General features: G+C 42.9%; 1 protein-coding gene across 1 annotated transcript; it reads left to right on the top strand.

Moving 5' to 3' along the window:
• Nucleotides 1-6,427: 6,427 nt before the first annotated feature.
• LOC120053570 (atrial natriuretic peptide receptor 3-like) lies at nucleotides 6,428-89,737 on the top strand. The gene is made up of 8 exons (XM_039000703.1): nucleotides 6,428-7,320; nucleotides 30,690-30,812; nucleotides 44,864-45,039; nucleotides 65,720-65,855; nucleotides 71,522-71,616; nucleotides 84,717-84,837; nucleotides 87,305-87,389; nucleotides 89,536-89,737. Exons 1-8 carry the CDS (start codon nucleotides 6,651-6,653, stop codon nucleotides 89,645-89,647), a joined length of 1,518 nt encoding a protein of 505 aa, XP_038856631.1. The 5' UTR covers nucleotides 6,428-6,650; the 3' UTR covers nucleotides 89,648-89,737.
• The last annotated feature ends 37,586 nt before the right edge of the window (nucleotides 89,738-127,323 follow it).

Raw genomic sequence — 127,323 nt, 5'->3', positions numbered from 1 at the left:
CTGGATGACGGTAGGTCTATCTATCTGTCTGGTCTGGATGACGGTAGGTCTATCTATCTGTCTGGTCTGGATAACGGTAGGTCTATCTATCTGTCTGGTCTGGATGATGGTAGGTCTATCTATCCGTCTGGTCTGGATGACGGTAGGTCTATCTATCTGTCTGGTCTGGATGACGGTAGGTCTATCTATCTGTCTGGTCTGGATGACGGTAGGTCTATCTATCTGTCTGGTCTGGATAACAGTAGGTCTATCTATCTATCTATCTGGTCTGGATGACGGTAGGTCTATCTATCTGTCTGGTCTGGATGACAGTAGGTCTATCTCTCCGTCTGGTCTGGATGACAGTAAGTCTATCTATACATCTGGTCTGGATGACAGTAGGTCTATCTATCCATCTGGTCTGGATGACAGTAGGTCTATCTATACATCTGGTCTGGATGACGGTAGGTCTATCTATCTATCCATCTGGTCTGGATGACAGTAAGTCTATCTATCTATCTATCTATCCGTCTGGTCTGGATGGCAGTAGGTCTATCTATACATCTGGTCTGGATGACGGTAGGTCTATATATCTATCCGTCTGGTCTGGATGGCAGTAGGTCTATCTGACGACCTTCCTACCTACAGTAAGAATATTTTAAGATAAATACACAATGAGGAGAACTAAAGGTCAAGAGACTAAAGGTCAAGAGACTAAAGGTCAAGAGGGAATTAACGATCAATGGGTCAGAGACACAGGAGGAATTCGTCTATACATTGAGTCTGAAATAGGATACTTGTTATTTGGTCTTTGGTCCAGTTTTATTGCACTTAATTCTAATTGGTCAACCACAGGCTAGGGTTGGGTTATAAAACTGCATCCTGTCCCTTTGTTCTGGGGAGAGAATGGTCCCGTGTGGCTCAGTTGGTAGAGCATGGCGCTTGCAACGCCAGGGTTGTGGGTTCAATTCCCACGGGGGGACCAGGATGAATATGTATGAACTTTCCAATTTGTAAGTCGCTCTGGATAAGAGCGTCTGCTAAATGACTTAAATGTAAATGTAGAATCACTGAGGACAGGGGAGAATGAACATCTACCTCTCAGTATAACATCCTATGATTTATCCTCTTTGAATGAACCTATTTTTCTCCCCCTGATTTTCTTTGGGGTCTGTGTTATTGAAGAGTAACATCAACTGCTACCACTACCTACCTATCGACCTTCCTATCCAGGAAGAGAAGCTGCTTCTTTGGCACATTCATAGACATGCGCACACACACACACACACACACACACACACACACACACACACACACACACACACACACACACACACACACACACACACACACACACACACACACACACACACACACACACACACACACACACACACACACACGCCCCTCTTTCCTCAACTTTTTAATGACCTTTTGAATTAAATGGATTAAATAGTTTTTTGCCTCATAAATCTACACACAATACCCCATAATGACCAAGCAAAAATAGGTTTTTAGACATTTTTGATTTTTTTTTCTCAAAAAATACAAATGGAAAAATCACATTTACAGAAGTATTCAAACCCTTTACTCAGTACTTTGTTGAAGCACCTTTGACAGCGATTACAGCCTTGAGTCTTCTGGGGTATGACGTTACAAACTTGGTACACCTGTATTTGGGCAGTTTCTCCCATTCTTCTCTGCAGATCCTCTCAAGCTCTGTCATGTTGGATGGGAAGCGTCGCTGCACAGCTATTTTCAGGTCTCTCCAGAGATGTTCGATCGTATTCAAGTCCAGGCTCTGGCTGGGCCACTCTAGGACATTCAGAGACTTGTCCCGAAGCCACTTCTGCGCGGTCTCGGCTGTGTGCTTAGGGTCGTTGTCCTGTTGGAAGGTGAACCTTCGCCCCAGTCTGAGGTCCTGAGCGCTCTGGAGCAGGTTTTCATCAAGGATCTCTCTGTACTTTGCTCCGTTCATCATGAACTGAAGTAAACTTCAACAAGTGCTGTGTGTTTTCGACATTCAACATGAACTAAACTTCAACAAGTGCTGTGTGTTTTCGACATTCAACATGAACTAAACTTCAACAAGTGCTGTGTGTTTTCGACATTCAACATGAACTAAACTTCAACAAGTGCTGTGTGTTTTCGACATTCATCCTGAACTGAATCAACAATTGCTGTGTGTTTTCAACATTCAACATTCAACATGACCTGAACTTCAACGTTTTTTTGAATGACTCTTTTTCCCAGGCTGTTTGTTCTAATATGTCAAATTGTGTGATTTGTCAATTCGGCACATCACTAACAGGTTCAACTGTTCAACCTCCCAAAGAAGACGTCACCATCCACCTCTGTTTTCCATCCCCCTGGGCCTCTGCAACCCCAGCAGAAGCTATTTCATTAACATAGAAACAGGAAGTTGCACATTGAGCAACTACAGCACGTCCTTCTGTTGTACAAGGAGTTTTTTTTTGTTACGGTTAGTGTGCATCGTACAGGGCTAAACTTCAGGTGTCACCCAGTGGTATTAACTCAATTGAAATCTACCATTCTGAGGGAACCTGTTTTTAGAAAACCGTTCTAGATTCTAATGCAACCGTTCTAGATTCTAATGCAACCGTTCTAGATTCTAATGCAACCGTTCTATATTCTAATGCAACCGTTCTAGATTCTAATGCAACCGTTCTAGATTCTAATGCAACCGTTCTAGATTCTAATGCAACCGTTCTAGATTCTAATGCAACCGTTCTAGAAAATAGAAAATACACGGCAACACGCAACATTAAGGTTACCTTAAAAAATATGGTGTTAACAAAGACACAATCTAGAACTAAATATGGTGTTAACAAAGACACAATCTAGAACTAAATATGGTGTTAACAAAGACACAATCTAGAACTAAATATGGTGTTAACAAAGACACAATCTAGAACTAAATATGGTGTTAACAAAGACACAATCTAGAACTAAATATGGTGTTAACAAAGACACAATCTAGAACTAAATATGGTGTTAACAAAGACACAATCTAGAACTAAATATGGTGTTAACAAAGACACAATCTAGAACTAAATATGGTGTTAACAAAGACACAATCTAGAACTAAATATGGTGTTAACAAAGACACAATCTAGAACTAAATATGGTACACTGAGTGTACAAAACATTAGGAACATCTTCCTAGTATTAGTATTGCACACCCTTTTACCTCTCTGAACAGCCTCAATTCATCGGGGCATGGGACTCTACAAGGTGTCGAAAGCGTTCCACAGGGATGCTGGCCCCATGTTGACTCCAACGCTTCCCACAGTTGTGTCAAGTTGGCTGGATGTTCTTTTGGGTAGTGGACCATTCTTGATTCACACGGGAAACCGTTGCAGTTGCCTGCACCTACTACCATACCCCATTCAAAGGCACTTCAATATTTTGTCTTGCCCATTCATCCTCTGAATGACACACATACACAATCCATGTCTCAATTGTCTCAATGCTTATAAATCCTTCTTTAACCCGTCTCCTCTCCTTCATCTACACTGATTGAAGTGGATTTAACAAGTGACATCAATAAGGGATCATAGCTTTCACCTGGATTCACCTGGTCAGTCTGTCATGGAAAGGGCAGGTGTTCTTAATGTTTTGTCCAATCAGTGTATAGCTTCACTTACAACAGTGCTGTCTATAGATTGAGGTCTTGGGGGATATCGTCTCTCTTCTTTGTAGCTAGTGACGAGGGACACGTTAGGGAAACGTTAGGGGAACGTTGGGGACACGTTAGGGGAACGTTAGGGGGACGTTAGGGGAACGTTAGGGACACGTTAGGGGAACGTTAGGGACACGTTAGGGACACTCTCTCTCTCTGTCTCTCTCTCTCTCTCTCTGTCTCTCTGTCTCTCTCTCTCTCTCTCTCTCTGACTCTCTCTCTCTCTCTCTCTGACACACCATACACACACACACACACAACCGGGGACATTAAACAAGTATACAGCATTAATATAAAACACACCCTGTCGTGGCTCTGACAGATGGCCTTGATTACACGAACCCTTTAATAGATTTAAAAGCGATGTGGTCATAAACCAGAACCCTTATTAGATCAACTAACAACCTGCCCTGCAGTACGGTCTGTCTGGACAATTATACGACACACACACACGCAAACGACCTGCACTGGGCATCAACCAGACCTAGCCAGCCAGGCAGGCTGTATCATAGACCTTTTATTTGTATTTTTATTTAACCTTTTATTTAACTAGGCAAGTCAGTTAAGAACAAATTCTTATTTACAATGACGGCCTACCAAAAGGCCTACTGCGGGGACGAGGGCCTGGGATTAAATATAAAGTAAATAAAATAAAAATATAGGACAAAACACACATCACGACAAGAGAGACAACACAACACTACATAAAGAGAGACACCACAACACTACATAAAGAGAGACACCACAACACTACATAAAGAGAGACACCACAACACTACATAAAGAGAGACCTAAGACATAGTACGGCAACAACACATGAAAACACAGCATGGTAGCAACACTTGGAATGAAGTGACCTCTATCTCCAAGTATACGTGAAAGTTAGTTCCCTAAGAATGTTGTACCAGTCCCTGTAGAGACCTACACACCAGATGCCGTGTCTTTATTTGATGATCCTGTTGTTGCAGGAAATGCAAACATGTAGTGTATTAAAGGTTTATAAAGGATTCTAAAGTTTGTAATTTCCAAAAATGTAAGACTTGATTTGCCCTACCGAAAAAATGATCAAACCCATATAATAATTCATATATCTTGTTGTTGCCGAATAATTTTTCTGCTGTGAGAAACTGGGTCAAAGTAATATGCAGCATCTGTAGCTACAGGACGTTGTACAATTAAACAACAAGGTGTCCTGTCAGTTAAGCAGAATGACTCCAAATAGCAGCTTCAAATTGCACCCATTGGTGTAATCAGGATAAGGGGAGTGTCTAAAGAAATCACAGACGAGAGACCCAACATTACCTCAAAACTCCTGTCATTATTATAATGAGACTTGTGGAGAACGTGTCCCCCTTACATGTCAATGAATTACGCCAGCCACAAAACCAAGTGGCCCATTTAAATGTGTCATGAATGAGAGGTTGTTACTCATACGTCTAGGGAGCTGGTTAGGTGACTCATTTGCAGGCCGACATTTAATGGGGCATGAGAAATATACCCAGGCTGGGATGAACTCTTCTCCTTATTTTAACATCCAACATTTGGTACTCAACTGTTGATCTCTATCCAACACAGGAGTTTTTTATTTAACTAGGGCAAGTCAGTTAAGAACAAATTCTTATTTTGCAATGACTGCTTACTCCGGCCAAACCCGGACAATGCCGGGCCAATTGTACACCGCCCTATGGGACTCCCAATCACAGCCGGTTGTGATACAGCCTGGAATCAAACCAGGGTCTGTAGTGACGCCTCTAGCACTGCGATGCAGTGCCTTAGGCCACCGCGCCACTCGGGAGAAAGACACCATTGTTTCCCAATAGACCAACACAAATCAGTGAGCTAGGTTTACTAGGTACAGTCTATTGTTATTAAACAGATATTGTTCTGCTTAAAATCGTCTGAACAATATAGGCATATCTATAGTGAACCCTCCTCAATAGGCCTACTTCTTTACTGTAGAACAGTCTATGTTGGCTGTGGCCACTAGGTGGCAGTCTACAGCAGGGTTTTTCCCCTCTCCCATGCAGAGTATCCTCATGCTGCACTAGAGGTTGATCGTTCATCCTGGCTGCTGTAGTTCACTTTGGGAACAATCAGCACGCTTCTAATACTGGGTATGTTTAGCGGTGTTTTCTGAAAGCAAAATGAATCGAAATGTGGATCTGTATAATGTTCGGTAGGTCTATTCAGGTGCAGTATGCTTGAAAGGTAACTTGATCAGGTAAGTTAAAGGTGTGTAGTCTATTAATACAAGCTATATATGCGCTACACTGTACTACACGGTATATTATATTGTATTGTGTAGCTCAAAACGGCTTAGACTCGTGTTTGTTTTTAAAATAGCAAAAGTAAAAAAAATCTTGAAACTTATCCCTACAGTTTCGTTTATCTTTCTGTTTGAATTTAAAAAAAATAATAATTGCACACCGTTTATTGTATATGAGGCAATGCATCCCAGTGCATTCAGTCTCTGCAAATGTGGCAAAACGAACAATTATTTTCTCTAATTTAAAAAAAAGGAGAAAAAATAAGGACCTGTAGCTTTAAGAAAGAGGTGTGTTGTACAGGGATGACGCAGGAATAATAATGAAAAGATGCTTCAAAATTCCTCCCCCTCCAGCCAGCGTGTGTGGTAGCTGTCTGGGCAGTTACCGTATTTAAACAAGAGGAATGACCAGAGAAACAGGAGAATTAGTTAGCAAAACAGAGGGGATTCTTCCATCAGTTGAGGAGGTTGCAGGAGACTCTCTGTGCAGGATCATACACTTCATACATTTAGAATTTTTATTTCATTCATTCAAAGAAAAAGGTTATTTAATTTAGATTATTTATTTTGGAAGACTCCACATTGGAATTTGCAATTTACCTGTGTACTCGGAAGTCTGCGGCTCCGGGGACGCAGTTGACTTGGAGAGAGATATACATTTATTAATGATTATAGACAAAGCATAACTTTTAAAGTTGCATCATGCCATGTTACATTTCAGTGTGTTTGTACATTTGGCTGGGGTTGTTACCTGGTCGGACAAGTGCAACAGTGATTGAGGACATCGAAGTATTGGTGATGTTGCCAAAAAACAACTCTTATATTTTCTCAATAGCAAGAGTGGCCCCGGCAATAGAGTATGCAAAACAGAGGTTGAAAATCGGAGGCGGTGTGTATTCCGGACTTAATTTCAATTTACGCTATGCGGATTCTAACTGTGGCAATGATGCGCTCTTCTCCCTGGTGGACCGCTCCTGCGAGAAGAAGCCGGACTTGGTTCTCGGTCCGGTGTGTGAATACGCTGCGGCGCCGGTTGTAAGGATGGCTTCTCACTGGAACATCCCGGTAATATCGACAGGTGCTCTTGCCAGCGGTTTTAGTGACAAGGAGAAAGAATATTCTCACCTGACCCGAATCTCCCCGTCTTACCTAAAAATGGCAGAAACATTCTCGGCGATGTTCCATCACTTCAACTGGAAAGACGCGCTGCTGATCTTCGATGACGACAAAGAGGAGAGAAATTGTTACTTCACTTTGGAAGGGGTGCACCTCAAACTCATGGAGCAATATCATACAGTCCACATAGCGATCAACACTAAAGAAGAGGGCCTGAACGCAGATGACATCATCAACTACATCTACGAGAGTGAAGGTAGGCTACTTGTACTGAGAAAAGTCTCTACACTGTCCCATTGTATAGCGTAAATGTCAGAAATGTTTAACTGTAGCCCCATCTACTAATACTGCCACTCAATATACTTATTGCACTTAAAATGTTCGCGTTCGTGTGCTTTATTGAAGAAAGTATTCACACCCCTTGACTTCTTCCACATGTTGTTGTGTCACCGCCTGAATATAACGTTTATGAAAATTAGATGTTGTGTCACTGGCCTACACACAATACCCCATTAGGTCAAGTTTTACAAATTAATAAAAAATGAAAAGCTGAAATGTCTTGAGTCAGTAAGTATTCAACCTCTTTGTTATGGTAAGGAGCATAAATAAATTCAGGAGTAAAAATGTGCTTAACAAGTCACATAATAAGTTGCATGGACTCACTCCGTGTTCAATAATAGTGTTTAACATGTTTTTTTAATGACTACCTGATCTTTGTACCCCACACACATACAATAATCTGTAAGACCCCTCAGTCAAGCGGTGAATTCCAAACACAGATTTAACCACAAAGATCAGGGAGGTTTTCCAATGACTTCACAAAGAAGGGCAACTATTGGTAGAGGAGCAAAAAAAATAAACAAAAGCAGACATTGAATATCCCTTTGAGCATGGTGAAGTTATTAATTACACTTTGGATGGTGTATCAATACACTCAGTCACTACAAAGATACAGGCGTTCTTCCTAACTCAGTTGCCGGGATTTCACCATGAGGCCAATGGTGACTTTAAAACAGTTACAGAGTTTAATGGCTGTGATTGTAGAAAACTGAGGATGGATCAACAACATTGTAGTTACTCCACAATACTAACCTAAATGACAGAGTGGAAAGAAGGAAGCCTGTACAGAATACAAATATTCCAAAACATGCATCCTGTTTGCAATAAGGCACAAAAGTATAACTGGGAAAAGATTTGGCAAAGAAATTTACTTTATGTCCTGAATACAAAGCATTATGTTTGGTGCAAATCCAACACAACACATCACTGAGTACCACTCTTCATATTTTCAAGCGTGGTGGTGGCTGCATCATGTTATGGGTATGCTTGTCATCGGAAATAACAAGGGAGTATTTTGGGATAAAAATAAACTGAATAGAGCTAAGATAGTGGGAGACAAATCCACCTTTCAGCTGGATAATAACCTACAACACAAGGACAAATATACAATGGAGTTGCTTACCGAGACAACATTGAACGTTCCTGTGTGGCCTAGTTACAGTTTTGACTTAAATTGACGTGAAAATCTATGGCAAGACTTGAAAATGGCTGTAGAGCAATGATCAACATCCAACTTGACAAAGCTTGAAGATTTTTTTTGAAAATAATAATGTCCAAATATTGTACAATCCAGGTGTGTAAAACTCTTAGAGACTTACCCAGAAAGACTCACAGCTGTAATCACTGCCAAAGGTGCTTCTACAAAATATTGACTAAGGGGTGTGAATCATTTTGTAAAGGAAATATTTCTGTATGTCATTTTCAATAGATTTACAAAAAAAATCTAAAAACATGTTTTCACTTTGTCATTATGGGGTATTGTGTGAGAGAAAACGATGGGTCAATTAAGGATGTAACACGACAAAATGTGGAATAATTCAACGGGTATGAAGACTTTCTGAAGGTTCTGAATGGCTTTTCTGCTACCCAATGTCCAATATGTGAGGAAGTTATTCAGAATATGGGAGGAAATATGCCAAATATTTACAGCTATGTGAAGAATACATTATCTCCAAGATGTTAAATCTAACATAAATGAAAGTGTTTGTGGAATTTACTTCTTGCTTACTTCAAAAGCACATCATGCTGTAGACTGCTGGGCCGACTGCACTGGGCTGACTGTTCTATTTACAATAGGCTACAGTACTGGGCCTACTCAAACCCATGATGGTTCCATTCTTGCTATTATTGAATTACTTCATGATTTAGTTTCCTTCCCAGTACTGTGTGGAGAGTGGCCTTTGTCTTAGGACATTGGTGCTGTGATATGAGGAGAGTGTAATCTCCCTCCCTCCCTACCCCTCACAGAGGGGTGAGATGGGTCTTCCCTCTTTTCAGATGGCTGTTCCCCCTTCTCTCCCTCCCTCCCTCCTGCTCTGTGTGTTGTCACAGAGGGGTGAGATGGGTCTTCCCTCTTTTCAGATGGCTGTTCCCCCCTCTCTCCCTCCCTCCCTCCTGCTCTGTGTGTTGTCACAGAGGGGTGAGATGGGTCTTCCCTCTTTTCAGATGGCTCTCCCTCCCTTTAAAGCTGGAACACTTCATGCGCCTAACTTAACGCCCCCCCCCCCCCCCCCCCACACCCACACACACATACATACATACAGTTGAAGTCGGAAGTTACATACACTTAGGTTGGAGTCATTAAAACTCATTTTTCAACCACTTCACAAATTTCTTGTTAACAAACTATAGTTTTGGCAAGTCGGTTAGGACATCTACTTTGTGCATGACACAAGTCATTTTTCCAACAATTGTTTACAGACAGATTATTTCACTTATAATTCACTGTATCACAATTCCAGTGGGTCAGAAGTTTACATACACTAAGTTGACTGTGCCTTTTAAACAGCTTGGAAAATTCCAGAAAATGATATCATGGCTTTAGAAGCATCTGATAGGCTAATTGTCATAATTTGAGTCAATTGGAGGTGTACCTGTGGATGTATTTCAAGGCCTACCTTCAAACTCAGTGCCTCTTTGCTTGACATCATGGGAAAATCAAAAGAAATCAACCAAGACCTCAGAAAGAAATTGTAGACCTCCACAAGTCTGGTTCATCCTTGGGAGCAATTTCCAAACACCTGAAAGTACCACGTTCATCTGTACAAACAATACTACGCAAGTATAAACACCATGGGACCACGCAGCCGTCATACCACTCAGGAAGGAGACACGTTCTGTCTCCTAGTGATGAATGTACTTTGGTGCGAAAAGTGCAAATCAATCCCAGAACAACAGCAAAGGACCTTGTGAAGATGCTGGAGGAAACAGGTACAAAAGTATCTATATCCACAGTAAAACGAGTCCTATATCGACATAACCTGAAAGGCCGCTCAGCAACGAAGAAGCCACTGCTCCAAAACTGCCAATAAAAAGCCAGACTACGGTTTGCAACTGCACATGGTGACAAAGATTGTACTTTTTGGAGAAATGTTCTCTGGTCTGATGAAACAAAAATAGAAATGTTTGGCCATAATATTTGGCGGAAAAATTTGGGATGCTTGCAAGCTGAAGAACACCATCCCAACCATGAAGCACGGGAGTGGCAGCATCATGTTGTGGGGATGCTTTTCGGCAGGAGGGACTGGTGCACTTCACAAAACAGATGGCATCACGAGGATGGAAAATTATGTGGATATATTGAAGCAACATCTCAAGACATCAGTCAGGAAGTTGAAGCTTGGTTGCAAATGGGTCTTCCGAATGGACAATGACCCCAAGCACACTTCCAAAGTTGTGGCAAAATGGCTTAAGGACAACAAAGTCAAGGTATTGGAGTGGCCACCACAAAGCTCTGACCTCAATCCTATAGAACATCTGTGGGCAGAACTGAAAATGCGTGTGCGAGCAAGGAGGCCTTTAAACTTGACTCAGTTACACCAGCTCTGTCAGGAGGAATGGGCCAAAATTCACAGTTCAAAAGTGCTAAACAAATAGTTATATTGACTACGTCCGTCCTAGCTCTCTAATGTCTTAATCGAAATTACGGATTGCCTCTTATCCGCTTGTCGTCCCGTTATGCCATAGTTTGTACATCTCAATTGTCATTAGAAACCACATTTGTTTAAGCAAGTCAGCCATATCAGCCATGTTTTTTTTTAAAGGCAGCAAATGAGGCTGAATGAACAGTTTCCCTGCCAGACAAGGCTCTGCTGATAGCCATGAGTAGCAGTGGTAAGATGTTGGGACAGCTTTATGTAGTCCCTAACAGTTTGTGGGCACCGATTGTCACCGTTATAGTGCAATTAATGTGTTGTGTTGTGGCTTTGTTGGCATTATTTTCTTTTGCCCCACCAATATTTACATACTAGAATTTCCACTGAAGCTAACAGTCTGCACTTTAACCTCATAGTCATTGTATAATTTTAAATCCAAAGTGCTTGTGTATGAGCCAAAACAACAAAACGTGTTCCAATACTGTTGGAGCTGTACACACAAACATTCTATTTCTCTGCTGCCAATCCCATTATGCTGTGGTGAAACTCTCCCCCGTCACTCTTCGCCAAAGACAACACCTGCCCTCCTGTGCCCCTTGCCCGCCTGCCTGCTCCGCTCTCTCCCAATGGCAGCTCCCCTCAGGTCCGTCGGTGGCTGTGCCCACTGTTTCCTTTGGAACAGCCCAGGTGTCAAAATATCTGCCTGCTGTCAAAACGATCCATTGTCTCTCCGCTACAGAGCTCTGGGAGATGGCCAGCCATTCCACCATCCTCTGTTCTGAAAAATAATCCCTATTCAGTCAGACCTCATTTCTTTGGCTCTGGGCAGAGGGATGGGTAGAAGGGTGGAGAGCTGGGTAGATAGGTGGATAGCTGGATGGTTGGACGGGCGGACGGTTCTATGTTGTCTTATCAGGGCTGTCCCGACAAAAAATAATAATCTTGGTCGAACCAAGAGTCGTCTTTAACATTTTTAAATGTGTATTTTTCCATATATAGACACATCCTATGTGTTTTAATCAAATATACCGTTCAAAAGTTTAGGGTTACTTAGAAATGTCCTTGTTTTTGAAAGAAAAGCAAATTTTTTGTCCATTTAAAATAACATCAAATTGATCAGAAATACAGTGTAGATATTGTTAATGTTTTAAATGACTATTGTAGCTAGAAACGGATGATACATTTTTTGGGGGGGAATATCTGCATAGGCGTACAGAGGCCCATTATCAGCAACCATCACTCCTGTGTTCCGATGGCACGTTGTGTTAGCTAATATAAGTTTATCATTTTAAAAGGCTAACTGATCATTTAGAAAACCCTTTTGCAATTATGTTAGCACAGTTAAAAACTGTTGTTCTGATTTAAAGAAGCAATAAAACTGTCCTTCTTTAGACTAGTTGAGTATCTGGAGCATCAGCATTTGTGGGTTCGATTACAGGCTCAAAATGACCAGAAACAAAGCCCTTTCTTCTGAAACTCGTCAGTCTATTCTTGTTCTGAGAAATGAAGGCTATTCCATGCGAGAAATTGCCAAGAAACTGAAGATCTCGTACAACGCTGTGTACTACTCCCTTGACAGAACAGCTCAAACTGGCTCTAACCAGAATAGAAAGAGGTGTGGGAGGCCCCGGTGGATAACTAAGCAAGAGGACAAGTACATCAGAGTGTCTTTGCCTTGATGACAGCTTTGCACATTCTTGACATTCTCACAACCAGCTTCATGAGGTAGTCACCTGGAATGCATTTCAATTAACAGGTGTGCCTTGTTAAAAGTTAATTTGTGGAATTTCTTTCCTTCTTGATGCGTTTGAGCCAATCAGTTGTGTTGTTACAAGGTAGGGGTGGTATACAGAATATAGCCCTATTTGGTAAAAGACCAAGTCCGTATTATGGCAAGAACAGCTCAAATAAGCAAAGAGAAACGACAGTCCATCATTACTTTAAGACATGAAAGTCAGTCAATAGGGAACATTTCAAGAACTCTGAAAGTTTCTTCAAGTGCAGTCGCAAAAACCATCAGGCGCTAGGATGAAACTGGCTCTCATGAGGACCGCCACAGGAAAGGAAGACCCAGAGTTACCTCTGCTGCAGAGGATACGTTCATTAGAGTTACCAGCCTCAGAAAGTGCAGCCCAAATAAAAGATTCACAGAGTTCAAGTAACAGACACATTTCAACATCAACTGTTCAGTGGAGACTGCGTGAATCAGGCCTTCATGGTCGGATTCATGGTCGGATTTCTGCAAAGAAACCACTACTAAAGGACACCAATAAGAAGAGACTTGCTTGGGCCAAGAAACATGAGCAATGGACATTAGACTGGTGGAAGTCTGCCCTTTGATCTGATGAGTCCAAATGTGAGATTTTTGGTTCCAACCGCCGTGTCTTTGTGAGACGCGGTGTGGGTGAACGGATGATCTCCGCATTTGTATTTCCCACCGTAAAGCATGGAGGACGAGGTGTTATGGTGTGGGAGTGCTTTCTGGTGACACTGTCTGTGATGTATTTCGATTTCAAGGCACACTTAACCAGCATGGCTACCACAGCATTCTGCAGCGATGCGCCATCCCATCTGGTTGGCGCTTCGTGGGACTATCATTCATTTTTCAACAGGACAATGACCCAAAACACACCTCCAGGCTGTGTAAGGGACATTCGACCAAGAAAGAGAGTGATGGAGTGCTGCATCAGATGACCTGGCCTCCACAATCACTTGATCTCAATCCAAGTTATATGGTTTGGGATGAGTTGGACCGCAGAGTGAAGGAAAAGCAGCCAAGAAGTGCTCAGCATATGTGGGAACTCCTTCAAGACAATTGGAAAAGCATTCCAGGTGAAGCTCGTTGAGAGAATGCCAAGAGTGTGCAAAGCTGTCATCAAGGCAAAGGGTGGCTATTTGAAGAGTCTCAAATGTAAAATATTTGGATTTGTTTAACACTTTTTTTGGTTACTATATGATTCCATATGTGTTATTTCATAGTTTTAATGTCTTCAATATTATTCAACAATGTAGAAAATAGTTAAAATAAGAAAACCCTTGAATGAGTAGGGGTTCTAAAACTCTTGACTGGTAGTGTACAGCTGGCACTATCAAGTCTGTAGTCTGACGAGGATATACAGCTGGTACTATCAAGTCTGTAGTCTGTAGTCTGACTAGGATATACAGCTGGTACTATCAAGTCTGTAGTCTGACTAGGATATACAGCTGGTACTATCAAGTCTGTAGTCTGACTAGGATATACAGCTGGTACTATCAAGTCTGTAGTCTGACTAGGATATACAGCTGGTACTATCAAGTCTGTAGTCTGACTAGGATATACAGCTGGCATTATCAAGCCTGTAGTCTGACTAGGATATACAGCTGGAATTATCAAGCCTGTAGTCTGACTAGGATATACAGCTGGCATTATCAAGCCTGTAGTCTGACTAGGATATACAGCTGTGACTAGGATATACAGCTGGTACTATCAAGTCTGTAGTCTGACTAGGATATACAGCTGGCATTATCAAGTCTGTAGTCTGTAGTCTGACTAGGATATACAGCTGGCATTATCAAGTCTGTAGTCTGACTAGGATATACAGCTGGTACTATCAAGTCTGTAGCCTGACTAGGATATACAGCTGGCACTATCAAGTCTATAGTCTGACTAGGATATACAGCTGGCATTATCAAGCCTGTAGTCTGACTAGGATATACAGCTGGCACTATCAAGTCTGTAGTCTGTAGTCTGACTAGGATATACAGCTGGCACTATCAAGTCTGTAGTCTGACTAGGATATACAGCTGGCATTATCAAGCCTGTAGTCTGTAGCCTGACTAGGATATACAGCTGGAATTATCAAGCCTGTAGTCTGACTAGGATATACAGCTGGCATTATCAAGTCTGTAGTCTGTAGCCTGACTAGGATATACAGCTGGCACTATCAAGTCTGTAGTATGACTAGGATATACAGCTGGCATTATCAAGTCTGTAGTCTGTAGCCTGACTAGGATATACAGCTGGAATTATCAAGCCTGTAGTCTGACTAGGATATACAGCTGGCATTATCAAGTCTGTAGTCTGTAGCCTGACTAGGATATACAGCTGGTACTATCAAGTCTGTAGTCTGACTAGGATATACAGCTGGCACTATCAAGTCTATAGTCTGACTAGGATATACAGCTGGCACTATCAAGCCTGTAGTCTGACTAGGATATACAGCTGGCACTATCAAGCCTGTAGTCTGTAGTCTGACTATGATATACAGCTGGCACTATCAAGCCTGTAGTCTGTAGTCTGACTAGGATATACAGCTGGTACTATCAAGCCTGTAGTCTGTAGTCTGACTAGGATATACAGCTGGCATTATCAAGTCTGTAGTCTGACTAGGATATACAGCTGGCATTATCAAGCCTGTAGTCTGACTAGGATATACAGCTGGCATTATCAAGTCTGTAGTCTGACTAGGATATACAGCTGGCATTATCAAGTCTGTAGTCTGACTAGGATATACAGCTGGCACTATCAAGTCTGTAGTCTGACTAGGATATACAGCTGGCACTATCAAGCCTGTAGTCTGACTAGGATATACAGCTGGCACTATCAAGTCTGTAGTCTGACTAGGATATACAGCTGGCACTATCAAGCCTGTAGTCTGACTAGGATATACAGCTGGTACTATCAAGTCTGTAGTCTGACTAGGATATACAGCTGGTACTATCAAGTCTGTAGTCTGACTAGGATATACAGCTGGCACTATCAAGTCTGTAGTCTGACTAGGATATACAGCTGGCACTATCAAGCCTGTAGTCTGACTAGGATATACAGCTGGTACTATCAAGCCTGTAGTCTGACAAGGATATACAGCTGGCACTATCAAGCCTGTAGTCTGTAGTCTGACTAGGATATACAGCTGGCACTATCAAGTCTGTAGTCTGTAGTCTGACTAGGATATACAGCTGGCATTATCAAGTCTGTAGTCTGACTAGGATATACAGCTGGTACTATCAAGCCTGTAGTCTGACAAGGATATACAGCTGGCACTATCAAGCCTGTAGTCTGTAGTCTGACTAGGATATACAGCTGGCACTATCAAGTCTGTAGTCTGTAGTCTGACTAGGATATACAGCTGGCATTATCAAGCCTGTAGTCTGACTAGGATATACAGCTGGCATTATCAAGCCTGTAGTCTGACTAGGATATACAGCTGGCACTATCAAGCCTGTAGTCTGTAGCCTGACTAGGATATACAGCTGGCATTATCAAGCCTGTAGCCTGACTAGGATATACAGCTGGCATTATCAAGTCTGTAGTCTGTAGTCTGACTAGGATATACAGCTGGCATTATCAAGTCTGTAGTCTGTAGTCTGACTAGGATATACAGCTGGCACTATCAAGTCTGTAGTCTGACTAGGATATACAGCTGGCATTATCAAGTCTGTAGTCTGTAGTCTGACTAGGATATACAGCTGGCATTATCAAGTCTGTAGTCTGTAGTCTGACTAGGATATACAGCTGGCACTATCAAGTCTGTAGTCTGACTAGGATATACAGCTGGCACTATCAAGTCTGTAGTCTGACTAGGATATACAGCTGGTACTATCAAGTCTGTAGTCTGTAGCCTGACTAGGATATACAGCTGGCATTATCAAGCCTGTAGCCTGACTAGGATATACAGCTGGCATTATCAAGTCTGTAGTCTGACTAGGATATACAGCTGGCATTATCAAGTCTGTAGTCTGTAGTCTGACTAGGATATACAGCTGGCACTATCAAGCCTGTAGTCTGAAGACTAAGATGTACCCAACTAGTAGCCTCATTGAGTTTCCTAAATGGGAAGCCTGGGGAAGTTCATGGCAGAACAAATTGTTAAATAGCTGTAAAATAAATAATAATAATAATTATAAGGTACCCGTTGTAAATCCTTCACTCCTCGCAACACGTCAAACCAATCAAAAGCCTTTCTTTGGCGGAGCTCCAAAGTCGCTCACCAGATTAGTTTAGTATGTCTAACAGTGCGTGAGGATGGCCAGGAAGTTGGCCAAGAAGTTGGCCAGGAAGTCTCAGACCGAAAGCTCATCAGAATAGGTTGGTGTTGTAAGGTTCTGCTTTTCTTTTCTTAGTCAACCTTGTGCTCTTTTTCTTTGTGCTCTGGAACGTAGCCCTGTTTCTTTGTGTTCTTGAACGTAGCCCTGTTTCTTTGTGTTCTGGAACGTAGCCCTGTTTCTTTGTGTTCTGGAACGTAGCCCTGTTTCTTTGTGTTCTGGAACGTAGCCCTGTTTCTTTGTGTTCTGGAACGTAGCCCTGTTTCTTTGTGTTCTGGAATGTAGCCCTGTTTCTTTGTGTTCTGGAACGTAGCCCTGTTTCTTTGTGTTCTGGAACGTAGCCCTGTTTCTTTGTGTTCTGGAACGTAGCCCTGTTTCTTTGTGTTCTTGAACGTAGCCCTGTTTCTTTGTGTTCTGGAACGTAGCCCTGTTTCTTTGTGTTCTGGAACGTAGCCCTGTTTCTTTGTGTTCTTGAACGTAGCCTGAGGATTCAGTGCAGGTGTCCTCCCTGAGGATTCAGTGCAGGTGTCCTCCCTGAGGATTCAGTGCAGGTGTCCTCCCTGAGGATTCAGTGCAGGTGTCCTCCCTGAGGATTCAGTGCAGGTGTCCTCCCTGAGGATTCAGTACAGGTGTCCTCCGAGAGGATTCAGTACAGGTGTCCTCCGAGAGGATTCAGTACAGGTGTCCTCCGAGAGGATTCAGTACAGGTGTCCTCCGAGAGGATTCAGTGCAGGTGTCCTCCGAGAGGATTCAGTGCAGGTGTCCTCCGAGAGGATTCAGTGCAGGTGTCCTCCGAGAGGATTCAGTACAGGTGTCCTCCGAGAGGATTCAGTGCGGGTGTCCTCCCCGAGGATTCAGTGCGGGTGTCCTCCCCGAGGATTCAGTGCGGGTGTCCTCCCTGACGATTCAGTGCAGGTGTCCTCCCTGAGGATTCAGTGCAGGTGTCCTCCCTGACGATTCAGTGCAGGTGTCCTCCGAGAGGATTCAGTGCAGGTGTCCTCCGAGAGGATTCAGTGCAGGTGTCCTCCGAGAGGATTCAGTGCAGGTGTCCTCCGAGAGGATTCAGTGCAGGTGTATGCTGATGTTGTCTATAGAGCACCCTCCGTTTTTCCTCTGGGGTTTCTTCCATTTTCTGCAATGTAGCAAACTAGCATACGGAACTACCTGGCATGTGGGGTAGAGTTCTTTGAATGTAACATCCAATGAACATTTTGCCCCCAGCGGACACTTTCATTAGTCTGAGGATTAGATACAGGAGATAGATAGCTAGGCTGTAACACTGTCATTAGTCTGAGGGGCGGCAGCGTAGCCTAGTGGTTAGAGCATTGGACTGGTTGCAAGTTCGAATCTTTCCTCCTCTCATCCACTACTCCACTCTCTCCTCCGCTACTCCACTCTCTCCTCCTCCACTCCTTCTCTCCTCCTCCACTACTCCACTCTCTCCACTCCTCCTCTCCTCCACTCCTCCTCTCCTCCACTCCTTCTCTCCTCCTCCACTCCTTCTCTCCTCCTCCACTTCTCCACTCCTTCTCTCCCCCACTCCTTCTCTCCTCCTCCACTACTCCACTCTCTCCACTCCTCCTCTCCTCCACTCCTTCTCTCCTCCTCCACTCCTCTCCTCCTCCACTCCTTCTCTCCTCCTCCACTACTCCACTCTCTCCACTCCTTCTCTCCTCCTCCACTCCTTCTCTCCTCCTCCACTACTCCACTCCTCCACTCCTCCTCTCCTCCACTACTCCTTCTCTCCTCCTCCACTACTCCACTCCTCCACTCCTCCTCTCCTCCACTACTCCTCCACTCCTTCTCTCCTCCTCCACTACTCCACTCTCTCCTCCTCTCCTCCACTACTCCTCCACTCCTTCTCTCCTCCTCCACTCCTTCTCTCCTCCTCCACTACTCCACTCTCTCCACTCCTTCTCTCCTCCTCCACTCCTTCTCTCCTCCACTCCTTCTCTCCTCCTCCACTACTCCACTCCTCCACTCCTCCTCTCCTCCACTACTCCTCCACTCCTTCTCTCCTCCTCCACCACTCCACTCTCTCCTCCTCTCCTCCACTACTCCTCCACTCCTTCTCTCCTCCTCCACTACTCCACTCTCTCCACTCCTTCTCTCCTTCTCTCCTCCTCCACTCCTTCTCTCCTCCTCCACTCCTTCTCTCCTCCACTGCAGGCAGGCAGGCAGGCAGGCAGGCAGGCAGGCAGGCAGGCAGGCAGGGTTACAAGTTTGCACAACGTCGTTCCCCTATTTGCATAATGCACTCACACAACACCATGTTTATAATGAGCCAAGGAGACACATAAAAACGTCCTGTGAGCCACGATAAGTAGGGCCCGTGTGTAGCGCCCCTTCTCTGCATTCCTGAGCTCAGTGCTCCCTACCTAGAGAGGGGAGAACAGACAGACGGACACAGGCGGACACGCGCATGCAGACAGATGCACATGCAGACAGACGGACACGCGCATGCAGACAGACGGACACGCAGACAGACGGACACGCGCACGCAGACAGACGGACACGCAGACAGACGGACACGCGCACGCAGACAGACGGACACGCAGACAGACGGACACGCGCATGCAGACAGACGAACACGCGCATGCAGACAGACGGACACGCGCAGACAGACAGACGGACACGCGCACGCAGACAGACGGACACGCAGACAGACGGACACGCGCATGCAGACGGACACGCGCACGCAGACAGATGGACACGCGCACGCAGACAGACGGACACGCAGACAGACGGACACGCGCATGCAGACGGACACGCGCACGCAGACAGATGGACACGCGCATGCAGACAGACGGACACAGGCGGACAAAGACGGACACGCGCATACAGACAGACACAGTGCTGGAATTGTTGTCTCTGTCCCAGTAATGAAATGGTGCAGTAATACTGTCAGCAGGACTGAGGTGAAGTGTGTCCCCTCTCTGGACGCTAGCCCTCTGACCGGCCGGGCGCTACAGTGACAGAAGAGGGGGAATATTTCAGCAGACTCTGGGTGTGTTCCAAATGGCCCCCCGATTCCCTATTTAGTGCACTACTTTGACCCTTATCCTTTTATATGGGCCCTGTGGGCCCTGGTCAAAATAGTGCACTATGTAGGGGATAGGATGCTATTTGGGGCTCAACCCTATTAACCACGGCTGGTCAACACTGGGACACTCTCGAGTTATTTCCAAACTTTTTCCAAATGCCCACTTGGCCTCTCCTCGTTGTTTGTTTGTTTGCCTGTTTTGTTGGGTTTTATTTTTAACCTCGCTCCATAGTAACCAGACAGGTTTTCTGTTGATATTTGGGTAAGGACTAGGGCCGCCGAGCCCTTCTCTGACTGTCCCCTACTGTATCTTACTTATGTACTGTGACTATTGCACAGGTTTTCTGTTGATATTTGGGGAAGGACTAGGGCCGCCGAGCCCTTCTCTGACTGTCCCCTACTGTATCTTACTTATGTACTGTGACTATTGCACAGGTTTTCTGTTGATATTTGGGGAAGGACTAGGGCCGCCGAGCCCTTCTCTGACTGTCCCCTACTGTATCTTACTGATGTACTGTGACTATTGCACAGGTTTTCTGTTGATATTTGGGGAAGGACTAGGGCCGCCGAGCCCTTCTCTGACTGTCCCCTACTGTATCTTACTGATGTACTGTGACTATTGCACAGGTTTTCTGTTGATATTTGTTGGAGCTGGGACTACCTTCTCTACTGTACACTGCTATGAGCTGTTGTCCAAACGTGGCGTGTATTTCAACAAGATACAGTATCACAAATTCACTTCGGAATCAGCTGTTTCAAATTCACTTCGGAATCAGCTGTTTCAATTCACTTTAGAATCAGCTGTTTCAAATCACTTTAGAATCAGCTGTTTCAAATTCACTTTAGAATCAGCTGTTTCAAATTCACTTCGGAATCAGCTGTTTCAATTCACTTTAGAATCAGCTGTTTCAAATTCACTTTAGAATCAGCTGTTTCAATTCACTTTAGAATCAGCTGTTTCAAATTCACTTTAGAATCAGCTGTTTCAAATTCACTTTAGAATCAGCTGTTTCAATTCACTTTAGAATCAGCTGTTTCAAATCACTTTAGAATCAGCTGTTTCAAATTCACTTTAGAATCAGCTGTTTCAAATTCACTTTAGAATCAGCTGTTTCAAATTCACTTTAGAATCAGCTGTTTCAAATTCACTTTAGAATCAGCTGTTTCAAATTCACTTTAGAATCAGCTGTTTCAAATTCACTTTAGAATCAGCTGTTTCAAATTCACTTTAGAATCAGCTGTTTCAATTCACTTTAGAATCAGCTGTTTCAAATCACTTTAGAATCAGCTGTTTCAAATTCACTTTAGAATCAGCTGTTTCAAATTCACTTCGGAATCAGCTGTTTCAATTCACTTTAGAATCAGCTGTTTCAAATTCACTTTAGAATCAGCTGTTTCAATTCACTTTAGAATCAGCTGTTTCAAATTCACTTTAGAATCAGCTGTTTCAAATTCACTTTAGAATCAGCTGTTTCAATTCACTTTAGAATCAGCTGTTTCAATTCACTTTAGAATCAGCTGTTTCAAATCACTTTAGAATCAGCTGTTTCAAATTCACTTTAGAATCAGCTGTTTCAAATTCACTTCGGAATCAGCTGTTTCAATTCACTTTAGAATCAGCTGTTTCAAATTCACTTTAGAATCAGCTGTTTCAATTCACTTTAGAATCAGCTGTTTCAAATTCACTTTAGAATCAGCTGTTTCAAATTCACTTTAGAATCAGCTGTTTCAATTCACTTTAGAATCAGCTGTTTTTACAGTGGAGATAAATGTCTTTGGGTGACGTGGTTAACTTGACACATTGTTACCTCAACTCTGTGAAACCGACTGGAAATACTGATGTGTGAAACTGCAGCAGGGAGATAAAGACAATTGATGGCTACAACCATCACAGCTAGTAACAGTACTTAAAAGGAAATTATAACAAAACCAATCTATCATTATCGCATCAGTTCAGGCAATTTATCTCCATGTGGATTTCTGACCATTTTTGCCCAGCTCTACGCCAAACACAAACAGATCTGGGACCAGCCTAAGGACAGGTATCCCCTGGCTGTGATGTGTAGTGTTGCTATTAACAGATCTGGGACCAGCCTAAGGACAGGTATCCCCTGGCTGTGATGTGTAGTGTTGCTATTAACAGATCTGGGACCAGCCTAAGCACAGGTATCCCCTGGCTGTGATGTGTAGTGTTGCCATTAACAGATCTGGGACCAGCCTAAGGACAGGTATCCCCTGGCTGTGATGTGTAGTGTTGCCATTAACAGATCTGGGACCAGCCTAAGGACAGGTATCCCCTGGCTGTGATGTGTAGTGTTGCTATTAACAGATCTGGGACCAGCCTAAGGACAGGTATCCCCTGGCCGTGATGTGTAGTGTTGCTATTAACAGATCTGGGACCAGCCTAAGGACAGGTATCCCCTGGCTGTGATGTGTAGTGTTGCCATTAACAGATCTGGGACCAGCCTAAGGACAGGTATCCCCTGGCTGTGATGTGTAGTGTTGCCATTAACAGATCTGGGACCAGCCTAAGGACAGGTATCCCCTGGCTGTGATGTGTAGTGTTGATATTAACAGATCTGGGACCAGCCTAAGGACAGGTATCCCCTGGCTGTGATGTGTAGTGTTGATATTAACAGATCTGGGACCAGCCTAAGGACAGGTATCCCCTGGCTGTGATGTGTAGTGTTTCCATTAACAGATCTGGGACCAGCCTAAGGACAGGTATCCCCTGGCTGTGATGTGTAGTGTTTCCATTAATGGAATCTTAGTACTTGTAGGGACAATTGTCTGAAGCTACTGTGGGGCTACTTAGCCTGCGGTACGTCTCCAGGGAAGACTTGAATGAAGAGGATTTTTCCCCTCGTGATCGCCACCTAGAAGTAGGTAGGTCAACTATGTGGTTCCATCTACATGATCAGCACCTAATACTATTGCAACTGTGCAGGAGGCTCATGCCTCTAGCTGTGACATCGGTTTCTCTTCATCACCTCATTTTCCCGCTTGCTCAGCTTCTGATTGATTTTATTCGCTGTTGTCTGTGTCCAATAATGTTGGTACCCTGTTTTGTGTTGCTGCCATGTTGTTGTCATGTTGTGTTGCTACCATGCTGTGTTGCTATCATGTTGTTGTCATGTTGTGTTGCTACCATGCTGTGTTGTTGACATGTTGTGTTGCTACCATGTTTTGTGTTGCTGCCATGTTGTCATGTTGTGTTGCTGCCATGTTGTCATGTTGTGTTGCTACCATGCTGTGTTGTTATCATGTTGTTGTCATGTTGTGTTGCTATCATGCTGTGTTGTTATCATGTTGTTGTCATGTTGTGTTGCTATCATGCTGTGTTGTTATCATGTTGTTGTCATGTTGTGTTGCTACCATGCTGTGTTGTTATCATGCTGTTGTCATGTTGTGTTGCTACCATGCTGTGTTGTTATCATGTTGTTGTCATGTTGTGTTGCTACCATGCTGTGTTGTTGACATGTTGTGTTGCTACCATGTTTTGTGTTGCTGCCATGTTGTCATGTTGTGTTGCTACCATGCTGTGTTGTTATCATGTTGTTGTCATGTTGTGTTGCTACCATGCTGTGTTGCTATCATGCTGTGTTGCTATCATGTTGTTGTCATGTTGTGTTGCTACCATGTTGTGTTGCTACCATGCTGTGTTGCTATCATGTTGTTGTCATGTTGTGTTGCTACCATGCTGTGTTGCTATCATGTTGTTGTCATGTTGTGTTGCTACCATGCTGTGTTGTTGACATGTTGTGTTGCTACCATGTTTTGTGTTGCTGCCATGTTGTCATGTTGTGTTGCTACCATGTTTTGTGTTGCTACCATGCTGTGTTGTTGACATGTTGTGTTGCTACCATGTTTTGTGTTGCTGCCATGTTGTCATGTTGTGTTGCTGCCATGTTGTCATGTTGTGTTGCTATCATGTTGTTGTCATGTTGTGTTGCTACCATGCTGTGTTGTTGTCATGTTGTGTTGCTACCATGCTGTGTTGTTGTCATGTTGTGTTGCTACCATGTTGTGTTACTACCATGCTGTGTTGCTACCATGTTGTGTTGTTACCATGCTGTGTTGTTGTCATGTTGTGTTGCTACCATGTTGTGTTGCTACCATGCTGTGTTGCTACCATGTTGTGTTGCTACCATGCTGTGTTGCTATCATGTTGTTGTCATGTTGTGTTGCTACCATGTTGTGTTGCTACCATGTTGTGTTACTACCATGCTGTGTTGCTACCATGCTGTTGTCATGTTGTGTTGCTACCATGTTGTGTTGCTACCATGTTGTGTTGCTACCATGCTGTTGTCATGTTGTGTTACTACCATGTTGTGTTGCTACCATGTTGTGTTACTACCATGCTGTGTTGCTACCATGCTGTGTTGCTACCATGTTGTGTTGCTACCATGTTGTGTTGCTACCATGTTGTGTTACTACCATGCTGTGTTGTTGTCATGTTGTGTTGCTACCATGCTGTGTTGTTGTCATGTTGTGTTGCTACCATGCTGTGTTGTTGTCATGTTGTGTTGCTACCATGCTGTGTTGCTATCATGTTGTTGTCATGTTGTGTTGCTACCATGTTGTGTTGCTATCATGTTGTGTTACTACCATGCTGTGTTGCTATCATGTTGTTGTCATGTTGTGTTGCTACCATGTTGTGTTGTCATGTTGTGTTGCTACCATGCTGTGTTGCTACCATGTTGTGTTGCTATCATGTTGTGTTGCTACCATGCTGTGTTGCTATCATGTTGTTGTCATGTTGTGTTGCTACCATGCTGTGTTGTTGTCATGTTGTGTTGCTACCATGCTGTGTTACTACCATGCTGTGTTACTACCATGCTGTGTTGCTACCATGTTGTGTTGCTACCATGTTGTGTTACTACCATGCTGTGTTGCTATCATGTTGTTGTCATGTTGTGTTGCTACCATGCTGTGTTGTCATGTTGTGTTGCTACAATGCTGTGTTGCTACCATGTTGTGTTGCTATCATGTTGTGTTTCTACCATGCTGTGTTGCTATCATGTTGTTGTCATGTTGTGTTGCTATCATGTTGTGTTACTACCATGCTGTGTTGCTATCATGTTGTTGTCATGTTGTGTTGCTACCATGTTGTGTTGCTATCATGTTGTTGTCATGTTGTGTTGCTACCATGCTGTGTTGTTGTCATGTTGTGTTGCTATCATGTTGTTGTCATGTTGTGTTGCTACCATGCTGTGTTACCATGTTGTGTTGTTACCATGCTGTGTTGCTACCATGCTGTGTTGCTACCATGTTGTGTTGCTACCATGCTGTGTTGCTATCATGTTGTTGTCATGTTGTGTTGCTACCATGCTGTGTTGCTATCATGTTGTTGTCATGTTGTGTTGCTACCATGCTGTGTTACTACCATGCTGTGTTGCTACCATGCTGTGTTGCTACCATGTTGTGTTGCTACCATGCTGTGTTGCTATCATGTTGTTGTCATGTTGTGTTGCTACCATGCTGTGTTACCATGCTGTGTTGCTATCATGTTGTTGTCATGTTGTGTTGCTACCATGCTGTGTTACCATGCTGTGTTGTTACCATGCTGTGTTGCTACCATGCTGTGTTGCTACCATGTTGTGTTGCTACCATGCTGTGTTGCTATCATGTTGTTGTCATGTTGTGTTGCTACCATGTTGTGTTGCTACCATGCTGTGTTGCTATCATGTTGTTGTCATGTTGTGTTGCTACCATGCTGTGTTACTACCATGCTGTGTTGCTACCATGCTGTGTTGCTACCATGTTGTGTTGCTACCATGCTGTGTTGCTATCATGTTGTTGTCATGTTGTGTTGCTACCATGTTGTGTTGCTACCATGCTGTGTTGCTATCATGTTGTTGTCATGTTGTGTTGCTACCATGCTGTGTTACCATGCTGTGTTGTTATCATGTTGTTGTCATGTTGTGTTGCTACCATGCTGTGTTGTTATGTGTCGCTGCCTTGCTGTGTTGTCGTCTTAAGGTCTCTCTTTATGTAGTGTTGTCTCTCTTGTCGTGATGTGTGTGTTGTCCTAAATTCTTTATTTAATTTATTATTATTTTTAATTCCAGTTTTATTTTTAATCTTGCCTTTTGGTAGGCCGTCATTCTTAATTAGAATCTGTTCTTAACTGACTTGCCTAGTTAAATAAATGTTAAATAAATGTTAAATAAATGTTAAGTAAAACATGTACACACAGAGCAGGCGGCTGGTGGCACCTTAATTGAAGAGGACGGGCTCAAAGTAATGGCTGGAATGGAATAAATGGAACGGTATCAAACACATCGTTTCCATATGTTTGATACCATTCCAGTCACTCCATTCCACCTATTAGCCTCCCGGGTGGCGCAGTGGTCTAGGGCACTGCATCGCAGTGCTAGCTGCGCCACCAGAGTCTCTGGGTTCGCGCCCAGGCTGGGCTGGGTTCGCGCCCAGGCTCTGTCGCAGCCGGCCGCAACCGGGAGGTCCGTGGGGCGACGCACAATTGGCATAGCGTCGTCCGGGTTAGGGAGGGTTTGGCCGGTAGTGATATCCTTGTCTCAGTATGTAAAAAAAAAAAAAAAATGTAATAAAATGTATGCACTCTACTGTAAGTCGCTCTGGATAAGAGCGTCTGCTAAATGACTAAAATGTAAAATGTAAAATGTAATTATAATGAGCCGTCCTCCCCTCACCAGCCTCCCGTGACACATAGTACATACATGGAAATAAATTAGTTCCACCTGTTGAAGTAAGGATGCATAATCAGAAAATAACCCCATACCTACTGCAAAATATGGTGGTGTATCTTTCTATGTAATGGGGTCAAAGGCATCATGAACTCTACCTAGTACCAGGACATTTTAGCCAGAAACCTGGTTGCCTCTGTTAGAGGCTGAAACTTGGCCGCACTACAGATCTTCCAGCAAGACGATAACCCCAAGCACACATCAAAATCGACATTTTGCAACGGTCATCTCAAGTCTCCGGGACTTAAACCCCATTTGAAACACTGTGGTTTGAATTGAAGAGGCTCAGTCCATAAGAATAGATGAAGGATATCAACGATCTGGAAAGATTCTGTATAGAGGAACGGGTCTAAGATCCCTCCCAATGTGTTCTAGAATCAGATTCTGTATAGAGGAACGGGTCTAAGATCCCTCCCAATGTGTTCTAGAATCAGATTCTGTATAGAGGAACGGGTCTAAGATCCCTCCCAATGTGTTCTGGAATCAGATTCTGTTATAGAGGAACGGGTCTAAGATCCCTCCCAATGTGTTCTGGAATCAGATTCTGTTATAGAGGAACGGGTCTAAGATCCCTCCCAATGTGTTCTGGAATCAGATTCTGTTATAGAGGAACGGGTCTAAGATCCCTCCCAATGTGTTCTGGAATCAGATTCTGTATAGAGGAACGGGTCTAAGATCCCTCCCAATGTGTTCTGGAATCAGATTCTGTTATAGAGGAACGGGTCTAAGATCCCTCCCAATGTGTTCTGGAATCAGATTCTGTTATAGAGGAACGGGTCTAAGATCCCTCCCAATGTGTTCTGGAATCAGATTCTGTTATAGAGGAACGGGTCTAAGATCCCTCCCAATGTGTTCTGGAATCAGATTCTGTTATAGAGGAACGGGTCTAAGATCCCTCCCAATGTGTTCTAGAATCAGATTCTGTTATAGAGGAACGGGTCTAAGATCCCTCCCAATGTGTTCTAGAATCAGATTCTGTTATAGAGGAACGGGTCTAAGATCCCTCCCAATGTGTTCTGGAATCAGATTCTGTATAGAGGAACGGGTCTAAGATCCCTCCCAATGTGTTCTGGAATCAGATTATGTTATAGAGGAACGGGTCTAAGATCCCTCCCAATGTGTTCTAGAATCAGATTCTGTATAGAGGAACGGGTCTAAGATCCCTCCCAATGTGTTCTGGAATCAGATTCTGTTATAGAGGAACGGGTCTAAGATCCCTCCCAATGTGTTCTAGAATCAGATTCTGTTATAGAGGAACGGGTCTAAGATCCCTCCCAATGTGTTCTGGAATCAGATTCTGTTATAGAGGACGGGTCTAAGATCCCTCCCAATGTGTTCTAGAATCAGATTCTGTTATAGAGGAACGGGTCTAAGATCCCTCCCAATGTGTTCTGGAATCAGATTCTGTATAGAGGAACGGGTCTAAGATCCCTCCCAATGTGTTCTAGAATCTCATATAACATTCTAGAAAAAGACTCAGGACTCTTTAAAAAAAAAAATCTGGATGGCTGAAGCGTTACAGATTGCGTATATGGAAACGTTAAGGTCATTTCCCATTGAGCCGACATATGCAGTATTTTGCCGTGAATGCAGTATTTTTGCTGACACCGGAATCATTGCCTTTTTGATCCTGCGAGGCTGTACTGCTGCGATACGGATTGAATAGAGCCCTCAGTGCCTTTATCCTCACAAGGTTAGCTATTGAAAGGGTATTGAAAACAGGGGTGCCAATACATTTTTTAACCACTTCCTTTTTAAGAAGAAAATGATCACTTCTTAAACAAAATCTCTTTCTCTGGGTAATTGTATTATTATAAAATAATATAAATGTTCACCTTGGAGCATTCAATATAGTTATTATTTATTTAATACAGTCTTTTTTTTGCTCATCTTTATCACGGGTGCCAATAATTATATACTGTCTGGTTGAGTCCAGGGTTAGGAGGGTCCTCATAGGCCTGTACTGTCTGGTTGAGTTCAGAGTTAGGAGGGTCCTCAGGCCTGTACTGTCTGGTTGAGTGCAGGGTTAGGATGGTCCTCAGGCCTGTACTGTCTGGTTGAGTGCAGGGTTAGGATGGTCCTCAGGCCTGTACTGTCTGGTTGAGTTCAGAGTTAGGATGGTCCTCAGGCCTGTACTGTCTGGTTGAGTGCAGGGTTAGGAGGGTCCTCAGGCCTGTACTGTCTGGTTGAGTGCAGGGTTAGGATGGTCCTCAGGCCTGTACTGTCTGGTTGAGTGCAGGGTTAGGATGGTCCTCAGGCCTGTACTGTCTGGTTGAGTGCAGGGTTAGGATGGTCCTCATAGGCCTGTACTGTCTGGTTGAGTGCAGGGTTAGGATGGTCCTCAGGCCTGTACTGTCTGGTTGAGTGCAGGGTTAGGATGGTCCTCAGGCCTGTACTGTCTGGTTGAGTGCAGGGTTAGGAGGGTCCTCAGGCCTGTACTGTCTGGTTGAGTGCAGGGTTAGGATGGTCCTCAGGCCTGTACTGTCTGGTTGAGTGCAGGGTTAGGATGGTCCTCAGGCCTGTACTGTCTGGTTGAGTGCAGGGTTAGGAGGGTCCTCAGGCCTGTACTGTCTGGTTGAGTGCAGGGTTAGGATGGTGCTCTATGTAATTGTGCACTTCTGAAACCACAAGAAGCAAGTGGGCACAACGTGCCATGTTCACGTGTGTGTACACTTTAATTTTGGGTGTAACCAAGGTGGTACAAGATAAATCATCAGCATTGATGCTTATTACTCTGATATCAACAGTTGTGTTTTTATTTCCTTCTACTTCTATAGAACCGACGACTACAAACACACGGTACTTCTATAGAACCGACGATTACAAACACCCGGTACTTCTATAGAACCGACGACTACAAACACCCGGTACTTCTATAGAACCGACGACTACAAACACCCGGTACTTCTATAAAACCGACGACTACAAACACCCGGTACTTCTATAGAACCGACGACTACAAACACCCGGTACTTCTATAGAACCGACGACTACAAACACCCGGTACTTCTATAAAACCGACGACTACAAACACCCGGTACTTCTATAGAACCGACGACTACAAACACCCGGTACTTCTATAGAACCGACGACTACAAACACCCGGTACTTCTATAGAACCGACGACTACAAACACCCGGTACTTCTATAGAACCGACGACTACAAACACCCGGTACTTCTATAGAACCGACGACTACAAACACCCGGTACTTCTATAGAACCGACGACTACAAACACCCGGTACTTCTATAGAACCGACGACTACAAACACCCGGTACTTCTATAGAACCGACGACTACAAACACCCGGTACTTCTATAGAACCGACGACTACAAACACCCGGTACTTCTATAGAACCGACGACTACAAACACCCGGTACTTCTATAGAACCGACGACTACAAACACCCGGTACTTCTATAGAACCGACGACTACAAACACCCGGTACTTCTATAGAACCGACGACTACAAACACCCGGTACTTCTATAGAACCAACAACTACAATGGCACCCTATTCCCTATATAGTGCACCACTTTAGATCAGAGCCTCATGGGAATAGAGTGCCATTTGGGACGTAACCTCAGACTGCATCAGACCAGACATGTTGGGCAGGATGGTTTGAATCTATTTAATCGCACAAGGATCATTATTTTTTATTTGTGCTTCGATTTAAGTTTTAAGAAACGACAAATAAGGATTGGGTGTTGTATTAAACCTGTAGCGAGAATACAGGCATCCTTTCCATTACAGCTTTAAGAAAAGGATTTTATCAATTGTTCTGTGAACATTGTTTTCTGAAACGATCTCCTACACTATATACTGTATGTATTTCTAGTCTTGTTGAAACTGGGTTGAGTCGTAACACTGTTTCCTCCGTGTCGTTTCCTTGCAGTTGTTATCATGTGTGCGGGAGCAGACGTTGTCCGAGACATCATGCTAGCAGTTCACAGAAGGAGGCTCACCAACGGCAGCTACATCTTCTTCAACATCGAACTCTTCAACTCCTCGTCCTACGGTAAAAATACACATCAGCACAACGTCGCCAGCCCTACATATATACTCTGTTGTTCCCTACATATATACTCTGTTGTTCCCTACATATATACTCTGTTGTTCCCAGCCCTACATATATACTCTGTTGTTCCCAGCCCTACATATATACTCTGTTGTTCTCTACATATATACTCTGTTGTTCCCTACATATACACTCTGTTGTTCCCTACATATATACTCTGTTGTTCCCTACATACATATATACTCTGTTGTTCCCTACATATATACTCTGTTGTTCTCTACATATATACTCTGTTGTTCCCAGCCCTACATATATACTCTGTTGTTCCCTACATATATACTCTGTTGTTCCCAGCTCTACATATATACTCTGTTGTTCTCAGCCCTACATATATACTCTGTTGTTCCCTACATATATACTCTGTTGTTCCCTACATACATATATACTCTGTTGTTCCCTACATATATACTCTGTTGTTCCCAGCCCTACATATATACTCTGTTGTTCCCTACATATATACTCTGTTGTTCTCAGCCCTACATATATACTCTGTTGTTCCCAGCCCTACATATATACTCTGTTGTTCCCAGCCCTACATATATACTCTGTTGTTCCCTACATATATACTCTGTTGTTCCCTACATATATACTCTGTTGTTCCCTACATATATACTCTGTTGTTCCCTACATACATACTATGTTGTTCCCAGCCCTACATATATACTCTGTTGTTCCCTACATATATACTCTGTTGTTCTCAGCCCTACATATATACTCTGTTGTTCCCAGCCCTACATATATACTCTGTTGTTCCCAGCCCTACATATATACTCTGTTGTTCCCAGCCCTACATATATACTCTGTTGTTCCCTACATATATACTCTGTTGTTCCCTACATATATACTCTGTTGTTCCCTACATATATACTCTGTTGTTCCCTACATATATACTCTGTTGTTCCCAGCTCTACATATATACTCTGTTGTTCTCAGCCCTACATATATACTCTGTTGTTCCCAGCCCTACATATATACTCTGTTGTTCCCAGCCCTACATATATACTCTGTTGTTCCCTACATATATACTCTGTTGTTCCCTACATATATACTCTGTTGTTCCCTACATATATACTCTGTTGTTCCCAGCTCTACATATATACTCTGTTGTTCCCTACATATATACTCTGGTGTTCCCTACATATATACTCTGTTGTTCCCTACATATATACTTTTGTTCCCAGCCCTACATATATACTCTGGTGTTCCCTACATATATACTCTTGTGTTCCCTACATATATACTCTGTTGTTCCCTACATATATACTCTGGTGTTCCCTACATATATACTCTGTTGTTCCCTATATATATACTCTGTTGTTCCCTACATATATACTCTGTTGTTCCCTACATATATACTCTGTTGTTCTCTACATATATACTCTGTTGTTCCCTACATATATACTCTGTTGTTCCCTACATATATACTCTGTTGTTCCCTACATATATACTCTGTTGTTCCCTACATATATACTCTGTTGTTCCCTACATATATACTCTGTTGTTCCCTACATATATACTCTGTTGTTCCCTACATATATACTCTGTTGTTCCCAGCCCTACATATATACTCTGTTGTTCCCTACATATATACTCTGTTGTTCCCTACATATATACTCTGTTGTTCCCTACATATATACTATGTTGTTCCCTACATATATACTCTGTTGTTCCCAGCTCTACATATATACTCTGTTGTTCCCAGCTCTACATATATACTCTGTTGTTCCCTACATATATACTCTGTTGTTCCCTACATATATACTCTGTTGTTCCCTACATATATACGCTGTTGTTCCCTACATATATACTCTGTTGTTCTCAGCCCTACATATATACTCTGTTGTTCCCAGCCCTACATATATACTCTGTTGTTCCCTACATATATACTCTGTTGTTCCCTACATATATACTCTGTTGTTCCCTACATATATACTCTGTTGTTCTCAGCCCTACATATATACTCTGTTGTTCTCAGCCCTACATATATACTCTGTTGTTCCCTACATATATACTCTGTTGTTCTCAGCCCTACATATATACTCTGTTGTTCTCAGCCCTACATATATACTCTGTTGTTCCCAGCCTACATATATACTCTGTTGTTCCCAGCTCTACATATATACTCTGTTGTTCCCAGCCCTACAAATATACTCTGTTGTTCCCTACATATATACTCTGTTGTTCCCTACATATATACTCTGTTGTTCTCTACATATATACTCTGTTGTTCCCTACATATATACTCTGTTGTTCTCAGCTCTACATATATACTCTGTTGTTCCCTACATATATACTCTGTTGTTCCCTACATATATACTCTGTTGTTCCCAGCTCTACATATATACTCTGTTGTTCCCTACATATATACTCTGTTGTTCCCTACATATATACTCTGTTGTTCCCTACATATATACTCTGTTGTTCTCTACATATATACTCTGTTGTTCCCAGCTCTACATATATACTCTGTTGTTCCCAGCCCTACATATATACTCTGTTGTTCTCAGCCCTACATATATACTCTGTTGTTCTCAGCTCTACATATATACTCTGTTGTTCCCTACATATATACTCTGTTGTTCCCTACATATATACTCTGTTGTTCCCTACATATATACTCTGTTGTTCCCTACATATATACTCTGTTGTTCTCTACATATATACTCTGTTGTTCCCAGCTCTACATATATACTCTGTTGTTCCCAGCCCTACATATATACTCTGTTGTTCTCAGCCCTACATATATACTCTGTTGTTCCCTACATATATACTCTGTTGTTCCCAGCGCTACATATATACTCTGTTGTTCTCAGCCCTACATATATACTCTGTTGTTCCCTACATATATACTCTGTTGTTCCCTACATATATACTCTGTTGTTCCCAGCTCTACATATATACTCTGTTGTTCCCTACATATATACTCTGTTGTTCCCAGCTCTACATATATACTCTGTTGTTCCCTACATATATACTCTGTTGTTCCCTACATATATACTCTGTTGTTCCCAGCCCTACATATATACTCTGTTGTTCTCAGCCCTACATATATACTCTGGTGTTCCCTACATATATACTCTGTTGTTCCCTACATATATACTCTGTTGTTCTCAGCCCTACATATATACTCTGTTGTTCCCTACATATATACTCTGTTGTTCCCTACATATATACTCTGTTGTTCCCAGCCCTACATATATACTCTGTTGTTCCCTACATATATACTCTGTTGTTCCCAGCCCTACATATATACTCTGTTGTTCCCTACATATATACTCTGTTGTTCCCAGCCCTACATATATACTCTGTTGTTCCCTACATATATACTCTGTTGTTCCCAGCTCTACATATATACTCTGTTGTTCCCAGCCCTACATATATACTCTGTTGTTCCCTACATATATACTCTGTTGTTCCCAGCTCTACATATATACTCTGTTGTTCCCTACATATATACTCTGTTGTTCCCAGCTCTACATATATACTCTGTTGTTCCCTACATATATACTCTGTTGTTCCCAGCTCTACATATATACTCTGTTGTTCCCAGCCCTACATATATACTCTGTTGTTCCCAGCTCTACATATATACTCTGTTGTTCCCAGCCCTACATATATACTCTGTTGTTCCCTACATATATACTCTGTTGTTCCCAGCCCTACATATATACTCTGTTGTTCCCTACATATATACTCTGTTGTTCCCAGCCCTACATATATACTCTGTTGTTCCCAGCTCTACATATATACTCTGTTGTTCCCTACATATATACTCTGTTGTTCCCTACATATATACTCTGTTGTTCCCAGCCCTACATATATACTCTGTTGTTCCCAGCCCTACATATATACTCTGGTGTTCCCTACATATATACTCTGTTGTTCCCTACATATATACTCTGTTGTTCCCTACATATATACTCTGTTGTTCTCAGCCCTACATATATACTCTGTTGTTCCCTACATATATACTCTGTTGTTCCCTACATATATACTCTGTTGTTCCCAGCCCTACATATATACTCTGTTGTTCCCTACATATATACTCTGTTGTTCCCAGCTCTACATATATACTCTGTTGTTCCCAGCTCTACATATATACTCTGTTGTTCCCTACATATATACTCTGTTGTTCCCTACATACATACTCTGTTGTTCCCAGCCCTACATATATACTCTGTTGTTCCCTACATATATACTCTGTTGTTCCCAGCCCTACATATATACTCTGTTGTTCCCAGCCCTACATATATACTCTGTTGTTCCCAGCCCTACATATATACTCTGTTGTTCCCAGCCCTACATATATACTCTGTTGTTCCCTACATATATACTCTGTTGTTCCCTACATATATACTCTGTTGTTCCCTACATATATACTCTGTTGTTCCCAGCCCTACATATATACTCTGTTGTTCCCTACATATATACTCTGTTGTTCCCAGCCCTACATATATACTCTGTTGTTCCCTACATATATACTCTGTTGTTCCCAGCCCTACATATATACTCTGTTGTTCCCTACATATATACTCTGTTGTTCCCAGCTCTACATATATACTCTGTTGTTCCCAGCCCTACATATATACTCTGTTGTTCCCTACATATATACTCTGTTGTTCCCAGCTCTACATATATACTCTGTTGTTCCCTACATATATACTCTGTTGTTCCCAGCTCTACATATATACTCTGTTGTTCCCTACATATATACTCTGTTGTTCCCAGCTCTACATATATACTCTGTTGTTCCCAGCCCTACATATATACTCTGTTGTTCCCAGCTCTACATATATACTCTGTTGTTCCCAGCCCTACATATATACTCTGTTGTTCCCTACATATATACTCTGTTGTTCCCAGCCCTACATATATACTCTGTTGTTCCCTACATATATACTCTGTTGTTCCCAGCCCTACATATATACTCTGTTGTTCCCAGCTCTACATATATACTCTGTTGTTCCCTACATATATACTCTGTTGTTCCCTACATATATACTCTGTTGTTCCCAGCCCTACATATATACTCTGTTGTTCCCTACATATATACTCTGTTGTTCTCAGCCCTACATATATACTCTGTTGTTCCCTACATATATACTCTGTTGTTCCCTACATATATACTCTGTTGTTCCCAGCCCTACATATATACTCTGTTGTTCTCAGCCCTACATATATACTCTGTTGTTCCCTACATATATACTCTGTTGTTCCCTACATATATACTCTGTTGTTCCCTACATATATACTCTGTTGTTCCCAGCCCTACATATATACTCTGTTGTTCCCAGCCCTACATATATACTCTGTTGTTCCCTACATATATACTCTGTTGTTCCCAGCCCTACATATATACTCTGTTGTTCCCAGCCCTACATATATACTCTGTTGTTCCCTACATATATACTCTGTTGTTCCCAGCTCTACATATATACTCTGTTGTTCCCAGCTCTACATATATACTCTGTTGTTCCCAGCCCTACATATATACTCTGTTGTTCCCTACATATATACTCTGTTGTTCCCAGCTCTACATATATACTCTGTTGTTCCCAGCTCTACATATATACTCTGTTGTTCCCTACATATATACTCTGTTGTTCCCTACATACATACTCTGTTGTTCCCAGCCCTACATATATACTCTGTTGTTCCCTACATATATACTCTGTTGTTCCCAGCCCTACATATATACTCTGTTGTTCCCAGCCCTACATATATACTCTGTTGTTCCCAGCCCTACATATATACTCTGTTGTTCCCAGCCCTACATATATACTCTGTTGTTCCCAGCCCTACATATATACTCTGTTGTTCCCTACATATATACTCTGTTGTTCCCTACATATATACTCTGTTGTTCCCTACATATATACTCTGTTGTTCCCTACATATATACTCTGTTGTTCCCAGCCCTACATATATACTCTGTTGTTCCCTACATATATACTCTGTTGTTCCCTACATATATACTCTGTTGTTCCCAGCCCTACATATATACTCTGTTGTTCCCTACATATATACTCTGTTGTTCCCAGCCCTACATATATACTCTGTTGTTCCCTACATATATACTCTATTGTTCCCTACATATATACTCTGTTGTTCCCTACATATATACTCTGTTGTTCCCTACATATATACTCTGTTGTTCCCAGCCCTACATATATACTCTGTTGTTCCCAGCCCTACATATATACTCTGTTGTTCCCTACATATATACTCTGTTGTTCCCAGCCCTACATATATACTCTGTTGTTCTCAGCCCTACATATATACTCTGTTGTTCCCTACATATATACTCTGTTGTTCCCTACATATATACTCTGTTGTTCCCAGCCCTACATATATACTCTGTTGTTCCCTACATATATACTCTGTTGTTCCCTACATATATACTCTGTTGTTCCCAGCTCTACATATATACTCTGTTGTTCCCTACATATATACTCTGTTGTTCCCTACATATATACTCTGTTGTTCTCAGCCCTACATATATACTCTGTTGTTCCCTACATATATACTCTGTTGTTCCCTACATATATACTCTGTTGTTCCCAGCTCTACATATATACTCTGTTGTTCCCTACATATATACTCTGTTGTTCCCAGCTCTACATATATACTCTGTTGTTCCCTACATATATACTCTGTTGTTCCCTACATATATACTCTGTTGTTCCCAGCCCTACATATATACTCTGTTGTTCTCAGCCCTACATATATACTCTGTTGTTCTCAGCCCTACATATATACTCTGTTGTTCCCAGCTCTACATATATACTCTGTTGTTCCCTACATATATACTCTGTTGTTCCCTACATATATACTCTGTTGTTCCCAGCCCTACATATATACTCTGTTGTTCCCAGCCCTACATATATACTCTGGTGTTCCCTACATATATACTCTGTTGTTCCCTACATATATACTCTGTTGTTCCCTACATATATACTCTGTTGTTCTCAGCCCTACATATATACTCTGTTGTTCCCTACATATATACTCTGTTGTTCCCTACATATATACTCTGTTGTTCCCAGCTCTACATATATACTCTGTTGTTCCCAGCTCTACATATATACTCTGTTGTTCCCAGCTCTACATATATACTCTGTTGTTCCCAGCTCTACATATATACTCTGTTGTTCCCTACATATATACTCTGTTGTTCCCAGCTCTACATATATACTCTGTTGTTCCCAGCTCTACATATATACTCTGTTGTTCCCTACATATATACTCTGTTGTTCCCTACATATATACTCTGTTGTTCCCTACATATATACTCTGTTGTTCCCTACATATATACTCTGTTGTTCCCTACATATATACTCTGTTGTTCCCTACATATATACTCTGTTGTTCCCAGCCCTACATATATACTCTGTTGTTCCCTACATATATACTCTGTTGTTCCCAGCCCTACATATATACTCTGTTGTTCCCAGCCCTACATATATACTCTGTTGTTCCCTACATATATACTCTGTTGTTCCCTACATATATACTCTGTTGTTCCCTACATATATACTCTGTTGTTCCCTACATACATATATACTCTGTTGTTCCCAGCCCTACATATATACTCTGTTGTTCCCTACATACATATATACTCTGTTGTTCCCTACATATATACTCTGTTGTTCCCAGCCCTACATATATACTCTGTTGTTCCCTACATACATATATACTCTGTTGTTCCCTACATATATACTCTGTTGTTCCCTACATATATACTCTGTTGTTCCCTACATATATACTCTGTTGTTCCCTACATATATACTCTGTTGTTCCCTACATATATACTCTGTTGTTCCCTACATACATATATACTCTGTTGTTCCCTACATATATACTCTGTTGTTCCCTACATATATACTCTGTTGTTCCCTACATATATACTCTGTTGTTCCCAGCCCTACATATATACTCTGTTGTTCCCTACATATATACTCTGTTGTTCCCAGCCCTACATATATACTCTGTTGTTCCCTACATACATATATACTCTGTTGTTCCCTACATATATACTCTGTTGTTCCCAGCCCTACATATATACTCTGTTGTTCCCTACATACATATATACTCTGTTGTTCCCTACATATATACTCTGTTGTTCCCTACATATATACTCTGTTGTTCCCTACATATATACTCTGTTGTTCCCTACATATATACTCTGTTGTTCCCTACATATATACTCTGTTGTTCCCTACATATATACTCTGTTGTTCCCTACATACATATATACTCTGTTGTTCCCTACATATATACTCTGTTGTTCCCAGCCCTACATATATACTCTGTTGTTCCCTACATATATACTCTGTTGTGCCCTACATACATATATACTCTGTTGTTCCCTACATACATATATACTCTGTTGTTCCCTACATATATACTCTGTTGTTCCCTACATATATACTCTGTTGTTCCCTACATACATATATACTCTGTTGTTCCCTACATATATACTCTGTTGTTCCCTACATATATACTCTGTTGTTCCCTACATATATACTCTGTTGTTCCCTACATATATACTCTGTTGTTCCCTACATATATACTCTGTTGTGCCCTACATATATACTCTGTTGTTCCCTACATACATATATACTCTGTTGTTCCCTACATACATATATACTCTGTTGTTCCCTACATACATATATACTCTGTTGTTCCCAGCCCTACATACAGTGCCTTCGGAAAGCATTCAGACCCCTTGAATTTAGTTTCGTTACAGCCTTCTATTAAAATGGATTAAATAAATGTCCTCAGCCATCTACACCCCATATTAAAAATGCGAATACAGGTTTGCAGAAATGTTTACAAATGTATATGTAAGTATTCAGCCCCTTTGCTATGAGACTCGAAATCTTTGAGAGTTCTACAACTTGATTGGAGTTCACCTGTGGTACATTTTAAATTGATTGGACATGATTTGGAAAGGCAAACACCTGTCTATATAAGGTCCCACAGTTAGTTGACAGTGCATGTCAGAACAAAAACCAAGCCATGAGGTCGAAAGAATTGTCCGTAGAGCTCCGAGACAGGATTGTGTCGAGGCACCGATCTGGGGAAGGGTACCAAAACATTTCTGCAACATTGAAGGTCCCCAAGAATACAGTGGCCTCCATCGTTCTTAAATGGAAGAAGTTTGGAACCACCAAGACTCTTCCTAGAGCTGGCCGCCTGGCCAAACTGAGCAATTGGGGGAGAATGGCCTTGGTCAGGGAGGTGACCAAGAACCTAATGGTCACACTGACAGAGCTCCAGAGTTCCTCTGTGGAGATGGTTGTCCTTCTGGAAGGTTCTCCCATCTCTGCAACACTCCACCAATCAGGCCTTTTTGGTAGAGTGGCCAGACGGAAGCCACTCCTCAGTAAAAGACACATGACAACACGCTTGGAGTTTGCCAAAAGGAACTTAAAGACTCTCAGACCATGAGAAACAAGATTCTCTGGTCTGATGAAACCAAGATTGAACTCTTTGGCCTGAATGCCAAGCGTCACATAGCTCCTACACCAGTGTGAATGCTATGTACACTACATACTATATTACAGTAGGCCTAGCCCCTATACCAGTGTGGATGCTATGTACACTACATACTGTATTTACAGTAGACCTAGCCCCTATACCAGTGTGGATGCTATGTACACTACATACTGTATTTACAGTAGGCCTAGCCCCTATACCAGTGTGGATGCTATGTACACTACATACTGTATTTACAGTAGGCCTAGCCCCTATACCAGTGTGGATGCTATGTACACTACATACTGTATTACAGTAGGCCTAGCCCCTATACCAGTGTGGATGCTATGTACACTACATACTGTATTTACAGTAGGCCTAGCCCCTATACCAGTGTGGATGCTATGTACACTACATACTGTATTTACAGTAGGCCTAGCCCCTATACCAGTGTGGATGCTATGTACACTACATACTGTATTTACAGTAGGCCTAGCCCCTATACCAGTGTGGATGCTATGTACACTACATACTGTATTTACAGTAGGAGCCCCTATACCAGTGTGGAAGCTATTGAAGACATATAATTACTTAGAACAATGTGGACTGCAAATGGGTTCAAGTTAACCTATTTAGCAAAGATGGGATACATTTTGTTATTTTGTTTCTGTAAGCCATTTAACAAACTAACATTGGAATTGGAGTTGATTCCAAGGCAATAAATAACAGACTGTAAATACACAACTTGAAACAACCACGTATTTTCGCACCTTCTGATTGGCCAGTAATGGGCCAAGCCTCAACACAACTTGTTTATTCATCAAAACCCAGCCCTTTCGCACCAACGCCAGCAAGTGCGCCGATAATTGTGATCGTGAAAATAGCAACAATATTTCTGACACACTACTGAACCCATAGCGCTACTGCCTGCGATTAAATTCACTCGTTAGGTTTGTTAAAATAGAACCCCATGTTTTAATGCTTAGATTTACTCTCCGTTAGGTTTGTTATAATAGAACCCCATGTTTTAATGCTTAGATTTACTCTCCGTTAGGTTTGTTATAATAGAACCCCATGTTTTAATGTTTAGATTTACTCTCCGTTAGGTTTGTTATAATAGAACCCCATGTTTTAATGCTTAGATTTACTCTCCGTTAGGTTTGTTATAATAGAACCCCATGTTTTAATGTTTAGATTTACTTTCCGTTAGGTTTGTTATAATAGAACCCCATGTTTTAATGTTTAGATTTACTTTCCGTTAGGTTTGTTAAAATAGAACCCCATGTTTTAATGCTTAGATTTACTCTCCGTTAGGTTTGTTAAAATAGAACCCCATGTTTTAATGCTTAGATTTACTCTCCGTTAGGTTTGTTAAAATAGAACCCCATGTTTTAATGCTTAGATTTACTCTCCGTTAGGTTTGTTAAAATAGAACCCCATGTTTTAATGCTTAGATTTACTCTCCGTTAGGTTTGTTAAAATAGAACCCCATGTTTTAATGCTTAGATTTACTCTCCGTTAGGTTTGTTAAAATAGAACCCCATGTTTTAATGCTTAGATTTACTCTCCGTTAGGTTTGTTAAAATAGAACCCCATGTTTTAATGCTTAGATTTACTCTCCGTTAGGTTTGTTAAAATAGAACCCCATGTTTTAATGCTTAGATTTACTCTCCGTTAGGTTTGTTAAAATAGAACCCCATGTTTTAATGCTTAGATTTACTCTCCGTTAGGTTTGTTAAAATAGAACCCCATGTTTTAATGCTTAGATTTACTCTCCGTTAGGTTTGTTAAAATAGAACCCCATGTTTTAATGCTTAGATTTACTCTCCGTTAGGTTTGTTAAAATAGAACCCCATGTTTTAATGCTTAGATTTACTCTCCGTTAGGTTTGTTAAAATAGAACCCCATGTTTTAATGCTTAGATTTACTCTCCGTTAGGTTTGTTAAAATAGAACCCCATGTTTTAATGCTTAGATTTACTCTCCGTTAGGTTTGTTATAATAGAACCCCATGTTTTAATGTTTAGATTTACTCTCCGTTAGGTTTGTTATAATAGAACCCCATGTTTTAATGCTTAGATTTACTCTCCGTTAGGTTTGTTATAATAGAACCCCATGTTTTAATGTTTAGATTTACTTTCCGTTAGGTTTGTTATAATAGAACCCCATGTTTTAATGTTTAGATTTACTTTCCGTTAGGTTTGTTATAATAGAACCCCATGTTTTAATGCTTAGATTTACTCTCCGTTAGGTTTGTTAAAATAGAACCCCATGTTTTAATGCTTAGATTTACTCTCCGTTAGGTTTGTTAAAATAGAACCCCATGTTTTAATGCTTAGATTTACTCTCCGTTAGGTTTGTTAAAATAGAACCCCATGTTTTAATGCTTAGATTTACTCTCCGTTAGGTTTGTTAAAATAGAACCCCATGTTTTAATGCTTAGATTTACTCTCCGTTAGGTTTGTTAAAATAGAACCCCATGTTTTAATGCTTAGATTTACTCTCCGTTAGGTTTGTTAAAATAGAACCCCATGTTTTAATGCTTAGATTTACTCTCCGTTAGGTTTGTTAAAATAGAACCCCATGTTTTAATGCTTAGATTTACTCTCCGTTAGGTTTGTTAAAATAGAACCCCATGTTTTAATGCTTAGATTTACTCTCCGTTAGGTTTGTTAAAATAGAACCCCATGTTTTAATGCTTAGATTTACTCTCCGTTAGGTTTGTTAAAATAGAACCCCATGTTTTAATGCTTAGATTTACTCTCCGTTAGGTTTGTTAAAATAGAACCCCATGTTTTAATGCTTAGATTTACTCTCCGTTAGGTTTGTTAAAATAGAACCCCATGTTTTAATGCTTAGATTTACTCTCCGTTAGGTTTGTTAAAATAGAACCCCATGTTTTAATGCTTAGATTTACTCTCCGTTAGGTTTGTTAAAATAGAACCCCATGTTTTAATGCTTAGATTTACTCTCCGTTAGGTTTGTTAAAATAGAACCCCATGTTTTAATGCTTAGATTTACTCTCCGTTAGGTTTGTTAAAATAGAACCCCATGTTTTAATGCTTAGATTTACTCTCCGTTAGGTTTGTTAAAATAGAACCCCATGTTTTAATGCTTAGATTTACTCTCCGTTAGGTTTGTTAAAATAGAACCCCATGTTTTAATGCTTAGATTTACTCTCCGTTAGGTTTGTTAAAATAGAACCCCATGTTTTAATGCTTAGATTTACTCTCCGTTAGGTTTGTTAAAATAGAACCCCATGTTTTAATGCTTAGATTTACTCTCCGTTAGGTTTGTTAAAATAGAACCCCATGTTTTAATGCTTAGATTTACTCTCCGTTAGGTTTGTTAAAATAGAACCCCATGTTTTAATGCTTAGATTTACTCTCCGTTAGGTTTGTTAAAATAGAACCCCATGTTTTAATGCTTAGATTTACTCTCCGTTAGGTTTGTTAAATAGAACCCCATGTTTTAATGCTTAGATTTACTCTCCGTTAGGTTTGTTAAAATAGAACCCCATGTTTTAATGCTTAGATTTACTCTCCGTTAGGTTTGTTAAAATAGAACCCCATGTTTTAATGCTTAGATTTACTCTCCGTTAGGTTTGTTAAAATAGAACCCCATGTTTTAATGCTTAGATTTACTCTCCGTTAGGTTTGTTAAAATAGAACCCCATGTTTTAATGCTTAGATTTACTCTCCGTTAGGTTTGTTAAAATAGAACTCCATGTTTTAATGCTTAGATTTACTCTCCGTTAGGTTTGTTATAATAGAACCCCATGTTTTAATGCTTTGATTTACTCTCCGTTAGGTTTGTTAAAATAGAACCCCATATTTTAATGCTTAGATTTACTCTCCGTTAGGTTTGTTAAAATAGAACCCCATGTTTTAATGCTTAGATTTACTCTCCGTTAGGTTTGTTAAAATAGAACCCCATGTTTTAATGCTTAGATTTACTCTCCGTTAGGTTTGTTAAAATAGAACCCCATGTTTTAATGCTTAGATTTACTCTCCGTTAGGTTTGTTAAAATAGAACCCCATGTATTAATGCTTGGCTGGAGTAAAGGCCTGCACCCCATGTATTAATGCTTGGCCTGGCCATGTTTTAATGCTTGGGCATGTTTTAATGCTTGGCCATGTTTTAATGCATGGCCATGTTTTAATGCATGGCCATGTTTTAATGCATGGCCATGTTTTAATGCATGGCCATGTTTTAATGCTTGGCCATGTTTTAATGCTTGGCCATGTTTTAATGCATGGCCATGTTTTAATGCTTGGCCATGTTTTAATGCTTGGCCATGTTTTAATGCATGGCCATGTTTTAATGCATGGCCATGTTTTAATGCTTGGCCATGTTTTAATGCTTGGCTATGTTTTAATGCTTGTCCGGAGTAAAGGCCTTCCCACTATGCACATCTCCACACCCAGGGCTGCACTACATGGTTATAGACAAACTTTTCAACATGTCAAAAAATGTCACCTCTTTTTCATCTCTCCCTGTTTGGTATCCTAGGCAACGGCTCGTGGAAGCGAGGGGATAGGTACGACAGTGAAGCGCGACAGGCGTACTCTGCCCTCAACACGGTCACGCTGCTCCGGACGGTCAAACCAGAGTTTGACAACTTCTCCCTGGAGGTCAAGAGATCAATTCAGAAGGCTGGACTACCGGACTGTGACGACTGTGACAATGTTAGTATGTCAGGCATCCTAAACTCTTACTGTATGTGCAGTAGGTTTGGCACCCTACACCCTAAACTCTTAGTGTATGTGCAGTAGGTTTGGCACCCTACACCCTAAACTCTTAGTGTACGTACAGTAGGTCTGGCACCATAGACCGTAGTCCCTTAGACCCTACATCCTAGAGACCCTTAACTGTGACGATGTATGTACATCTGGCACCCTAAACCAATTGTTAACTGTGAATACTGTGATCATGTATATACAGTACCAGTCAAAAGTTTGGACACACCTACTCATTCAAGGGTTTTTCTTTATTTTTACTATTTTCTACATTGTAGAATAATAGTGAAAACATCGAAACTATGAAATAACACATATGGAATCATGTAGTAACAAAAAAAGTGTTAAACAAATCAAAATATATTTTAGATTTTAGATTTTTCAAAGTAGCCACCCTTTGCTTTGATGACAGCTTTGCACACTCTTGGCATTCTCAACCAGCTTCACCTGGAATGCTTTTCCAACAGTCTTGAAGGAGTTCCCACATATGCTGAGCACTTGTTGGCTGCTTTTCCTTCACTCTGCAGTCTGACTCATCCCAAGCCATCTCAATTTGGTTGAGATCGGGGGGTTGTGGAGGCCAGCTCATCTGATGCAGCATTTCATCATTCTCCTTCTTGGTAAAATAGCCCTTATACAGCCTGCAGGTGTGTTGGGTCATTGTCCTGTGGAAAAACAAATGATAGTCCCACTAAGCCTAAACCAGATGGGATGGAGTATCGCTGCGGAATGCTGTGGTAGCCATGCTGGTTAAGTGTGCCTTGAATTCTAAATAAATCATAGATTGTGTCACCAGCAAAGCACCCCCACACTATAACACTTCTTCCTCCATGCTTTATGATGGGAAATACAAATTCGGAGATCATCCGTTCACCCACACAGCGTCTCACAAAGACACGGCGGTTGGAACCAAAAATCTCACAATTTGACTCCAGGCCAAAGGACAGATTTCCACCGGTCTAATGTCCATTGCTCTTGTTTCTTGGCCCAAGCAAGTCTCTTCTTATTGGTGTCCTTTAGTAGTGATTTCTTTGCTGCAATCTGATCATGAAGGCCTGATTCACTCAGTCTCCTCTGAACAGTTGATGTTGAGATGTGTCTGTTACTTGAACTCAGAGAAGCACTTATTTGGGTTGCAATTTCTGAGGCTGGTAACTCTGATGAACTTATCTTCTGCAGCAGAGGTAACTCTGGGTCTTCCTTTCCTGTGGCGGTCCTCATGAGAGCCAGTTTCATCATAGCGCTTGATGGTTTTTTGCGACTGCACTTGAAGAAACTTTAAAAGTTCTTGAAATTTTCTGTATTGGCTGACCTTCATGTCTTAAAGTAATGATGGACTGTCATTTCTCTTTGCTTATTTGAGCTGTTCTTGCCATAATATGGACTCTGTATTTTATCATAGGGCTATATTCTGTATACCAACCCTACCTTGTCACAACACAACTATTTGTGTTTACTACATGTCTGTGCTATGCTAGCCCCAGCGGCTGGGGGGTGGTGTGTGTGTGTGTGTGTGTGTGTGTGTGTGTGTGTGTGTGTGTGTGTGTGTGTGTGTGTGTGTGTGTGTGTGTGTGTGTGTGTGTGTGTGTGTGTGTACTACATGTCTGTGCTATGCTAGACCCAGCGGCTGGGGTGTGTGTGTGTACTACATGTCTGTGCTATGCGGCTGGGGAGCCTCTCCAGTTAGTCTTTAAACACAGTGCTGAGTTGAGTAAAGGTAACGATTACATAACGGACTGGGCCATACGCTCTTAGAAAAAGGATTCCAAAAGGGTTCTTCGGCTGTCCCCAGAGATGATGAGGGGAGCATTAGGGGGGGGGTGGAGGGGAGCATTAGGGGGGGGGGGTGTAGGGGAGGATTAGGGGGGGGTGGAGGGGAGCATTAGGGGGGGGGTGGGGGTGGAGGGGAGCATTAGGGGGGGGGGGGGTGGAGGGGAGCATTAGGGGGGGGGTGGGGGGGGAGCATTAGGGGGGGGGGGGGTGGAGGGGAGCATTAGGGGGGGGGGGTGGAGGGGAGGATTAGGGGGGGTGGAGGGGAGCCGTAGGGGAATAGAGGGGAGAGGATAGGGGGTAGAGGGGAGACAATACGGGGGAGAGGATAGGGTCATATTTTACCAGTACCACCCCCTACTCCTACTTTAGGATTCCCTGAAATATAAACATAACACACCAAACTCTCTGGCCTGGTTGGACCAGTTGTTAGCTAGTTAGCTGGTGCCCCAAGCTGAGGTAATGTGAAGTTCTTTCACTATGGCAGAGAGGATCAGGGGGGATGTCTGGGAGGGAGAAAGGAGGCGTTATTCATGGGGGAATTCAGCACCGCTAATTCCTAGGCTGCTCGTCAGATATATGTAAATTATACACGCCAGCCACAACCAACCTCATCCAGCCTCAACCATCACAAGAGACTTCATTGTCAACAAACCGTTCAGCTAGGGCTCTGCAGGAGGAGGGAGAGAGGGAGAGAAAGATTTCTTTTCACATGGCCGTGGGTTGAGACAGGGATGCAGCTTAAGCCCCACCTTCTTTAACATACAGTTGAAGTCAGAAGTTTAGATACACTTAGGTTGCAGTCAGTAAAACTCATTTTTCAACCACTCCACAAATTTCTTGTTAACAAACTATAGTTTTGGCAAGTCGGTTAGGACATCTACTTTGTGCATGACACAAGTCATTTTTCCAACAATTGTTTACAGACAGGTTATTTTACTTATAATTCACTGTATCACAATTCCAGTGGGTCAGAAGTTTGCATAAGTTTGCATTGAATGTGCCTTTTAAACAGCTTGTAAAATTCCAGAAAATGATGTCATGGCTTTAGAAGCTTCTGATCAGCTAATTGGCATCATTTGAGTACCTGTGGATGTATTTCAAGGCCTACCTTCAAACTCAGTGCCTCTTCGCTTGACATCATTGGAAAATGAAAAGAAATCAGCCAAGACCTCAGAAAAGAATTGGAGACCTCCACAAGTCTGGTTCATCTTTGGGAGCAATTTCCAAACGCCTGAAGGTACCACGTTCATCTCTACAAACATTAGTACGCAAGTATAAACACCATGGGACCACGCAGCCGTCATACCGCTCAGGAAGGAGACGCATTCTGTCTCCTAGAGATGAACGAACTTTGGTGCGAAAAGTGCAAATCAATCCCAGAACAACAGCAAAGAACCTTGTGAATTTGCTGGAGGAAACCGGTACAAAAGTGTCTATATCCACAGTAAAACAAGTCCTATATCGACATAACCTGAAAGGCCGCTCGGCAAGGAAGAAGCCATTGCTTCACAACCGCCATAAAAAGCCAGATTACGGTTTGCAACTGCACATGGGGACAAAGATCGTACTTTTTGGAGAAATGTCCTCTGGTCTGATGAAACAAAAATAGAACTGTTTGGCCATAATGACCATCGTTATGTTTGGAGGAAAAAAGGGGAAGCTTGCAAGCCGAAGAACACCATCCCAACTGTGAAGCACAAGGGTGGCAGCATCATGTTGTGCAATAAAATGCAAATTAATAACTTAATCATACAATGTGATTTTCTTGATTTTTGTTTTAGATTCCGTCTCTCACAGTTGAAGTGTACCTATGATAAAAATTACAGACCTCTACATGCTTTGTAAGTAGGAAAACCTGCAAAATCGGCAGTGTGTCAAATACTTGTTTTCCCCACTGTATGTCCCTCAGATTACACAGACACACAAAGAATTTGATAAACTCACATATATATTGGCTGAAATATCACAGTGTGCAATCACAGCAGCAAGATGTGTGACCTGTTACCACAAAAATAGGGCAACTAGTGAAGAACAAACACCATTGTGAATACAAACTATGTTTATTTATTTTCTCTTTTGTACTTTAACTATTTGCACATCGTTACAACATTGTATATAGACAAATATACTTGCTTTGGCAATGTAAACATATGTTTCCAATGGCAAAAAATCCCCTTGCAGAGAGAGAGAGCGCAGGGAGAGAGAGCGCAGAGAGAATTTAAGTGGATGGCCATATCTCCAATATTTCTATCCAATCACAACCAGTAGGTGGGTGTGTTGCGTTAGAGCTCTGTTATTACATTCACTAACATGACATACAGTACGTAGTTAAAAGGACCAAGCCTGAATCATTTGATTTGTGTCAGGAATCAAGACAAGAACAGGCTCTGAACGTCAAGAACAGACTGATGCTTTTCAACAGCTCCAAACACATTCAGTCCTGACCAACGTCTCCAAACACATTCAGTCCTGACCAACGTCTCAACACATTCAGTCCTGACCAACGTCTCCAAACACATTCAGCCCTGACCAACGTCTCCAAACACATTCAGCCCTGACCAACGTCTCCAAACACATTCAGCCCTGACCAACGTCTCCAAACACATTCAGCCCTGACCAACGTCTCCAAACACATTCAGTCCTGACCAACGTCTCCAAACACATTCAACCCTGACCAACGGCTCCAAACACATTCAACCCTGACCAACGGCTCCAAACACATTCAACCCTGACCAACGTCTCCAAACACATTCAGCCCTGACCAACGTCTCCAAACACATTCAGTCCTGACCAACGTCTCCAAACACATTCAGTCCTGACCAACGTCTCAACACATTCAGTCCTGACCAACGTCTCCAAACACATTCAGCCCTGACCAACGTCTCCAAACACATTCAGCCCTGACCAACGTCTCCAAACACATTCAGCCCTGACCAACGTCTCCAAACACATTCAGCCCTGACCAACGTCTCCAAACACATTCAGTCCTGACCAACGTCTCCAAACACATTCAACCCTGACCAACGGCTCCAAACACATTCAACCCTGACCAACGGCTCCAAACACATTCAACCCTGACCAACGTCTCCAAACACATTCAGCCCTGACCAACGTCTCCAAACACATTCAGTCCTGACCAACGTCTCCAAACACATTCAGTCCTGACCAACGTCTCAACACATTCAGTCCTGACCAACGTCTCCAAACACATTCAGCCCTGACCAACGTCTCCAAACACATTCAGCCCTGACCAACGTCTCCAAACACATTCAGCCCTGACCAACGTCTCCAAACACATTCAGCCCTGACCAACGTCTCCAAACACATTCAGTCCTGACCAACGTCTCCAAACACATTCAACCCTGACCAACGGCTCCAAACACATTCAACCCTGACCAACGGCTCCAAACACATTCAACCCTGACCAACGTCTCCAAACACATTCAGCCCTGACCAACGTCTCCAAACACATTCAGTCCTGACCAACGTCTCCAAACACATTCAGTCCTGACCAACGTCTCCAAACACATTCAACCCTGACCAACGGCTCCAAACACATTCAACCCTGACCAACGGCTCCAAACACATTCAGTCCTGACCAACGTCTCCAAACACATTCAGTCCTGACCAACGGCTCCAAACACATTCAACCCTGACCAACGGCTCCAAAAACATTCAACCCTGACCAACGGCTCCAAACACATTCAGCCCTGACCAACGTCTCCAAACACATTCAGCCCTGACCAACGTCTCCAAACACATTCAACCCTGACCAACGGCTCCAAACACATTCAGCCCTGACCAACGTCTCCAAACACATTCAGCCAACGGCTCCGTGTTGTGTTGAGTTGTTCTGAGAGCTCAAATAAAAATGTTTACAATATCTTCTTATTTTAATTTGGAAACCCTCAAGTTGATGGTTTATATTTAGGATGTTTTACAGCTTTATCATTATTTTAGATTTTTTTTTAAATCCTTTTATTTATACTGAACAAAAATATAAATGCAACATTCAACGATTTTACTGAGTTTACAGTTCATATAAGGAAATCAGTAAATACATTCATTAGGCCCTAATCCATTGATTTCACATGACTGGGAATACAGATATGCAGGCTGTTGATTGTGGCCTATGGAATGTTGTCCCTCTCCTCTTCAATGGCTGTGCGAAGTTGCTGGATATTGGTGGGAATTGGAACACGCTGTTGTATATGTCGATCCAGAGCATCCCAAACATGCTCAATGGGTGACATGTCTGGTGAGTATGCAGGCCATGGAAGAACTGGGACATTTTCAGTTTCCAGGAATTGTGTACAGATGCTTGTGACATGGGGCCGTACATTATCATGCTGAAACATGAGGTGATGGCGCAGATGAATGGCACAACAATGGGCCTCAGGATCTCGTCACGGTATCTCTGTGCATTCAAATTGCAATTGATAAAAGGCTCCTTGTTCCCAGCAGATATCACCATCCACACTGTCCTGTTGGGAGAGATAACGGTTGGTAGAGGTTGCCACCAACAGACCAGACCTGCATTGCCTCAATGGCATATAAAACACCTTATTGTCCAGTTGTCCCATTATTCTGACCAGTTGCCATTCAACTCTAGCCTTGTCCCAAATGTGTTTGTGCTGTGAACTTCTATGGTCATTCACAGCACAAACACATTTTCAACTAATTCAACAGTCTCTTCTGGTTTAACGGCTGCAGGATCAGAATATCCTCAAGACAAGCCAAGGTTATTTTTTAGGCTGCATGATGTTGTAGGACTTTTCACCAGTGTGCAGAAGTTAAAGGGGAAGTTCACCCAAAAACACTATTGGGCCCTTTATAACACTTGCCTGGACGTTTGGCAATACACCCAGACAGTTTTTAGGTCCATTGCTTGAGTATTTAGATTTCTGTATTTTATATCAAAATGCAACATTTTATGAAATTACTTAAAACGCATTCAAAACGATGTGTAGTTATTGTTAAATAAACAAAAATCGGTGTCTCTGCATTGAATTGCCAAGTATAAAAAACAAAAAACAAAGACGTACTTCGTGCTAACGCAAAGGTGTTCCACATCGTCTGTAATCCAGTCACTTCTTCATGGTTCTAAAACTGATGATTACAGGAGGCAGGACGAAGGTAATTACTTCACGGTTCTAAAACGGATGATTACAGAAGGCAGGACGAAGGTCACTTCTTCACGGTTCTAAAACTGATGATTACAGGAGGCAGGACGACGGTCACTTCTTCACGGTTCTAAAACGGATGATTACAGGTGGCAGGACGAAGGTCACTTCTTCACGGTTCTAAAACGGATGATTACAGGAGGCAGGACGAAAGTCACTTCTTCACGGTTCTAAAACTGATGATTACAGGAGGCAGGACGAAGGTCACTTCTTCACGGTTCTAAAACGGATGATTACAGGAGGCAGGACGAAGGTCACCTCTTCACGGTTCTAAAACTGATGATTACAGGAGGCAGGACGAAGGTAATTTCTTCACGGTTCTAAAACTGATGATTACAGGAGGCAGGACGAAGGTCACTTCTTCACGGTTCTAAAACTGATGATTACAGGAGGCAGGACGAAGGTCACTTATTCACGGTTCTAAAACTGATGATTACAGGAGGCAGGACGAAGGTCACTTCTTCACGGTTCTAAAACTGATGATTACAGGAGGCAGGACGAAGGTCACTTCTTCACGGTTCTGAAACTGATGATTACAGGAGGCAGGACGAAGGTCACTTTTTCACGGTTCTAAAACGGATGATTACAGGAGGCAGGACGAAGGTCCCTTCACGGTTCTAAAACTGATGATTACAGGAGGCAGGACGAAGGTCACTTCTTCATGGTTCTAAAACTGATGATTACAGGAGGCAGGACGAAGGTCACTTCTTCACGGTTCTAAAACCGATGATTACAGGAGGCAGGACGAAGGTCACTTCTTCACGGTTCTAAAACTGATAATTAGCAGCTCCCCATACTTGTAAATATAATAACAAATGGACACATATTTACCCCCTTTTTTTCCCCACAAAACTACCTCCAACTACCATAAATGTTTTAATCTGGTACCGGGTTACCTTCAGACGAGAGTGCTGTGACACACGGAGAACACAGAGCTTGATGCTCCTTTCCAATAAATATCCAAGGGTCTTATTCTGGTGACACGATGATCGATGCTTGGCTGCGGTTTGAAACATTTCAATAATAACATGATTTTTTTTTCTCCATAATAATCTCATCACGTAGGCAAGGGTTTCCCAAACACGGTCCTGACGCCCGAGTGCACATTTAGTTTTTTTTTGCACTAGCACTACACAGCTGATTCAAGTAATCAATCAAAATGATATATATATATATATATATATATATATATGGTTGTAGGATCTGTTACATAGTACATAGTACTGCTGTAGGAACTGTTACATAGTACATAGTACTGCTGTATGATCTATGTAACAGTTCTTACAGCAGTACTATGTACTATGTAACAGTTCCTACTATGTACTATGTAACAGTTCCTACAGCAGTACTATGTACTATGTAACAGTTCCTACAGCAGTACTATGTACTATGTAACAGTTCCTACAGCAGTACTATGTAACAGATCCTACAGCAGTACTATGTACTATGTAACAGATCCTACAGCAGTACTATGTACTATGTAACAGTTCCTACAGCAGTACTATGTACTATGTAACAGTTCCTACAGCAGTACTATGTAACAGATCCTACAACCATACCATGTACTATGTAACAGATCCTAAAACCATACTATGTACTATGTAACAGATCCTACAACCATACCATGTACTATGTAACAGATCCTAAAACCATACTATGTACTATGTAACAGATCATACAGCAGTACTATGTACTATGTAACAGTTCCTACAGCAGTACTATGTAACAGATCCTACAGCAGTACTATATAACAGTGTGTATTTTGCTTACAATCCGCTCTATCTTCTTATATAACTTCTGTAACATACATGGGTTTTAAGGGTGCTCATTGTTAAGTGGAAGCAGGATGTCATGTACTGTAGACTGAACCCTTGGCTCTTTATATATTTCTTCAGAATGAATCAGGTCAGCATTTTTGTTCTGCAAAAATATTCTTCTGTATGTGGGTATGTTTGGAACTGTGCAATTCCCTTACCTTTTATTGAAACAATTGAAAATGATTTGGAAGGAGGAAAGCACGTCTACTGCTTGTGTTGTCAGCGTTGAGAAAGCAAACGGACTCTGAGATATGAAACTACAGCCCTCGGTGCATAGTATCAGCCTCGTGGGTCAGCTTATGTCAATTTGACGTGAAAAGTATATATTTTGGGTATTTTTAGCTAATCCTTTTCCTACCCTTAACCTAATTCTCCTAACCCGCTACATTCGTTGTCCTAACCTACTGCTTAAGTTCTCCTAACCTGCTACAAAAAGTAAATTTTGACAAAAGCTGTATCCCTTCTAGACCAAAACCGCCTTGGTGCCCCTCAAAAAACATGTATTGTTTTCTTGACTTCTTCCCCTGCCAGGAATGGGCCGGAGCTTGAGTTCCCAAAAAATTAATTATATATTGTAAATAAAAGTATTATTAGTTATATCAGCCTGTTCCCCGCCGCTGCAGTGCGACTGATAGGCTGCTGAAGGCGATTGTAAATACACAGACATCACCCCAGCTAGTACCGAGTACCCCACTGAGCAGCAGTCCTCCACAGCGCACAGATTACTTCCTGTTTAGATTGGGCACTGGATAGTCAGAGAAGACATGGAGCAACACACTATGTAGCAGCTATTAGTGTCAGTCTAACAGTATCTACAGCTCTTAGGGGGTATCAACTATTAGTGTCAGTCTAACAGTATCTACAGCTCTTAGGGGGTATCAACTATTAGTGTCAGTCTAACAGTATCTACAGCTCTTAGGGGTATCACTATTAGTGTCAGTCTAACAGTATCTACAGCTCTTAGGGGGTATCAACTATTAGTGTCAGTCTAACAGTATCTACAGCTCTTAGGGGGTATCAACTATAGTGTCAGTCTAACAGTATCTACAGCTCTTAGGGGGTATCAACTATTAGTGTCAGTCTAACAGTATCTACAGCTCTTAGGGTATCAACTATTAGTGTCAGTCTAATAGTATCCACAGCTCTTAGGGTATCAACTATTAGTGTCAGTCTAACAGTATCTACAGCTCTTAGGGGGTATCAACTATAGTGTCAGTCTAATAGTATCCACAGCTCTTAGGGTATCAACTATAAGTGTCAGTCTAACAGTATCTACAGCTCTTAGGGGGTATCAACTATTAGTGTCAGTCTAACAGTATCTACAGCTCTTAGGGGGTATCAGCTATTAGTGTCAGTCTAACAGTATCTACAGCTCTTAGGGTATCAACTATTAGTGTCAGTCTAACAGTATCCACAGCTCTTAGGGTATCAACTATTAGTGTCAGTCTAACAGTATCCACAGCTCTTAGGGTATCAACTATTAGTGTCAGTCTAACAGTATCCACAGCTCTTAGGGTATCAACTATTAGTGTCAGTCTAACAGTATCTACAGCTCTTAGGGTATCAACTATTAGTGTCAGTCTAACAGTATCCACAGCTCTTAGGGTATCAACTATTAGTGTCAGTCTAACAGTATCCACAGCTCTTAGGGTATCAATTAGTGTCAGTCTAACAGTATCCACAGCTCTTAGGGGGTATCAACTATTAGTGTCAGTCTAACAGTATCCACAGCTCTTAGGGGGTATCAACTATTAGTGTCAGTCTAACAGTATCCACAGCTCTTAGGGGGTATCAACTATTAGTGTCAGTCTAACAGTATCCACAGCTCTTAGGGGGTATCAACTATTAGTGTCAGTCTAACAGTATCCACAGCTCTTAAGGGGTATCAACTATTAGTGTCAGTCTAACAGTATCCACAGCTCTTAAGGGGTATCAGCTATTAGTGTCAGTCTAACAGTATCCACAGCTCTTAGGGTATCAGCTATTAGTGTCAGTCTAACAGTATCTACAGCTCTTAGGGGGTATCAACTATTAGTGTCAGTCTAACAGTATCCACAGCTCTTAGGGTATCAACTATTAGTGTCAGTCTAACAGTATCCACAGCTCTTAGGGGGTAGCAGCTATTAGTGTCAGTCTAACAGTATCTACAGCTCTTAGGGTATCAACTATTAGTGTCAGTCTAACAGTATCCACAGCTCTTAGGGTATCAACTATTAGTGTCAGTCTAACAGTATCCACAGCTCTTAGGGGGTATCAACTATTAGTGTCAGTCTAAAGTATCCACAGCTCTTAGGGGTATCAGCTATTAGTGTCAGTCTAACAGTATCCACAGCTCTTAGGGTATCAACTATTAGTGTCAGTCTAACAGTATCCACAGCTCTTAGGGTATCAACTATTAGTGTCAGTCTAACAGTATTACCAGCTCTTAGGGTATCAACTATTAGTGTCAGTCTAACAGTATCCACAGCTCTTAGGGGGTATCAACTATAGTGTCAGTCTAACAGTATCCACAGCTCTTAGGGGGTATCAGCTATTAGTGTCAGTCTAACAGTATCTACAGCTCTTAGGGGGTATCAGCTATTAGTGTCAGTCTAACAGTATCTACAGCTCTTAGGGGGTATCAACTATTAGTGTCAGTCTAACAGTATCTACAGCTCTTAGGGGGTAGCAGCTATTAGTGTCAGTCTAACAGTATCCACAGCTCTTAGGGGGTATCAACTATAAGTGTCAGTCTAACAGTATCCACAGCTCTTAGGGTATCAACTATTAGTGTCAGTCTAACAGTATCCACAGCTCTTAGGGTATCAACTATTAGTGTCAGTCTAACAGTATCCACAGCTCTTAGGGTATCAACTATTAGTGTCAGTCTAACAGTATCCACAGCTCTTAGGGGGTAGCAGCTATTAGTGTCAGTCTAACAGTATCCACAGCTCTTAGGGTATCAACTATTAGTGTCAGTCTAACAGTATCTAAAGCTCTTAGGGGGTATCAGCTATTAGTGTCAGTCTAACAGTATCCACAGCTCTTAGGGGGTATCAACTATTAGTGTCATTCTAACAGTATCCACAGCTCTTAGGGTATCAACTATTAGTGTCAGTCTAACAGTATCCACAGCTCTTAGGGGGTATCAACTATTAGTGTCAGTCTACAGTATCCACAGCTCTTGGGGTATCAACTATTAGTGTCAGTCTAACGTATCCACAGCTCTTAGGGTATCAACTATTAGTGTCAGCCTAACGTACCACAGCTTGGGTATAACTATAGTGTCAGTCTAACACTATCCACAGCTCTAGGGTATCAACTATTAGTGTCAGTCTAACAGTATCCACAGCTCTTAGGGTATAACTATTAGTGTCAGTCTAACAGTATCCACAGCTCTTAGGGTATCAACTATTGTGTCAGTCTAACAGTATCACAGCTCTTAGGGGTAAGCTATTAGTGTCAGTCTAACGTATCCAAGTCTTAGGGGTCAACTATAAGTGTCAGTCTAACAGTATCCACAGCTCTTAGGGGGTAGCAGCTATTAGTGTCAGTCTAACAGTATCTACAGCTCTTAGGGGGTAGCAGCTATTAGTGTCAGTCTAACAGTATCCACAGCTCTTAGGGGGTATCAACTATAGTGTCAGTCTAACAGTATCCACAGCTCTTAGGGGGTATCAACTATAAGTGTCAGTCTAACAGTATCCACAGCTCTTAGGGTATCAACTATTAGTGTCAGTCTAACAGTATCCACAGCTCTTAGGGGGTATCAACTATTAGTGTCAGTCTAACAGTATCCACAGCTCTTAGGGTATCAACTATTAGTGTCAGTCTAACAGTATCCACAGCTCTTAGGGGGTATCAACTATTAGTGTCAGTCTAACAGTATCCACAGCTCTTAGGGTATCAACTATTAGTGTCAGCCTAACAGTATCCACAGCTCTTAGGGTATCAACTATTAGTGTCAGTCTAACACTATCCACAGCTCTTAGGGTATCAACTATTAGTGTCAGTCTAACAGTATCCACAGCTCTTAGGGTATCAACTATTAGTGTCAGTCTAACAGTATCCACAGCTCTTAGGGTATCAACTATTAGTGTCAGTCTAACAGTATCCACAGCTCTTGGGTATCAAACTATAGTGTCAGTCTAACAGTATCTACAGCTCTTAGGGGGTATCAGCTATTAGTGTCAGTCTAACAGTATCTACACTCTTAGGGTATCACTTTGTCAGCAACGTATCCACAGCTTTTGGGGTATCAACTATAAGTGTCAGTCTAACAGTATCCACAGCTCTTAGGGTATCAACTATTAGTGTCAGTCTAACACTATCCACAGCTCTTAGGGTATCAACTATTAGTGTCAGTCTAACGTATCCACAGCTCTTAGGGTATCACTATTAGTGTCAGTCTACTATCCACAGCTCTTAGGTGTACAAACTATTAGTGTCAGTCTAACAGTATCCACAGCTCTTAGGGTATCAACTATTAGTGTCAGTCTAACAGTATCCACAGCTCTTAGGGTATCAACTATTAGTGTCAGTCTCACAGTATCCACAGGTCTTAGGGTATCACCTATTAGTGTCAGTCTAATAGTATCTACAGCTCTTAGGGGGTATCAGCTATTAGTGTCAGTCTAACAGTATCTACAGCTCTTAGGGGGTATCAGCTATTAGTGTCAGTCTAACAGTATCCACAGCTCTTAGGGTATCAACTATTAGTGTCAGTCTAACAGTATCCACAGCTCTTAGGGGGTAGCAGCTATTAGTGTCAGTCTAACAGTATCTACAGCTCTTAGGGTATCAACTATTAGTCAGTCTAACAGTATCTACAGCTCTTAGGGGGTAACAACTATTAGTGTCAGTCTAACAGTATCCACAGCTCTTAGGGTATCAACTATTAGTGTCAGTCTAACAGTATCCACAGCTCTTAGGGTATCAACTATTAGTGTCAGTCTAACAGTATCCACAGCTCTTAGGGGGACAACTATTAGTGTCAGTCTAACAGTATCCACAGCTCTTAGGGTATCAACTATTAGTGTCAGTCTAACAGTATCCACAGCTCTTAGGGTATCAACTATTAGTGTCAGTCTAACAGTATCCACAGCTCTTAGGGGGTATCAACTATAGTGTCAGTCTAACAGTATCCACAGCTCTTAGGGTATCAACTATTAGTGTCAGTCAACACTATCCACAGCTTTAGGGTATCAAACTATTAGTGTCAGTCTAACAGTATCCACAGCTCTTAGGGTATCAACTATTAGTGTCAGTCTAACACTATCCACAGCTCTTGGGTATCAACTATTAGTGTCAGTCTCAACAGTATCCACAGCTCTTGGGTATCAACTATTAGTGTCAGTCTAACAGTATCCACAGCTCTTAGGGTATCAACTATTGTGTCAGTCTACAGTATCCACTGCTCTTAGGGGTATCACTATTAGTGTCAGTCTAACAGTATCTACAGCTCTTAGGTTCAACTATTGTGTCAGTCTAACGGTATCCACAGCTCTTAGGGGGTATCAACTATTAGTGTCAGTCAACAGTATCCACAGCTCTTAGGGTATCAGCTATTAGTGTCAGTCTAACAGTATCTACAGCTTAGGGGTATCAGCTATTAGTGTCAGTCTAACAGTATCTACAGCTCTTAGGGGGTATCAACTATTAGTGTCAGTCTAACAGTATCTACAGCTCTTAGGGGGTATCAGCTATTAGTGTCAGTCTAACAGTATCTACAGCTCCTAGGGGTATCAACTATTAGTGTTAGTCTAACAGTATCCACAGCTCTTAGGGGGTAGCAGCTATTAGTGTCAGTCTAACAGTATCCACAGCTCTTAGGGGGTATCAACTATTAGTGTCAGTCTAACAGTATCCACAGCTCTTAGGGTATCAACTATTAGTGTCAGTCTAACAGTATCCACAGCTCTTAGGGGGTAGTAGCTATTAGTGTCAGTCTAACAGTATCCACAGCTCTTAGGGGGTAGCAGCTATTAGTGTCAGTCTAACAGTATCTACAGCTCTTAGGGTATCAACTATTAGTGTCTGTCTAACAGTATCTACAGCTCTTAGGGGGTATCAACTATTAGTGTCAGTCTAACAGTATCTACAGCTCTTAGGGGGTAACAACTATTAGTGTCAGTCTAACAGTATCCACAGCTCTTAGGGTATCAACTATTAGTGTCAGTCTAACAGTATCCACAGCTCTTAGGGGGTATCAACTATAAGTGTCAGTCTAACAGTATCCACAGCTCTTAGGGTATCAACTATTAGTCAGTCTAACCGTATCCACAGTTCTTAGGGGGTATCAACTATTAGTGTCAGTCTAACAGTATCTACAGCTCTTAGGGGGTATCAACTATTAGTGTCTGTCTAACAGTATCCACAGCTCTTAGGGTATCAACTATTAGTTACAGTCTAACAGTATCCACAGCTCTTAGGGGGTAGCAGCTATTAGTGTCAGTCTAACAGTATCCACAGCTCTTAGGGGGTATCAACTATAAGTGTCAGTCTAACAGTATCCACAGCTCTTAGGGTATCAACTATTAGTGTCAGTCTAACAGTATCCAAGCTTAGGGGGGTAGCAGCTATTAGTGTCAGTCTAACAGTATCCACAGCTCTTAGGGTATCAACTATTAGGGTCAGTCTAACAGTATCTAAAGTCTTAGGGGGTATCAACTATAGTGTCAGTCTAACAGTATCCACAGCTTTAGGGGGTATCAACTATTAGTGTCATTCTAACAGTATCCACAGCTCTTAGGGTATAACTATTAGTGTCAGTCTAACAGTATCCACAGCTCTTAGGGGGTATACAACTATTAGTGTCAGTCTAACAGTATCCACAGCTCTTAGGGGGTATCACACTATTAGTGTAGTCTACAGTATCCACAGCTCTTAGGGTATCAAACTATTAGTGTCAGTCTAACACTATCCCAGCTCTAGGGTATCAACTATTAGTGCAGTCTAACAGGTCCACAGCTCTTAGGGTATCAACTATTAGTCAGTCTAACAGTATCCACAGCTCTTAGGGTATCAACTATTAGTGTCAGTCTAACAGTATCCACAGCTCTTAGGGGGTAGCAGCTATTAGTGTCAGTCTAACAGTATCCACAGCTCTTAGGGGGTATCAACTATAAGTGTCAGTCTAACAGTATCCACAGCTCTTAGGGGGTAGCAGCTATTAGTGTCAGTCTAACAGTATCTACAGCTCTTAGGGGGTAGCAGCTATTAGTGTCAGTCTAACAGATCTCACAAGCTCTTAGGGGGTAACAATATAGTGTCAGTCTAACAGTATCCACAGCTCTTAGGGGTATCAACTTAGTGTCAGTCTAACAGTATCCACAGCTCTTAGGGTATCAACTATTAGTGTCAGTCTAACAGTATCCACAGCTCTTAGGGTATCAACTATTAGTGTCAGTCTAACAGTATCCACAGCTCTAGGGGTATCAACTATTAGTGTCAGTCTAACAGTATCCACAGCTCTTAGGGTATCAACTATTAGTGTCAGCCTAACAGTATCACCAGCTCTTAGGGTATCAACTATTAGTGTCAGTCTAACACTAACCACAGCTCTAGGTATCAACTATTAGTGTCAGTCTAACAGTATCCACAGCTCTTAGGGTATCAACTATTAGTGTCAGTCTACAAGTATCCACAGCTTTAGGGTATTAACTATAGTGTAGTCTAACAGTATCCACAGCTCTTAGGGGGTAACAACTATTAGTGTCCATCTAACAGTATCTACAGCTCTTAGGGGGTATCAGCTATTAGTGTCAGTCTAACAGTATCTACAGCTTTAGGGGTATCAGCTATTAGTGTCGTCTAACAGTATCCACCGCTCTTAGGGTATCAAATATTAGTGTCAGTCAACACTATCCACAGCTTTAGGGTATCAAACTATAGTGTCAGTCTTACAGTATCCACAGCTTTAGGGTATCAACTATTAGTGTCAGTAACAGTATCCACAGCTCTTAGGGGGTGCAGCTTTAGTGTCAGTCTAACAGTATCCACAGCTCTTAGGGGGTACACGCTATTAGTGTCAGTCTAACAGTATCTACAGCTCTTAGGGTATAACTATTAGTCAGTCTAACAGTATCTACAGCTCTTAGGGGGTAACAACTATTAGTGTCAGTCTAACAGTATCCACAGCTCTTAGGGTATCAACTATTAGTGTCAGTCTAACAGTATCTACAGCTCTTAGGGGGTAACAACTATTAGTGTCAGTCTAACAGTATCCACAGCTCTTAGGGTATCAACTATTAGTGTCAGTCTAACAGTATCCACAGCTCTTAGGGGGTATCAACTATAAGTGTCAGTCTAACAGTATCCACAGCTCTTAGGGTATCAACTATTAGTGTCAGTCTAACACTATCCACAGCTCTTAGGGTATCAACTATTAGTGTCAGTCTAACAGTATCCACAGCTCTTGGGTATCAACTATTAGTGTCAGTCTAACACTACCACAGCTCTTAGGGTATCAACTATTAGTGTCAGTCTAACAGTATCCACAGCTCTTAGGGTATCAACTATTAGTGTCAGTCTACAGTATCCACAGCTCTTAGGGTATCAACTATTAGTGTCAGTCTAACAGTATCCACAACTCTTAGGGTATCACTATTAGTGTCAGTCTAACAGTATCTACAGCTCTTAGGGGGTATCAGCTATTAGTGTCAGTCTAACAGTATCCACAGCTCTTAGGGGGTAGCAAATATAGTGTCAGTCTAACAGTATCCACAGCTCTTAGGGGGTATCAACTATTAGTGTCAGTCTAACAGTATCTACAGCTCTTAGGGGGTAGTAGCTATTAGTGTCAGTCTAACAGTATCCACAGCTCTTAGGGGGTAGCAGCTATTAGTGTCAGTCTAACAGTATCTACAGCTCTTAGGGTATCAACTATTAGTGTCAGTCTAACAGTATCCACAGCTCTTAGGGTATCAACTATTAGTGTCAGTCTAACAGTATCCACAGCTCTTAGGGTATCAACTATAAGTGTCAGTCTAACAGTATCTACAGCTCTTAGGGTATCAACTATTAGTGTCAGTCTAACACTATCCACAGCTCTTAGGGGGTATCAACTATAAGTGTCAGTCTAACAGTATCCACAGCTCTTAGGGTATCAACTATTAGTCAGTCTAACCGTATCCAACAGTCTTAGGGGGTATCAACTATTAGTGTCAGTCTAACAGTATCTACAGCTCTTAGGGGTATAAACTATTAGTGTCGTCTAACAGTATCCACAGCTTTAGGGGTATTCACTATTAGTGTCAGTCTAACAGTATCCACAGCTCTTAGGGGTATCAACTATTAGTGTCAGTCTAACAGTATCCACAGCTCTTAGGGGGTATCAGCTATTAGTGTCAGTCTAACAGTATCCACAGCTCTTAGGGGGTAGTAGCTATTAGTGTCAGTCTAACAGTATCCACAGCTCTTAGGGGGTATCAACTATTAGTGTCAGTCTAACAGTATCCACAGCTCTTAGGGTATCAACTATTAGTCAGTCTAACAGTATTCACAGCTCTTAGGGTATCAACTATTAGTGTCAGTCTAACAGTATCCACAGCTCTTACGGGGTATCAACTATTAGTGTCAGTCTAACAGGAGCATGGGTAGTATATGGGGCTTTGGTGACAAAACGGATGGCACTGTGATAGACTACATCCAGTTCGCTGAGTAGAGTGTTGGGGGCTATTTTGACATCACCAAAGTCGAGGATCGGTAGGATAGTCAGTTTTACGAGGGTATGTTTGGCAGCGTGAGTAAAGGATGCTTTGTTGCGAAATAGGAAGCCGATTCTAGATTTAATTTTGGATTGGAGATGCTTAATGTGAGTCTGGAAGGAGAGTTTCCAGTCTAACCAGACACCTACTGTAGGTATTTGTAGTTGTCCACATATTCTAAGACCTGTATGCTCTCATTGGCTGGCCCTCACTACATATCCGTCGCCAAACCCACTGGCTCCAGGTCATCTATAAGTCTTTGCTAGGTAAAGCCCCGCCTTATCTCAGCTCACTGGTCACGATAACAACACCCACCCGTAGCACGCGCTCCAGCAGGTATATCTCACTGGTCATCCCCAAAGCCAACACTTCATTGGCCGCCTTTCCTTCCAGTTCTCTGCTGCCAATGACTGGAACGAATTGCAAAAAATCTCTGAAGCTGGAGTCGTATATCTCCCTCTCTAACTTTAAGCATCAGCTTTCAGAGCAGCTTTTACCGATCACTGTACCTGTACACATCCAATCTGTAAATAGCCCATCCAACTACCTCATCCCCATATTATTACTTACCCTCTTGCTCTTTTGCACCCCAGTATCTCTACTTGCACATCATCATCTGCACATCTATCACTCCAGTGTTAATGCTAAATTGTAATTATTTCACCTCTATGGCCTATTTATTGCCTACCTCCATAATCTCCTACATTTGCACACACTGTTCATAGATTTTTCTATTTTTTTTTCTATTGTGTTGTTGACTGTACGTTTGTTTATGTGTAACTCTGTGTTGTTGTTTGTGTCACACTGCTTTGCTTTATCTTGGCCAGGTCGCAGTTGTAAATGAGAACTTGTTCTCAACTGGCCTACCTGGTTAAATAAAGGTGAAATAAAATGTAAAAACTATTACTGAAAGGCACCTTCATCCATGTTTGGTTGATCTTCATCATTCCTTGATGTAGTTACAGTTGATTTTAAAGCGATCGTTGTTTTAGAAAACGGATTACTATGTTGGCTAATGGAGGTGAGATGAACCTTGGTTCCTCCATGAATCATCTAGCTTAGAGGAGACTCCGTAGAACGAGGTAGAACATGTTGATGTGCCCCATTAGAACGCGACATGCAGGTCTTCTACAGGATCACGCTATGAGATGGGTATCACACAATGACGCACTGTGTCTTAAGTGGAATGGAAAACATTTCAATATCTTTTTTTTTGTTGTGAAAACAAATATAGACCAAATTGTTTGTTTAGTAAGAGACTGTGTATGTGGAGTTACTCATTATTTTTCTGGTACTTAGGTTGTAAATTGCCAGTGAAAAAGAAAATCATGACTGTGAATTTCTGTAGTGTATTATGACTGATATGGTAAGCAGTGGGAATTTAGTTTCCACAAACACAAAACAGAAATCAGGCTGAAGTAGTCTCACAGTGTTATTTTGTTATTGACGTAGAAGATCATACAACTCTATGATACTAGACATTACTACAGATATTACTAACCTATACCGCCTGTATATAGTCTTGTTATTGTGTTATTTTTTTATAATTTTTTTACTTAATTTGGTAAATAGTTTCTTAACTCTTCTTGAACTGCACTGTTGGTTACGAGCTTGTAAGTAAGCATTTCACAGTAAGGTCTATTACACCTGTTGTATTCGGCGCATGTGACAAATAAAGTTAGATTTTATTTGAATCATCATTCTGAGATGTTACGTATGCATTGGAATTCAGTGTTTCCCCTGCCATCACCAGACTGGGGGGCGGGGCTGCCTCTTCTGTACCTTACCCTACCATCCTCTGTTATCATCTCTCCTACCTCCCATCACCCCCCCCCCCTCCTCCCTTCTTCAATAAATTGCCAAATTCGTTGTTGGCAGCAGCCTTGACAACCTGAGTAAAGGGGAACGGATCCATGTAAGAGACTTTGCATTTGGGTCCGATGTTTTCTTCTCATTCATCACTCTAAAGTATTTGAAGGCCAGAGACCCACTGCAAGACAACACTGTGTTATATAGTAACAGTATGAAAGGACCATCTGTTTTTGGTATATATATATTTTTTTAAAGTGATGAATCTGTCATCCATTCATTAGTTTCATCCCTATCTTCATGTGTTATTATGATTCTAATCTTCCTGTCTGTTGTCCGTCCCCCCCCCCCCCCCCTCCAGATCAACATGTTTGTGGAAGGGTTCCATGATGCATTGCTGCTGTACGCTCTGGCGTTGCACGAAGCCATAAGGAACGGTCTCACCAAGAAGGACGGAGCAGAGATCACCTACCGCATGTGGAACAGAACGTTTGAAGGTAAAAAAACAAAAACCCTCTGCTCATTATTAAACCCGTGTCCCAATGGCACCCTATCCCTGACACAGTGAGATACGTGTCCCAATGGCACCCTATCCCTGACACAGTGAGATACGTGTCCTAATGTCACCCTATCCCTGACACAGTGAGATACATGGCACCCTATCCCTGACACAGTGAGATACGTGTCCCAATGGCACCCTATCCCTTACACAGTGAGATACGTGTCCTAATGGCACCCTATCCCTTACACAGTGGATACGTGTCCCAATGGCACCCTATCCTTACACAGTGAGATACGTGTCCCATGGCACCCTATCCCTTACACAGTGAGAACGTGTCCTAATGGCACCCTATCCCTTACACAGTGAGATAAGTGTCCAATGGCACCCTATCCCTTACACAGTGAGTACGTCCCAATGGCACCCTATCCCTTACACCGTGAGATACATGGACACCCTATCCTTACACAGTGAGGATCATGTCAATGGCACCTATCCTACACAGTGAGTACGTGTCCCAATGGCACCCTATCCCTTACACAGTGAGATACGTGTTCCCAATGGCACCCTATCCTACACAGTGAGATACGTGTCCAATGGCACCTATCCCTTACACAGTGAGATACGTGTCTAATGGCACTATCCCTTACATAGTGAGATACGTGTCCCAATGGCACCCTATCCCTGACACAGTGAGATCGTGTCCATTGGCACCCTATCCCTTACACAGTGAGATACATGTCCCAATGGCACCATCCTGAACAGTGAGATGTGTCCCATTGGACCCTTACCCACAGTGAGATACGTTTCCCATAAGGCACCCTATCCCTGACACAGTGAGATACGTGTCCCAATGGCACCCTATCCCTGACACAGTGAGATACGTGTCCCAATGGCACCCTATCCCTGACACAGTGAGATACGTGTCCCATTGGCACCCTATCCCTTACACAGTGAGATACATGGCACCCTATCCCTTACACAGTGAGATACGTGTCCCATTGGCACCCTATCCCTGACACAGTGAGATACATGGCACCCTATCCCTGACACAGTGAGATACGTGTCCTAATGGCACCCTATCCCTGACACAGTGAGATACGTGTCCCAATGGCACCCTATCCCTTACACAGTGAGATACGTGTCCCATTGGCACCCTATCCCTTACACAGTGAGATACGTGTCCCATTGGCACCCTATCCCTGACACAGTGAGATACATGTCACCCTATCCCTTACACAGTGAGATACATGTCCTAATGGCACCCTATCCCTTACACAGTGAGATACATGTCCCAATGTCACCCTATCCCTTACACAGTGAGATACATGTCCCATTGGCACCCTATCCCTTACACAGTGAGATACATGTCCCAATGGCACCCTATCCCTGACACAGTGAGATACGTGTCCCATTGGCACCCTATCCCTGACACAGTGAGATACGTGTCCTAATGGCACCCTATCCCTTACACAGTGAGATACGTGTCCCATTGGCACCCTATCCCTTACACAGTGAGATACGTGTCCCATTGGCACCCTATCCCTTACACAGTGAGATACGTGTCCCAATGGCACCCTATCCCTTACACAGTGAGATACGTGTCCCAATGGCACCCTATCCCTTACACAGTGAGATACGTGTCCCAATGGCACCCTATCCCTTACACAGTGAGATACGTGTCCCAATGGCACCCTATCCCTTACACAGTGAGATACATGGCACCCTATCCCTTACACAGTGAGATACGTGTTCAATGGACCATCCCTACCAGTGAGATACGTGTCCATTGGACCCTATCCCTGACACAGTGAGATACGTGTCATGGCACCCTATCCCTTACACAGTGAGATACATGTCCCAATGGCACCCTATCCTTACACAGTGAGATACGTGTCCCAATGTCACCCTATCCTTACACAGTGAGATATGTTCCCATTGGCACCCTATCCCTACACAGTGAGATACGTGTCCCAATGGCACCCTATCCCTTACACAGTGAGATACGTGTCCCAATGGCACCCTATCCCTTACACAGTGAGATACATGTCCCATTGGCACCCTATCCCTTACACAGTGGATACAATGGCACCCTATCCCCTAACACAGTGAGATCGTGTCCTATGGCACCCTATCCCTTACACAGTGAGATACGTGTCCCAATGGCACCCTATCCCTTACACAGTGAGATACGTGTCCCAATGGCACCCTATCCCTGACACAGTGAGATACGTGTCCAATGGCACCCTACCCTTACACAGTGAGATACGTGTCTAATGGCACCCATATTACACAGTGAGATACGTGTCCCATTGGCACCCTATCCCTTACACAGTGAGATACGTGTCCTAATGGCACCCTATCCTGACCAGTGAGATACGTGTCCAAGGCACCCTATCCCTTACACAGTGAGATACGTGTCCCAATGGCACCCTATCCCTGACACAGTGAGATACGTGTCCCAATGTCACCCTATCCCTTACACAGTGAGATACGTGTCCCAATGGCACCCTATCCCTGACACAGTGAGATACGTGTCCCAATGTCACCCTATCCCTTACACAGTGAGATACGTGTCCCAATGGCAACTATCCCTTACACAGTGAGACGTGTCCCAATGTCACCTACCCTTACACAGTGAGATACGTGTCCCAATGGCACCCTATCCCTTACACAGTGAGATACGTGTCCCATTGGCACCCTATCCCTTACACAGTGAGATACGTGTCCCATGGACATATCCCTGACACAGTGAGATACGGGTCCCATTGGCACCCTATCCTTACACAGTGAGATACGTGTCCAATGTCACCCTATCCTTACACAGTGAGATACTCATGCCCTATCCTGACAGGAGATACATGGCACCTATCCCTTACACCTGAGATACGTGTTCCAATGGCACCCTATCCCTTACACGTGGATATGGCACCCTATCCCTACAGTGAGATACATGTACATGGCACCCTATCCCTTCACAGTGAGACGTGTCCATTGGCACCTATCCCTTACACAGTGAGATACGTGTCCCATGGCACCCTATCCTTACACAGTGAGATACGCGTGTCCTAATGGCACCCTATCCCTGACACAGTGAGATACGTGTCCCATTGGCACCCTATCCCTTACACAGTGAGATACGTGTCCCATTGGCACCCTATCCCTTACACAGTGAGATACGTGTCCCATTGGCACCCTATCCCTGACACAGTGAGATACGGTCCCAATGGCACCCATCCCTTACACAGGAGATACGTGTCCCATTGGCCCCCATCCCTTACACAGTGAGATAGTGTCCTAATGGACCCTATCCCTTACACAGTGAGATACATGTCCTAATGGCACCCATACCCTTACACAGTGAGATACGTGTCCCAATGGCACCCTATCCCTTACACAGTGAGATACGTGTCCCAATGGCACCCTATCCCTGACACAGTGAGATACGTGTCCCAATGGCACCCTATCCCTTACACAGTGAGATACGTGTCCCAATGGCACCCTATCCCTTACACAGTGAGATACATGGCACCCTATCCCTTACACAGTGAGATACGTGTCCTAATGGCACCCTATCCCTTACACAGTGAGATACGTGTCCCAATGGCACCCTATCCCTTACACAGTGAGATACGTGTCCCATTGGCACCCTATCCCTTACACAGTGAGATACGTGTCTAATGGCACCCTATCCTTACACAGTGAGATACGTGTCCCAATGGCACCCTATCCCTTACACAGTGAGATACGTGTCCCAATGGCACCCTATCCCTTACACAGTGAGATACGTGTCCCATTGGCACCCTATCCCTGACACAGTGAGATACGTGTCCCAATGGCACCCTATCCCTTACACAGTGAGATACGTGTCCCAATGGCACCCTATCCCTTACACAGTGAGATACATGGCACCCTATCCCTGACACAGTGAGATACATGGCACCCTATCCCTGACACAGTGAGATACGTGTCCTAATGGCAACCTATCCCTGACACAGTGAGATACGTGTCCCAATGGCACCCTATCCCTTACACAGTGAGATACGTGTCCCATTGGCACCCTATCCCTTACACAGTGGATACGTGTCCCATTGGCACCCATACCTTACACAGTGGATACGGTCCTAATGGCACCTATCCTGACACAGTGAGATACGTGTCCCATTGGCACCCTATCCCTTACACAGTGAGACGTGTCCCCTTGGCACCCTATCCCTTACACAGTGAGATAGTTGCCCATTGGCACCCTATCCCTTACACAGTGAGATACGTCCTAATGGCACCCTATCCCTTACACAGTGAGATACATGGCACCCTATCCCTTACACAGTGAGATACGTGTCCCATTGGCACCCTATCCCTTACACAGTGAGATACATGTCCTAATGGCACCCTATCCCTTACACAGTGAGATACATGTCACCCTATCCCTTACACAGTGAGATACGTGTCCTAATGGCACCCTATCCCTTACACAGTGAGATACATGGCACCCTATCCCTTACACAGTGAGATACGTGTCCCATTGGCACCCTATCCCTTACACAGTGAGATACGTGTCCCATTGGCACCCTATCCCTTACACAGTGAGATACGTGTCCCAATGGCACCCTATCCCTTACACAGTGAGATACGTGTCCCATTGCACCCTATCCCTTACACAGTGGAACAGTGTCCCAATGGCACCCTATCCCTACACAGTGAGAACGTCCCATGGCACCTATCCTGAACAGAGATACGTGTCCCAATGTTAAGCAGAAAGTCATTTCCCCTGACCTGTTAAGCAGAAAGTCATTTCCCCTGACCTGTTAAGCAGAAAGTCATTTCCCCTGACCTGTTAAGCAGAAAGTCATTTCCCCTGACCTGTTAAGCAGAAAGTCATTTCCCCTGACCTGTTAAGCAGAAAGTCATTTCCCCTGACCTGTTAACAAGTATTTCCCTGACCTGTTAGCAGAAGTCATTCCCCTGACTGTTAACCAGAAAGTCATTTCCCCTGACCTGTTAAGCAGAAAGTCATTTCCCCTGACCTGTTAAGCAGAAAGTCATTTCCCCTGACCTGTTAAGCAGAAAGTCATTTCCCCTGACCTGTTAAGCAGAAAGTCATTTCCCCTGACCTGTTAAGCAGAAAACTATGTTGAAATCCCCCAGAATTCCTTTGCAGAATGTGTGTAGGACCACAGCACCACAATATCTCCTCAAGATAACAGAATATGAAAGCTAAACTACAATTAATGTGTTGTCTAATAGGATGGGGGATGAGTCAGAGGTCAACACTGAGTACAGAACTCTTTCATCTGCAATAATTAGAGTCCAGTCACAGAGCACATGTCCAACTGGACAAACTGGTTAAAAGGCCAAGCCAGCTCTTAAATAACAATGTTTTGATCAGTAGGAATTGTCAAGAACAGGGTCATATTTTCTTGTTAAAAGAAATAATATTTTTTAAATGCCAAAAATTTTGGGAACACAGGCGGAGGGATAAAATTACAATTCTAGGAGGGCCTGCCAACACAAACGGCGGGAGGAGAGATGGGATTTCCTGTTATATTGGCCGGTGATGAAATTTCTCCACTCCACTCTCTGTTTTCCTTGGAATGTTGGGCTCTTGTAGCTAATTAATTCTGCCATTCTTTGCATGCCGCTGGTCCTCTGGTTGCTGGGCAGGCATCGCAGGCCAGGTGTCTATGGACTTCAACGGGGACAGATACGGAGACTTCTCTGTGATGAGCATGACCAACACAGAGGCAGGCACCTATGAGGTAAGAACAGGGCCTCAACCTAATCCTGACCCTTCTGCATGGCTCTTGATCAGGCCCGTCATTAATAGAGCGTCCCAGAGAAGGAGTGGTGATCTAGGATCAGGTCATAAAGAGTCTCAGAGAAGGAGTGCTGATCTAGGATCAGGTCATAAAGCATCTCAGTAGGAGTGGTGATCTAGGATCAGGTCATAAAGAGTCTCAGAGAAGGAGTGCTGATCTGGGATCAGGTCATAAAGAGTCTCAGTAGGAGTGGTGATCTGGGATCAGGTCATGAAGAGTCTCAGTAGGAGTGGTGATCTGGGATCAGGTCATGAAGAGTCTCAGTAGGAGTGGTGATCTGGGATCAGGTCATGAAGAGTCTCAGTAGGAGTGTGTGATCTGGGATCAGGTCATAAAGCGTCTCAGTAGGAGTGGTGATCTGGGATCAGGTCATAAAGAGTCTCAGAGAAGGAGTGTTGATCTGGGATCAGATCATAAAGAGTCTCAGTAGTAGTGTTGATCTAGATCAGGTCATGAAGAGTGTCAGGAGGAGTGTGATCTAGGATCAGGTCATAAAGAGTCTCAGAGAAGGGTGGTGATCTGGGACAGGTCATAAAGAGTATCCCAGTAGGAGTGGTGATCTGGGATCAGGTCATACAGAGTCTCAGTAGGAGTGGTGATCTAGGATCAGGTCATGAAGAGTCTCAGTAGGAGTGTTGATCTAGGATCAGGTCAAATAGAGTCTCAGAGTAGGAGTGTGATCTGGGATCAGGTCATAAAGAGCTCTCAGTAGGAGTGCTGATCTGGGATAGGTCATAAAGAGTCCAGTAGGAGTGTTGATCTAGGATCAGGTCATAACGGTCTCTCAGTAGGAGTGGTGACTAGGATCAGGTCATAAAGAGTCTCTCGAGAGGGTGCTGATCTGGGATCAGGGCATGAAGAGTCTCTAGTAGGAGTGCTGACCTCGGATCAGGTCATAAAGAGTGCTCAGAGAAGGAGTGTTGATCGGGATCAGATCATAAAGAGTCTCAATAGTGAGTGTTGATCTAGGATCAGGTCATGAAGAGTCTCAGTAGGAGTGGTGATCGGGATCAGGCATGAAGGTAGCAGTAGGAGTGGTGATCTGGGATCAGGTCATGAAGAGTCTCAGTAGGAGTGGTGATCTGGGATCAGGTCATGAAGAGTCAGAGAAGAGTGCTGATCTGGGATCAGGTCATGAGAGTCTCTCAGTAGGAGTGCTGATCTGGGATCAGGTCATAAAGAGTCTCAGAGAAGGAGTGTTGATTGGGATCAGATCATAAAGAGTCCAGTAGTAGTGTTGATTAGGATCAGGTCATGAAGAGTTCAGTAGGAGTGGTGATCTGGGATCAGGTCATGAAGAGTCTCAGTAGAGTGGTGATCTGGGATCAGGTCATGAAGAGTCTCAGTAGGAGTGGTGATCTGGGATCAGGTCATGAAGAGTCTCAGAGAAGGAGTGCTGATCTGGGATCAGGTCATAAAGAGTCTCAGAGAAGGAGTGCTGATCTGGATCAGGTCATAAAGAGTCTAGAGAAGGAGTGTTGATCTGGGATCAGATCATAAAGAGTCTCAGTAGTAGTGTGACTAGGATCAGGGATGAAGAGTCTCAGTAGGAGTGGTGATCTGGGATCAGGTCATGAAGAGTCTCAGTAGGAGTGGTGATCTGGGATCAGGTCATGAAGGTCTCAGTAGGAGTGATGATCTGGGATCAGGTCATGAAGAGTCTCAGTAGGAGTGGTGATCTAGGATCAGGTCATAAGGCGTCTCATTAGGAGGCTGATCTGGGATCAGGTCATAAAGAGTCTCAGAGGAAGGGTGGTGATCTGGGATCAGGTCAAAAGAGTATCCCAGTAGGAGTGGTGATCTGGGATCAGGTCATGAATAGTCTCAGTGGAGTGTTGATCTAGTTTCAGGTCATACAGAGTCTCAGTAGGAGTGTGATTGGGATCAGGTCATGAAGTCTCCCAGTAGGAGTGGTGATCTAGGATCAGTCATCAGAGTCTCATTAGGAGTGGTGATCTGGGATCAGGTCATGAAGAGTCTCCCAGTAGGAGTGGTGATCTAGGATCAGGTCATGAAGAGTCTCAGTAGGAGTGGTGATCTGGGATCAGGTCATAAAGCGTCTCAGTAGGAGTGGTGATCTGGGATCAGGTCATAAAGAGTCTCAGAGAAGGAGTGCTGATCTGGGATCAGGTCATAAAGAGTCTCCCAGTAGGAGTGCTGATCTGGGATCAGGTCATAAAGAGTCTCAGAGAAGGAGTGCTGATCTGGGATCAGGTCATAAAGAGTCTCAGAGAAGGAGTGCTGATCTGGGATCAGGTCATAAAGAGTCTCAGAGTAGGAGTGTTGATCTAGGATCAGGTCATAAAGAGTCTCAGAGTAGGAGTGGTGATCTAGGATCAGGTCATGAAGAGTCTCAGTAGGAGTGGTGATCTAGGATCAGGTCATGAAGAGTCTCAGTAGGAGTGTTGATCTAGGATCAGGTCATGAAGAGTCTCTCAGTAGTAGTGTTGATCTAGGATCAGGTCATGAAGAGTCTCAGAGAAGGAGTGTTGATCTGGGATCAGATCATAAAGGTCTCAGTAGTAGTGTTGATCTAGGATCAGGTCATGAAGAGTCTCAGTAGGAGTGGTGATCTGGGATCAGGTCATGAAGAGTCTCAGTAGGAGTGGTGATCTGGGATCAGGTCATGAAGAGTCTCCGTAGGAGTGGTGATCTGGGATCAGGTATGAAGAGTCTCAGTAGGAGTGGTGATCTGGGATCAGGTCATGAGAGTCCAGTAGGAGTGGTGATCTGGGATAGGTCATAAAGCGTCTCAGTAGGAGTGGTGATCTGGGATCAGGTCATAAAGAGTCTCAGAGAAGGAGTGTTGATCTGGGATCAGAGTCATAAAGAGTCTCAGTAGTAGTGTTGATCTAGGATCAGGTCATGAAGAGTTCAGTAGGAGTGTTGATCTAGGATCAGGTATAAAGAGTCTCAGAGAAGGAGTGGTGATCTGGGATCAGGTCATAAAGAGTATCCCAGTAGGAGTGGTGATCTGGGATCAGGTCATAGAGTCTCAGTGAGTGGTGATCTAGGATCAGGTCATGAAGAGTCTCAGTAGGAGTGTTGATCTAGGACAGGTCATGAAGAGTTCAGTAGTTGTTGATCTAGGATCAGGTCATAAGAGTCTCAGGAGGAGTGTTGATCTGGGATCAGTATAAAGAGTCTCAGTAGTAGTGTTGATCTAGGATCAGGTCATGAAAGGTCTCAGTGGAGTGGTGATCTGGGCAGGTCATGAGAGTCTCAGTAGGAGTGGTGATCTGGGATCAGGTCATGAAAGAGTCTCAGTAGGAGTGGTGATCTGGGATCAGGTCAGAAGAGTCTCGAGGAGGGGTGATCTGGGATCAGGTCATGAAGAGTCTCAGTAGGAGTGGTGATCTGGGATCAGGTCATGAAGAGTCTCAGTAGGAGTGGTGATCTGGGATCAGGTCATAAAGAGTCTCTCAGTAGGAGTGCTGATCTGGGATCAGGTCATGAAGAGTCTCAGTAGGAGTGTTGATCTAGGATCAGGTCATAACGAGTCTCTCAGTAGGAGTGGTGATCTAGGATCAGGTCATAAAGAGTCTCTCAGTAGGAGTGCTGATCTGGGATCGGGCATGAAGAGTCTTCAGTAGGAGTGCTGATCTGGGATCAGGTCATAAAGAGTCTCAGGAGGAGTGTGATCTGGATCAGATAATAAGAGTCTCAATAGTAGGTTGATCTAGGATCAGGTCATGAGAGTAGCTAGGATGGTGATCTGGATCAGGTCATGAAGAGTCTCAGTAGGAGTGGTGATCTGGGATCAGGTCATGAAGAGTCTCAGTAGGATGGTGATCTGGGATCAGGTCATGAAGAGTCTAGAGAAGGGTGTGATTGGGATCAGGTCATGAAGAGTCTTCAGTAGGAGTGCTGATCTGGGTCAGGTCATAAGAGTCTCAGAGAAGGAGTGTTGATCTGGGATCAGATCATAAAGAGTCTCAGTAGTAGTGTTGATCTAGGATCAGGTCATGAAGAGTCTCAGTAGGATGGTGATCTGGGATAGGTCATGAAGAGTCTCAGTAGGAGTGGTATCTGGGATCAGGTCATGAAGAGTCTCAGTAGGAGTGATGATCTGGGATCAGGTCATGAAGAGTCTCAGTAGGAGTGGTGATCTAGGATCAGGTCATAAAGCGTCTCATTAGGAGTGGTGATCTGGGATCAGGTCATGAAGAGTCTCCCAGTAGGAGTGGTATCTAGGATCAGGTCATGAAAGAGTCTCAGTAGGAGTGGTGATCTGGGATCAGGTCATAAAGCGTCTCAGTAGGAGTGGTGATCTGGGATCAGGTCATAAAGAGTCTCAGAGAAGGAGTGCTGATCTGGGATCAGGTCATAAAGAGTCTCCCAGTAGGAGTGCTGATCTGGGATCAGGTCATAAAGAGTCTCAGAGAAGGAGTGCTGATCTGGGATCAGGTCATAAAGAGTCTCCCAGTAGGAGTGCTGATCTGGGATCAGGTCATAAAGAGTCTCAGAGAAGGAGTGTGATCTGGGATCCGGTCATAAAGAGTCTCAGGAGGAGTGTGATCTGGATCAGGTCATGTAAGAGTCCAGAGTAGGTGTTGATCTAGGATCAGGTCATAAAGAGTCTCAGAAGGAGTGGTGATCTAGGATCAGGTCTATAAGAGTCTCAGTAGGAGTGGTGATCTAGGATCAGGTCATGAAGAGTCTCAGTAGGAGTGTTGATCTAGGATCAGGTCATGAAGAGTCTCTCAGTAGTAGTGTTGATCTAGGATCAGGTCATGAAGAGTCTCAGAGAGGAGTGTTGATCTGGGATCAGATCATAAAGAGTCTCAGTAGTAGTGTGATCTAGGATCAGGTCATGAAGAGTCTCAGTAGGAGTGGTGATCTGGGATCAGGTCATGAAGAGTCTCAGTAGGAGTGGTGATCTGGGATCAGGTCAAGAGTCTCCGTAGGAGTGGTGATCTGGGATCAGGTCATGAGAGTTCAGTAGGAGTGGTGATCTGGGATCAGGCATGAAGAGTCTCAGTAGAGAGAGTGGTGACTGGGACAGGTCATAAAGCGTCTCAGTAGGAGTGGTGATCTGGGATCAGGTCATAAAGAGTCTCAAGAAGGAGTGTTGATCTGGGATCAGATCATAAAGAGTCTCAGTAGGTAGTGTGATCTAGGATCAGGTCATGAGAGTCTCAGTAGGAGTGTGATCTGGGATAGGTCATAAAGGTCTCAGAGAGAGGAGTGGTGATCTGGGATCAGGTCAGCATAAAGAGTATCCCAGTAGGAGTGGTGATCTGGGATCAGGTCATACAGAGTCTCAGTAGGAGTGGTGATCTAGGATCAGGTCATGAAGAGTCTCAGTAGGAGTGTTGATCTAGGATCAGGTCATGAGAGCTCTCGGTAGAGTGTTGATCTAGGGATCAGGTCATAAGAGTCTCAGAGAAGGAGTGTTGATCTGGGATCAGATCATAAAGAGTCTCAGTAGTAGTGTTGATCTAGGATCAGGTCATGAAGAGTCTCAGTAGGAGTGGTGATTGGGATCAGGTCATAGAAGAGTCTCAGTAGGAGTGGTGATCTGGGATCAGGTCATGAAGAGTCTCAGTAGGAGTGGTGATCTGGGATCAGGTCATGAAGAGTCTCCGTAGGAGTGGTGATCTGGGATCAGGTCATGAGAGTCTCTAGTGGAGTGGGTGATCTGGGTCAGGTCATGAAGAGTCTCAGTAGGAGTGGTGATCTGGGATCAGGTCATAAAGAGTCTCTCAGTAGGATGCTGATCGGGATCAGGTCATGAAGAGTCTCAGTAGGAGTGTTGATCTAGGATCAGGTCAGAAGAGTTCTCAGTAGGAGTGGTGATCTGGATCAGGTCATAAGAGTCTTCAGTAGGAGTGCTGATCTGGGATCAGGGCATGAAGAGTCTCTCAGTAGGAGTGCTGATCTGGGATCAGGTCATAAAGAGTCTCAGAGAAGGAGTGTTGATCTGGGATCAGATCATAAAGAGTCTCAATAGTAGTGTTGAGTCTAGGATCGGTCATGAAGAGTCTCAGTAGGAGTGTGATCTGGATCAGGTCATGAAGAGTCTCAGTAGGAGGGTGATCTGGGATCAGGTCATGAAGAGTCTCAGTAGGAGTGGTGATCTGGGATCAGGTCATGAAGAGTCTCAGAAGGAGGGCTGATCGGGATCAGGTCATGAAGAGTCTCCAGTAGGAGTGTGATCTGGGATCGGTCATAAAGAGTCTCAGAGAAGGATGTTGATCTGGGATCAGATCATAAAGAGTCTCAGTAGTAGTGTGATCTAGGATCAGGTCATGAAGAGTCTCAGTAGGAGTGGTGATCTGGGATCAGGTCATGAAGAGTCTGTCAGTAGGGTGGTATCTGGGATCAGGTCATGAAGAGTCTCAGTAGGAGTGATGATCTGGGATCAGGTCATGAAGAGTCTCAGTAGGAGTGGTGATCTAGGATCAGGTCATAAAGCGTCTCATTAGGAGTGGTGATCTGGGATCAGGTCATGAAGAGTCTCCCAGTAGGAGTGGTGATCTAGGATCAGGTCATGAAGAGTCTCAGTAGGAGTGGTGATCTGGGATCAGGTCATAAAGCGTCTCAGTAGGAGTGGTGATCTGGGATCAGGTCATAAGAGTCTAGATAGGAGTGTGATCTGGGATCAGGTCATAAGAGTCTCCAGTAGGAGTGGTGATCTGGGATCAGGTCATGAAAGAGTCTCAGAGAAGGAGTGTGATCTGGGATCAGGTATAAAGAGTCTCAGAGAGGGTGTGATCTGGGATCAGGTCATGAAGAGGTCTCAGAGTAGGAGTGTGATCTAGGATCAGGTCATAAAGAGTCCTCAGAGTGGGTGGTGATCAGATCAGGTCATGAAGGCTCAGTAGGAGTGGTGATCTGGATCAGGTCATGAAGAGTCTCAGTGGAGTGTGATCTAGGATCAGGTCATGAAGAAGTCTCTCAGTAGTGGTTGATTTGAGGTCAGGTCATGAAGAGTCTCAGAGAAGGAGTGTTGATCTGGGATCTAGATCATAAAGAGTCTTCAGTAGTAGGTTGATCTGGGATCAGGTCATGAAGAGTCTCAGTAGGAGTGGTGATCTGGGATCAGGTCATGAAGAGTCTCAGTAGGAGTGGTGATCTGGGATCAGGTCATGAAGAGTCTCAGTAGGAGTGGTGATCTGGGATCAGGTCATGAAGAGTCTCCGTAGGAGTGGTGATCTGGGATCAGGTCATGAAGAGTCTCAGTAGGAGTGGTGATCTGGGATCAGGTCATAAAGCGTCTCAGTAGGAGTGGTGATCTGGGATCAGGTCATAAAGAGTCTCAGAGAAGGAGTGTTGATCTGGGATCAGATCATAAAGAGTCTCAGTAGTAGTGTTGATCTAGGATCAGGTCATGAAGAGTCTCAGTAGGAGTGTTGATCTAGGATCAGGTCATAAAGAGTCTCAGAGAAGGAGTGGTGATCTGGGATCAGGTCATAAAGAGTATCCCAGTAGGAGTGGTGATCTGGGATCAGGTCATACAGAGTCTCAGTAGGAGTGGTGATCTAGGATCAGGTCATGAAGAGTCTCAGTAGGAGTGTTGATCTAGGATCAGGTCATATAGAGTCTCAGAGTAGGAGTGGTGATCTGGGATCAGGTCATAAAGAGTCTCTCAGTAGGAGTGCTGATCTGGGATCAGGTCATGAAGAGTCTCAGTAGGAGTGTTGATCTAGGATCAGGTCATAACGAGTCTCTCAGTAGGAGTGGTGATCTAGGATCAGGTCATAAAGAGTCTCTCAGTAGGAGTGCTGATCTGGGATCAGGGCATGAAGAGTCTCTCAGTAGGAGTGCTGATCTGGGATCAGGTCATAAAGAGTCTCAGAGAAGGAGTGTTGATCTGGGATCAGATCATAAAGAGTCTCAATAGTAGTGTTGATCTAGGATCAGGTCATGAAGAGTCTCAGTAGGAGTGGTGATCTGGGATCAGGTCATGAAGAGTCTCAGTAGGAGTGGTGATCTGGGATCAGGTCATGAAGAGTCTCAGTAGGAGTGGTGATCTGGGATCAGGTCATGAAGAGTCTCAGAGAAGGAGTGCTGATCTGGGATCAGGTCATGAAGAGTCTCTCAGTAGGAGTGCTGATCTGGGATCAGGTCATAAAGAGTCTCAGAGAAGGAGTGTTGATCTGGGATCAGATCATAAAGAGTCTCAGTAGTAGTGTTGATCTAGGATCAGGTCATGAAGAGTCTCAGTAGGAGTGGTGATCTGGGATCAGGTCATGAAGAGTCTCAGTAGGAGTGGTGATCTGGGATCAGGTCATGAAGAGTCTCAGTAGGAGTGGTGATCTGGGATCAGGTCATGAAGAGTCTCAGAGAAGGAGTGCTGATCTGGGATCAGGTCATAAAGAGTCTCAGAGAAGGAGTGCTGATCTGGGATCAGGTCATAAAGAGTCTCAGAGAAGGAGTGTTGATCTGGGATCAGATCATAAAGAGTCTCAGTAGTAGTGTTGATCTAGGATCAGGTCATGAAGAGTCTCAGTAGGAGTGGTGATCTGGGATCAGGTCATGAAGAGTCTCAGTAGGAGTGGTGATCTGGGATCAGGTCATGAAGAGTCTCAGTAGGAGTGATGATCTGGGATCAGGTCATGAAGAATCTCAGTAGGAGTGGTGATCTAGGATCAGGTCATAAAGCGTCTCATTAGGAGTGCTGATCTGGGATCAGGTCATAAAGAGTCTCAGAGAAGGAGTGGTGATCTGGGATCAGGTCATAAAGAGTATCCCAGTAGGAGTGGTGATCTGGGATCAGGTCATGAATAGTCTCAGTAGGAGTGTTGATCTAGGATCAGGTCATACAGAGTCTCAGTAGGAGTGGTGATCTGGGATCAGGTCATGAAGAGTCTCCCAGTAGGAGTGGTGATCTAGGATCAGGTCATACAGAGTCTCAGTAGGAGTGGTGATCTGGGATCAGGTCATGAAGAGTCTCCCAGTAGGAGTGGTGATCTAGGATCAGGTCATGAAGAGTCTCAGTAGGAGTGGTGATCTGGGATCAGGTCATAACGCGTCTCAGTAGGAGTGGTGATCTGGGATCAGGTCATAAAGAGTCTCAGAGAAGGAGTGCTGATCTGGAATCAGGTCATAAAGAGTCTCCCAGTAGGAGTGTTGATCTAGGATCAGGTCATGAAGAGTCTCTCAGTAGTAGTGTTGATCTAGGATCAGGTCATGAAGAGTCTCAGAGAAGGAGTGTTGATCTGGGATCAGATCATAAAGAGTCTCAGTAGTAGTGTTGATCTAGGATCAGGTCATGAAGAGTCTCAGTAGGAGTGGTGATCTGGGATCAGGTCATGAAGAGTCTCAGTAGGAGTGGTGATCTGGGATCAGGTCATGAAGAGTCTCAGTAGGAGTGGTGATCTGGGATCAGGTCATGAAGAGTCTCCGTAGGAGTGGTGATCTGGGATCAGGTCATGAAGAGTCTCAGTAGGAGTGGTGATCTGGGATCAGGTCATGAAGAGTCTCAGTAGGAGTGGTGATCTGGGATCAGGTCATAAAGCGTCTCAGTAGGAGTGGTGATCTGGGATCAGGTCATAAAGAGTCTCAGAGAAGGAGTGTTGATCTGGGATCAGATCATAAAGAGTCTCAGTAGTAGTGTTGATCTAGGATCAGGTCATGAAGAGTCTCAGTAGGAGTGTTGATCTAGGATCAGGTCATAAAGAGTCTCAGAGAAGGAGTGGTGATCTGGGATCAGGTCATAAAGAGTCTCAGTAGGAGTGGTGATCTGGGATCAGGTCATAAAGAGTATCCCAGTAGGAGTGGTGATCTGGGATCAGGTCATACAGAGTCTCAGTAGGAGTGGTGATCTAGGATCAGGTCATGAAGAGTCTCAGTAGGAGTGTTGATCTAGGATCAGGTCATATAGAGTCTCAGAGTAGGAGTGGTGATCTGGGATCAGGTCATAAAGAGTCTCTCAGTAGGAGTGCTGATCTGGGATCAGGTCATGAAGAGTCTCAGTAGGAGTGTTGATCTAGGATCAGGTCATAACGAGTCTCTCAGTAGGAGTGGTGATCTAGGATCAGGTCATAAAGAGTCTCTCAGTAGGAGTGCTGATCTGGGATCAGGTCATAAAGAGTCTCTCAGTAGGAGTGCTGATCTGGGATCAGGTCATAAAGAGTCTCTCAGTAGGAGTGCTGATCTGGGATCAGGTCATGAAGAGTCTCTCAGTAGGAGTGCTGATCTGGGATCAGGTCATGAAGAGTCTCTCAGTAGGAGTGCTGATCTGGGATCAGGTCATGAAGAGTCTCTCAGTAGGAGTGCTGATCTGGGATCAGGTCATAAAGAGTCTCAGAGAAGGAGTGTTGATCTAGGATCAGGTCATGAAGAGTCTCAGTAGGAGTGGTGATCTGGGATCAGGTCATGAAGAGTCTCAGTAGGAGTGGTGATCTGGGATCAGGTCATGAAGAGTCTCTCAGTAGGAGTGCTGATCTGGGATCAGGTCATAAAGAGTCTCAGAGAAGGAGTGTTGATCTGGGATCAGATCATAAAGAGTCTCAGTAGTAGTGTTGATCTAGGATCAGGTCATGAAGAGTCTCTCAGTAGGAGTGGTGATCTGGGATCAGGTCATGAAGAGTCTCAGTAGGAGTGGTGATCTGGGATCAGGTCATGAAGAGTCTCAGTAGGAGTGGTGATCTGGGATCAGGTCATGAAGAGTCTCAGAGAAGGACTGTTGATCTGGGATCAGATCATAAAGAGTCTCAGTAGTAGTGTTGATCTAGGATCAGGTCATGAAGAGTCTCAGTAGGAGTGGTGATCTGGGATCAGGTCATGAAGAGTCTCAGTAGGAGTGGTGATCTGGGATCAGGTCATGAAGAGTCTCAGTAGGAGTGATGATCTGGGATCAGGTCATGAAGAGTCTCAGTAGGAGTGGTGATCTGGGATCAGGTCATAAAGCGTCTCAGTAGGAGTGGTGATCTAGGATCAGGTCATACAGAGTCTCAGTAGGAGTGGTGATCTGGGATCAGGTCATGAAGAGTCTCCCAGTAGGAGTGGTGATCTAGGATCAGGTCATGAAGAGTCTCAGTAGGAGTGATGATCTGGGATCAGGTCATAAAGAGTCTCTCAGTAGGAGTGGTGATCTGGGATCAGGTCATAAAGCGTCTCAGTAGGAGTGGTGATCTGGGATCAGGTCATGAAGCGTCTCAGTAGGAGTGGTGATCTGGGATCAGGTCATGAAGCGTCTCAGTAGGAGTGGTGATCTGGGATCAGGTCATGAAGAGTCTCAGTAGGAGTGGTGATCTAGGATCAGGTCATACAGAGTCTCAGTAGGAGTGGTGATCTGGGATCAGGTCATGAAGAGTCTCAGTAGGAGTGATGATCTAGGATCAGGTCATACAGAGTCTCAGTAGGAGTGGTGATCTGGGATCAGGTCATGAAGAGTCTCAGTAGGAGTGGTGATCTGGGATCAGGTCATGAAGAGTCTCAGTAGGAGTGTTGATCTAGGATCATGTCCCACCTGTCTATGTGATTGTATTAATAATCATCTAAAAGGCAAACCGACCCTATACCTATGATGTAAGAAGGGATAACTTCAAACTAATCCTGTAACCTCCTGCATCCCCAGTTATCAGAACAGATAACTTCAAACTAATCCTGTAACCTTCTGCATCTCCAGTGATCAGAACAGATAACTTCAAACGAATCCTGTAACCTCCTGCATCTCCAGTGATCAGAAGGTTCAACCTAATCCTGTAACCTCCTGCATCCCCAGTGATCAGAAGGTTCAACCTAATCCTGTAACCTCCTGCATCCCCAGTGATCAGAAGGTTCAACCTAATCCTGTAACCTCCTGCATCCCCAGTGATCAGAAGGTTCAAACTAATCCTGTAACCTCCTGCATCCCCAGTGATCAGAGGGTTCAACCTAATCCTGTAACCTCCTGCATCTCCAGTGATCAGAAGGCTCAAACTAATCCTGTAACCTCCTGCATCTCCAATGATCAGAAGGTTCAACCTAATCCTGTAACCTCCTGCATCTCCAGTGATCAGAAGGCTCAAACTAATCCTGTAACCTCCTGCATCTCCAATGATCAGAAGGCTCAAACTAATCCTGTAACCTCCTGCATCTCCAATGATCAGAAGGCTCAAACTAATCCTGTAACCTCCTGCATCTCCAGTGATCAGAAGGTTCAACCTAATCCTGTAACCTCCTGCATCCCCAGTGATCAGAAGGTTCAAACTAATCCTGTAACCTCCTGCATCCCCAGTGATCAGAAGGTTCAACCTAATCTTGGAACCTCCTGCATCTCCAGTGATCCGACGGGTTTAAACCACATACTGCCATTTGGCTTGTCAAATGCCCCCTTATAGATTCTCTTCATAAAGGACTGTACATTGAAAAACAATGTAACTGGGAATCAAAATGGCATGCTCATACTCTAATATTTCACAATAATGCTTGGCAATCGCGAGGGCAGTCTTTTGCATCCCCCAATGTTCCAAATGTGGAATCCGTACCCTATCCATATCATAGATAGTAATGGTTTGAAAAAATTCCAAGATATTACATGTAGATTTTAAATACAAATACACATGACCAGGCAACTCCTTTTTTTCTAGATTTACAACTTAGGTCAGCAATGCTGGTCTCTGGAGTCCCTTTGGGAAACCCAACTACCGAACCATCAAATGATGGAATTTATAAATAAATTATCTGGGCTCCCGAAATGACTGATCTCCATAGAATATAAACAACTTTTGGAAAGCTCATATTCTGAGCCATTAAAAAAGTCTACAGATGTAAGTGAATCTGAACAACCCTGTAGCCCTTTCCTGGAGTCGATGCTCAAAAGTGGGTGGAATGTTATTCATGTTTTTCATAATTTCATAGTTAATAAAGATAATTTCCCCCAAAAACGTGAGTGTTTCTATGTCGAACAGTTTTGTTATATTTCACTTCTTTCAGTTTCTTTGCATGCTGGGTTTATTGTTACTGTTTCTGTAATATGATCTTAATGATCTTTATATTTATGGACCTTTTTTTGAGTGGCAGCCAACAGGAAAATGCTAATAGAGTATGAGATTGACTGCCATTGTTTCAGAGGTCTGTAGCTAACTACTTGGTGTTTGTGTTTTCAGACGGTGTGTAACTACTTTGGTGTGAACGAGAGTTTCCAGATGCTTCCGGTGTTCAACCCTGAACTCTTCACACTGAAAGGACGGCACAGAGTGCACCACACAGACCTGCCAGACAAATCATGTAAATTATCTCTAATATATATACAGGGACAAGAAAAAATATGTGAACCCTTTGGAATTACCTGGATTTCTGCATAAATTGGTCATAAAATTTGATCTGACCTTCATCTTAGTCACAACAATAGACAAAAACAAATTATTGTATATGTCTCCACCACTACACACACCAACAAACAGACCTGTGCTGTTCTCTCTGTCTCCAATAACAAACACAGACCTGTTCTGTTCTCTCTGTCTCCAATAACAAACACAGACCTGTGCTGTTCTCTCTGTCTCCAATAACAAACACAGACCTGTGCTGTTCTCTCTGTCTCCAATAACAAACACAGACCTGTTCTGTTCTCTCTGTCTCCAATAACAAACACAGACCTGTTCTGTTCTCTCTGTCTGTAATAACAAACACAGACCTGTGCTGTTCTCTCTGTCTCCAATAACAAACACAGACCTGTGCTGTTCTCTCTGTCTCCAATAACAAACACAGACCTGTTCTGTTCTCTCTGTCTGTAATAACAAACACAGACCTGTGCTGTTCTCTCTGTCTCCAATAACAAACAGACCTGTGCTGTTCTCTCTGTCTCCAATAACAAACACAGACCTGTTCTGTTCTCTCTGTCTCCAATAACAAACACAGACCTGTTCTGTTCTCTCTGTCTCCAATAACAAACACAGACCTGTGCTGTTCTCTCTGTCTCCAATAACAAACACAGACCTGTTCTGTTCTCTCTGTCTCCAATAACAAACACAGACCTGTTCTGTTCTCTCTGTCTGTAATAACAAACACAGACCTGTGCTGTTCTCTCTGTCTCCAATAACAAACACAGACCTGTGCTGTTCTCTCTGTCTCCAATAACAAACACAGACCTGTGCTGTTCTCTCTGTCTCCAATAACAAACACAGACCTGTGCTGTTCTCTCTGTCTCCAATAACAAACACAGACCTGTTCTGTTCTCTCTGTCTCCAATAACAAACACAGACCTGTTCTGTTCTCTCTGTCTACACCAACAAACAGACCTGTTCTGTTCTCTCTGTCTCCAATAACAAACACAGACCTGTCTGACACATCATGTAAATTATTTCCACAGCTTCTGTCTCTGTCTCCACACATCAAGCCATAAGATTGAAACACCCCAAGTTTTGTCTCAGATGTTTAATGTAGGGGTTCAGTGCTTGACATGGGACTGAAATAGATGCCGGGTACTGTTTTATATTTAGATACAGGAGCTCTACAATACTTTAGAGCTAATAAAGGAAACAGAAGCTTAAGCCTGCAGGTTTTCAGCTCTAGCCTGCAGGTATTCAGCTCAAGCCTGCAGGTATTCAGATCTAGCATGCAGGTATTCAGATCTAGCGTGCAGGTATTCAGATCTAGCCTGCAGGTATTCAGATCTAGCCTGCAGGTATTCAGATCTAACCTACAGGTATTCAGATCAAGCCTGCAGGTTTTCAGCTCTAGCCTGCAGGTATTCAGCTCTAGCCTGCAGGTATTCAGCTCTAGCCTGCAGGTATTCAGCTCTAGCCTGCAGGTATTCAGATCTAGCATGCAGGTTTTCAGATCTAGCATGCAGGTATTCAGCTCTAGCATGCAGGTATTCAGCTCTAGCATGCAGGTATTCAGATCTAGCATGCAGGTATTCAGCTCTAGCATGCAGGTATTCAGTTCAAGCCTGCAGGTATTCAGTTCAAGCCTGCAGGTATTCAGCTCTAGCCTGCAGGTATTCAGCTCTAGCCTGCAGGTATTCAGCTCTAGCCTGCAGGTATTCAGATCTAGCATGCAGGTTTTCAGATCTAGCATGCAGGTATTCAGATCTAGCATGCAGGTATTCAGCTCTAGCCTGCAGGTTTTCAGCTCTAGCCTGCATGTTTTCAGCTCAAGCCTGCATGTTTTCAGCTCAAGCCTGCAGGTTTTCAGCTCAAGCCTGCAGGTATTCAGATCTAGCCTGCAGGTATTCAGATCTAGCGTGCAGGTATTCAGCTCTAGCGTGCAGGTATTCAGATCTAGCCTGCAGGTATTCAGCTCTAGCGTGCAGGTATTCAGATCTAGCCTGCAGGTATTCAGATCTAGCCTGCAGGTATTCAGCTCTAGCGTGCAGGTATTCAGGTCTAGCGTGCAGGTTTTCAGATCTAGCCTGCAGGTATTCAGCTCTAGCGTGCAGGTATTCAGATCTAGCGTGCAGGTATTCAGATCTAGCGTGCAGGTATTCAGATCTAGCGTGCAGGTATTCAGATCTAGCCTGCAGGTATTCAGATCTAGCCTGCAGGTATTCAGATCTAGCCTGCAGGTATTCATCTCCGGTGTTCGATATACATTTGAAATCATCATCCACATTAGCTTAGCTGCCGATGAGCTTGTCTAATGTAGTCCTCTTAAGGGCACTCCAGACAATCAAGTTTAAAATATAGTGTAACACAGGTGTGTAGCAGAGGTGTCGTTAGCCTAACTAATAGCCTCCGTCTTCCTCTCCAAGCAGGCGGACTAGGAGTATCTGCTGTTACTGGGATCATAGTGGGAGCCCTGCTGGGGACAGCACTGCTCATGGCCTTCTACTTCATCAGGTAAAACGGCACTTCAACCTCTTAAATTAAACGTTTAATTAAAAGTTTGGCTCATTTCAACTGGATTCAAGCTTCATTTTAACCTCACCTCAAAGACAGCACTGATCTATAGGAAAAGCATAACGACTGACAGCTATAGGGTGAATACAGACATAGGAATACAGACGTGACAGCTATAGTGGGAATACAGACGTGACAGCTATAGTGGGAATACAGACGTGACAGCTATAGGGTGAATACAGACACGACAGCTATAGGGTGAATACAGACATAGGAATACAGACATGACAGCTATAGGTGGAATACAGCCATGACAGCTATAGGGTGAATACAGACATAGGAATACAGACGTGACAGCTATAGTGGGAATACAGACGTGACAGCTATAGTGGGAATACAGACGTGACAGCTGTAGGGTGAATACAGACACGACAGCTATAGGATGAATACAGACACGACAGCTATAGGGTGAATACAGACGTGACAACTATAGTGGGAATACAGACGTGACAACTGTAGTGGGAATACAGACGTGACAGCTATAGTGGGAATACAGACGTGACAACTGTACTGGGAATACAGACGTGACAGCTATAGGGTGAATACAGACACGACAGCTATAGGGTGAATACAGACGTGACAACTATAGTGGGAATACAGACGTGACAACTGTAGTGGGAATACAGACGTGACAACTATAGTGGGAATACAGACGTGACAGCTATAGTGGGAATACAGACGTGACAGCTATAGTGGGAATACAGACGTGACAGCTATAGTGGGAATACAGACGTGACAGCTATAGTGGGAATACAGACGTGACAACTGTAGTGGGAATACAGACGTGACAGCTATAGTGGGAATACAGACGTGACAACTATAGTGGGAATACAGACGTGACAGCTATAGTGGGAATACAGACGTGACAGGTATAGTGGGAATACAGACGTGACAGCTATAGTGGGAATACAGACGTGACAGCTATAGTGGGAATACAGACGTGACAACTATAGTGGGAATACAGACGTGACAGCTATAGTGGGAATACAGACGTGACAGCTATAGTGGGAATACAGACGTGACAGCTATAGTGGGAATACAGACGTGACAGCTATAGTGGGAATACAGACGTGACAGCTATAGTGGGAATACAGACGTGACAGCTATAGGGTGAATACAGACACGACAGCTATAGGGTGAATACAGACATAGGAATACAGACATGACAGCTATAGGTGGAATACAGCCATGACAGCTATAGGGTGAATACAGACATAGGAATACAGACGTGACAGCTATAGTGGGAATACAGACGTGACAGCTATAGTGGGAATACAGACGTGACAGCTGTAGGGTGAATACAGACACGACAGCTATAGGATGAATACAGACACGACAGCTATAGGGTGAATACAGACGTGACAACTATAGTGGGAATACAGACGTGACAACTGTAGTGGGAATACAGACGTGACAGCTATAGTGGGAATACAGACGTGACAACTGTACTGGGAATACAGACGTGACAGCTATAGGGTGAATACAGACACGACAGCTATAGGGTGAATACAGACGTGACAACTATAGTGGGAATACAGACGTGACAACTGTAGTGGGAATACAGACGTGACAACTATAGTGGGAATACAGACGTGACAGCTATAGTGGGAATACAGACGTGACAGCTATAGTGGGAATACAGACGTGACAGCTATAGTGGGAATACAGACGTGACAGCTATAGTGGGAATACAGACGTGACAACTGTAGTGGGAATACAGACGTGACAGCTATAGTGGGAATACAGACGTCACAGCTATAGTGGGAATACAGACGTGACAACTATAGGGTGAATACAGACGTGACAGGTATAGTGGGAATACAGACGTGACAGCTATAGTGGGAATACAGACGTGACAGCTATAGTGGGAATACAGACGTGACAGCTATAGTGGGAATACAGACGTGACAGCTATAGTGGGAATACAGACGTGACAACTGTAGTGGGAATACAGACGTGACAACTGTAGTGGGAATACAGACGTGACAACTATGAGGTAAGCATCACAGTAAACATACATAACTTGCCTGGTCTAAATGAAATCGTAATGAATGTGAAACTCAAAGCTTGTTGTTGTTGCTAACAGGAAGAACTACACTATAACCGTTGAGAGACGCACAGCCAGGGAGGAACGTGACACGGGGAAACATCGTCAGCTACGAGAAGATTCTGTCAGATCCATCTTCTCGGCGGCGTAGAGCCTCACCGCGTTCGTCTGTGGCTCCTGACGGTTCCGTTCCAGCCAAGCATCATGGGAATGTGACCAAAGACTCGACACACTGTACCCTGCTGTCAGAGTACTCATGCTATTTAAAGAAAGACATAGTGTCATTGTTTTGTGTTTTTTTTTTTTTGGGGGGGTGTTTTAACGTTTTGGAATTTCATCAACTCAGGAAAGTTAGCTGTCACAAAAGCACCACTTGCATCTCATCTCTGCAGAAAGATATAGGTGTGTATTCTCCCCTTAAGAGGGCCAGCACGGAAGCATTTTATAGTCTGTGCAAATTGCTTTTAGTAATCATTAAGACCTTAGTAGTATAACACTGCATAGTTGTCAATGTACAGAATCGTGGGTGTGAATGTATTCAGATAATGGACGCTGTTGTCATGAGATTTTGGAAAAGTTTTGACCTGTTTGTCAGTAAAAATGCATTTGCTCTCCACCCTGCTGTGTTTTAGTCAAACCTGAGATAACTGGTGTAGGCCAGATCAGAGGTAACTGGTGTAGGCCAGATCAGAGGTAACTGGTGTAGGCCAGATCAGAGGTAACTGGTGTAGGCCAGATCAGAGGTTAACTGGTATAGGCCAGGTCAGAGGTTAACTGGTATAGGCCAGGTCAGAGGTTAACTGGTATAGGCCAGGTCAGAGGTTAACTGGTATAGGCCAGGTCAGAGGTTAACTGGTATAGGCCAGGTCAGAGGTTAACTGGTATAGGCCAGGTCAGAGGTTAACTGGTATAGGCCGGGTCAGAGGTTAACTGGTATAGGCCAGGTCAGAGGTTAACTGGTATAGGCCAGGTCAGAGGTTAACTGGTATAGGCCAGGTCAGAGGTTAACTGGTATAGGCCAGGTCAGAGGTTAACTGGTATAGGCCAGGTCAGAGGTTAACTGGTATAGGCCAGGTCAGAGGTTAAGTGGTATAGGCCAGGTCAGAGGTTAACTGGTGTAGGCCAGATCAGAGGTAACTGGTGTAGGCCAGATCAGAGGTAACTGGTATAGGCCAGGTCAGAGGTAACTGGTATAGGCCAGGTCAGAGGTAACTGGTATAGGCCAGATCAGAGGTTAACTGGTATAGGCCAGATCAGAGGTTAACTGGTATAGGCCAGATCAGAGGTTAACTGGTATAGGCCAGATCAGAGGTTAACTGGTATAGGCCAAATCAGAGGTAACTGGTGTAGGCCAAATCAGAGGTAACTGGTGTAGGCCAGATCAGAGGTAACTGGTGTAGGCCAGATCAGAGGTAACCGGTGTAGGCCAGATCAGAGGTAACCGGTGTAGGCCAGATCAGAGGTTAACTGGTGTAGGCCAGATCAGAGGTTAACTGGTATAGGCCAGATCAGAGGTAACTGGTATAGGCCAGATCAGAGGTAACTGGTATAGGCCAGATCAGAGGTAACTGGTGTAGGCCAGATCAGAGGTAACTGGTGTAGGCCAGATCAGAGGTAACTGGTATAGGCCAGATCAGAGGTAACTGGTATAGGCCAGATCAGAGGTAACTGGTATAGGCCAGGTCAGAGGTAACTGGTATAGGCCAGGTCAGAGGTAACTGGTATAGGCCAGGTCAGAGGTAACTGGTATAGGCCAGGTCAAAGGTTAACTGGTATAGGCCAGGTCAAAGTTAACTGGTATAGGCCAGGTCAGAGGTAACTGGTATAGGCCAGGTCAGAGGTAACTGGTATAGGCCAGGTCAGAGGTAACTGGTATAGGCCAGGTCAGAGGTAACTGGTATAGGCCAGGTCAGAGGTTAACTGGTATAGGCCAGGTCAGAGGTTAACTGGTGTAGGCCAGGTCAGAGGTTAACTGGTGTAGGCCAGGTCAGAGGTTAACTGGTGTAGGCCAGGTCAGAGGTTAACTGGTGTAGGCCAGGTCAGAGGTTAACTGGTGTAGGCCAGGTCAGAGGTTAACTGGTGTAGGCCAGGTCAGAGGTGACTGGCACATGCATCTAACTTCAGTACACTTGTTGACCAGCGATCACGTAAAATAGGGTCTATCAACGAAGGCTTTGCAGCTAAAACAATGAACTTGTTTGGAATGGTCTCTAGGTATGCTGACCCAGAGGCATGTTTACAGAGTTTCTGCATTATTGATGTATTTACATCATAGTACAATACTCAGAGTTTATATTTACATAATAATGAGGAATTCCCTTTGACCAATGGGGGAAACAAACATTATTTTCTATTGACCCGCAGTGTAAAAAGAGCCAACATCGTCGTTGATTTTTTTTTGTTATACAGAAATAACAAAATAACAATACATGCCGAAAATCTGCTGTGTTGTTCAATGTAACCAGGTAAAAAAAATCCCGACCTATGGTCTGCAATGTTCTCACGTAGGGAAATATAGAGCCTGCGAGAAGAGCCCTGTGGCTTCAGGCTATGTGGCGTGGGAAATGTGGTGACCCTGTGTCCAAGTTGGCTACACATCGCTATGAATGTGGAAAACATTTCATCAGAGGTAAGACCTTTAACTAGTTTAGTGTATTCCGTTTGTAACTCCTCACTACTTGTAGTTGTATAGTCTGTTAGTAACTCCACTCACTACTTGTAGCTGTATAGTCTGTTTGTAAAGTGTTTTTGTTCTTGGCTAGCTAAAGGGCTTGTAAGTAAGCATTTCACGGTAAGGTCTACACCTGTTGTATTCGGCGCATGTGACTAATCAAATCTGATTTTGATTTTAATGTTCTGGTCAGTACCTAGCTAGCACTCACTCACGTGGCTACAAGCACCATCATGAAAAGGGGCATGAAGGAAGCCCTACAATATTAGGTTTTTCTAAGCAGTTAGAATGCTTGGGAGCAGGCGATGTTGAAAAGTGATCTTCAGACATGTTGCACTTTTCATAAATGTAGTTTTTTAATGGACTAAAACAAACAAACAATGAGAAAATTGTGTTTGAAAAAGGCCAAATATTTGCTGTGAGCCAATGGGGTAACCTAGGTGACCAAATCTGGTTCATCTCACAGATGGGCGGGGCCTCGACGTTCTATCTAATTCCAACTAGGACTATCAAAGAATTACATATGGCAGCCATGTTAGCTCCCCGTGGGCAATGTTGACCAAAAGCAGTTTACAGAAATTTCTTAATTTTAAACAATGCCATATAACTGAACGTCTAGAATAAAACATTTGAATCAAAATACTTGCCATGAATGGATAAATGGAATGCTCAATGGCAGTAACATGGCGTCCATTTTAAAAGTTTGCCACACTCTCTATATACACTCACTGACCAGTTTATTAGGTACACCACCCTGTTCATGAAAATGGATTGCTTCTACAGACAGTCACCAGTCTGCCTGCTATATAAAACAGGCAGACAGGCATCGAGGCATTCAGTTACTGTTCGGTTGAACGTTAGAATGGGTAAAACAAGTGACCTAAGCGACTTTGAGTGTGATATGATCGTCGGTGCCAGGATACATTTTCAGTATCTCAGAAATGGCCGCCCTCCTGGGCCTTTCACGCACAACAGTGTCTCGGGTTTACAGAGAATGGTGCGACATCGTGTATGTGTGTGTGTGTGTGTGTGTGTGTGTGTGTGTGTGTGTGTGTGTGTGTGTGTGTGTGCCATTCAGAAGTTGACAAAAACGCCTTTGAACATGACAGTAGGTCAAATCAAGTCAAATCAAATGGTATTTGTCACATGCGCCGAATACAAAGACCTTACAGTAAAATGCTTACTTACAAGCCCTTAACCAACAGTGCAGTTTAAAAACACATGAATAAGAAATAAAAGTAGCAAATAATTAAAGAGTAGCAGTAAAATAACAATAGCGAGGCTATAGGCGAACCTGTTTGAGTGTTTCAGGAAGTGCCACGCTGCTGGGTCTGTCAGGATCAACAGTTTCCCGTGTGTATATTATTATATATAACATCATATTAGGAAAGTGTTCATAATGTTTAGTATACTCAAGTACAGATGGTATATACACTAGATGGCCCTGTAATATTTGGCTATGTGTCTTTGCATGGATTTCACTCTGAATCAACCAATCAAAGTCAATGATGTAAGTAATACACGTTTCATGTAATAATTCATCATTAATACACTCTGTAAAATGATCTGGTAAAATCCTATGCTTATTTTCTAAAGATTCCTTTCTAGAGAGAATATATGCAAAGGTTATTCTGTAATATACCCTTCCCCCAATATATAGTACCGGTTACAAGTTTAGACACACCTACTTAGACACACCTAAGTTTTTTTTAATTTGATTTTTAATTTTATACATTGTAGAATAATAGTGAAGATATCGAAACTATGAAGCAACATGATATTACTTTTCAAAACATTAAATGTGTGCCTTCAGGCCATTACTCCACTACCACCTACAGTTAAAGTCGGAAGTTTACATACAGAATCATGTAGTAACCAAAAAACAAATCAAAATATATTTTATGTTTGAGATTCTTCAAAGTAGCCACCCTTTGCCTTGATGACAGCTTGGACCACTCTTGGCATTCTCTCAACTAGCTTCACCAGGGAATCTTTTCCAACATTCTTGAATGAGTTCCCACATATGCTGAGCACTTGTTGGCTCCCAAACCATCTCAATTGGGTTGAGGTCGGGTGATTGTGGAGGCCAGGTCATCTGATGCAGCACTCCATCACTCTCCTTCTTGGTCAAATAGCCCTTACACAGCCTGGAGGTGTGTTGGGTCATCGTCCTGTTGAAAAAATATATATAGTCCCACTAAGCCCAAACCAGATGGGATGGCGTATCGCTGCAGAATTCTGAATTCTGTGCCTTGAATTCTAAATAAATCACTGACAGTGTCACCAGCAAAGCACCCCCACACCGTCACATGCTTTACGGTGGGAAATACACATGCGGAGATCATCCGTTCACCCACACCGCGTCTCACAAAGACACGGCGGTTGGAACCAAAAATCTCACATTTGGACTCATCAGACCAAAGGACAGATTTCCACCGGTCTGATGTCCATTGCTCATGTTTCTTGGCCCAAGCAAGTCTGTTCTTCTTATTGGTGTCCTTTAGTAGTGATTTCTTTGCTGCAATCTGATCATGAAGGCCTGATTCACTCAGTCTCCTCTGAACAGTTGATGTTGAGATGTGTCTGTTACTCGAACTCTGTGAAGCATTTATTTGGGCTACAATCTGAGGTGCAGTTAACTCTAATGAACTTATCTTCTGCAGCAAAGGTAACTCTGGGTCTTCCTTTCCTGTGGCGGTCCTCATGAGAGCCAGTTTCATCATAGTGTTTGATGGTTTTTGCAACTGCACTTGAATACATTTTCAAAGTTCTTGAAATTTTCCGCATTGACTGACCTTCATGTCTTAAAGTAATGATGGACTGTCATTTCGCTTTGCTTATTTGAGCTGTTCTTGCCATAATATGGACTCTGTCTTTTACCAAATATGGCTATCTTCTGTATACCACCCCTACCTTGTCACAACACAACTGATTGTTTCAAAGCCGTTAAGAAGGAAAGAAATTCCACAAATGAACTTTTAACAAGGCACACCTGTTAATTGAAATGCATTCCAGGTGGCTACCTCATGAAGCTGGTTGAGAGAATGCCAACAGTGTGCAAAGCTGTCATCAAGGCAAAGGGTGGCAACTTTAAAGAATCTCAAATATAAAATATTTTTTGATTTGTTTAACAGTTTTTTGGTTTCTACGTGAATCCATAAGTGTTATTTCATAGTTTTGATGTCTTCACTATTATTCTACAATGTAGAAAGTTGTACAATGTAGAAAACATTGTAGTACAATGTAGAAAAACCCTTGAATGAGTAGGTGTGTCCAACATTTTGACTGATACTGTGCACAAAATATAAACACAACATGTAAAGGGTTGGTCCCATGTTTCTTGAGCTGAATTTTTCATACGCACAAAAAGTTTATTTCTCTAAAATGTTGTGCACACATTTTTTTTTACATCCCTGTTAGTGAGCATTTCTCCTTTATCAAAATTATCCATCCACCTGACAGGTGTGGCATATCAAGAAGCTCATTAAACAGCATGATCGTTACACAGGTGCACCTTGTGCTGGGGACAATAAAAGGCAACTCTAAAATGTGTAGTTTTGTCACAACACAATGCCACAGATGTCTCAAGTTTTGAGGGAGCGTGCAATTGGCATGCTGACTGCCGGAATGTCCACCAGAGCTGTTGCCAGAGAATTTAACGTTCATTTCTCTACCATACGCCACCTCCAATGTCATTTTAAAGAATTTTGGCGGAATGTCCAACCGGCCTCACAACCACAGACCACGTGTATTGTGTCATGTGGGTGTGCAGTTTTGCTGATGTCAACGTTGTGAACAGAGTGCTCCATGGTGGCGGTGGGGTGGCAGGTATAAGCTACGGACAACGAACACAATGGCATGTTATTGATGGCAATTTGAATGCACAGATACACCGTGATGAGATCCTGAGGCCCATTGTAAGTAATAATAGAAACACAACATAAAACATACAGTTACTTATTTAGTACATAGTTAAGAACACTTCTGATATGAGAAAGCAGTGCAGCTTCAGGGTTAGGGAAGCCTTCAGAAAGCAGTGCAGCTTCAGGGTTAGGGAAGCCTTCAGAAAGCAGTGCAGATTCAGGGTTAGGGAAGCCTTCAGAAAGCAGTGCAGATTCAGGGTTAGGGAAGCCTTCAGAAAACAGTGCAGATTCAGGGTTAGGGAAGCCTTCAGAAAGCAGTGCAGCTTCAGGGTTAGGGAAGCCTTCAGAAAGCAGTGCAGCTTCAGGGTTAGGGAAGCCTTCAGAAAGCAGTGCAGCTTCAGGGTTAGGGAAGCCTTCAGAAAGTATTCGTACTCCTTGACTTATTACACATTTTGTTCTGTTACAGCCTGAATTCAAAAAGGATTAAATTTTGATTTTTCTTCTCGGCCATCTACACACGATACCTCATAAAGACAAAGTGAAAATTTGTTTGTAGCTTTTTTTGTACATTTGTTGCAAATGAAATACAAAAAAATATCAAATTTACGTAAGTATTCACTCCCCTGGGTCAATACATGTTAGAAAGACTTTTGGCAGCAAATCACCTTTGGGGCGGCAGGTGGCCTAGTGGTTAGAGTGTTGGACTAGTAACCAGAAGGTTGCAAGATCAAATCCCAGAGCTGACAAAGTAAAAATCTGTCATCCTGCCCTTGAACAAGGTAATTAACCCACTGTTCCTAGGCCGTCATTGAAAATAAGAATTTGTTCTTAACTGACTTGCCTGGACAAATAAAGGAATATATACAGGAGCTATGGATGAAGGTTTTTCAACCAATTCCAAAGCAGTTGTCTCACAGCAACATAAAGCAAAACGCTTACTACAATACCTCAGTCTCTAAGGGTTCACCTCTTAATTAAACAAGTATTGTCCTATTTTAAACTCCGTTATCAAATGCATCATAATCAATCAGTACATTCTTTAAAAGCAATGTTTCTTAACAACGACCAGCAAATTCATCAACGAAATGAAGGGCTAGATTAAATCCGTTGTCTTAAAGATCAGCGTTAGCTAGCGCGATTTCTATTTAAAGGGAATGCTGCTGCGTTTTCTGGAGAGACTGCGTTCCTAAAGGAGCCATATTCAATCCATGTATAGACATTTAGGTTCACACTGACTCCATACACTCCTGTGAACCCACAACATCAAACGGTTCTGGGGAGAAGTTTCCTTTTCACTTTGTCAGTTGTTACAAACAGTACTAGTCGCCCGCACACAGACACACACTGACAACAACAAAAAAATCCAGCTTTAATTAGTCATCAGGGAATAATCATTAGATGGACATCCTGGAACAATGTTTATTCCTCTCTAGTATCTCCTGTAAGGTTTGGTGGTTCTTACTTTTGTGTGGCTCTCATCTTCTCACCGTGTATTGAGGTGAAAAGATAATGGCCGGGATTTAATCCGATCGCCCCTTTTCGGCGATGCACATTTTTAAAGGAAAAGTTCACCCATGATAAGACTGCATTTACAGTGAACACTGCATATGTGGGCTCAATAGGAAATGACCTTTTAAATATGAAGAAGAGCTAGCTCGGATTGGTTGGAATCCAGCCATTTGTAATTTCTCACAAAAGGGACCCAGTTGTGTCAGCAAATTCACTACCCATAATTCATTACCCATGTCTACACCAAGTACATGCTTCCATTATAGTCCTCCAAATATGAGGGTTATTGAAAACACAAGACACTTTCTCATCCCCCAATAGGAGGTGTCTCAATGTCACACCCCCTTCTCAAATGTCTTTGTATGATTTATCAGTTTGTTTGATAATGAATTATCTATAAAAGCTACATGGAACCAGTGATGAGGACATGTACTGATTTAAGTAAAGTACCTATGTATAATGTGATGTTATTTTACGATTAGCTTTTTTTGTAGAAATGTAATATCGGAATGTTTATTTTAACCCCCTAGTTTTGTGTCCTGGAACAATGTTTATTCCTCTCTAGTATCCCCTGTAAGGTTTGGTGGTTCTTACTTTTGTGTGGCTCTCATCTTCTCACCGTGTATTGAGGTGAAAAGATAATGGCCGGGATTTAATCCGATCGCCCCTTTTCGGCGATGCACTTATTTTTGAGATGACACATTTAGAAATATCTGCCTTTTACAGACTATATATATATATATATATCTTGATTATATATGATGACATTATCTTTATATATATATATATATATATCTTGATTATATATGTTGACATGGCTTTTTAAGACATATATGGCATATATAACTTATTTACATTACCAACATACATTATATATATATATATTTATTTATGAACAGAAATAAAATGTACCAAGTAGTTTCTTCCATTGTTGCTTATTTGAACACATTTGCTTGGTGTCAAAAAACCCTCACTGTTCATTGGTTGCACGTTTTGTCACAACGTTCGTTTTAGAACTGATGGCCCACTGAACATTTCACTAGTGACGACTTTGTCATCTGTCTTAAATACATTTGATTACACTTTTTTTTTTTTTTTTACAGACTAATAAATAGGTGCCTACTTTAGCAATGTCATCATATTCCCAAGCCACTATAGTGTATTTTAGACAACAAAGTCATTAGCCCCCCCCGTTTGACCTTTTTTGACCGTCGATATGGCTGCGGCGTCTGTAGAACGCTGATAACCATGGTAACGGAGTGATCGAGCTGCAACCTATGAATAGAATCAACATCTATGGCTTAACGAGAATACGATGTGGTTTGTCAACTAGCTCCTTTACAGAATCTACTAGAAAATGGACTGTACAACTTTCATAGAAAGCCATTTTATCAAATGCCCGCTTCTCCTCTTTCTTGATGTTCTATAGTACAACTCCACAAACACTGGGGACTTTAGCCTGTACGGCAAGGAGACTAGACTGTACTGCAGGGATGGGCAACTGGCGGCTTCGGACCCCCTTTTTGGTAGGCCCGCGGATCAATTTCCAAAGAATTGGAACTGTTCAGAGTTAGAGTAGTAGAATACGCAAGGTGCAATTTTTTTTGCCATTTGGTTGTCCATAGTCAGGTTTACTCTCGGTATGTCAGTCACTGACAGTCACTCAATCAGATGGCTACAATTTGTTAGATTGGTACTTTAGTCCAGCGGCCAGCAATCTACACTTCTAGTAGTCATGGCCGAATTACCGACCAGGGGGCCCCCATTGATTTGGATTATTCACTCTCACCCAGATATCATATTGAAAACAGCCATTTCCCTCCGCCCCATGGCAAAATGTGTAGAATTGCAGGAAATAAGCTGTAAAACTACAAAATCTTCTCTCCACCCCATGTGATTATTATTATTTGACCATGCTGGTCATTTATGAACATTTGAACATCTTGGCCATGTTCTGTTATAATCTCCACCCGGCACAGCCAGAAGAGGACTGGCCACCCCTCATAGCCTGGTTCCTCTCTAGGTTTCTTCCTAGGTTTTGGCCTTTTCTAGGGAGTTTTTCCTAGCCACCGTGCTTCTACACCTGCATTGCTTGCTGTTTGGGGTTTTAGGCTGGGTTTCTGTACAGCACTTTGAGATATCAGCTGATGTAAGAAGGGGCTATGTAAATACATTTGATTTGATTTGCAGTATTTTTGCTTTAACCTCTAATTCCTCCCAATCCCGGATCCGGGAGCACCCCCATCAGTAAAAAAGCTGACTAGCATAGCCTAGCATAGCGTCACAAGTAAATACTAGCATCTAAATATCATTAAATCACAAGTCCAAGACACCAGATGAAAGATACACATCTTGTGAATCCAGCCATCATTTCTGATTTTTTAAATGTTTTACAGGGAAGACACAATATGTAAATCTATTAGCTAACCACGTTAGCAAAAGACACCACTTTTTTTACTCCACCATTTTTTTTACTGCATCAGTAGCTATCACAAATTCGACCAAATAAAGATATAAATTGCCACTAACCAAGAAACAACTTCATCAGATGACAGTCTGATAACATATTTATTGTATAGCATATGTTTTGTTAGAAAAATGTGCATATTTCAGGTATAAATCATAGTTTACCATTGCAGCCACCATCACAACTCTCACCAAAGCGACTAGAATAACTACAGAGAGCAACGTGAATTACCTAAATACTCATCATAAAACATTTCTGAAAAATACACAGCGTACAGCAAATGAAAGACAAACATCTTGTGAATCCAGCCAATATTTCAGATTTTTTAAGTGTTTTACAGCGAAAACACAATATAGCATTATATTAGCTTACCACAATAGCCAGAAACACAACACCATTTACCAGCAGCAAAGGTTAGCGATCGTAACAAGCAAGCAAAAGATATATAATTTTTGACTAACCTTCATAAACTTCTTCAGATGACAGTCCTGTAACATCATATTACACAATGCATACAGGGTTTGTTCGAAAATGTGCATATGTAGCGGCACAAATCGTGGTTATACAATGTGAGTAGTGGCCAAACTTCAAGCAATCTGTCCGGCGCCATCTTGGAGAGGCACCTAATCTAATCATTAACTATTCATAAACTTGACTAAAAAATACAGGTTGGACAGCAAATGAAAGATACATTAGTTCTTAATGCAACCGCTGTGTTAGATTTTTAAAATTAACGTTACTGCGCATACAGCGTGCGCTAAAGCGAGACCGCACCAAAATTCATGGCGGAATTATTGTTTAACATTTGTCAACATAAATACGAATTAACAGCATAAAGACTTCTTACTATTTGACGAGCTTCCATCAGAATCTTGGGCAAGGTGTCCTTTCTCCAGAACAATCGTCTTTTGGTTGAAAGATGTCCTCTTCTCCTGTAGAATTAGCAGCTAACGCTAGCTATGTGCCGGAGAGGTGTCCAACTCGTGATAGCGCGTGACAAAGAATATCCAGAAAATCGCAATAAACTAATAGAAACTGCTATAAGTCGGTTTAAATTAACTACCTTATGAAGTTTTTAAGACAAAAATCAAATTAAATCAGAGCTGGAGATATAGAACTGCTAAAACGAAAGCTTTTCAGGACGCCATTGTGATGTCCCTCCTGCGCCAGGCGCCCCGTTGAAAAGAACGGACCTTCCGTTCCACGGGCTTTTATAGTGCCCCAGATGGTGCAATCCACTCCATTCAAATTCTCACCGCTTACTGACATCTAGAGGAAGGCGTATGCAGTGCATGTAGCCCCATGGGAATTTATAAACTGACCCTAAAACAGAGACCTCGATTTCAGAAATCTCACTCCTTGACAGGAAGTGTGCTGTTCTGTTCTGTTTCACTCAGAGAAATAATTCAAACGGTTTTAGAAACTAGAGAGTGTTTTCTATCCAATAGTAATAATAATATGCATATTGTACGAGCAAGAATTGAGTACGAGGCAGTTTAATTTGGGAACGAATTTTTACAAAGTCGAAATGGCGCCCCCCTATTGACAAGAAAACTACATTTTCTCTACAAAAAATAAATAAAAAAATCTGGCAAAATGTGTAGAATTGCAGAAAATTAACTCAAACTTTTTTTCTCCGCTGTCAAAAGAAAGGCTGCTAAAATGTTTTGCTCATAAGGTGAGGTTATAGATTTGGGTACGTAGACCCGCGAGTCCCCCATGATGAGTTCCGACCCACAAGTCACTGCGGCCCCCGATGATGAGTTCCGACCCGCGAGTCACTGCGACCTCAATAATGAGTTCAGATTTGTGACTCTTTCTCTGTCAGTCTCAACCTGGCCTGTATTTATTCCCATGTTAAAATTAAATTGTTGAACCTTTCGAACAATCAAGCAAAAAATATGCTCAGCAGCAAGTACCATATTTGATCCTTAACATGTAGCCATGAGAGAAGTATTCTAAACGGATGTAACTTTTCAGGAAAGATGGACAACAGAGAGACTGCTTGAGTCCTTTCTTGGTGTTTAGCGTTCAGCCGTCCATTCCTCGTGGACTCCCGACTAGCAGTGTGAAAGCTGTGGGTAAACAGGCCGGGACAGAGAGGTTGTCGTGTGTGTGTGTGTGTGTTTTGATTTGATTTACTAGGATCCTCATTAGCCGACGCCAATAGCAACAAATCAAATCAAATTGTATTTGTCACATGCGCCACCTACAACAGGTGTAGACCTTACAGTGAAATGCAATGAAACTTACAAGCCCTTAACCAACAATGCCTTTTTTTCTGAAAAATAAGTGTTATTAAGAAAGTATTTACTAAAATCAACAGAAGTAAACAATGAATAAATAACAAAGAAGAAAATAGAAAAAATAACTAATCATTAAAAGAGCAACAATAAAATAACGAGGATATATTTACTGCATATATACAGGGGCTACCGGTACAGTACAGAGTCAATGTGCGTGGTCACAGGTTAGTCGACACTCAGCAAAAATAGAAACGGCCCCTTTTCAGGACCCTGTCTTTCGAAGATAATTCGTAAAAATCCAAAATAACTTCACAGATCTTCATTGTAAAGGGTTTAAACACTGTTTCCCATGCTTGTTCAATGAACCATAAACAATTAATGAACATCACCTGTGGAACCTTCGTTAACCTATCTAGGACTGGGGTTCCGCTAGCGGCCAACAGCCAATGAAATTGCAGGGCGCAAAATACAAATCAACAGAAATCTCATAAATCAAATTTCTCAAACATACAAGTATTAGGCACCATTTTAAAGATACAATTCTCATTAATCCAGCCACAGTGTCTGATTTCAAAAATGCTTTACAGCGCAAGCTCCACAAACGATTATGTTAGGTCACCACCAAGTCATAGAAAAACCCAGCCATTTTTCCCGCCAAAGAGAGGAGTCACAAAAAGAACAAATAGAGAGAAAATTAATCACTAACCTTTGATGATCTTCATCAGATGACACTCATAGGACTTCATGTTACACAATACATGTATGTTATGTTCGGTAAAGTGCATATTTGTATCCAAAAATCTTATTTTACATTGGCGTGTTACGTTCAGTAGTTCCAAAACATGCAGTGATTTTGCAGAGAGCCACATCAATTCACAGAAATACTCATTATAAATGTTGATGAAAATACAAGTATTAAACATGGAACTTTAGATAAACTTCTCCTTAATGCAACCGCTGTGTCAGATTTCAAAAAGACTTTACAGAAAAAGCATAATCTGAGTACGACGCTCAGAGTCCAAAACAGCCAAAATAAATATCCGAAATAGCATTATAAATATTCACTTACCTTTGATGATCTTCATCAGAATGCACTCCCAGGAATCGCAGTTCGACATTAATGTTTGATTTGTTCCATAATGTCCATCAATTATGTCCAAATAGCTTCTTTTGTTTGGTAAACAAATCCAAACGCGCGTTCAGGTCCAGTTGGACGAAAAGTTAAAAAAGTTATATTACAGGTCGTAGAAACTTGTCAAACTAAGTATAGAATCAATCTTTAGGATGTTTTTATCATAAATGTTCAATAATGTTCCAACCGGAGAATTCCATTGTCTGTAGAAAAGCAATGGAACGAGAACTACCTCTCATGTGAAATGCGCTTGACTGAGAACGAGGCTGCTGCCAGGCCCCTTAGTCAAACAGCTCCCATCCGTTCCCCCTTCACGGTAGAAGCCTGAAACAACGTTCTAAAGACTCTTGACATCTAGTGGAAGCTGTAGGAAGTGCAAAATAACCCACATCTCACTGTGTATTCGATAGGGGCTGAGTTCAAAAACTACAAACCTCAGATTTCCCACTTCCTGTTTGGATTTTTTCTCGGGTTTTTTCCTACCATATGAGTTCTGTTATACTCACAGACATCATTCAAACAGTTTTAGAAAATTCAGAGTGTTTTCTATCCAATACCAATAATAATATGCATATATTAGCATCTGGGACTGAGTAGGAGGCAGTTTACTCTGGGCACGCTATTCATCCAAAAGTGAAAATGCTGCCCCCTATCCCAAACAAGTTTTAAGACACTAACAGCTTACAGATGGTAGGCAATTAAGGTCACAGTTAGGACACTAAAGAGGCCTTTCTACTGACTTTCTACATCAAAAGACACATGCACAGGGTCCCTGTTCATCTGCGTGAACGTGCCTTAGGCATGCTGCAAGGAGGCATGAGGACTGCAGATGTGGCCAGGGCAATAAATTGCAATGTCTGTACTGTGAGACGCCTAAGACAGCGCTACACAGAGACAGGACGGACAGCTGATCATCCTCGCAGTGGCAGACCACGTGTACCAACACTTGCACAGGATCGGTACATCCGAGCATCACACCTTAGGACAGGTACAGGGTGGCAACAACAACTGCCCGAGTTACATCAGGAACGCACAATCCCTTCATCAGTGCTCAGACTGTCCGCAATGTGCCGAAAGAGGCTGGACTGAGGGCTTGTAGGCCTGCTGTAAGGCAGGTCCTCACCAGACATCACCGGCAACAACGTCGCCTACGGGCACAAACCCACCGTCGCTGGACCAGACAGGACTGGCAAAAACTGCTCTTCACTGACGAGTCGCGGTTTTGTCTCACCAGGGGTGATGGTCGGATTCACGTTTATCGTCGAAGGAATGAGCATCACACCGAGGTCTGTACTCTGGAGCGGGATCTATTTGGAGGTGGAGGGTCCGTCATGGTTTGGGGTGGTGTGTCACAGCATCATCGGACTGAGCTTGTTGTCATTGCAGGCAATCTCAATGCTGTGCGTTACAGGGAAGACATCCTCCTCCCTCATGTGGTACCCTTCCTGCAGGCTCATCCTGACATGACCCTCCAGCATGACAATGCCACCAGCCATAATGCTCGTTCTGTGCGTGATTTCCTGCAAGACAGGAATGTCAGTGTTCTGCCATGGCCAGCAAAGAGCCTGGATCTCAATCCCATTGAGCACGTCTGGGACCTGTTGGATCGGAACTTGCGGGAACTTGCAGGTGCCTTGGTGGAAGAGTGGGGTAACATCTCACAGCAAGAACTGACAAATCTGGTGCAGTCCATGAGGAGGAGATGCACTGCAGTACTTAATGCAGCTGGTGGCCACACCAGATACTGACTGTTACTTTTGATTTTGACTTCCCCTTTGTTCAGGGACACATTATTCCATTTCTGTTAGTCACATGTCTGTGGAACTTGTTCAGTTTATGTCTCAGTTGTTGAATCTTGTTATGTTCATACAAATATTTGTACATGTTAAGTTTGCTGAAAATAAAGTTAATAAGTTGACAGTGAGAGGACTTCTTTTTTTTGCTGAGTGTACATGTAGGTAGAGGGTCAATGCAAATAGTCCGGGTAGCCATTTGATTAGCTGTTCAGGAGTCTTATGGCTTGGGGGTATTTTAACAAGCAGCAGCTACTCTTCCTGGGGTCCAGCAAAATGAAGGCATTTTATACAGTTTAAAAAAATATTACAATACATTCACAGATTTCACAACATACTGTGTGACCTCAGGCCCCTACTCCACCACTAAATCCATGTGTATGCATTGTGTGTGTGTGTGTGTGTGTGTGTGTGTGTGTGTGTGTGTGTGTGTGTGTGTGTGTGTGTGTGTGTGTGTGTGTGTGTGTGTGTGTGTGTGTGTGTGTGTGTGTGTGTGTGTGTGTGTGTGTGTGTGTGTGTGTGTGTGTATGTATGCATGTGTCTGTGCCAATGTTTGTGTTGCTTCACAGTCCCCACTGTTCCAATAGGTACTTTTTTATCTGTTTTTGAAATCACATTTTATTGCTTGCATCAGTTACCTGATGTGGAATAGAGTTCCATGTAGTCATGGCTCTATGTAGTACTGTGCGCCTCCCATAGTCTGTTCTGGACTTGGGGACTGTGAAGAGACCTCTTGTGGCATGTCTTGTGGGGTATGCATGGGTGTCTAAGCTGTGTGCCAGTAGTTCAGACAGACAGCTAGGTGCATTCAACATGTCAGTACCTCTCATAAATAAAAGTAGTGATGTAGTCAATCTCTCCTCCACTTTCAGCCAGGAGAAATTGATATGCATATTATTGATAATAGCTGTCTGTGTACATTCAAGGGCCAGCTGTGCTGCCCTGTTCTGAGCCAATTGCAATTTTCCTAAGTCCTTTCTTGTTGCACCTGACCACACGACTGACCAGTAGTCCAGGTGTGACAAAACTAGGGCCTGTCGGACCTGCCTTGTTGATAGTGTTGTTAGGAAGGCAGAGCATCACTTTATTATGGACAGACTTCACACCATCTTAGCTACTGTTGCATCAATATGTTTTGACCATGACAGTTTACAATCTAGGCTTACTCCACGCAGTTTAGTCATCTGAACTTGCTCAATTTCCACATTATTTAATACAAGATTTAGTTGAGGTTTTGAGTGTTTGAGTGTTTTGTTCCAAATGCAATGCTTTTAGTTTTAGAAATATTTAGGGCTAACTTATTCCTTGCCACCCACTCTGAAAGTAACTGCAGCTCTTTGTTGAGTGTTGCAGTCATTTCAGTCACTGTAGTAGCTGACGTGTATAGTGTTGATACAAAGACACTCTGGCTTTACTCTAAGTCAAAATTGAAAAAAGCAAGGGGCATAAACAGCTGCCCTGGGGAATTCCTGATTCTACCTGGATTATGTTGGAGAGGCTTCCATTAAAGAACACCCTCTGTGTTCTGTTAGACAGGTAACTCTTTATCCACATTATAGCAGAGGGGTGTAAAGCCATAACACATACGTTTTTCCAGCAGCAGACTATGATCAATAATGTCAAAAGCTGCACTGAAGTCTAACAAGACATTGTCCACAATCATTTTATCACCAATTTCTCTCAGCCAATCATCAGTCATTTGTGTAAGTGCTGTGTTTGTTGAGTGTCCTTTCCTATAAGCATGCTGAAATTCTGCTGTTAATTTGTTTACTGTAAAATAGCATTGTATCTGGTCAAACACAATTATTTCCAGAAGTTTACTAAGGGTTGGTAACAGGCTGAATGGTTGGTTATTTGAGCCAGTAAAGGGGGCTTTACTATTCTTGGGTAGCGGAATGACTTTAGCTTCCCTCCAGGCCCGAGTAGGCTTAAATTGGAGATTATACTGTATATATTTTTTTATTATATATTTGTTTCACCTTTATTTAACCAGGTACGCTAGTTGAGAACAAGTTCTCATTTACAACTGCGACCTGGCCAAGATAAAGCATAGCAGTGTGAACAGACAACAACACAGAGTTACACTTGGAGTAAACAATAAACAAGTCAATAACACAGTAGGAAAAAACTAAATGAGTCTATATACATTGTGTGCAAAAGGCATGAGGTAGGCAATAAATAGGCCATAGGAACGAATAATTACAATTTAGCAGATTAACACTGGAGTGATAAATCATCAGATGATCATGAGCAAGTAGAAATACTGGTGTGCAAAAGAGCAGAAAAGTAAATAAATAAAAACAGTAAGGGGATGAGGTAGGTAAATTGGGTGGGCTGTTTACAGATGGACTATGTACAGCTGCAGCGATCGGTTAGCTGCTCAGATAGCAGATGTTTAAAGTTGGTGAGGGAAATAAAAGTCTCCCATTAAGATGTGGCAAATAGGAGAGGCAACATCGTCTGATTAATATTCTCAGTAATTTTCCATCCAGATTGTCAGACCCCGGTGGCTTGTCATTGTTGATAGACAACAACAAAAAAATTCACCTCTTCCACACTGACTTTACGGAATTCAAAAGTACAATTTTTGTCTTTCATAATTTGGTCCCATATACTTTGATGTGTAGTGTCAGCTTTTGTTGCTGGCATGTCATCCCGAAGTTTGCTAATCTTGCCAATGAAAAAGTCATTAAAGTATTTGGCAATATCAGTGGGTTTTGGGATGAAAGAGCCATCTGATTCAATGAATGATGGAGCTGAGTTGGATTTTTCCCCCAAAATTTCATTAAAGGAGTTCCAAAGCCTTTTACTCTCATTCTTTATATAATTTATCTTCGTTTCATAGTGTAGTTTCTTTATCTTTTTTTTTTGTTTAGTCACATGATTTCTTAATTTGCCGTACGTTTGCCAATCGGTTGGGCTGCCATACTTAATTGCCATTCCTTTTGCCTCATCCCTCTCAACCATACAATTTCTCATTTCCTCATCAATCCAAGGGGATTTAACAGTTTTTACAATCATTTTCTTAATGGGTGCATGCTTATTAGTAACTGGAATAAGTAATTTCATAAATGTGTCAAGTGCAGCATCTGGTTGCTCCTCATTACATACCCAACAAATATTGTTTACATCATCAAAAAAGTAATCACTACAAAACCTCTTGTATGACATACACTATATTAGGCCCAGCCTTTGGAACTTTGGTTTTCCTTGATATGGCTACTATATTATGATCACTACATCCGATGGATTTGGATACTGCTTTAAAGCAAATATCTGCAGCGTTAGTAAAGATGTGTTCAATACATGTTGATGATTTAATTCCCGTGCTGTTTGTAAATACCCTGGTAGGTTGACTGACAAACCTGATCCAGGTTGCAGGCACTGGTTACAGTTTGAAGTGTTTTACTGAGTGGGCAGCTTGATAGCCAGTCAATATTTAAATCACCCAGAGAATATACCTCTCTGTTGATATCACATACATTAGATGCTGTTAAGAAGCCTTTAGGACCTAGACTTAGCGCTCCGTTACCGCTTGCCATGCGGTAGCAGAGACAACAGTTTATGACGAGGGTGGCTGGAGTCTTTGGCAATTTCTAGGGCCTTCCTCTGACACCGCCTGGTATAGAGGTCCTGGATGGCAGGATGCTTGGCCCCAGTGAAGTACTGGGCCGTACGCATTACCCTCTGTAGTGTCTTGTGGTCGGAGGCTGAGCAGTTGCCATACCAGGCAGCGAAGCAACCGGTCAGGATGCTCTTGATGGTGCAGCTGTAGAACTTTTTGACGATCTGAGGACCAATAATAAATCTTTGAGTCAATGAGAATGGGGGCATGCTTGGCCCTCCTTTTGCTGTAGTCCACGATCATCTCTTTTGTCTTGATCACGTTGAGGGAGAGGTTGTTATCCTGACACCAGACTGCCAGGTCTCTGACCTCCTCCCTATAGTCTGTACCACTGTTGTGTCGTCGGCAAACTTAATGATGTATGCTGTAGTCGTGCTTGGCTACGCAGTCATGGGTGAACAGGGAGTACAAGAGGGGACTGAGCACGCACCACTGAGTGGTGGATCAGCCTGTAGAGGATCAGCCTGGCAGATGTGTTGTTTCCTACCCTTACCACCTGGGGGTGGACTGTCAGGAAGTCCAGGATCCAGTTGCAGAGGGAGGTGTTTAGTTCCAGGGTCCTTAGATCAGTGATGAACTTTGGGGGCACTATGGTGTTGAAGCTGAGAATACCATTCTCACATAGGTGTTCCTTTTGTCCAGGTGGGAAAGGGCAGTGTAGAGTGCAATAGAGATTGCGTCATCTGTGTATCTGTTAGGGCGGTATGCAAATTAGAGTGTGTCTAGGATTTCTGGGATGATGGTGTTGATGTGAGCCATGACCAGCCTTGGTGGTCTGCTTGAAACATGTTGCTATTACAGACTCAGTCAGGGACAGGTTTAAAATGTCAGTGAAGACACATGCCAGTTGGTCAGCGCGTGCGCGGAGTACACGTCCTGGTAATTCATCCTGAGCCTGCGGCCTTGTGAACGTTGACCTGTTTAAAGGTCTTACTCACATCGGCTACGGAGAACGTGATCACACAGTCGCCCAGAACACCTGGTCTTACTGGGGTCCGACACATAACGAAAAAGACATCGCAGACAAAATACTTTATGTCCATACATTTAAATCGTTAACGTGTAGTCTGTATGTGTGTGCATCTATCAGTTCCACATACATGTCAGTACATGCACACGACAAGTAGGTCACATGGGGGAGAGGCATTGTGCCGTGAAGTGTTGCTTTTGGGGGGAGGGAAACCAGGTTTGCTGTATGAGATGGATGGGAGTTCCATGCACTCATGGCTCTGTATAATACTGTTTATATCCTTGAATTTGTTCTGGACTTGGGGACTGTGAAAAGACCCCTGGTGGCATGTCTGGTGGGATAAGTGTGTGTGTCAGTGATGTGTGTAAGTTGACTATGTGTCTTATTAAAACAAGATGATGGTACTATAGTAATGACAGAATGGTAAACATAATATTACTATAATAATGACAGAATGGTCAACATAATAGTACTATAGTAATGACAGAATGGTCAACATAATAGTACTATAGTAATGACAGAATGGTCAACATAATAGTACTATAGTAATGACAGAATGGTAAACATAATAGTACTATAGTACTGACAGAATGGTCAACATAATAGTACTGTAGTAATGACAGAATGGTCAACATAATATTAGGCAATGACAGAATGGTCAACATAATAATAGGCAATGACAGAATGGTCAACATAATAGTACTATAGTAATGACAGAATGGTAAACATAATAGTACTGTAGTAATGACAGAATGGTCAACATAATAGTACTATAGTAATGACAGAATGGTCAACATAATATTAGGCAGAGACAGAATGGTCAACATAATATTAGGCAATGACAGAATGGTCAACATAATATTTCGTACTTTAATAGAAATTAAATTAAAGGTGCCGTACAGGAATTAACTATTGTAGTCATGTCATACGCAAACAGTAAATTCATGTTCCTGTCACAACTTCCGCCGAAGTCGGTCCCTCTCCTTGTTCAGGCGACGGTCGGCGGTCGACGTCACCGGCCTCCTAGCCATCGCCGATCCACTTTTCATTTTCCATTTGTTTTGTCTTTGTTTTACACACCTGGTTTCAATTCCCCAATTACATGTTCATTATTTAACCCTCTGTTTTCCCCATGGTTTTTGTGCGTGATTGTTTTATGTATGTTCGGTCCGTTATTGTGGGCTCGGTATTACGACATGTTATTGGAATATTTGAGTAAAGTTACTTGTGTTACTCGTCTCTGCTGTCCTGCGCCTGACTCCTCTGCACCAGCTACACCCAGACCACTACAGTTCCTTTTGTAAACAGCATTTTAAACAAATTACATTTGTAATGACATCATCATGATATAAGTTACTTATCCTAAAGAAACGTATATATCTTAAACGATAAGACTTCTGTTGTGCATTATAAGGGCCAGAGAACATCTACCTATTGGAATGTCCATGTTGGCATGGTAGCACTTCTAGGGTTGCCCTGATATGCACCCCCACAGCATCACATGAACCACAGGACTTTGGGTCTCAATTGCAAAGTATGAAAATAAGCAGAAAATGAACCGTGCTTTCTCTGTACGTCATTTGTCCCACAAATACTTCCTTTGGCCTTAAGCACCAATATGAGTTTTAAATATTTCACTGCAGGTGAAAGTGGACATTCTATTATCCCTTTCACTGCACAGAGGAGTGAGTAACACATGCACAACACACATACACACACACAATGCATTCTCCAATGGACAATTCCCATTGTATCCCCAGAGTAGCGTCTTCAGCTAACTACTACCATCTGGGGAATAGCAGAGCCGTTTGTTTCTGCATGTCAGAGTAACTGTAGCTTCTGTCAATTACAACACTACACTTTTCTGCACATTGGTATACTGTATGTACTCAGAACCTACATAGCATTTTCACTACACTCGTATTAACATCTGCTAACCATGTGGATGTGACCAATAACATTTGATTTGATAACACTTTCCATTAAGTGGTCTTTAAAGTGTCCTACATTGTTCTTCCGTAATTGCCTTTTAATAGCATGCAATGGAGATGAACGAATTAGGACTGTTCTTCAGTGATAAGACACTCATTTCCATTACTATGCACTTACTAAAGTTATATATTGTAACAATTACAATAATTATTGTACAGTTTTACGAGCCACTTAATGTAAAGAGTTACTGTGGTGATTGGATTGGATTTACAATTTACATGTTGTTTAATTACCGTTGAAAACAGACATGTACCCTACAAACAAAAAATGTGTCTTTAGGACGTCCCTAGAACGTCAGGAGGTTGTGTCATGTTCCCGTGAACGTCCTTAAAACGTTTCCCTATTTGCTGGGTTAGTTCTTATTGTTTAATCCAAAACATTTGTTCACTAAATCATAGCTGGACTATCCAACGGGATGCTTACAATTGAGTGTGTTCTCTCCTCTATAATTGCACACTTTGTTATAATAGTATACTGTAGGTAGGGGGCATTGGAGGAGAAGGGAGTCTTAAACTTTAAACTTGTTCTAGAACACTTTAAAAAAAATAACGTTTTTCCAAAAACAAATTGCATCATGGCCTGGGAAATGTAGAAGTTTACAGTTGAATTGCCGGCCAGCTCTTTGAGTATCTAATGTCACAAAACGGATCTGTTCGTTCTCCTTTTTTGGGGGGTTTAAGAGTCTGAGGACAACAATCAGTGCTTGACGGAACATGTGGTCATGGTATACGACAGACCAGGTGGATACCAACCTACGTCTTATGTCTTACAATTCTAGAATCTACTTAATGCATACATCTCAACTACAGAACCTACAGGATCAGACCTAGGTTCTGTTGACGTAGTTCCAAAACCATTATTATTCCGTGATATTAGGTTTAGTAGACCTAGCATGGGTGCTTTGTCTACACTGTCTACATCCCCCCTCTGCTTCTGCATCAGATATCCTCTGCTCTGTGTCCTGCAGCATTCCACATTAGACTATCATATTCTATATCAGCCAAATGCATCTTCTGTTGATCTCTCTGATCTGAGGAAGAAACCTCCCCAGGCACTCGTTGGGGCCAGATCTTACCCCCACAAGAACTCTCCTGATACCCTTTGGAAAATAAACGCAAGGCTGAAATTGCTGGGCAAGCAGGACATGTTAGTTAAACAAACAGGGGGCTTACAGAGTGCTAACTCTCACGATACTGTGAATCCCTGATGGAATCCTGACAGAGTTCTAACCCTCACGATACTGTGAATGTCAGGATTCCATCAGGGAGAGTTCTAACCCTCACGATACTGTGAATGTCAGGATTCCATCAGGGAGAGTTCTAACCCTCACGATACTGTGAATGTCAGGATTCCATCAGTGAGAGTTCTAACTCTCACGATACTGTGAATGTCAGGATTCCATCAGGGAGAGTTCTAACTCTCACGATACTGTGAATGTCAGGATTCCATCAGGGAGAGTTCTAACCCTCACGATACTGTGAATGTCAGGATTCCATCAGGGAGAGTTCTAACCCTCACGATACTGTGAATGTCAGGATTCCATCAGTGAGAGTTCTAACTCTCACGATACTGTGAATGTCAGGATTCCATCAGGGAGAGTTCTAACTCTCACGATACTGTGAATGTCAGGATTCCATCAGGGAGAGTTCTAACCCTCACGATACTGTGAATGTCAGGATTCCATCAGGGAGAGTTCGAACTCTCACGATACTGTGAGTGTCAGGATTCCATCAGTGAGAGTTCTAACTCTCACGATACTGTGACTGTCAGGATTCCATCAGGGAGAGTTCGAACTCTCACGATACTGTGAGTGTCAGGATTCCATCAGGGAGAATTCTAACCCTCACGATACTGTGACTGTCAGGATTCCATCAGGGAGAGTTCTAACTCTCACGATACTGTGAGTGTCAGGATTCCATCAGTGAGAGTTCTAACTCTCACGATACTGTGAGTGTCAGGATTCCATCAGTGAGAGTTCTAACCCTCACGATACTGTGAGTGTCAGGATTCCATCAGGGAGAGTTCGAACTCTCACGATACTGTGACTGTCAGGATTCCATCAGGGAGAATTCTAACCCTCACGATTCTGTGAATGTCAGGATTCCATCAGGGAGAGTTCTAACCCTCACGATACTGTGAGTGTCAGGATTCCATCAGGGAGAGTTCGAACTCTCACGATACTGTGACTGTCAGGATTCCATCAGGGAGAATTCTAACCCTCACGATACTGTGAGTGTCAGGATTCCATCAGGGAGAGTTCGAACTCTCACGATACTGTGACTGTCAGGATTCCATCAGGGAGAATTCTAACCCTCACGATACTGTGAGTGTCAGGATTCCATCAGGGAGAGTTCTAACTCTCACGATACTGTGAGTGTCAGGATTCCATCAGGGAGAGTTCTAACTCTCACGATACTGTGAGTGTCAGGATTCCATCAGGGAGAGTTCTAACTCTCACGATACTGTGACTGTCAGGATTCCATCAGGGAGAGTTCGAACTCTCACGATACTGTGACTGTCAGGATTCCATCAGGGAGAATTCTAACCCTCACGATACTGTGAGTGTCAGGATTCCATCAGGGAGAGTTCTAACCCTCACGATACTGTGAGTGTCAGGATTCCATCAGGGAGAGTTCGAACTCTCACGATTCTGTGAATGTCAGGATTCCATCAGGGAGAGTTCTAACCCTCACGATACTGTGAGTGTCAGGATTCCATCAGGGAGAGTTCGAACTCTCACGATACTGTGACTGTCAGGATTCCATCAGGGAGAATTCTAACCCTCACGATACTGTGACTGTCAGGATTCCATCAGGGAGAGTTCTAACTCTCACGATACTGTGAGTGTCAGGATTCCATTAGTGAGAGTTCTAACTCTCACGATACTGTGACTGTCAGGATTCCATCAGGGAGAGTTCGAACTCTCACGATACTGTGACTGTCAGGATTCCATCAGGGAGAGTTCGAACCCTCACGATACTGTGACTGTCAGGATTCCATCAGGGAGAGTTCGAACTCTCACGATACTGTGACTGTCAGGATTCCATCAGGGAGAGTTCGAACTCTCACGATACTGTGACTGTCAGGATTCCATCAGGGAGAGTTCGAACTCTCACGATACTGTGACTGTCAGGATTCCATCAGGGAGAATTCTAACCCTCACGATACTGTGAGTGTCAGGATTCCATCAGGGAGAGTTCGAACTCTCACGATACTGTGACTGTCAGGATTCCATCAGGGAGAGTTCGAACCCTCACGATACTGTGACTGTCAGGATTCCATCAGGGAGAGTTCTAACTCTCACGATACTGTGACTGTCAGGATTCCATCAGGGAGAGTTCGAACCCTCACGATACTGTGACTGTCAGGATTCCATCAGGGAGAGTTCGAACTCTCACGATACTGTGACTGTCAGGATTCCATCAGGGAGAGTTCGAACCCTCACAATACTGTGAATGTCAGGATTCCATCAGGGAGAGTTCGAACTCTCACGATACTGTGAGTGTCAGGATTCCATCAGGGAGAGTTGGGCTCATATTCGCGTCAGTCCATCAATCCATCCACTATGAATCTGCTGGATCACCTTGGTGTTGCAGTGAAATGAGACTGTATGGCAGCTAATGTTAAATGCTCCCATGTTTTGACTATTCAGACAGTCACCGACTGTTTAGACTACTGTATTTAACCAGTTGACAATTCTGTCTAGACTATTTAGTCAGGTGACTATTCAGCCACAGTGCCACATGTACTGTACAGGAGCTGTTTTCATTTCAGTCGATGGAACATGGAGAATATCTAGAACTGTCCAGTCTGGTCATTGTAGATGGAACATAGAGAATGTCTAGAACTGTCCAGTCTGGTCATTGTAGATGGAACATAGAGAATGTCTAGAACTGTCCAGTCTGGCCATTGTAGATGGAACATAGAGAATGTCTAGAACTGTCCAGTCTGGCCATTGTAGATGGAACATAGAGAATGTCTAGAACTGTCCAGTCTGGTCATTGTAGATGGAACATAGAGAATGTCTAGAACTGTCCAGTCTGGTCATTGTAGATGGAACATAGAGAATGTCTAGAACTGTCCAGTCTGGTCATTGTAGATGGAACATAGAGAATGTCTAGAACTGTCCAGTCTGGTCATTGTAGATGGAACATAGAGAATGTCTAGAACTGTCCAGTCTGGTCATTGTAGATGGAACATAGAGAATGTCTAGAACTGTCCAGTCTGGTCATTGTAGATGGAACATAGAGAATGTCTAAAACTGTCCTGTCTGGTCATTGTAGATGGAACATAGAGAATGTCTAGAACTGTCCTGTCTGGTCATTGTAGATGGAACATAGAGAATGTCTAAAACTGTCCTGTCTGGTCATTGTAGATGGAACATGTGTATGTATGTACTGTATGTGTGGTATGTAGTATGTTTGAGCTACATTTTCAACTACTGTGTGTTTTGACTGTCCCTGTTTTTCTCTTGTCTGTCTTTCTATAGAAAAAGGGCAGGCTGGTATTGAGGAAAGGGCAGGCTGGTATTGAGGAAAGGGCAGGCTGGTATTGAGGAAAGGGCAGGCTGGTATTGAGGAAAGGGCAGGCTGGTATTGAGGAAAGGGCAGGCTGGTATTGAGGAAAGGGCAGGCTGGTATTGAGGAAAGGGCAGGCTGGTATTGAGGAAAGGGCAGGCTGGTATTGAGGAAAGGGCAGGCTGGTATTGAGGAAAGGGCAGGCTGGTATTGAGGAAAGGGCAGGCTGGTATTGAGGAAAGGGCAGGCTGGTATTGAGGAAAGGGCAGGCTGGTATTGAGGAAAGGGCAGGCTGGTATTGAGGAAAGGGCAGGCTGGTATTGAGGAAAGGGCAGGCTGGTATTGAGGAAAGGGCAGGCTGGTATTGAGGAAAGGGCAGGCTGGTATTGAGAAAAGGGCAGGCTGGTATTGAGGAAAGGGCAGGCTGGTATTGAGGAAAGGGCAGGCTGGTATTGAGGAAAGGGCAGGCTGGTATTGAGAAAAGGGCAGGCTGGTATTGAGGAAAGGGCAGGCTGGTATTGAGGAAAGGGCAGGCTGGTATTGAGAAATGGGCAGGCTGGTATTGAGGAAAGGGCAGGCTGGTATTGAGGAAAGGGCAGGCTGGTATTGAGGAAAGGGCAGGCTGGTATTGAGGAAAGGGCAGGCTGGTATTGAGAAAAGGGCAGGCTGGTATTGAGGAAAGGGCAGGCTGGTATTGAGGAAAGGGCAGGCTGGTATTGAGGAAAGGGCAGGCTGGTATTGAGAAATGGGCAGGCTGGTATTGAGGAAAGGGCAGGCTGGTATTGAGAAAAGGGCAGGCTGGTATTGAGGAAAGGGCAGGCTGGTATTGAGGAAAGGGCAGGCTGGTATTGAGAAAAGGGCAGGCTGGTATTGAGGAAAGGGCAGGCTGGTATTGAGGAAAGGGCAGGCTGGTATTGAGGAAAGGGCAGGCTGGTATTGAGGAAAGGGCAGGCTGGTATTGAGAAATGGGCAGGCTGGTATTGAGGAAAGGGCAGGCTGGTATTGAGAAAAGGGCAGGCTGGTATTGAGGAAAGGGCAGGCTGGTATTGAGGAAAGGGCAGGCTGGTATTGAGGAAAGGGCAGGCTGACGACAACATGCTGTAAACGATCAGAGAATCAAAGTCAAAGTCTACAGGCCCTTTCAGATCTTCTGTCCTCACAACAGCCTGTAGCTCAGTTGTCTTTCCTTCCAAGGCATGTAAAAGCCCAGCCCATTGAAAGTCACCCGTTTAATTTCACATCTGGCAATGGTAACAAACCTCGGTGGAAAAAATTCCTTGGATTCTTTTTAATCAAAGGACTGCGCAACTATGAGGTTGGAACCTGTTCGCTGTGTTTCGGCAGCTATGTTTCGGGCCTGGCCCTGAGTAGTGACCTGCGCTGTTCCACTTCCTAGGCCACAAACAGCAGAGTATATCTTTAACATGGACATTCCTGTACCTTACAGTAGACGGTTTTACAATGCTGTGAGTGACCGTTCATTTTATGACTCTGGCAAATCTCATCTTGTTAGAGGAACTTAAGAATAGGAAATACCATCATAATTGGTTATCAATTTGGCCATTGTAGGTAGCTGACAAATGGGTGAATTGGGTGCTTGTCATTGTTCCGTTTTCACATACACTATATATACAAAAGTATATGGACATGCCTTCAAATGAGTGAATTCGGCCAATTCAACCACACCCGTTGTTGACAGGTGTATTAAACCGAGCACACAGCCATGCAATCTCCATAGACAAACATTGTCAGTTAAAGCTCCATGTGAGGAAACATAACGTCACATTTTGACGGCAGTGACACCTCAGGGCAAGCTAACATAGAAGAGTCACCATGTGGTTGAAAAGCGATATAAGAGCTATTGTTGGAAAACCCATCTCTTGTAATGCTAATTGGTATTTTTTTGTGTTACATTCCCCGAAAACCCATCTCTTGTAATGCTAATTGGTATTTTTTTGTGTTACATTCCCCGAAATCCCATCTCTTGTAATGCTAATTGGTATTTTTTTGTGTTACATTCCCCGAAAACCCATCTCTTGTAATGCTAATTGGTATTTTTTTGTGTTACATTCCCCGAAATCCCATCTCTTGTAATGCTAATTGGTATTTTTTTGTGTTACATTCCCCGAAAACCCATCTCTTGTAATGCTAATTGGTATTTTTTTGTGTTACATTCCCCGAAATCCCATCTCTTGTAATGCTAATTGGTATTTTTTTGTGTTACATTCCCCGAAAACCCATCTCTTGTAATGCTAATTGGTATTTTTTTGTGTTACATTCCCCGAAAACCCATCTCTTGTAATGCTAATTGGTATTTTTTTGTGTTACATTCCCCGAAAACCCATCTCTTGTAATGCTAATTGGTATTTTTTTGTGTTACATTCCCACGAAAACCCATCTCTTGTAATGCTAATTGGTATTTTTTTGTGTTACATTCCCCGAAAACCCATCTCTTGTAATGCTAATTGGTATTTTTTTGTGTTACATTCCCCGAAAACCCATCTCTTGTAATGCTAATTGGTATTTTTTTGTGTTACATTCCCACGAAAACCCATCTCTTGTAATGCTAATCATTATCTTTGTGTTAAATTACCCGAAAAATCACAACGGTGGAGGTCTGCGTTGTAACTTTGTCTGTTTCCCAAAAATAAGAAGAGAAGGAATATAAAATATTGTGTAATGTAGCTTGTCTGAAGGAGTATATTGTGTAATGTAGCTTGTCTGAAGGAGTAGCTCCTTCAGACAAGCTACATTACACAATATTTTATATTCCTTCTCTTCTTATTTTTTGGAAACAGACAAACTTGATGACAGCAGTGCTCTCGTATTCCTATAGCGCTGTACGTGCATCGCTGATGAACAATGCCTTTCCCCAGTGGTAGTGTACCGACTGGAAACATTTCCATTAGTCCATTAGTTCCCAGTTCACTCTATAATGAGGGTCTCTTTTTATTGAGAACACCTTGTAAACACTAAAAAATAACCTTAGCCGTGTTCTAATTCTGCTGTGGATTCTGGAAGAGTATGACTGGTTCCCTGTCATTGAGAGAAAGACAGAGGAGGATTCTACTAATTTGTTCACCGCTGGTTGGAAAAGGGTCTGGAAACATTGTAAATGATTGACTACAAGCCTTTATGTCTACTGTCTGACTGGCTACCGGTGTCTGTCAGAAATATGCTAATGCACTGGCGGGGACTCTTAGGATGGCCTTCTATTGACTCAGCTTCTGGTCACACAGAGATATTAATTATATGAATTAAATAGATGACTTTGCTGTCCTTCAAAAATGGATATACATCTAACTGTTGTTACATTCCCGCCAGTTTCCAATACAGTCAGTCCTGTGATTTGAAAAAGGATACCTTCTGATTACCAGCCCGCCTTCTCTAACTTTGAGACTGCTAACCTCTTATGCGTGCAGTAGTGGAATGATAATAGGGCAACAAAACGATAAGATAAAAACCTGATATAGCCATGGGTCTCTGTTCTCTGACAGGGTAAATATCCCTGTTCAGTTGAAGGCTTGCAGAGCTCAGGGACTCCCATACATCTTGCATTCGTTATACATCCTTTGCCTTGGCTGGCAGCCAACAGACACATTTTTGGCATTTTTTAGGGCCGTGTTGTGCTTCGATACATAACTTGAATTACTGCGATTGAAGGATCACATACACCGGCCAAAGGTATGTGGACACCCCTTCAAATTTGTGGATTCGGCTATTTCAGCCACACCTGTGCTGACAGATGTATCAAATAGTATACACAGCCATGCAATCGCCATAAACAAACATTGACAGTAGAATGGCCCGTACTGAAGAGCTCAGTGACTTTCAACGTGGCACCATCATAGGATGCCACCTTTCCAAGCCACCTTTCCAAGTAAGTTCATCAAATTTCAGTCCTGCTAGAGCTGCCCCGGGAAAACTGCCCTGCTAGAGCTGCCCCGGGAAAACTGTAAGTGCTGTTATTGTGAAGTGAAAACGTCTAGGAGCAACAACGGCTCAGCCGTGAAGTGGTAGGCCACACAAGCTCACAGAACTGGACTGCAGAGTGCTGAAAAATCGTCTGTCCTCAGTTGCAACACTCACTACCGAGTTCCAAACTGCTTCTGGAAGCAACGTCAGCACAATAAACTGTTCACCAGGAGCTTCATGAAATGGGTTTCCATGGCTGAGCAGCCGCACACAAACCTAAGATCACAATGCGCAATGCCAAGCGTCGGCTGGAGTGGTGTAAAGCTCGCAGCCAATGGACTCTGGAGCAGTGGAAACGCGTTCTCTGGAGTGATGAATCGCGCTTCACCATCTGGCAGTCTGACAGATGAATCTAGGTTTACCAGGAGAACACTACCTGCTCCAATGCATAGTGCCAACTGTAAAGTTCGGTGGAGGAGGAATAATGGTCTGGGACTGTTTTTCATGGTTCGGGCCCCTTAGTTACAGTGAAGGGAAATCTGAACGCTACAGCATACAATGACATTCTAGAGGATTCTGTGCTTCCAACTTTGTGGTAACAGTTTGGGGAAGGCCCTTTCCTGTTTCAGCATGACAATGCCCCCGTTCACTAAATGAGGTCCACACAGAAATGGTTTGTCGAGGCCTGTGTGTAAGAACTTGACTGGCCTGCACAGAGCCCTGACATCAACCCCATCGAACACCTTTGGGATGAATTGAAACACTGACTGCGAGCCAGGCCTAATCGCACAACATCAGTCCCCTCACTAATGCTCTTGTGGCTGAATGGAAGCAAGTCCCCGCAGCAATGTTCCAACATCTAGTGGAAAGCCTTCCCAGAAGAGTGGAGGCTGTTATAGCAGCAAAGGGGGACCAACTCCATATTAATGCCTATGATTTTGGAATGAGATGTTCGACGAGCAGGTGTCCACATACTTTGCCAAAAATATTATATGAATATGAGAACTACCCAAAAGATAATGCATTCTTCTTAAATGTACATATCCTTTGAAAAATATTTGGCTTTGCAGGTTTGAAAACGAAAGTCAGCCTCAAGAACAATAGGGAATTGTCACAGAGAGAGAGAGATTACACATTAAGTGCGTAATTTATACAGCCCTGAATAAACTTCCTGAGATAATGAAATCGTTGAACGCACTGGGTGTGAGCACTTCATCATAACACACTTGTTTAAACCCTTTTCCAATTGTGCGATGAAACAAACACATTTTAGAACTCTTTGGGAGTTTGTTGAATTTGTTGTTTCTGTCCGTCGTTCTTCTTGAATAATGTTTCCATCCGTCATTCCTCTTGAACGATGTTTCCGTCCGTTGTTCCTCTTGGACAATATTTCCGTCCGTCGTTCCTCTTGAACGATGTTCCCATCCGTCGTTCCTCTTGAACGATGTTTCCGTCCGTCATTCCTCTTGAACGATGTTCCCATCCGTCGTTCCTCTTGAACGATGTTCCCATCCGTCGTTCCTCTTGAACGATGTTCCCATCCGTCGTTCCTCTTGAACGATGTTTCCGTCCGTTGTTCCTCTTGAACGATGTTTCCGTCCGTCGTTGCTTTTGAACGTTCTTCCCATCCGTCATTCCTCTTGAACGATGTTCCCATCCGTCATTCCTCTTGAACGATGTTCCCATCCGTCGTTCCTCTTGAACGATGTTTCCGTCCGTCATTCCTCTTGAACGATATTTCCGTCCGTCGTTCCTCTTGAACGATGTTTCCGTCCGTCATTCCTCTTGAATGATTGAGTATTGCAAACCAAACGAGGCCCTTAGAATTTGCCCTGGCCAAACTGGTTATGACCCCCACTGGAGTTACCAGGCACTCTCCATCTCGCTATGTGATTTCAAAGTATACTGTACATGAAGAGTGTTTGGGTGTTATATCAAAAATAGAGTATTGGGTCTTATATTAAAAATAGTTATTGGGTGTTATATTAAAAACAGAGTTATTTGGTGTTAAATTAAATATTGGTGTTCAACTTTTTGTCCTTCGGTAGTAAAGTATTTGTAAAACTGTTTTATTTAACTTCATTTAACTAGGCAAGTCAGTTAAGAACAAGTTCTTATTTACAATGACGGTCTACCAAAAGGCAAAAGGCCTCCTGTGGGGACGGGGGCCTGGGATTAAAAATAAAATATAAATATAGGACAAAAAACACATCACGACAAGAGAGACAACACAACACTACATAAAGAGAGACCTAAGACAACAACATAGCATGGCAGCAACACAATATGACAACAACATGGTAGCAACACATCATGGCAGCAACACAACATGGTAGCAGCACAAAACATGGTACAAACCTTTTGGGGCACAGACAACAGCACAAAGGCCAAGAAGGTAGAGACAACAATACATCACGCGAAGCAGCAACAACTGTCAAAGTGCTAGTTGGTCTTAGATATCTATGGATTCCATTGCAATGTGTCACTACTCTGCACACTGGTGTTGATGAAAGGATCTCTGTATTCATCTTGTTGATATAGTATATTCATTAACCCTCTACAATGAGTGGTGCTGAGGGTGGTACTATGGGGGATAGTAGATTGACACAGGCTAGTGCTTTTACTTTTCGTTAGTCCTACTCATCTTGTTGCCTGATGAAAAGTAAATGTGGACAGTTCTTCCGATATCTTCAATATGCCCCTCTAAATTTGATAAGGACCTGCGCAGTTGCGTCCCAGCTGTGTCTGTCTTCACTTGTAGCCTGTGAGAAAGACCCGATCACGTGATGAGAGCGCGCATCACTCAGGGCACAAAAAAAGGCATGGATTTTTTTAGGGTGCATTACGGCCACAAAGGGGATGCCGCCGTGAAATTCGATGCATTGTGAAGTGCTTTTGCCAAATTGTGAATGAGAGACTGATGATATGTGTGTACAGCCTGCGCAAAAAGAACGACAACTTTTTAAAAATCATCATTAGAGCCGCATCACGCGGCCTTAAAAAAAAGGTATTAGATGTATTATAGAGCCAGGTGAGTCCTGTTTAATGGTAAAGGTATTATAGAGACAGGTGAGTCCTGTTTAATGGTAAAGGTATTATAGAGACAGGTGAGTCCTGTTTAATGGTAAAGGTATTATAGAACCAGGTGAGTCCTGTTTAATGGTAAAGGTATTATAGAGACAGGTGAGTCCTGTTTAATGGTAAAGGTATTATAGAACCAGGTGAGTCCTGTTTAATGGTAAAGGTATTATAGAGACAGGTGAGTCCTGTTTAATGGTAAAGGTATTATAGAACCAGCTGTTTTATTTTAGCAAGTTGAAAGTAAATGGCAGGAGTTTGTCCCAATGGCACCCTATTCACTATGTAGTGCACTATGGGCACTGAAGTTTTTACAATAGTAGAATAAGCTCTGGTCTAAAGTAGTGCACTATATAGGGAATAGGGCTCTGGTCTATAGTAGTGCACTATATAGGGAATAGGGACCTGGTCTAACGTAGTGCACTATATAGGGAATAGGGCTCTGGTCTAACGTAGTGCACTATATAGGGAATAGGACTCTGGTCTAAAGTAGTGCACTATATAGGGAATAGGACTCTGGTCTAAAGTAGTGCACTGTATAGGGAATAGGGTGCCATTTTGGACACACAGTCACTTTCTTTAATTTAAATGTCCTTAACGATCAATCATTTTGTCTTATTCTGTAGGCAGACATAGCATGCTCTTCCTCGTTAGTAGAGTGAACAGGAAGACAATGAAGGATTTCCTCAGTGATATTATGACAATGAAGGATTTCCTCAGTGATATAATGAGCGTGAAGGATTTCCTCAGTGATGTTATGAGCGTGAAGGATTTCCGCAGTGATATGAGCGTGAAGGATTTCCTCAGTGATATTATGAGCGTGAAGGATTTCCTCAGTGATGTTATGAGCGTGAAGGATTTCCTCAGTGATATTATGAGCGGGAAGGATTTTCTCAGTGATATTATGAGCGGGAAGGATTTCCTCAGTGATATTATGAGCGTGAAGGATTTCCTCAGTGATATTATGAGCGTGAAGGATTTCCTCAGTGATATTATGAGTGTGAAGGATTTCCTCAGTGATATTATGAGCGTGAAGGATTTCCTCAGAGATATTATGAGCGTGAATGATTTCCTCGGTGATATTATGAGCGTGAAGGATTCCCTCAGTGATATTATGAGCGTGAAGGATTTCCTCAGTGATATTATGACAATGAAGGATTTCCTCAGTGATATTATGACAATGAAGGATTTCCTCAGTGATATTATGACAATGCGGATTTCCTCAGTGATATAATGAGCGTGAAGGATTTCCTCAGTGATATTATGAGCGTGAAGGATTTCCTCGGTGATATTATGAGCGTGAAGGATTTCCTCGGTGATATTATGAGCGTGAAGGATTTCCTCAGTGATATTATGAGCGTGAAGGATTTCCTCAGTGATATTATGAGCGTGAAGGATTTCCTCAGTGATATTATGAGCGTGAAGGATTTCCTCAGTGATATTATGAGCGTGAAGGATTTCCTCAGTGATATTATGAGCGTGAAGGATTTCCTCAGTGATATTATGACAATGAAGGATTTCCTCAGTGATATAATGAGTGTGAAGGATTTCCTCAGTGATATTATGAGCGTGAAGGATTTCCTCGGTGATATTATGAGCGTGAAGGATTTCCTCGGTGATATTATGAGCGTGAAGGATTTCCTCAGAGATATTATGAGCGTGAAGGATTTCTTCAGAGATATTATGCAGTTGCATGTATTGTGTGGTAAACACCCCTCTCACCCCTCTCTCCCTCTCACCCATACCCATGCCCCCAATGACCATTTGCAATTCATGGAATGCCCTCCAACCCCCTCAAGTCTAAAAGCGATTGCAGGCCTCCTAGCTGAATGCTGAGCTTCCATTCTCATCAGGTTATTACTGTTCTCTTTCAGGCTTCACAACATTGAATAATCTGTGTTACTCATGACTTGGGGTAGTAGATTCTGTTACTCAGTAAGCTCTTTCATTGAGTGTATTACATGAATTACGGGTAGACTGGGGTGCTGGTAGGCTGAGCTACGGCCCATAGCTACGGGTAGACTGGAGTGCTGGCAGGCTGAGCTACGGCCCACAGCTACGGGTAGACTGGAGTGCTGGCAGGCTGAGCTACGGCCCATAGCTACGGGTAGATTGGAGTGCTGGCAGGCTGAGCTACGGCCCATAGCTACGGGTAGACTGGAGTGCTGTCAGGCTGAGCTACGGCCCATAGCTACGGGTAGACTGGAGTGCTGTCAGGCTGAGCTACGGCCCATAGCTACGGGTAGACTGGAGTGCTGGCAGGCTGAGCTACGGCCCATAGCTACGGGTAGACTGAGGTGCTGGCAGGCTGAGCTACGGCCCATAGCTACGGGTAGACTGAGGTGCTGGCAGGCTGAGCTACGGCCCATAGCTACAGGTAGACTGAGGTGCTGGCAGGCTGAGCTACGGCCCATAGCTACGGGTAGACTGAGGTGCTGGCAGGCTGAGCTACGGCCCATAGCTACGGGTAGACTGAGGTGCTGGCAGGCTGAGCTACGGCCCATAGCTACGGGTAGACTGAGGTGCTGGCAGGCTGAGCTACGGCCCATAGCTACGGGTAGACTGAGGTGCTGGCAGGCTGAGCTACGGCCCATAGCTACGGGTAGACTGAGGTGCTGGCAGGCTGAGCTACGGCCCATAGCTACGGGTAGACTGAGGTGCTGGCAGGCTGAGCTACGGCCCATAGCTACGGGTAGACTGAGGTGCTGGCATGCCTCCTACTGGACAGACAAGGTCGTCCCACACAAATGTCTGTTTCGGTCAAAACAATCTGTGGAAAAAAGTGGGTTCACACAACGATATTTGTTTCTGTCAGAGCACAGTAAACAAGCAAATATGACTGATCACCTCGTTTTTGTCTTATGTAGTAAAATTTGAAATGGTGTTTTTTACATTGGATAAAAGTAAAGACTCAGATCTAGAAAATCGTATAATCATACACTATGGTTGATTCTTCTTTGATAGAAAAATAGTCTTGTAACGCCACTTTTGAGAAAATAGCCCTTGAATGTTTTGGTACAGCTAGTGAAGAGCTCTTCTGTCTCTCATTCAGCATCGTTCACACCCTCTTAAGCTTTAGCCCCACCCATCTCTTTAAGGATTCACATGTGAGGCCATCTGCTAAACAGAGTCAGTAGTGTAGTAAACAACCAAAGACTTCGAGACTAAAAGTGGTAAAAGTAGTAGACTAGAATAAGGGAAAAACTCCAGGTTAAAATACACTTGATCTAGTCCTTGGCCTGGATCCTAATCTGACTTTGGTACAGGTCATGTTGTTCTTCACATTACCATCTCTGACAAAACTCAAGTTATATCAAATAAAATCGATGTTTATTTGTCACATTGCACAGGATACAAAAAGTGTAAATGGTGCAGTGAAATTGTCCCTTGCATATTTGCATAGTAGCAATTTCAAAAATAGAAGGTGTCAATATAAAATGAAAACAAGAACAAAAGAATATACAGTATGTACAAGAACAACATCAATAACTATGTCAGTGATACTGGTGATAGATGAGGTAGATATATAGTATGTAGAAGAACAATACCAATACCAATATCAGTGATACTGGTGATAGATGAGGTAGATATATGTAGATATACAGTCTGTAGAAGAACCATATCAATAACTATATCAGTGATACTGGTGATAGCTGAGGTAGATATATAGTATGTAGAATAACAATACCAATACCAATATCAGTGATACTGGTGATAGATGAGGTAGATATATGTAGATATACAGTCTGTAGAAGAACCATATCAATAACTATATCAGTGATACTGGTGATAGCTGAGGTAGATATATAGTATGTAGAAGAACAATACCAATACCAATATCAGTGATACTGGTGATAGATGAGGTAGATATATGTAGATATACAGTCTGTAGAAGAACCATATCAATAACTATATCAGTGATACTGGTGATAGCTGAGGTAGATATATAGTATGTAGAAGAACAATACCAATACCAATATCAGTGATACTGGTGATAGATGAGGTAGATATATGTAGATATACAGTCTGTAGAAGAACCATATCAATAA

This window comes from Salvelinus namaycush, chromosome 1 (assembly GCF_016432855.1).
Source record: "Salvelinus namaycush isolate Seneca chromosome 1, SaNama_1.0, whole genome shotgun sequence".
Classification (NCBI taxonomy): Eukaryota; Metazoa; Chordata; class Actinopteri; order Salmoniformes; family Salmonidae; genus Salvelinus; species Salvelinus namaycush.
Note: the sequence above shows the minus strand (reverse complement) of the source record. Positions and strands in the feature narration are given on the sequence as shown.

What these genes read in the sequence shown, in the direction of transcription:
- LOC120053570 (XM_039000703.1), top strand. Translation starts at nt 6,651, where the DNA reads ATGCCATGTTACATTTCAGTGTGTTTGTACATTTGGCTGGGGTTGTTA. An exon ending in CTTCAACTCCTCGTCCTACG is followed by an intron (nt 30,813 to 44,863) that starts GTAAAAATACAC and finishes TTGGTATCCTAG; the next exon opens with GCAACGGCTCGTGGAAGCGA. An exon ending in CAGAGGCAGGCACCTATGAG is followed by an intron (nt 71,617 to 84,716) that starts GTAAGAACAGGG and finishes TTGTGTTTTCAG; the next exon opens with ACGGTGTGTAACTACTTTGG.